The following is a 144,179-nucleotide window of genomic DNA, read 5'->3' as shown; positions in this document are numbered from 1 at the left end:
AATCTAAGGACAATTTCACACAAACCTGCATTTAGTACACCACCTACAAACATGTCATTCATGCATGGCAACAATACTCCTTTGGAGTAAATAGTTTTTACTTACCTAAAACATGCAACTATGCAAACCGCAGGTCAACCACCGCCAAAACCGCAAGGAGCCACAGCAAAGAAAGCAAAAGCTTTGAACTAGAACAAAAAGGAGGAAAACAAATTATCACAAATGCAAATACTTTGTCAGTTGACAAACATCCCACCATCAAGCATTTAAAAATTGGTTCCTAAGTGGATTCTGCCATAGGGGCCGATGGGCCTACTAAAAAATAGGCCTATCTGCCCCAAGCAGGGCAGAAAATACCTTTAGTAGTGTGTCCCCAGGGGGAGCGATCCTTGCCCAAGGGCCCACCCCCAAACAAAAAACAAACCACACACACACACTATCCCTGGTGCCTACGTGGCTTCTGCCCCCCTTGGGGGAAGATGAGCCTAAAACTAATAGGCTGATCTGTCCCCAAGGGGGGCAGAAATGGCCTTGGTACACGTGCCCCCAAAGGAGGGGGTGATCCTTGCCCAAGGGGCTACCCCCCCCTCCACTAGCACACACACACACACTATCCCTGGTGTCTAAGTGGCTTCTGTCGAAAAATAATAGGCCGATCTGCCCCAAGGGGGGCAGAAATGGCCACAAGAAACATGCCCCCAAATGGGAGCGACCCTTGCCCAAGGGGCCTCTCCCCAACGCAAAACATTTCACAGTAAATAAGAAAAAAAAAAAACTGGGGTCTACTGGCATCTGCCCCCCTTGGGACAGATCGGTCTAAAAATAATAGGCAAATCTGCCCCCAAGGGAGGCAGAAATGGCCACAATAAACATGCCCCCAAAAGGGAGCGACCCTTGCCCAAGGGGCCGCTCCCAAACACGTAAACATTTTATACAACAACAAAAAAAAATCCCTTGCGTCTAGTGGATTCTGCCCCCCTAAAAATAATAGGCCGATCTGCCCCCAAGGGGGGGTAGAAATGGCCACAATAAACATGCCCCCAAAAGGGAGCGACCCTTGCCCAAGGGGCCGCTCCCAAACACGTACACGTTATTACACAACAACAGAAAAAAAAATCCCTGGCGTCTAGGGGATTCTGCCCCCCTTGGGGGCAGATCGGCTTAAAACTAATAAGCGATCTGCCCCCAAGGGGGGTAGAAATGGCCAACATAAACATGCCCCCAAATGGGAGCGACCCTTGCCCAAGGGGCCGCTCCCAAATGCTTACACATTTAAAAAAAAAAAAAAAAAAAAATCTCTGGCGTCTAGTGGGCATTCCTGCTGCCCGATCGCAATGCAGCAGGAATGCTCAAAGAGACACCGGGGGAAAGGAAAAGCCTTTCCTTTCCCCCGGTGCCTCTTTGTCCCAAACCCCCCACCCGCCGGAGGAGAAACTTACCAGTTTCTCTCTTCGCCGCACTGGAAGCAAATGGCTTCCAGTGCGACCGGCAGTGGGTAATGATGTCAGCGCGCGATCGCGCGCTGATGTCATTACGGGGTGGAACCCCACAGAGGGAGCGCTAGCGCTCCCTCCGGGCTCCGTGCCGAGGACGTAATGGTTACGTCCTCGGCACAGGAGCACTGTGCCGCGGGACGTAACCACTACGTCCGCGACACAGAAGGGGTTAAGCCGTTTGTAGGTATTGTGGTACTTCGCGCTTCCCCCCAAACATACCTTTTTGTTTACATAAGCTATCCACGCCAATTTTGCGTCCCTTTTTTTTCAACATTCTGGGGATTCTAAAGGTACCCAGCATTTGTGGATTTTTCAACACAGTTTTAGCATTTTACTGGTACATATCCCAATTTTGCTATTTTTGTGTGCTTTTAACCTCCTTCCAGATGGTGACAGAAATAAATGTGAAATCAATGGTGGATCCCAGAAAAGCTATAGATTTCTGAAAAGTAGAAAACATTCTGAATTCAGCAAGGAGTCATTTGTGTAGATCTTTCAAGGTTTTCCTATAAAAAGTAACAGTTGAAAAAAAAAATGGAAATTGAGTTTAAAAAAAACAGGCCTTTCTGTCTCCGTTTTCATCTGTAACTTTTTTAATCTATGGCAGATTTTCAAAAGCGATATACCGTTACGTCCGCTGGACCCTTCTGGTTGCAAGGATATACAGTGCTTGTAGATTCACCAAGAACCCAAGGTGCCCAGAGTCAATAAATGAGTTGCACGTTGAAATGGGTTTTCATTGTGTACGGGGTATACATCAATTCATTTGATAAAATATAAAGAGTGAAAAATAGGTATCAAGGAAACCTATGCATTTCCGAAATGGGCACAAGATATGGAGTTTAGAAGCAGTGGTTATTTGCACATCTCTGAATCTGGGGGTACCAATACTAGCATGTGAAATACTGGGCATTTCTCAAAGTGACTTCTTTCTTTCACACTGTCTTACATGTGGAAGGCACAAATGCAGAGGAAGACAATTGATAGTAATAATTGTTCTGCAATTCTGTGTTCTCCCAAGTCTCTGGATAAAAATGGCACCTCACTTGTGTGGGTATGCCTAGTGCCCGCGACAGGAAACGCCCCAAAATGCAACGCGGACACATCACATTTTTCCACTGAAAACTGACGCATTTTCTACAAAGTGCCTAGCTGTGAATTTTGGGCTCTAGCTGGAAACATATCAAACCTGTACATTTTTGAAAACTAGACACCTAGGGGAATCCAGGATGGAGTGTCTTGTGAGGCTTTCACCAGGTTCTGTCACCCAGAATCATTTGCAAACCTCAAATTCTGTCTAAAAAACACATGTTCCTCAGATTTCGGTGATGCAAAGTTCTGCAATCTGAGGGGAGCCACAAACCTCTTACCACCCATCATTTCCCCAAGTTTCTTGATAAAAATGGTACCTCACTTGTGTGGGTAGGCCTAGTGCTTTCAACAGGAAAGCCCCAAAACGCAACATGGACACATCTCATTTATTTACTGAAAAATTATACTTTTTTTGCAAAGTGCCTAGCTGTGGATTATGGGCTCTACTTCAGCCGGAACGTAGGGAAACCTAATAAACCTGTACATTTCTGAAAGCTAGACACCTTGGGGTATCCAGGAAGAGGTGACTTGTGGGGCTTTCACCAGTTTCTGTCACCCAGAATCATTTGCAAACATCATATTTTGCTTCAAAAACACACTTTCCTCAGTGATGCAAAGTTCTGCAATCTGAGGGGAGCCACACACCTCTTTCCACCCAGCATCCCCCCATGTTTCCTGATAAAACTGGTACCGCACTTGTGTGGGTAGGCCTAGTGCCCACAACAGGAAATGCTCTAAAATATAACGTGGACACATCACATTTTTCCACTGAAAACAGATGCATTTTTTGCAAAGTGCCTAGATGTGGATTTTGGGATCTAGCTCAGCCAGCACTTAGAGCAACCTAGAAAACCTGTACATTTTTGAAAACTAGGCACCTAGGGGAATCCAGTATGGGGTGACTTGTGGGGCTCTCATTAGGTTCTGTCACCTAGAATCCTTTGCAAACTTCAAATTTTGTCTAAAACACATTTTCCTCACAGTTCAGTGATGTAAAGTTCTGCAATGTGAGGGGAACCATGAACTTCCTTCCACCTAGCCATTCATCCAAGTCTCCCGATAAAAATGGTAGCTCACTTGTGTGGGTAGGCCTAGTGCCCGTGACAGGAAAAGTCCCAAAACGCAACATGGACCCATCACATTTGTCCACTGAAAACAAAAGCATTTTTCGTAAAGTGCCTAGATGTGGGTTTTGGGCTCGAGCTCATCTGGCACTTAGGGAAACCTAGCAAAACTGTAAATGTTTTAAATCTAGACACCTAGGGAAATCCAAGATGGGGTGGCTGTGGGGCTCTCACCAGGTTCTGTCGGCCAGAATCCTTTTCAAATCTTACAGTTTGTCTAAAAAAACAAATTTTCCTCACTTTTAAGTTATGAAAAGTTCTGGAATTGGAGGGGAACACAAACTCCCTTATACCAAGCATTTCCCTAAGGCTCCCGGTAAAAATGGTACCTCACTTGTGTGGGGAGGCCTAGTGCCCGCGACAGGAAAAGCCCCAAAATGCAACAAGGTAACATCACATTATTCCACTGTAAACTGATGCTTTTTTTGCAAAGTGCTTACTATGGATTTTAGGCTCTAGGGGAATCCAGGTTGGGGTGACTTGCGGGTCTCTCACTAGGTTCTGTCACCCAGAATCCTTTGCAAACCTCAAAATGTGGATACAAAAATACATTTTCCTCACATCTGGGTGATGCAAAATTCTGGAATCTGAGGTGAGCCACAAACTTCCCTCCACCCAGATTTCCCCCAAGTCTTCCGATAAAAATGCTAGCTCACTTGTGTGGGTGGCTGAAGTGCCTGCAACAGGGAAGGACCCAAAACACAACATTGACACATCAGAATTGTCTATCACAAAACAACTTGTTTTTCAAGAGGCTCCTGCATTTTTGGTCTGGGCTCGGTGGCCATCCAGGGAGACCCACCAAATCTAGACATTTCTGAAAACTAGACACCCAGTGGAGTCCAGGGAGGTGGGTCTTACGTGGATCCCCCAAAGTGTTCTTACCTAGAATACTCTGCAAAATTTAAATTTAGCTAAAAAAATATTTTCCTCACATTTCTGTGTGGGATCACCCTACAGCACAAATTTCCTACCACCCAGCGTTCCCATCGGTCTCCTGATAAAAATGATACCTCACATGTCAGTGGGCCAAGTGCTTGTGACAGGGAAGGCAAAAAACGTGTACAGATTGAGGGGGCACCAAAGCTTGTTCATAAGCGCAGTTTTAAAACATCAAATTTTGAGGTTTGCAGGGGATTCTGGGAAAGAAAACTTTGGGGAATCTACATAAGCCACACCTTCCTGCACTCCAACAGGTGTCTAGTTTTCAGAAATGTCTGAGTTTGGTAGGTTTTCCAGGATGGCTGCTGAGCCCACCACCAAAACCGCTGGTGCCCCCTTGCAAAAACTGGTCATTTTGTGATAGATAATTTTGATGTGTCCATGTTGTGTTTTAGGCCCTTCCCTGTCATGGGCACTTGTCCACCCACACAAGTTTGGTATCATTTTTATAGGGAGACAGAGAGGAATGCTGGATGGCAGAACATTCCAGGTTTATTTCTGTTTCTGGAAGAATATGGTACAGAAATGCATGGAAAATGTGATTTTTGGCACATTTTGAGGTTTAAAGGGCATTGTGGGTAACAAACTTGTGAACTTGTTGGGATCTATGAGAGGCACAATACCAATACCCTGTACTCCCCTGGGTGTCTAGTTTTTAAACATATCTAGAGTTGGTAGATTTTCCCTAGAGAAGAAGCGAGCATGCTACCAAGTCTCTTACTTCTGTGATGTCCAGAACACTCAAATTGTGAAAAAAACACCCTTAGGTTTTATTAAAAAGACCAACCTAGTTGGTGCCATGCTTCATCATTGGGGTCCCACCTGAGACACCTAGCATTTCAGGGTTATGCTTTGATGCCTGATTACAGTGGAGAAGTTTTTTTCGTGATAACATATACATATTGGTTGGATTTGGCTCAAGAGTGAGTGATGGTTCAATATATAACATTTTATTGACAAGTAGATTTCACAAAAAATGAAATGCGCTGTTAATAATTGAACCACAGTGCATGAGCTGCAAAGCCACAACAAGGCACCAACTGCTTTACATGCCATTCACACTCCATTTGTACATGACACACACAAGATCATTCACACCACCAGCTGCGGGCCCAGCACATTGCAACATTCATGACAAGAGACAATGTAGAGACAAAGTACACCCTGGCAGATAAAGACAGAAAAGACAAATGCACAACCAACTATTAATCAAGTACACACACATACTGGTTGGACTTGGCATGATGGTGAGTGATGGTTCAATAGATAAAATTTTATTAACAGGAGATTTCACAAAAATAAAATGCACTATTAATAATTGGAAGGTCACAAAATGAACCAAAAACTCAGAGTTCGTGAGCTGTAAAGCTGCGTCAAAGCACTCACCCCTTTACAGTCCATTCACATACCTTTCATACGTGACACACACAAGACCATTCACGCCGCCAGCTGCGGGCCCAGCACATTACAACACTCACATCAACGGACAGTGCCATTCAAGAGCCCATCAACATTATCATACGTCCACATGCCTGAGACAGCAATCATACCAGCTGATAGAGTGTGTGGACTGGCATTTGGCGAGCAGTGTGTGTAGAGACCAGCAGCAAGTCACTACTCGCGTACTGCCAGCCAGGTCCCAGCCCACACACACCAGACCCCAAACAGTCACTGGTGAAGTACTTTCATCATGGATGGTAGTCAGTATGTAGACATCCCTCCTGTCTGCAAATTTCACAGCTAGCAGTTCATCATTACGCAAGGCACTGCACTGTCCCTTTTCAAGTTTTCTTTACTGACAAGCTCCTTTGGATAACTTTTACTGTTAGAACAGACTGTGCCACAAGCAACAGTGTCCACTTTGAACAATTCCCTGAACATCTGCACACCAGTCTAGAAGTTATCGTGGTACAAATGGTGACCTTTGTTAGAAAGTCCTCTACCAGGTTCCCACCCAATTTTCTCACTAATTCCAAATGTGGACAGACAACCATGGGGGTCAATAGTAGAATCCCTACCAGTGTAGACCCATAAATAGAGACATATCCTGCACTCCTCTCAGGTAGCATGTGCATTTTAATTCCACAATGTGCTTGTTTGCTAAGAATGTATTGCCTAAGAACCAAACAGCCCTTGAACAGGACAAAAGACTTGTCCCCAGCTATTTCTTTCCATGAAACATAGATCTCTGAATATCGATCTATAATGTGATCAAGGACAGGTCAAATCTTAAAGAGACAGTCACAATTGGCGTGATCTAATGGCATTGCTAAAGCATTATCAACAAAATGCAGCGTCCGAAGCAGAAGCAAATACTGATCATGACTCATAATTGCAGGGAATATGGCCGTTGCCATCAAGGGTCTGAAAGACCAATATGAAAAGAGAGACGGGTTCCTTATCAAACCCATCAAAAAAAGTGAAACCCAAGAACTTCTTCAACTCTTCCACTGGGTAGCTCTAGAGTGGGCCTAAGTCTGACACTGTTGTCCCTCAAATACTATTCAGCATACAAATTAGTCTAGTCAACAGTCTCACCGAAAAATACATCGTTCATAAACAACTCAAAGAAATGTATAGACAAAAAGATTTCAGTATTCACTCTACACACTGTGACACCAGTAAAGGCAGGCTGCAACTGGCTTTACTGGCTGCACCATGTTTGGGGCAACCCATAGTTCAGCTCTTCCAATGGGAAGCCTTGCATCCCCAGGCTGCAATCCAAATGCCTCTTGCTGCACTATCAACAAATCAGTGTCCTCCTCAAAAACAGCCACTTCATCCACACTGAGAGTGACTTCATCACCAGAGGATTCCTCTCTGACAGAAAATTCACTGCAACTGCACATCCTTCTCTGCCTCAGATGCAGAGTTAGTCTCATAATCATGGTCAGAGGAAGAATAAAAAAAGACACCAACAACCTGCTGATCAGTAACCCTGTGGCTAGCCATGATCCTTACTAATAAAAGTAACTTGACAAATAAGTCAACAACAACCAACACTGTGTAAAATAAGGAATAAACAAATTGTGACTTTATCACAAATACCTATATACTCAAAAACGAAACCACTCACTTGCTAGAGACATTACACATAAGACAACACAACACACATCATAGAGACAGCTAGACTCACCAGCACCTACTCTGCACAGACACAGCAAGCACCAAGAATATCCCACTAAAAAGGAAAAACAAAATAAAATTACACATAAGACAACACAACACACATCATACACAAATCTAAAGATAATTTCACACACAATAAAACATAAGCTAAATATGCTGCTGTTATTACACCATTACAAAAAACTCATTCATTCATGGCAACAGTAATCATTTGGACTAAAAAGTACAAAAACACATGCAACCACGCAAACTGCAAGTCTACCACTGCCAAAACTGCAAGCAAGTGTCACAGCAAATTAATCATAAGTTTTGAACTGGAATAAAAAGGAGAAATAAAACATTATCTTCACAAATGCAAATAATGCACCAGTCCACCAACACCCCGCCACCAAACATTCAGAAACTTTCCCTGCTGTCTAGTGGTTTTCTGCACCCCTTGAGGGAAGATGAGACTTCAAAAATGCCCGATCTACCCTCAAGGTAGGGAAACATGGCCAATATACATGCTCCCCAAAGTGGAGGGACCCTTCCTCAAGGAGACGCTCCCCAAACACATAAATAATGCTCCAGTTTAAATGCCTGGTGACTAGTGGTTTCTGCCCCCCCCTTGGGTGCAGATGGGCCCAAAAAAAGAGGCAAGTCAGCCCCTAACAGGGGCAGAAATGGCCAAAATACATGTTCTACAAAGAGGAGCAAGCTTTGCCCAAGAGGCTGCTGCCCAAACACATAAATCATTATCCTAAAGAAATCCGTGGTAGCTAGTGGTTTTGGGCCTAAAATGAAGAACCCGATCTACCCTCACGGGGGACAGAAATGACCAAAATACATCTCCCCCAAAAAGGAGCAAGCCCTGCCCAAGGGGCCGCTCCCTAAACAAACAAAACATGTGCCGCAAATAATCCCTGGTGTTCAGTGTTTCTGCCCGCCCTCCCTTTGGGGCAGAAGGGCCTAAAATAAAGATGCTGATCTGCCCCCAAGGGGGTGGCAGAAACAGCCAAAATGAATGCCCCCAAAGGGGCCGCTCCCTAAACAATGGCCAGAATCCATTTCTCCCAAAGGGGAGGAACCCTTGCCCAAGGGGCCTCTCCCCAAACAAACAAAACATGCGCCTCAAATCATCCCTAGTGCCGACTGGTTTCTGCCTCCTTGGGGGGCAAAAACAGCCAAAATGAATGCCCCCAAAGGAGCCGCTCCCCAAACAAAAAATAAACATGCCCAAGTGACATCCGTGGTGTCTAGTGGGCATTCCTGCTACACGATTGTGGCACAATGCCGTAGGAATGCTCTAAGAGACATCGGAGGAAAGGAAAACCCTTCCCTTCCCCCGATGCCTCTTTTGTAAAAAAAAAAAAAAAACCTCTCCACAAGAGAAATGTACCTGTTTCTCAAAAGATGCACGGTGCACGCTAATGTCATTAGATGCCATGGGGGAGGGGGTCGGGGTGGTAGAGGAAACGCTTCCGCTGCCATACCTGATGGGGGTTGCACAAGGGCGTTCCACAGTGGAAGCTCCAGCACTTCCCCCAAGGGTGGGTGCTAGGATGGCCGGGGGCCTTCCAATACACCCACCCACCGTGGCATTGGACTGCCGCCAGGGTCCGACACACGCAAGGGGTAAATTAAAGTGATAGTTTTCAAACATTAATTCAAAAACCTTCATGCGCCCCTGGGGAAATTGCCATTAATAAACTAAAAGTCGGGTTAATTGTTGTGCAGTCTACATGTGGCCTAGATGTGTATTATACATGGAGCAATATTATAGTCTATTAAATTAAACACGAGATAGGTTTTTGTACAGACCAGATTCCAAAGTCACCTATTTGAAGCTGCGCTCATATGTGATAATGAAGAAAAAAGAGGCTGAGTGAAATAAGATGTTTTCTTAGGATCGCAGAGTTTGGTCATGCGAGGAACCAGGGATTGAGCCCACGTTTTCTGATTTCATATTGTTCAATTCACCCTCTAGATGTTGTCAACTCTGGACAATTTTCCATCCTCTTCCCTTAAAATTATCACAGCCTTCCATCTTGGGTTCTCAGGACAGACTTTATTTTATGGGTGCTAGACCCACTGTAGTGCTGCATGCAAAGACATGTACAAGGGAGGGTCGCAAAGATCATCTGACTGCGTCCTATATTTATACACTACAACAGGCTTTGAACACAATAGCTGATGTATATGTTAGAATCCGACAAGCATATCTGTTAGTCATGTGAGTTCTCTCTCAGCCTCTATCTTTGTTGTAAGTGACACTCTACACCCTGGGCTAGGGGTATTCTGCTACTCATGGATAAGATAACCGGGTCTGTTTCTTGAAACTGTTTGTGTTCTTTTCCCTTCCTAAGCCTTGTAGCCAATCTATGTACTGAAACTCATGGCATAGCACATACTTTATAGGTTTTTTTCTGCAGGCCCATTTAGTTGAGTGGCACAAAATGGAGTCGCTTCACAAGATGGAGTTAAGGTTCTGTTTCCTGTCTTCACATTCCCCCCTCTTGTTGAATCTTCAACACTTATATCCTTCTGATCTATCCTTGTGTCCTCTATGATGTTGTTTCTTAGACTGCCTACCTGTGTCACTCCTTTCTGGCAGCATTGTAGTATTGTTTGGAAGCAGCAGCATAATAAGACTATTATTATTGGTAATAATGCTTTTAACAGGCTTGATAGCCAGGATGGTAGCCATGGGAACCTGCCAGAAAACCAATCTCTGCGGGCCTTCTGCTCCCCCACCATGGTGTTCCTTAAAGTATGAGGGCTTGAATAGCCTTGGTCAGTGTTCCATTTTCTTTGTCATTTCCTGGGATGAACGTACAACAGGAAGACCCACCATCCTGTTTTGCATTACGATGATGCGCATAATGCAAAGCTCTTCTTTGATGGAATTGAATCCATCCTCTGTGCTGTTTACTAGTAGCATTAACTCATATCTGTTCAGTTGTTACCAACGGGCATTGGCTATATATTGTGCTGCAGGCCTCAATCCTCCCAGAGAGATGCTACCCAACCATACCTCAGCTCTGTTCCACAACCTATCCTCATCTGGCACTGATTACATATCTATTCTAGGATGATGTTTTGGCTTACATCCCTCCTTCAGTCTAAGTACTAGTGCATCTTGTCACTCCTGTGCATGCGCATAGATGTCTTCCACTGTTATTTTGTCATGTAGTGGAACTATCAATATCTGGGACACCAACATGACAGTGGAGCACAGGCCCTTCCAGCCATATGGCAACTGGACATATGCTAACATACCACATACCCAATAGGTATCCACTATTATGTTTTCAGTTCCTAATCATTCATACTCTATGGCGGTCATTACAACATTGGCGGTAAAAGCCGCTTACCGCCGTGCAGAAGACCGCCAACACACCGCTGTGGAATTCAGCCACAGCTATTATGACCCACAGCACGGAATCTGCCAAAATTGAGACACCCACACAAGTCCGCCACACCAAAGGTCAGTGATAAACTGGCAAAAACAAAACCTCCACCGTCACGCCAACAGAAATACGCCCACACTATCACGACCCACGAATCCACGCGGTCTTTCAACCGCGGTATTCCATTGGTGGTACACACCGCCGCGCTCAAAATACACACACACATAAAAACACAGCCACATTGGACAATTCGCAATACACACACCTGATACACATGCACACACCACTCCCACACACCCAATACAATATAAAACACACACCCACATCACCCACAACCACAATTGGGAAAGAAGCACAGAGAGAGACACCACCATCAACAATACTAGCATCCAAAGGCACACAACACCATCACCCACATAACTTCCACACACCTCACACAACACACCACTACATATCAGCACACTTATCACAACACACACCACCCCACACATCACCCACACCACCCCATGGCACGGCAAAGACACCCCAGGTTCTCGGAGGACGAGCTCAGGGTCATGGTGGAGGAAATCATCCGGGTAGAGCCACAGCTATTCGGATCACAAGTGCAGCACACCTCCATTGCAAGGAAGATGGAGCTATGGCGGAGAATAGTGGACAGGGTCAACGCAGTGGGACAGCAACCAAGGAATTGGGATGACATCAGGAAGAGGTGGAGCGACCTACGGGGGAAGGTGCGTTCCGTGGTCTCAAGACACCACCTTGCGGTTCAGCGGACTGGCAGCGGACCCCCATCTCCTCCCCCACAACTAACAACGTGGGAGGAGCAGGTCTTGGCGATTCTGCATCCTGAGGGCCTCACAGGACTAGATGGAGGAATGGACTCTGGTAAGTCAAAGCTTAACTATTACATCCCCAACCCTACCTGCATGCCATCACATACCCCCACCCTCACCCCCATCCCTCCAACTCCTCACAAATGTCCCAATATCACAAACCACACATCCCAACACCAAGCCCTGCATGCAACAACAAAGCATGGACACCTATCACTAAAGCATGTCCACTGCACATACCCATACACCCCCCTAAACCATCATCACACAATGTCCCACACAGGAATGCAAGCACTGGGGTACACGGTCACCCACCCATTGCACACCATGTCACACACAGATGTAGTAAACATCCTTTTATACCCCTGCAGGACCCCTACCCAACGTCACTGGACAGCAGGGTCCACACATGTCCACACCACCAACAGAAGAGGCCCACAGTGATGACAGCATCTCTGTCCAACTGGATCTAGATGACCAGCCCGGCCCATCGGGGACCTCGGGACAGTCGGTTCCCATCACACAGTCACAGGCCACTACAGAGCTTCACCCCTCTGGAAACACCAGCACAGCACCCACCCAGCGGGCCCATACCTCCGTCCCCAGGACACGTCAATCAGCAGTGTGTCCATCACTACAGGGAACCCAGGCTAACCCACCACCCCAACAACAACAGGAACCTGGGGACAGTGGGAGTGGGCACACGGTCCAGGGGATCGACACCCAGGAACACAGGGGAACTGGGAGGGCTGCTGTGCGACAGGGGGAGGACAGGCCAAGGGAACACACTCTCCACGAGGCTCTCTCCAACATCATGGGAGCCTACCAACAATCCCAGGAGACGATGGCAACGGTACTCGCCAAGTTTCTGGAGACCCAGCGCCTGCAGGAGGAACAGTATTTGGGCTTCAGGGAGGAACTTAGAGCCATCAATTCCACCCTGGGCGCCATCATAGGGGTGCTGAAGGAAGTACTCAACACCAGGAGGGATACTGTGGCACTACAAGGGGCCCCTGACACTAGCCTGGACGGTGAACTGCCCACCACCTCCGCCGGCGCTAGTGGACAGGAGGCACCGCCACAGGACCACCACACCAGTACCCCACCCCCTGCAGAGGGAGAACCACCCCGCAAACGGTCCCTGAGATCCAGGACAAAGACAGAGAACGATGCCAAGACCCCCGCCAAGAAATGAGACCACCCTGAATGTCATCCTTCTGTCCCACTTTGTCACCCTGTCCATCCTTAAACTGCCCCAGCTCCACTTCCTATGCCCCTTTGGACAATGCACCTGTGAGACTAATAGCTAGGACTCTGCCATGGACATTCCTCCACCATCCCCCCTCACCATTTTACAACCCCCTCCAATATTGAGTACCTAAATAAACACCCTTAAAGCACAAAACAATCTGGAGTCTGTCTGTGATTTCGAAAATGTGTATTAGCAATGACAGTGACAAAATGCTCTTTCAATTGTAATGTCAACATACCCATGTCACACAGCTGTGGTCCATGAGGAATCAAAGCAGATGTCACACTGTGGGACCCACATCTGTGAAATCGTAAGGGAAAGTGACAACTCAGTGACCATACACTGGGTGAAAACGACAGACAGTAGAGAGGTAGTAATGTTAAAGTACATGTAGTAGGCAGGTTTGTATTCTTACCTGTGTTTCACTGGAAATATTTCTCGATCGCTGAGTCCCTGTTGTCCATGTCTTCTTCTTCTGCTTCCTCGTCTTCACTGTCCACAGGCTCCACAGCTGCAACAACACCGCTATCTGGACCATCCTCCTGCAGAAAAGGCACCTGTCGTCACAAAGCTAAGTTGTGAAGCATACAGCAGGCCACGATGATCTGGCACACCTTCTTTGGTGAGTAGAATAGGGATCCACCTGTTATATGGAGGCACCGGAACCTGGCCTTCAGGAGGCCGAAGGTCTGTTCTATAATCTGCCGAGTTCGCCCATGGGCCTCATGTAGCATTCCTCTGCCCTTGTCCTGGGATTCCTCACTGGGGTCAGTAGCCATGACAGGTTGGGGTAACCAGAGTCACCTGCAAATGGCGAGGTACAACTGTTAGACACACACTAACCTGTAGGGATATCCCTAGACCCAGACAACCATTCCCACTGTCTTGCTTCCAGGTGCTCACCTAATAGCCACACACGGTGCCTCTGGAGTTGACCCATCACATAAGGGATGCTGCTATTCCGCAGGATGTAGGCGTCATGCACTGAGCCAGGGAACTTGGCATTCACATGGGAGATGTACTGGTCTGCCAAACATACCATCTGTACATTCATGGAATGGTAACTCTTCCGGTTTCTGTATACCGGTTCACTCCTGCGGGGGGGGGAACCAAAGCCACATTGGTCCCATCAATGGCACCTATGATGTTCGGGATATGTCCCAGGGCATAGAAATTGCCTTAGGCAAATCCTCCACCTGAGGGAAAACGATGTAGCTCGGCATGTGTTTCAGCAGGGCAGACAACACTCTGGACAACAAGTTGGAAAACATAGGCTGGGACATCGCTGATGCTATGGCCACTGTTGTTTGAAATGACCCACTTGCCAGGAAATGGAGCACTGACAGCACCTGCACTTGAGGGGGGAATCCTGTGGGATGGCGGATAGCTGACATCAGGTCGGGTTCCAGCTGGGTACACAGTTCCTGGATTGTGGCACGGTCAAGCCTGTAGGTGATGATCACATGCCTTTCCTCCATTGTCGACAGGTCCACCAACGGTCGGTACACCGGAGGATGCTGCCATCTCCTCACATGTCCCAGCGGACGGTGCCTATGAAGGACAACAGCGAGCACAGAGTCAACCAACTCAGAGGTACGTACCCACAGCTTACACAGAACACGAATCATAATCCAAAATGTGGCCTGTATGTGTGTTGAGTCTAGGCCAAGTTATGTGTGACGCAGTTAAAAATGAAGCCATGTGGGCCCCTGAAATGGCGGCTGCCTGACCTCTAAAGTGGGACAATGGGATGTGAGGTAACTGCGTTGGCGTTGTACACCGTCGCGGTAGGCGGTCGAAGACCGCGGCGCAATGCTGCATTGGGTAACATTGGACCCTATGGGTCCCAGGAGCCAATGACGATGTTTGCCGGCGGTGACAGTACGCACCGCCGCGGAGGTGACCGTCATTTTCTATCTGTTGAATCACTCGATACCTGATCTTCGACAGGAGAGGACCTACACTGCAAGTGCTGCTGTGACCTTGGTCTGGAAGAGACAATGGCTCGAGTGTCTGGGGAAAGGGCCCCTGCCTTCACATCGGAGGAGTTGGAGAAACTCGTGGATGGGGTCCTCCCCCAGTACACGCTACTCTAATGTCCTCCAGATAAACAGGTACGTACAATGGGAGCATGCTGTATGGGCTGTGCCTGTGTGGAGTGGGGTGGATGTAAGAAGGGGGGGAGATTGCGGCGTGCATGAAACAACGGTGACTGCATGTGCCACATGGCAAGGGTATGGATGGGGCCAATGACTGTGACGGTGCAGTTGGTAATAACTTTTCCTTTCCCCCTGTACAATTCATGTAGGTCAGCGCCCACCAGAAAAAATATATTTGGCTTGCCATCGCCAAGGACGTCCGGACCCTGGGGGTCTACCACAGACGGAGCACCCACTGCCGGAAAAGATGGGAGGACATTCGCTGCTTGAGCAAGAAGACGGCAGAGGCTCAGCTGGGGATGGCCTCCCAACGTGGAAGGGGTGCCCTTCGTACCATTACCCGCCTGATGTTCAGGATCCTGGCGGTGGCATACCTGGAGTTGGATGGGCGCTTGAGGGCATCACAGCAGCCACAAGGGGGTGAGTACACTCTCATCCTGCTGATTTAGCACGCAGTGGAGGTGTCTGGGTGGGGTAAGTGGGCTGTGGGTTTCCCTAGGCCAGGGCGAGTTTCGTAGGCAAGGTCCCTCCGTAAGGCAGGCCATGTGGCACCCCACCCCACCTCTGTAGAGTGCCAAGTACATCTAGTCAGGCCCCTGTGTCATCCATGTGTGCAGATGTTGTCCGTAGACTAGTAGGCCATTTCCCAGGGATTGAACAGTGGAGCCCAATAGCGCGGCGTAGTGCAAGGGGCTTCTGTGTCTGTCGTGTCAGCCAACGGTAGTGGTAATGCAAGCACTCAACATGTCTTTCTTCTGTTGTCCCCCCACTTTTTGTGGTCTCCCTGTTGTTGTGTGCATTAGCATCATCAGGCGGAGGAGCAGTGGCACCGGAGCACGAGGGGGCTGCATCCCACATGGCCATGGAGGGCCACACTACGGACTCGGACTTCACCAGTGGGACGGAGGGCGAGGGGAGCTCCACGGCAGGGACAGGAGCTGAGACCAGCGACACGGACTCGTCCTCTGATGGGAGCTCCCTTGTGGTGGCGGCAACATCTGTGCCCCCCCCATCTACAGGTACAGCTGCCACCCCCCATACCAGCACCGCCCTCCCAGCAGCCCCTCAGCCTTTGACAAGTGCCCGCTCACCCGGAAGGGTGGGCATCACCTTCGCCCCAAGCACCTCAGGCCCTGCCCCTGTCATCCCTGCTGCCCTCAGTGAGGAGGCCATTGACCTCCTAAGGTCCCTCACTGTTGGGCAGTCTACCATTTTGAATGCCATCCAGGGTGTAGAAAGGCAGTTGCAGCAAACAAATGCATTCCTGGAGGGCATTCATTCTGGTCAGGCTGCCCTTCAGCGAGCTTTTCAGACTCTGGCCTCAGCACTGATGGCAGCCATTATCCCCGTCTCTAGCCTCCCCCTTCAACTACCTCCACCCAGACCCAATCCCCTGTACCCCAGCCTATCCCAAGCACACATACAGACCAGCATGCACACACGTCAACACACAAGGGAAGCTCTGGCAAACATAAGCACCACACATCCCACAGGCACTCACGCAAACATCACACACATGCAGACACTCCAACATCCACTGCCTCCACTGTGTCCCCCTCCTCCTCGTCTCCCTCCTCCCTCCCAGTCTCATCTACACTCACACCTGCATGCATTACACCTACAGCCACTACTGCCATTACCAGCACACCTACCACCACACCCCGCTCACGTGCAGTCACCACCCCACTACCATTCACACGTCCCCTGTGTGTCTGTGACGCCACCTCCCAAGATATACAAACGCAGGCACACACCCACCCAACAGCCATCCACCTCACGACAGCCTCCAGCGCATGCACCTTCACCCAAAGTCAGCAAACGAACACCTCCTACAACCACAACCTCTTCCTCCACTCCCAAACCCCCTCCAGCTACCCGTCCCAGTGTCTCCACAAAACATTTCCTGTCCAACCTTGACCTCTTTCCCACACCTCCCCGACCCCGTCCATCTCCTAGGTCCAGAACTAGCACCTCAGCCACAACATCTCCGGGACCAGTGGTGCCTGTAGTCACCGGAATCTGGAGTGCACTGGCCACCAGGGCAGCCAGCGTGGCATGGAGCACAGCACGGACAGTCCCCCACCTGTGAAGCATCAAAAGTTGGCCAGTGCCCGGCGGGAGAGGGGGAAGACACCAGCCACCAAAGCCGCTCCCAGGGGTCCCGGTGGGAGTGTGGATTCAGCTGCGACACCTTCCAAGGTGGGGAAGGGCCACAAGAAACTAGGAAAGTCTAGGGAAGAGCAGCATGTCAGAGGCCACCGCCATTATCCCCGCTGCCCAGGAGGCCACCGCCATCATCCCTGCTGCCCAGGAGGCCACCGCCAACATCCCGCTGGCCAGGAGGCCACCGCCATCATCCCTGCTGGCCAGGAGGCCACTGCCATCATCCCCGCTGGGCTAGAGAGGACCCCCAGCACAAGCCCCGCTGGGCTAGAGAGGCAGCACAAGCCCCGCTGGGCTAGAGAGGACCGCCAGCACAAGCCCCGCTGGGCTAGAGAGGACTGCCAGCACAAGCCCCGCTGGGCTAGAGAGAACCGCCAGCACAAGCCCCGCTAGGCTAGTGAGGCTGACAGCACAAGCCCCGCTGGGCTAGAGAGGACCGCCAGCACAAGCCCCGCTGGGCTACAGAGGACCGCCAGCACAAGCCCCGCTGGGACAGAGAGGACCGCCAGCACAAACCCCGCTGGGCTAGAGAGGACCGCCAGCACAAGCCCCGATGAGACAGAGAGGACCGCCAGCACAAGCCCCGCTGGGCTAGAGTGGACCGCCAGCACAAGCCCCGCTGGGACAGAGAGGACCGCCAGCAGCTGAGTCACTGCAAAGGAGCCCAGCACCTCAAGCACCGCTGAACAGGGCACCGCCGCCTCAAGCACTGCTGAACAAGGCACTGCTGCCTCAAGCACCGCTGAACAGGGCACCGCCACCTCAAACACCGCTGAACAGGGCACCGCCGCCCTCAAGTACTGCTGAACAGGGCACTGCCGCCTCAAGCACCGCTGGCCCATGAGCGCCAAGGGCACTGACTCTATTGAGTCTGTCACGAGCAGGATGCAACACTCTGGGCACCATGCCCCCTCCAGAACCAGTGGAGAGATACATCCACTACCTTTGTCCTTAGCAGGATGAAGCACTGTGGGCACAAGGCCCCCTCCAGAACCAGTGGAGAGATACATCCACTACCTCTGTCCTTGGCAGGATGAAGCACTCTGGGCACAAAGCCCCCTCCAGAACCAGTGGAGAAAGGCATCTACTACCTCAGTCCTTGGCACGATGAAGCACTCAGGGCACAAAGCCCCCTCCAGAACCAGTGGAGACTGTTATCCACTTGAGAGACTGTGGCTTTGCACTCTCCAGGATTGAACAGTGGGCAACCCACCCACTGTATAGACTTGTGAGACTGTGGCTTTGCACTCCCCAGGATTGAACAGTGGGCAACCCACCCACTGTATAGACTTGTGAGGCTGTGGCTTTGCACTCCCCAGGATGGAACAGTGGGCATGTGGCCCTCTCGTAGATTTGGCGTCATGCACTCAACCGGCTGAGGTGCCCCCCCTTTCCCTCCCCCTTAGGTGCCTGTTTTCTTGCTCTCTGATGTCCCTGCAGTGTTCTCTCCGTCATGGTCGGGGATCTTGTGTGAGCCTCGCCCATACCGTGTGGGCCCAGTGTTCCACGGACTTCCTTGGAGCACTATCTGGACTCATGAACTTGGTGTATATTTTGTTTATGGTGTATATATATATTTTTGCCTACTTGATTTTAATATATTACAATGGTTACACTCATTTTCTTTTGTCTTTGCATTCTTCCAGGGGGTTGTAACTATCATGTATAAATATGTATTAGTGTGTGTGTTGTAGTGGGTGAGGGTGGGGGTGTGCGAGTGTGTCACAATTTTTGCCCATCCCCCTCCCCTGTGTCGTAGGTGCAGTACTGTCTGTGGTCTTCGCCGCCGGCGTTCGTGCTCCTGGTAGAGGAGTAGGAAGACTATTGCAGGGAGAATTTGGGGTTCCGGCTCCATGGTGTCCTGGTTCCTCGTGGGGTGTGTAGAGGTGAGTGTTTTCCCTTCGGAATCCTGTTTCCGCCGTGTTTTTATCCGCGGTGTATCCGCCCCGGAAAAGGTGGCGGATTGGTAGGTTGTGATACTGTGGGCGGTACTTTGTCTTCCGCCTGTCTGTTGGCGGTGACCGCCAAGCTGTTTGTCTGTACCGCCGTGGCGGTAGGAGTGTTAAAGTGGCTGTCTATGTTGGCGGTTTCCACCACGGTCGTAATTCCAATTTTTTTACTGCCGGTCTGTTGGCGGTCTTACCGCCGCATTATTACCGTCCGCCAGAGTTGTGATCACCACCTATGTGTCCCATTTCTTTCAAAACACACTGAGTGTTGTTTGGTAGGCAAATACATGTATGGAGAGGAACAGGAGCCAAAAAGGTGTATGAGAATACCTCAGAATCCCATATATGGGTACCGTTCGTAGGTACCTGATTATATGCTCTATCATCATTATCCTTTCCTTTAACACCCTCGAGTGGCAGTTCATGGTCATATGCCCTTGCTACTGCCCCCTTGACATAAGCCTAAGCCTGAGCCTGGAATGTTAGTTGAGGCCAGTGTTCACAAGTGGAGTCACTCTCATTATTACATTTCCTAGTCTTTAGCCCTGCATCTGCCACTATTTTAAGTATTGGTTTTGGTTGTCTGAGAATTCCTGAGTTTTCAAACTTGCTGTAATCCTGAAAATTTGATTGAACTTGTTCCTCTAATATTGCTGTGGAATTCCATTTTGGTGTTCAAAAGTTCCAACCACGACATTGCACCCTCCCTTTGATATAACATGACATCAGGGTTATCGAACATATGGGGAATTCTTGAACCTTTCTCATTTCTTGACTATCAACAACATATGGTATGAGGGTACAAACAAAGCATGATGCATTGAAATGTGCTGTAACTCTTGTATGTAAACATTTGTATCACATGTTCTGGTGCCACAAGGGATGCATAGACTGCTGAGAAATTTCTCTTTTTGACCTTAATAATTTGTCAGTTGCATCTGTAAGTTCTCAGGGGGAAACTGATGCTTACGGTGTTTCATTCATAAGACTACCTGGCAGATAAGAATACCTGACAGATCCTTGTCTCTTAAGGAGGGTGTCAGCAACATTTGATTCATCAGCCTTCCTAACAGGTCCTTGTCTCTTAAGGAGGAAGGCACCAGCAACACATCAGAATGACTACCTAGCTAGTGTTTATCCTTTAAGACATTAAATACCAGCAACTCAAATATGTACAACAGTCTTTTAAGTTTCTTAAAGGGGAGTCCATACCACCTCTTTTTACTTCTAGCAATGAGGAAGGACGTTGTGTTGAGCTGGTCTGATATCTGTCTTGTGTATCCATTGTTTCAACTCGTGGACCTTTGATGGAGTAGTCTGAACTACTGTGCCATGAAGTGTGGATCCTTCATTGTCTAACGAAATTCTTAACAAATACTTGGGAACCCAGGGCAAGGTGTTGTTCCGGTACCACAGGTGGCACGGTGGAGCTTGCTCGTTATAGGAGAACCTGTTTAGAAAAAACCTTGACTGTGCTTGTTAGGGCAATCATATATGCTGACATTTCTTGCCATACTACATCAACATTTGTATAGGCATATATATTTCTCTTATGTCTCCTGTTGACATTGCTATGCCTGTGACAATCTGATGTGGCGTTAGGTAATAGTCAGAGGAAGGAGCATTCCTAAGGGCAAATAATGTCAGGGCCAAACAATATTGCCAATTTCTGTTCAGAGTTAGAGATATTTTCCTTATTTTATATTTTGGGGCGCCATTCAGGTGTTCCACTTTCCCATTACTTGGGGGGTGATAGGCAGAGATAAGGGTGTGCTGTATTCCCAGCAGTTGGGTAATAATTTCAAAGATCTTAATAACAAAGTATGCTGCACTGTCCGAGCGAATGGCATTGGGAATGCTCCATCTTGTTACTACTTCTTTTAGAAGGAATTTAGATGCACTTTTTGTATTTGCAGCCTGGCATGGGCCTGCTTCTATCTACCTGGAGAAAGGACAAACTACCACTATCATGTACGTCATGGTGTTACATCTCTTGACTATATCTACATTGTCAATGTATAATTCTTGGACTGGACCCTCTGGCCTAGGTATGGATGGTGGTGGTAATTCAAGTGGTCTGGTTGCACAGTATTATTTTCCTATAAGGCATTGATGTGTAAAACAATCAATTCGTTTTGGAACGTCTGGAACACACCAGTCTGCTGATATGGTGTTTAACAATGTCTTTTTAGGGACGTGTTGGTAAGAATAATTGTGTAAATGTTAAATGGAGCAGTCTCTCGGGTATCACTAGGTTGCCCGTATCTATATATAGAGTATATATATATATATATAGTACTCTGTTTGCCTAACTTGGTTTCTCTTGTGCTAGGGCAACTTGTTGCTCCTCATGTGTGGCACAATCATGGTCTGTGTCTTTTAAGAGTTCTACTAGAATTGCCTGGGGGTTGACAGAGTGACCACACTCTATTTTCATAGCAGCACTGGAAAGTATGACTTCATATCCGAATGCCCTTTGAGTTGCTAAGAGTGCTCTTGGCTTTCTGTAAAACTGCAAAGGAGGCATGTTTCACATGCAATTTGGTGGGGCTACAGCTGTTAAGGTTGATGCCTTCTCTACAGTAAAGGCTGTTGCTGATAAGAACTGCTCACAGGGAAAAAGTCCTCTCTGGATGTAAAGGCACTCCATGGAAAGCATTTTTCAAGTGTTTGACAGAATAACTGAGGGATCAGGAACCAGTAGAAATTCAGGGGCTTCAAAGGTGTTCAAAGGTTGGAAATCCTGGACCATTTTCCAAGAATTCCTATTGGCTTTGCACACAGAAACAAATTGGTGTATTACATGGTAAAGAAGAGGGATACAAAACCCCTTGTCTAACCAAGGCTTGTAGAGGTACGCTTATTCTTTCACGCATAGGGTACTGTCTTACTGTAGGTAATTGCACATTGTCTTTTAGTTTTATTTTAAACTGTTCTGCACTTAATATCAGTCCTACATCATTTGGATCCAAGGACCATAGCTGGGATGGCACACCAGGAAGAAAGGCATTCACATCCTTTATTGTGGTCCTTGGCAATTTGGGGGGCTGTGCCTGCACCTGTATTTCTGTGCTTACTACTTCTATGAACACACTCTCTGTGGATCTCAAATCGTCATTAAGCAATGTGGAATCTGTTATATCTGATACTCTCACCCCTGGTATGGTAAATATTATAGCTGACCATCTTCCCTGACACTGATCTACTGCTTTCAATATGCCAAATTTGCTTTTCATCCTTATGCCCATCAAAGAGCATACTAATACCTCTCCTGCTTTAGCTTTGGGGTATTCTGATCTTAACACAATTTTGGATAGCATCTCCAATCACTTGCCTGTCAATATTGGTTCAGTCATTATAAAATGTTCTAGCAATGCTTGAATAAGAGACGTATTCAATGGGACCCCTCTTATCTGTGGGCCCCATTTCTACGGTGCTATTCTGAGCCTCATACATTTTAGTGGTACCCCCAGGAGTAGAACAAAGCATTGATCCATCTGGACAAAATGTCATTGCCGTATTATATTTATGTAACAGGTCTCTACCCAATACATTTGCAGGGACCTGAGCGGCATTTAACAATTATTCAGAAATTATTGTATACCCAATTTGGACTGGAACATCACAGGTATATTTCATATATATTTCACCTGAGAACCCCTGTGCGGCCATAGATTTATATTGAAGAGACAATCTTGGATCTCTGATGCATGATTTGGCGGCCCTGTGTCAATCAAAAACGTGCACTTTTTCCCCAATATACTAATTTGGGCTGTTGGTTCCTGTTGGTAATTGGAAGTTTCTAGATATAACTGGGCACATTAGGGTCTCAGGTCCCGACCGTCTGAATCTGACTCGGGTCCGTTTTGGGTCCAAGGAGGAACTAACCTGACTCAGATTCAGACCATGGGGAGGTGAGCATTAGGTACAGAGTGGGAGTGTCACTTTGAGGAAAGTGTGACTGCAAGCACACTCCTCTCCTGGAGGAGCTATGAAGGACTGCTGCCTTGCTGTTGCCCTGCTGCCTTGCTGCTCTCTGGCTGTGCTGAGAAGTGCGCCAAGGGCTTGGATAGTGCTTGCCTCCTGTTCCCTGAAGTCTCAGGACCAAAAGGACTTCATCTCTACAAGAAGAACTCCCTGTGCGGCGAAAATCGATGCACAGCCTGCCAGAAACGACGCACAGCCTGCATTGTGGTGAAAAATTCACCGGACGCTGAACCGGAATGACACAGCCCGACTTCGCAGCGAGAAGATCGACGCAGCACCAGCGTAGTGACCGGAAATTCGACGCACGGTCCACTGGATCGATGAACAGCCGAGCTGGAATGACGCAGCCTGACTTCCAGAGAGGAATCGACGCAGCGCCTGTCGTGCAGTAGAAATTTCCACCCAACACCCAACGGATCGATGCAGCACCTGTGACTTCGTCCTGCCAGCGCTGTATTTCAACGCATCGTCCCCGGGGCGTCCGAAAACCCCGCAGCCTGAAGAGGATCCAAGACCTAGCGCCAGAAATTGATGCACACCTCCCTGTTTTCCACGCATCTCCTCCTCTGCGGTTCTTTGCAGAGATTTTGAATGCAAACCAGGTACTTTGTGCTTGCAAGAGACATTTATTGATTTTAAGAGACTAAAGAGACTTTATATCATTTTTACAGTGATATTTCAACATATACTTATTGCATCTTGATCGTTTTGACCTGCATCTTATCAGATAAATATTATGGCCCTCATTTCAACCCTGGTGGTTGGTGTAAAAGTGGCGGTAATACCACCAACTGGCTGGCGGTAATTACCACCAAACTATAACCATGGCGGAGAGAACTCAGATAGACAGCCCCTTTACCACACAGACTGCCAGGGTGGAAACAACAGCCACCACGGCGGTAGCGGCCTACAGCCCGGCGGAAGTCAGTGTCCCGCCTACCATATTACAACCACACAATCCGCCACCTTTTCCAGGGCAGTACCAATGACATTAAAAGCCTGGCGGAAGCACTGCACAGAAGGGAAAGGACTCACCATTGGAGACACAGGGAACAACCACGCTGCCATGTAGCCCAAGCTGCATGTCTTCCCCATGCTCTTCTATGTCCTGTTCCACCACAAACACCAACGATGGCGCAGACGACGACAGTGAGTACAGCTGCCTAGCACACGGGGGGAGGAAAAAGAGAGTGACACAGACACACACGCACCGCACACACCCCCAACACCATACTCACAATCAGCTGCAGTACTAAAACATATTTACCCGGTACCTCGGATGAATAATGCAAGGACAACAGGAATTTACTAAAGTGAGTGTAATAAGATCAACATAGTAGAAATAAGAAATATGCAATGTAACAGATATATACAATTGTACAGTTCAAGGGACACTGCCCAGTCCTCAATGTGCGTGGGCCACAAGGCCACAGGCCAAAGTCCAAGGCCTCACTTGTCACCTGCATCAGCACGGAGAGAACACTGCAGGGGTATCAGTTGGAAATTAGGCAGGCACCTCAGGGGGACGGGGGGTACCTCAGGCGGGAGAGAGAACAAGGCCACTGGTTCTGGAGGGAGAAACATGCCTGTGGTTGGTCCTGTGGAGTGCAAGGCCACAGTCTCTCAAGTGGATGACATGCCCATATGCTCTGGAGGGGGCAACATGCCCAGTGCTTGCTCCTGGGGAGTGCAAGGCCACAGTCTCTCAAGTGGGTGACTTGCCCACATGCTCTGGAGGGGGCAACCCACTGGATTTGCAGGGGGCAGGCCGCACAGCAGCCCATGGAGGCAGGATTACATACCGTCTGCTGGCGGTGATGGCTGCTCAGGGGTGGTAGTGGTGCTGCTGCTGCTGGTGGAGGGAGGCTCCAGCCCATCCCCTGCAGCCTTGGATGGCTGCACAACCATGGTTGGTGGGGGGGGGCTCCATCAGAGTCACTGCCCCAGGCTCCTTGCCCTTCCTGGCAGCAGCTGGTACTGGCTCCTTGCTCTTCCTGCCAGCAGCTGGGGCAGGCTCCTTGCCCTTCCGGGCAGCAGCTGGGGCAGGCTCCTTGCCCTTCCGGGCAGCAGCTGGGGCAGGCTCCTTGCCCTTCCAGGCAGCAGCTGGGGCAGGCTTCTTCACCCTCAGGACATGTGCCCTGGATCCTTTCCCACCACGCGTGGGTGTGGTGACTAATGGGTCCATGGACTGGGTGGCTGAGGTGCTTGCCTGGGTTTTTCCACCCCGGCCAGACATGAAGGACGGAGGGGTAGGGAGGAGATCAAGGGTGGACTGGAAAAGCTTTTTAGGAACATTTGGGCGGTAAGAGGGAGAAGGTTTGGGAGTGGAGGAAGAGGGAGTAGTTGTAGGAGGTATCCGTTTGCTGATTTTGGGTGCCGGTGCATGGGCTGGATGCTGTTGTGAGGTGGATGGGTGTTGGGTGTCTGAGTGCTTGCATTTGTGTAATTTAGGAGGGGGGACAGACACAGTGGGAGAGGACACAGGGAATGTGTGCATGGCTGTTGTAGAGGTGTCTGCAAGTGAATTGTGTGGAGGAGGATGTAGTACATGCAGGTGTGAGAGTAGGCGGAACTGGGAGGGAGGTGGAGGAGGGGAGACAGTGGAAATTGTGGATGTTGGTATGTCTGCATCTGGAGTTTGTGTGAGTGCCTGTGGGATGATGTGTGGCGCTTGTGTTTGCCTGTGCCACTCTTGTGTGTTGTCTTGTGTGCATGCTCGTCTGCTTGTGTGCTTGTGGTTGAGGGGAATGGGACTGGGAAAAGGAAATTAGAGGGGGAGGGTGGAAACAGGGACAGTGGTTGCCATTAGAGAGGAGGCCAGAGCCTGGATTGATCTCTGTTGGGCCGCCAAGCCAGTATGAATGCCCCCCAGAAGTGCATTAGTCTTTTTCATCTGGGCTACCAGCCCCTGGATGGCATTCACAATGGTTGACTGCCCTACAGAGATGGATCTCAGGAGGTAAATAGCCTCCTCACTCAGGGCAGCACGGCTAACTGGGGCAGGGCCTGAGGTGCCTGGGGTGAAGGAAATGCCCACCCTCCTGGGTGAGCGGGCACGGGGAGTGATGGATGTACCTGTAGCTGGGGTGGTCACAGAGGTGTCCACCACCACCAGGGAGCTTCCATCGGAGGAGATATCTGTGTCTAAACTGTCCCCTCCAGTCTCTGTCGTGGTGCTCCCCTTGCCCTCCGTCCCACTGGTGCCCTCACCGTCAGTGGACTATGCCTCCTGGGTCCCTATGGGATTCAGCTCCCTCCGTCGCTGGTGCCTCTGCTCCTCCGCCAGATGATGCTAATGCACATAAGAACAGGATGACAAAACAAAAAGGGGGGAGACAAAGGATACACTTGGTCAAGGCTGTACCAACACCACCGTTGGCGTACAAACTACCCTCACACACAGGGAACAGCCCTACGCACTGTGCGTTGCACTACCAGTTATATTGCTAGCCACCAAGGCATGGGGAGGGGCAGACACTGCAAAATGTAGCACACCTGGGACCCACGCATCCCTGACCAGTAGTGGATGCCTACGAGCAAGGTAGCAGGATTATCTCTTCAGGACCCTTGCCACCAGGAGACCTACTCTGCAATGCCAGGCCTGGCCTAGGAGCACCCACAAACACACATCACCTACCCGGATACTACCCTACCATGCGCAAGTTGTAATGATGGGAACTGTACTCACCCACTTGTGGCTGCTGTGAGGCCCTCATGTGCACATCCAGCTCAGGATAGGCCACCGCCAGTATGCAGGCCATCAGGTGGGTCAGGGTTCGACGGGCACTCCTTCCTCGTTGGGAGGCTATCCCCAGCTGGGCCTCCGCCATCTTCCGTGCCCAGCATCTCAGGTCCTCCCACTGTTTCTGACAGTGGGTGCTCCGCCTGCTGTAGACCCCCAGGGTCCGCACGTCCTTGGCGATGGCACGCCATACACCCTTCTTTTGATGTGCGCTGACCTGCAGAGGAAATACACACAGGAAAATAGTATCAGTCAGGCAGTCCTGCCTGTTACACTTTCGACCCACTATACCCCTTGACATCACCATTTACACACACAGGGCCGAGCACACAACCAATACACCGACTAGAGGACATCCACCCACCCCTCTACATGAGGCCTTCACACACACCACTCCATGTATTAATGCCACATGCATTGTGCCCACAGTGTACACACCCGTTGGTCTGGAGGCCCATATAGCAGTACACCAGTCACTCCATCTCCGCCGAGGTGAAGGCAGGGCTCCTTTCCCCAGTCACACGGGCCATGGTAGGTTTCAGACACAGGTCACAGCAGCACAGGCAGTGTGGGTCCTCTCCTGTTGAAGGTCAGGTAGCAAGTGAGTGATCAGATAGAAAATGGCGGTCACGTTTGCAGCAGTGCATACCGTCACTGCCAGCTTACATCACCATTGGCCACTATACCCCATAGGGCCCAAGGTTAACCAATGAGGAGTTGCATGGCGGTTCCCGCCCGCCTCCCACAACGGCGCACAACGTCAGCGGAATTACCTCACTTCCACATGTCCCTCCACACAGGACAGGCAGACGCCATTTCAGGGGGGCAGGCCCTGGATAATAACTGCATCACTGTTAAAATGTGGATATACAGGATAATTCTCTCTGACCCATTACAAATTGACAGCTTGCATTGTACTGTTGTAGCCCCATTGTTCAGTGTGTGGCTGGCTCCTCACTATTTTGTTCCTTAGATTGCTACTGCTGCGGATGAATAGGAGATGGAGCCATACCCCGTGCACAGACCCCTGGTGGACTTGGCAACAATGGAAGACAGGCACATCATCCTCACCTATAGACTTGACAGGGCCACAATCAAAGAGCTGTATGCCCAATTGGAGCCTGACCTGATATCTGCTATCCATAACCTGAGTGGGATCCCCCTCTTGTGCAAGCTCTATCAGTGCTCAATTTTCTTGCAACTGGTTCTTTCCAAGTGACAGTGGGCTTGGAAGCAGGAATGTCACAGCCAATGTTCTCAATAGTGCTGACCAGAGTGTTGTCTGCCCTGATTAAACACATGTGCAGCTACATTGTTTTCCCCCAGGTGTAGGATTTGGCCACAGTGAAGGCTGACTTCTATGCAATTGGTCATATCCCCAATGTAATTTGGGCGATTGATGGAACACATATTGCATTTGTCCCCCCCTGTCAAAATGAGCAGGTGTTCAGAAATCGTAAGAGTTTCCACTTTATGAATGTACAGATGGTGTGCTTGGCGGCCCCGTACATCTCCCATGTCAATGCTAAGTATCTTGGTTTGGTGCATGATGCCTTTATGCTGAGGAATAGCAGCATCCCAAATGTCATGGCCCAACTACAGAGGCACAGGGTGTGGCTAATAGGTGAGCCCTGGTCCCCACTCAGTATATGTTGGTGTATGGGTATGGTGTGGGCCATATGGGATAGTGTGTGGCTAAATGTTGTCCCTCTATATTTGCAGGTGACTCTGGTTACCCCAACCTATCATGGCTACTGACCCCTGTGAGGAATGCCAGGACAAGGGCAGACAAATGTTACAATGAGGCACATGAGCAAACCAGACAGACAATAGAAAGAACCTTTGGCCTCCTTAAGGCCAGGTTCCGGTGCCTCCATCTAACAGGTGGATCCCTGCGCTACTCACCCAAGAAGGTCTCTCAGATAATAGTGGCATGCTGCATGTTGCACAACCTTGCCCTGAGACGCCATGTGCCTTTTCTGTAGGAGGAGGAGGCTGGAGATGCCCTTGTGGCAGCAGTGCACCCTGTGGACAGTGAGGATTAGGAGGCAGAGGATGAGGATGAGGATAACAGAACAACAGTGATACAACAATACTTCCAATGACACACAGGTAAGACAGTGTTACTTCACATTTCATTGTCATTATTTTGAAATTCTTTAGTACTGGCATTACAGATGCTGGTGCCCCACTATAGCTCCTGGCGTGATCACTGCAGTCAACTACAGGTATTTCCTATGTGCTCATTTACTGTACAGTTGAATTGCAATGTTTGTACCTGGTTAAACGTATACATTCTTGAAAAATGTGACATATTCCATACTTGTATTTTCTCCAAGGATATTTATTGACGTCCTAAGAAAAAAGAGGGGCAAGTGCAATGGGATGTGGTGATGATGGAGGAAATTCCAGTGTATTGTTCCAGTCTATTTGTAGCACAGATGCATTGTCCACAGAGACATAAGAAGGGGAGCAATGGCAGTTCAAGGTGGACAGAGTGACAGAGTGGGACGCAAGGGTGACAATCAGGAGAGTCTCATTTCCTGGCAGGGGTCTTGGCAATAGTCTCTGGCTTCTGCCTGGATTGCAGGGAACTTTTGTGGGGTGGTTCTCCTTTTGCAGGGAGAGGGGTGCTGGTGACCTGTGAGTCCTGTGGCGGGGCCTCCTGGCCATTAGCGCCAGCAGAGGTGGAAGGCAGTTCAGATGTCTGGCTAGTGGCAGGGGCCCGCTGTTGTGAGACTACCTCCCTCATGTCTGCCAGCACCCCTGCTATGGAGACCAGGGTGGTGCTGATGGCCTGCAAGTCCTCCCTGATCCCCTGGTAATGTCCCTCCTGCAGCTGCCTGTTCTCCTGCACATTGTCCAGGATCTGGCCCATCATCTCCTGGGAATGTTGGTAGGCTCCCAGGATGTCGGTGAGTGCCTCCTGAAGAGTCGGTTCCCTGGGCCTGTCCTCCCCCTGGTGCACAGCACTCCTCCCAGTTTCCCTGTTGTCCTGTGCCTCTGTCCCCTGAACCGTGTGCCCACTGCCACTGACCCCAGGTCCATGATTGTCTTGGCAGCGAGCTGCACCCTCGGGCCCTGTAGAGGTGGACACACTGCTGATTGACGTGTCCTGAGGACAGAGGTTTGGGTACACTGGGTGGGTGCTGTGGTGGTGTTTCCAGATGGGGGAGGCTCTGTGGTGGTGTGTGACTGGGCTTGGGTAACCGACTGTCCAGAGGTCCCTGATTGGCCAGGTTGGTCATCCAGATCCAGGCGACCAGAGTTGCTGTCATCACTGTGGGCCTCTTCAGTTGAGGGACTGGATATTGCTGGTACCTCCTCTCCAGTGACATTGGCTGGGATACCTGTGGGGATGTAAATTATGTGTTATTGTTTCTGTGTGTGACAAATTGTGCATCGTGGTTTGCCTTATTTGTTTGTATTTGCCCTGGCAGCTTTCACTTGTGCAAGTTGGTATGTGGTGGGCTAGCTGATTCTCTCAAGTGTTCATGCTTTGGTGATAGGTGTCCATGCAAGGCTGTGAGTGATGTCCATGCATTGGGAGTGCATGCATGGCATTGGCATTGGAATGAGTGGGATGTGATGGTGGGGTGTGTGGGAAGTGGTGGAGGGATGGTGAGGGTGGAGTATATGATGGCATGTAGGTAGGGGGGTGATAGTAGTATAGAGTTGACTTACCCGAGTCCAGTCCTCCTCCTGCTCCGGCCAGGCCCTCAGGATGCATGATTGCCAAGACTTGCTCCTCTCATGCTGTTAGTTGTGGGGGAGGAGGTTGGAGTCCACCGTCATTCCTCTGTGGAGTGAGTTGGTGTCTTGCTGTAATGGAACGCACCTTCCTCTGTAGGTCGTTCCACCTCTTCCTAATATCATCCCTTGTTCTTGGATGCTGTCCCACGGCATTGACCCTGTCCACGATCCTCCGCCCTAGCTCCATCTTCCTAGCTATCGATATCTGCTGCACCTGTGGTGGTTCTACCCTGATGATTTCCTCCACCATGACCCTTAGCTCCTTCTCTGAGAATCAGGGGTGTCTTTGTGGTGCCATGGGTGTTGTGTGAGGTGTGTAGGTGAGCGTGTAGGGTAATGAGTTAGGGTGTGTCATGTGGGGTGCGTGAGTGGTGTACATGTATGAGTGGTGTGTGGCTCTGGTTGTGTCAGTGGTCTTGCTGTCTCTCTCTGGTGGCAAATGTTTGTAACGGTGCAGTTTTGTGGGTAATGTGGGAGTGTGTTATAGTGGTGTGATTGGGTGGGTGTTGTGTGTGTATGTGAAAGAGGCTGGCCTGGCTTATAGTGGATACCAATAGTACTTACACCTTGTGCCAGGTCCAGTTATCCCTTATTAGTAGAGTGTAGTAGTGCTCTAGCAGCTTAGGCTGGTAGAGGTAGCCATAGCAGAGCAGCCAAGGCTGAACTAGGAGACATGCAAAGCTCATGCATTACCACTTATATCATATAGGTACTATATCATAAGAAAGACAATACTCATAGTAACGAAAAATGAAGGTACTTTCTTTCAGTGGCTGTAGAAAATGGCTTCCTGTTGCAGTTACCCCCCACTTTTTGCCTGATATTGATGTTGAATTGACTGAGAAGTGTGCTGGGACCCTGCTAACCAGGCCCCAGCACCAGTGTTATTTCACTAAAAATGTACAGTTGTTTCCATAATTGGCACACCTCAGGCACACAGATAAGTCCCTTGCAAAAGGTACTAGTGGTACCAAGGACCCTGTGACCAGGGAAGGTCCCTAAGGGCTGCAGCATGTGTTGTGCCATCCTAAGGGTCACCTCACCTAACACATGCACACTGCCATTGCAGATTGTGGGTGTTAATGGGGAGAAAAAGGCAAAGTCGACATGGCAGCCCCCTCAGGATGCCATGTGCACAAAATACTGCCATGCCTTACAGCGCTAAGGCAAGGTGCACTATACCACAGGTGAGGGCATAGCTGCAAGAGAAATATGCCCCTACAGTGTCTAAGTCCATTCTTAGACATTGTAAGTACAGGGTGACCATATTAATTATTTGGTCTGGGAGTCTGTCAAAACGAACTCCACAGCTCCATAATGGCTACACTGAATACTGGGAAGTTTGGTATCAAACTTCTCAGAATAATAAACCCACACTGATGTCAGTGTTGGATTTATTACAAAATGCACACAGAGGGCATCTTAGAAGATGACCCCTGCATTTTATCCAATCCTTCAATGCAGGACTGACTTGGTCTGTGCCAGCCTGCCACTGAGACGAGTTTCTGCTCCCCTGGGGTGAGAGTCTTTGTGCTCTCTGAGGACAGAAACAAAGGCTGCACTGGGTGGAGGTGCCTCTCACCTCCCCCTGCAGGAACTGTAACACCTGGCGGTGAGCCTCAAAGGCTCATGCCTTTTGTTACAGCACCCCAGGGCATCCCAGCTAGTGGAGATGCCCACCCCTCCGGCCACTGCCCCCACTTTAGGCGAAAAGGCAGGAGAGGATAATGATAATGAGAATAACAAGGAGGATTCACCCACCAGTCAGGACAGCCCCTAAGGTGTCCTGAGCTGAGGTTACCCCTGCCTTTGGAAATCCTCCATCTTGGTTTTGGAGGATTCCCCCAATAGGAATAGGGATGTGCCCCCTTCCCCTCAGGGAGGAGGCACAAAGAGGGTGTAGCCACCCTACAGGACAGTAGCCATTGGCTGCTGCCCCCAGACCTAAGCACACCCCTAAATTCAGTATTTAGGGGTGACCCAGAACCCAGGAAATCAGATTCCTGAAACCTACAACAAGAAGAAGGACTGCTGACCTAAAAGCCCTGCAGAGACGACGGAGACGACAACTGCTTTGGCCCCAGCCTTACCGGCCTGTCTCCAGACTCAAAGAACCTGCACAGCGATGCACCCGATAGGGACCAGTGACCTCTGAAGCCTCAGAGGACTGCCCTGAATCCGAAGGACCAAGAAACTCCCAAGAATAGCAAAACTGTTAAAAAACAGCAACACCTTTGCAACTTTCTTGCAACTTACAAAGACTTCACTCTTCCCGCTGGAAGCGTGAGACTTCACACTCTGCACCCGACGCCCCCAGCTCGAGCTCCAGAGAACTAACACCGCAGAGAGGACTCCCAGGCATCTGCAACTCCTTAAGTAACCTGAGACGACCCCCCTGCACCCCACAGCGACGCATGCAGAGAGGATCCAGAGGCTCCCCCTGACCGTGACTTCCTGGAACAAAGAACCCGACGCCTGGACCAGGCACTGCTACTGCAGCCCCAAAGACCAGAAGGAACCGAACTCCAGTGCAGGAGTGACCATCAGGCGACCCTCTGCCTAGCCCAGTCAGTGGCTGGCTCGTGAAGCCCCCCTGTACCCTGCCTGCACCGCTAGAGTGACCCTCGGTCCCTCCTTTGATCCCTTTGGAAAACCCGACACCTGCTAAGCACACTGCACCCTGCCACCCCTGTGCTGCTGAGGGTGTGTTTTGTGTGCCTACTTGTGTCCCCCCAGTGCTCTACAAAAACGCCCAGGTCTGCCCTCCGAAGACACAGGTACTTGCCTGTTAGCAGACTGGAACCGGAGCACCCCTGTTCTCTATAGGCACCTATGTGTTTTGGGCCCTCATCTGACCTCTGCACCTGACCGGCCCTGTGTTGCTGGTGCAGTGACTTTGGGGTTGCCTTGAACCCCCAACGGTGAGCTGGGTATGCCTAGGAACTTGAACTTGTAAGTGCCTTACTTACCTGAAAAACTAACCAATACTTACCTTCCCCAGGAACTGTTGATTTTTGCCTCTGTGTTCACTTTTAAAATAGATTATTGCCATTTTAATTAAAACTATGTATGTTAATGCTCTAATTCAAAGTTCCTTACTTACCTGTGTGGAGTACCTTGCATTTTATGTATTTACTTCCAATCTTGAATCTTGTGGTTCTAAAATAAATTAAGAAAATATATTTTTCTACATAAATACTATTGGCATGGAGTTAAGTCTTTGCATGTGTGTTCCTCATTTATTGCCTGTGTGTACAACAAATGTTTAACACTACCCTCTGATAAGCCTACGGCTCGACCACACTACCACAAAATATAGCACTAGAATTATCTAATTTTGCCACTATCTTACCTGAAGCTGAAGCAGGTAGAAGATTCCGTCGACCCACGGGAGATTTCTTCGTGGCTTCCAGTGTAGGGTGAAGGCAGGCAGCCCCAGAGCATGCACCACCAGGAAACAGTTGAGAAAGCCGCCAGGATTAGCCGCTACAATGTCGCTGGTAGTCTTCTGGCCACTTTGTGGCAGTTTTGCCGGCGCCCTGGAGCAGTCAGAGGTCGATCCTTGGCAGAAGTCGAAGAGAGAAGTGCAGAGGAGTCCTGCTGGATTCTTGCAAGTCGTAATCTGAGGAAAAGCCCACTGGAGAGACCCTAAATAGCCCTCAGAGTAGGATAGGCCACCTAGTCAGGTAAGCACCTATCAGGAGGGCTCTCTGACGTCACCTGCTGGCACTGGCCACTCAGAGGCCTCCAAAGTGCTCTCACACCTCTGGAAACAAGATGGCAGAGGTGTGGGACACACTGGAGGAGCTCTGGGTACCACCCCTGGGGCGGTGATGGACATGGGAGTTGTCACTCCCCTTTCCTTTGTCCAGTTTCACACCAGAGCAGGGACTGGGTGTTCCCTAAACTGGTGTAGACTGGCTTATGCAAGGAGGGCACCATCTGTGCCCTTCAAAGCATTTCCAGAGGCTGGGAGAGGCTACCCCTCCCCAGCCTTTAACACCTATTTCCAAAGAGAGAGGGTGTAATACCCTGCTCTCAGAGGAAATGCTTTGTTCTGCCTTCCTGGGCCTGGGCTGCCCAGACCCCAGGAGGGCAGAACCCTGTTTGTGGGGTGGCAGCAGCAGTAGCTTCAGAGAAAACCCCAGAGAGCTGGTTTGGCAGTACTTGGGGTCCATAGTGGAGCCCCCCGGATGCATAGAATTGGCTCCCCAGTACCAGATTTGGAATGGGGGGACAATTCCATGATCTTAGACATGTTACATGGCCTAATTCTGAGTTACCATTGTGAAGCTACATATAGGTATTGACCTATATGTAGTGCACACGTGTAATGGTGTCCCCGCACTCACAAAGTCCGGGGAAATGGACCTGAACTCTGTGGGAGCACCTTTGCTAGTGAAGGTTAGACATATAGGTGACTTATAAGTTATTTAAGTGCAGTGAAAATGGCTGTGAAATAATGTGTGCGTTATTTCACTCAGGCTGAAATGGCAGTCCTGTGTAAAGGTTTGTCTGAGCTCCCTATGGGTGGCTAAAGAAATGCTGCAGCCATCAGGGATCTCCTGGAACCCCAATACCCTGGGTAACTAGGTACCATATACTAGGGAATTATAAGGGTGTTCCAGTATGGCAATTGAAATTTGTAAAAGTGGTCACTAACCTATAGTGACAAATTTAAAGGCAGAGAGAGCATGAGCACTGAGGTTGTGATTAGCAGAGCCACAGTGACACAGTTAGGCACTACACAGATATAAATATTCAGGCCACAAACTATGAGCACTGGGGTCCTGGCTAGCAGGATCCCAGTGAGACAGGCAAAAACATACTGACGTACATATAAAATTGGTGGTAACATGCCAAGAAAGATGGTACTTTCCAACAGTATGGGTGTCAGGTGTGTGTAGTTTGAACTGTCCAATATGGCGTTGTTTTGTATGCATGTGTGTATTTTGAGCACAGCTGTATGTACCGCCAATGGTTTACCGCCATTGAATGTGCGCTGTGGTGATTCGTCGGTCATAATGTGATGGGTGTTGTTCTGTTGACGTAACGTGTGGGTTTTGATACCGCCATTGAGACCCCATTTCTAACAAGGAACCTAGGGGAAAGGCTCCGAAACATGTTAACTAGGAAGTCAGATACATTACATTCCCCACTTCCGCAGCCCCCTCTTTAATCATACCACCTCCAAGAGATCTATTAAAATCATTGGAATTACTAGGAGACTGGTATTTTTAACTCACCCAAGACCCCATCACTATTGCTCCTATGATTCACATTGACAAAACTAAATCAGTGCTCCCACGTAACCCGTTGGTCGTAATACGCCAGATCTGTAGGGGAATGGGAAGCAACCCAATGATGAAGCATGCCACCAAGAGGTAACCCTGGTGGGTGAGAGTTTTTCTAACAGGAAAATCCTTTTTACTATCCATCCGGTGGTAGTTTTTTCAGCTGGGCCTCTTTTGTAGTGTAATATGACATGACATGGAATCCTGCACTGGGGTGTTATTCTTTTCGTAAAGGTGTGTAACTTGATGTGACTGTGTCTGGGACTGATTCAAATTCTCTGTTGCTGTCATCTAATTTTAGAGTGAATGTGGCTTCAACATGTCTTCCATATTTCTTCAATTATCCATTCTCCTCCTCTTGAGCAGACCCCTGTTTTGTCTGATGCCCGGTTATTACAGAAACATTGTCCAAATGGGTGTCTACACTACACGAGCTGTCTTGCATGGAAGGGGTAGGGGCAGAAGTGTTTCTTCTGTAGTAAACCTTAGAGTCCCGCTCCCTCCCCTAGAATGAGCATGCCCACTACTGCTTTCTTTAATAGGCACTTTACCTCCTTATAAGTTTTTACATTCTTTTGTGTCCCCATAAGGGAGAAGAGCTGTGAGAGGTGGGGATCATAAATGTTCCGACCTCTGCTCTGTCTGATCAGGATGAAATGCCTGCTAGATTTTTAAAGCAAAAGGAACAGATGACGGACAGATGCTGAACAATGCAAACATTCACCCTCAGTCACAAAGATCTGGGTTTAATCGATTGTATTTTTGCCCACCATGCCACCCCAGTTTGGACACAGCCATATACAAATCAGTCTTTAGCCTGTTCGCCTTGGGAACAGTCCAGCATGACCTGCTAAGCCAGGTCCTCAATGGACCTGAAACAAGCATCCTGGGACCAGTTTCGGGGTATCACCCCTCATCAGTCAAGCTAGCTTGAATACCGTGGTGTAGTGAGCATGGGACCCATGTCAGGGCATACCATTCCCACTTAAGGTGACAAAAACAAAAAGAACAGGTGACGGATGGAATGCAGAATAATGCAAACATTCACACCCTGTTACAAAGATCTGGGTTTAATCCATCATTTTTTCCCACCATGCCACCCCAATTTGGACACAGCCATATGCAAATCAGTCTTGACCCCAGTCCGAACTGCCAATCAAAGGTCCTCCCTGGACTGGAAACAAGCATTCTGGGACTGGTTTCGGGGTATCACCCTTCATCAGCCAGGGTAGCTTGAATCCAGTGGTGCAATGAGCATGGGACTCACATCTCTGCATATCCTTCCCACTTGGGGTGACAAAAGCAAAAAGAACAGGTGACAGACGGAATGCTGAACAATGCAAACATTCATCCCCAGTCACAAAGATCGGAGTTTAATCCACATTTTTTTTGCCATCCATGCCATCCCAGTTTGGACACAGCCATACGCAAATCAGTCTTGACCCTGTTCTCCACAGGAAGAGGCCAGCATGAACTGCCAAACCAGGTCCTGCCTGGACCGGAAACAAGCATCCTGGGACCATTTTTGGGGTATTACCTCTCATCAGCCAGGCTATCTTGAATCCAGTGGCGCAGTGAGCAGGGGTCCCACGTCTCAGCATACCCTTCTGACTTAGGAGGACAAAACCAAAAAGAACATACGACAAACAGAATGAACAATGCAAACATTCACCTTCAGTCACAAAGATCTGGGTTTAATCCATCATTTTTTGCCCACCACACCACCCTAGTTTGGCCCAGCCATATCCAAATCAGTCTTGAACCTGTCCCCAATGGGAACAGTCCACCCGAACTGCTAAGCCACGTCCCCCTTGGACCAGAAACAAGCATCCTGGGACCGGCGTTGGGGTATCACCCCTCGACAGCCAGGCTTGTTTGAATCCAGTGGTGCAGTGAGTACGGGACCCACGTCTTGGCAGATCCTTCACACTTAAGGTAACAAAAGCAAAAGAACAGATGACAGTCGGAATGCTGAACAATGCAAACATTCACCTCCAGTCACAAACATCTAGGTTTAATCCATTGTTTTTTGTCCACCCTGCTGCCCCAGTTTGGCCCAGCCCAATGCAAATCTCTGTTGATCCTGTTCCTCATGGGAACAGTTCAGCCTGAACTGCCAAGCCAGGTCCTCCCTGGATTGGAAACAAGCATCTTGGGACTGGTTTCAGGGTATCACCCCTCATCAGCCAGGCTAGCTTGAATCCAGAGGCACTGTGAGCAAGGGACCCATGCCTGGACATACCCTTCCAATTTAGGGCAACAAAAGTAAAAAGAACAGATGACGGAAAGAATGCTGAACAATGCAAATATTCACCCCCAGTCACAAAGATCTGGGTATAATCCATCGTTGTTTTGCCCACAAAGCCACCCAGGTTTGGACCTAGCCATATTCAAATCAGTGTTGACCCTGTTCCCCACAGGAACAGTCCAGCCTGAACTGCCAAGTCAGGTCCTCCCTGGATCCTAAACAAGCATCTTGGGACCTGTTTCGGGGTATCACCCCTTGTCAGCCTGGCTAGCTTGAATCCAGTGGTGCAGTGAGCACGGGACCCAAGTCTTGGCATACCCTTCCCACTGAGAGCGACAAAAGCAAAAAGAACCTATGACGGGCAGAATGCTGAACAATGCAGATATTCACCCCCAGTCACAAAGATCTTGGTTTAATCCATTATTTTCTTGCCCGCCATGCTACCTCAGTTTGGACCCAGCCCAATGCAAATCAGTGTTGACCCTGTTCCCATGGTCCAGCCTGAACTGCCAAGTCAGGTCCTCCCAGGACCGGAAACAAGCATCCTGGAACCGGTTTCGGGGTATCACCCGTCATCAAGTAAATGCATTGTTCAGCATTCCGTCCATCATCTGTTCATTTTGCTTTTGTCACCCTTAATGGGAAGGGTATACTCATCAACTGTTCTTTTTAAATGTATAAAGACACAATAATTGTATACCCTTGTGGGCCCCATAAAGGTATGTTTGTAGGTGACTAAGGGGGTCATTACGAGTTTGGGGGTACCAGGACCGCCATGTTGGTGGCGGCGGTCGTACTGCCAACGGGCCGGCGGATAAAACCGTCAAATTATGACCATAGCGGTCTTCTCAATGGAAGACAGTCAAACCACCACCAGTGCGGTCATGCCACCACAGACGGCGGTAGCCACCTTTAGGCCTAGGCTGCACACTGCCAAGGTTTCTGCCGTGGTCGCACCACCACGGAAACTGTGGTAGAAACCAACTCTATAAAAGGAGACACTCACCTTCTGGAACACATTCCTGTCTGGAGCAGCCACGGAACCTGATCTGCACAACCTCCCACTGCTCCTGTTTGCACAACGACTCTGGAACCAACGACGATGACAACAACCGTGAGTACAGATACCTACCTGACACTGTTGGAAAAACCCAAAGTGCACACGCACACACAACATACACATCAAGGGACGGCTGTCAACGGCAACACATACACATAACCACACACCCATACACACACACACACACATACACACACCCACATACACACATGCACAACCATACTACACACACCACGACCAACACACATGTACAATACACACACCAACCCGCAGACACACAGCACCGACACAGTCCAAAACAACAATAGACAACACCACCGATTCACACAACTACACCACAAACGCAACAACACATATGCTTCGGCAAGGAAACCCATTACACACTCCACATGACACTACATACATACAACAACACGTAACAACACATGACAACCAATATACACAATCACACAGTCATGCAACAACGCATACATCACACCACGCTAACAAAACAGACAACGCTTCTGACATACCCATCACCATACACATGCACGCACACACAACAACCACACAAGGGCACACAACACCACCATTACACATGTCAACACAAACAATAGGCAAATTATCAACATACATGCATGTTCCAAACACAAACATATCCTACACACAATACACAGCCATCTCAGCGGGACAAGTGGCAGGGCCAAACCCACACATGCTGCCCAGACACAACAGCTAGCACAACCAACACACACACACATGTCACACACACACAAACCAAAGCAGCCAAACACAAAACAGCCATGTGGAAAGAAAGGCAGGACAAGTATGTTACCATCGTACTAACAACTGGTTGTCCCAGATATATTAATAAATAACTATGTACAAAGAGAGGGCCATTGGCTAATCCAAAGATAAAAGTGCTAAATGCACAAATGGCACTTCTGTGCGCCCCTAGATGACCTCTGACTGCTATATGACCTCCACAGGATAGGCGCATCAAGGGGGCAGGCACCTCTGGGATTGGGGGGCAGAGGGGGGATTTGGGCTTGGGTTTGGTAGGGGGGTCTTTGGGCTTGGGCTTGGGAGGGGGGCTTAGGGTGAGCTTTAGGGAAGGGCTGGGAATACTTCTTGGCAGGGAGAGGGGCATGGGTACTAGCAGGGGGGCCAGGGGAGGACTTGGAGGTGGAAGGGCTGGACTTGGGGAGGGACACAGACAGTTTGGTGGTATCACGAGGTGGCAGATGAGTAGGGAACAGAGAAAACTCAGAGAGGAAATGCTTCTTAGACAAGGGGGCGTCACGGCAAAAAGGTTAGGGAGTTGAGAGGGAGTGGTTGGTGGATGTCTTTGGTGCATGTGCGTGTGAGGAATGCTTGTGTGTGCTGGATGTCTGTTGGGTGGATGAGTGCGGGCGTTTATGTGTCTTGGGAGGATGGGGTAGGAAGTGCTGGGAGATGCCATGCTGGATGAGTGACTGTCTGTTGGGGTAGTGTCTGCAGGTATGGAAGATGTGCTGCATAAGGGTGTGTTGGTGGTTGTAGTGTCTGCGGATGTTGTGACTGGGGTGGATGTCTGCAGGTCTGATATTGTGCTGACTGTGGGTAAGATAGGAGTTGTGGCTGGATCAGTGAATGTTGGTGTGTTGGCTGCAGGTGTGTCTAGTGTAGTGTCTGTAAAGGTGCGGGTGGTGGGGGAGTCTGTGTAGGTAGTGGATGTTGGTGTGTCTGCCGGTGGTTGTTGTTTGTGTGCATGCCAGTGATGTGTCTTGTGGTGCCTGTGTTTGTCTGTTCTACCCTTGGATGTTGAGATGGATGCATGCTTGTATGTCTTTGTGCTTTGGCTGGGTTTGGGACTGGGAAGAGGTAGGTGGAGGGGGGACAGTAGACAAAGGGTGACTGGCTGCCATCAGTGTGGAGGCCAGAGCCTGAAAGGATCTCTGTATGCCAGCCAGTGCACGGTGAATGCCCTCCAGGAATGCATTGCTGTGCTGAACTTGAGCTGCCAGTCCCTGGATGACATTGACGATGGTCGACTGACACACAGAGATCAACCTCAGGAGGTCAATAACCTCCTCACTGAGAGCATCAGGGCTAACTGGGGCAGCGGCAGAGGTGCCTGCATCAAAGGAGATGCCCACCTTCTTGGATGAGCGGCCACGGGCAACTGGGTGGGGAGCTACATGGAGGGCAGTGTTAGTAAGAGGAGTGGTAGACTGAGATGGTGCTGGGGTGGTCCCAGAAAGGTCTGCCACCAACAGGGAGTGTCCACTGGAGGAGGATTCTGAAGATGATGTGGAAGATCCAGTCTCCCCCTGTGGCACTCCCCTCGCCCTCCGTGCCACTGGGTCCCTTCCTGTCGCTGGTAGCAGCTCTCCGGATCCCATGGCCTGCAGCATCCCCACTCGCCTGTGCCCCTTCTCTTTCGCCTGACAATGCTGATGCACACAAATAGAGAATGGGAGGGAGAGAGAGAGAGGTAGGGAGAGAGAGGGTTAACATATACCTCACATACACACATGTAAACACGCACATGTGTGAGAATACATATCCTGGCTAGGCTATCTCAGGTGCCAATACACATTTCCTACATCATGTCGCAACATGTCACTACTACCTACCCCTGTATGCCAATCCTCACATCTAGTAGTTCAGCACAACTGGAGTCATCCACATGATCACCACCTAAGCCATGTTTTTATTCACATCATGCCCTGGATGAAGTTCAAATGACCCCCTGATTTCACATCAAACTTTCAATACTCCTATCACCTATTGGAAGTGCAGATGACTGAACAAAGCACATCAGGCCTGTACAGTTGCAACAGCTGATCAGTCGATGTACTTTGTTAATTATCCATGACAGTGAAGACTACTCCACTCACACACCACACAACATCTGCCTGTCACATTACATGGCTGACCTAACAGTCTGTAAAGTAATGCCAATATAGTTCTAATAACTGATGTAGCCACTACAAGTTAGACACCTATACTGGTGACATATGATGTGTACACTATGAGTCTGGGGTACAGGCATGTGATTAGTCTGACCCAATCACAGAGGAAGATCTGCAGACACCAAACACATATATATCACAACCAAACATACATCTAAGTGCAGCTACAATGGCCCATACTGCACATGCTACACATCCATACTCAATTACTAAGTGCAGTGTCACAACTGATGAAGTTTAGGAACACACATATGACATCATGGTCTACATACAATACCACCACACAGGCAGTTTCACCAGTAGGACTTCACAATATGATAACACCACCTTAACTCACACCCTTCCACTTTTTTCTGTTTGAGATTGGGAGGTTCATCCAAATACTGTGCAATGGAGTGAGAGAAAAACACACCAAGAACTGCAGACGTTTAAAATAAGATTACAATAAAAAAAAATCTAAATAGAAACAGACAAAAATAAAACACTGTTTTGGCAGTGTTGCTGTTATAAAACAAAAAAAGTATTTCACCTTCCATCCTGGAGTGACAAGGGAAAGGGGGAGAAAAAGGAAATGAGAGACAGGGAGCTGAGCGGAGAGACAGAGTGGGGGAAGAGGTAAGATTGCGTGGAAAAAGGCTTTGAATGATAGATTGATATGGACAGAGTGAAGAATTGGAAACACAAGTGAAAAGAAAAGGAGATAGCAAAGGGACAAAAGGAGTGAACAGTGAATGATGAAACAAAGGGGGGATGGAGACAGGGCTGGCCTTGGGCATGGGTGAGCTGGGCTCAGGCAAAGGGTGTCCAGGTTTAGAGAAGCACACAATGAGCTCACCTAATCATTATAATAATTATTTTGTTATTTCAACCAGCTCCTGTTCATTAACTATGTAAAACGTAACATTCTCTTCAGTTGTCTTCCTCCATTTCCTCGTCCTCCTCCCTTCTCACTCTCGCCCCCTCCCAACACTTCTCACCACCTGTAATATGGCATATAAACAGGTGACTCAGAGGGTGGTGGAGGGGGTGGGTGGGAATTGTGTGTTCAGAGGTTGGTCACTGCTAAGGTGATCAGCTAGGATTTGACTGGCCAGCGAACACAAAACAACCCATATTAAGATCATCTGCAGTAATAGTGTTGAAGACAAGGTTATGTGCATTGAAGGTGGAAGGACATAGACTTTTCATAACCCAATAATGCTCCCTTTCCTACGCTTGATCTTGGTCCAGAACAACCGCTGCTAGGGATCTTTTGATGAAGGTAGTGTTAAATACACCACTAAAAAAGGTAGAAATTGAATTGTGAGGGGAGGGGAAGGTGGATATCGATGAGGGAGGAACAAAGAGGCCCCAAATTTGATTTGGCCCAGTGCGCTTTTTGAGCAAAGGCCGGCCTTGGAGGGTGATATGTACTGGAATAAGTGTTTCCAGTCTTGGACGATTCTTCAAAACTTTAAAAATAATAATTTACCACACAATTCTCCCCTAAATAAGTTTCTGATGTTAATGATACACTGATTCATGAAAGGTGGTGATCCACAAATGTGGGTCACTTTTTTTTGGGTGCCCGGGGCAATTTTGAGTCCCAATCCGACCCTTTGAATACCTATCCCTAAGTCCAGACAACACACATCTCAGATGGTAAATACATGTCAGCATTATGCACATACAAACCAACACTACTGCCTTGCACTGACAACACATCCCACTACTACATAGGGCAGCCTCAGGAGAGAAAATACAACATTTATTTCACATCAACATCTCATAAGTCATACAATACCCAATCCTGTTCTAATCATCAACTTCAGCCAGGCCAAGGGTAGCAGACATTGTCCCACTCCATCAAATGTGCCCCCAAGTAACTATTGACACATGATATAGGCATCAACTAAGCAATGTTGCACTGTAATTGCAAGGGCACTGTCATACATAGCATTTACATTACATATTGACAAAGATGAGGTCTGCCTAGGCACTTACCACCTCTAGTACTATCCGATTGGGTTCAAGGTTTAAGTCTAGCACTTAGAAATGCATGATGATTGCAATCAGAACAAATCAAACATAAATTTCAAATTATCCTACTTTAGCAACCTTCACATACCCTCTAGATAGCAGATGACCAATATATGGGTATCCAAGTATCAAGCCATTAGTCCAGTCCTATACAGGCCATATCTGTGGTGGAAATGTAATGGCTGCCTCACATGGAGTCAATACCACTACCAGTACTTGATGTATATAGTCCCTGTGATAAAACAAGAGTAACACAGTTGCATATACAGGTGTGCTATATAGAAGGGAGTGGACTGGCACTTTAGAGTCACAAATTCTCAAATGCATTCGGATGGAGAAGCTCATACTAAATGGGTAGGGTGATATACAAGCTCACATCCATAGAAAAGGCAAGATGGAGACACACATGTGCCAATGTCATTAGACCATCTCCACAATGCAGACATGGAGATGCCTTGATATGGGAGATGTACATCCACTGACAGCAAACCATCTAAACACATCTACAACTTATACTCCGGCTGTGTGGTTACTACCCATTCCCATACGTCCACATACATGTTGCATTGATTACATTGTCACATAAGCTACAGTGAGGCAGCTAATCCCAAACAACATGAGCCAAGTCCCAGGATACACTCAGTATCCACCCCCTTGTGGCTGCTGTGTTGCCCTCAAACGCCCATCCACTTGAGGGTAGGCTACCACCAAAATGAGGGCCATTAGGGGGGTCAGGGTCCCTTTTTGAGAGGACATCCCCAGCTGGGCCTCTGCGGTCTTTCGGACCCAGCATCTCATGTTCTCCCATCGCTTGCGACAATAGATGCTCTCCCGGCTGTGAACCCTCAGGGTCCATACCTGCTTGATGATGGTATGCAGATCCCTTTCTTCTGATGGGCGTTCGCCTGCATGGATGACACAGACAAAAGGAGAAAGTCATGGACACTGGCAACATACCAACAGGAGTGGCCTATACACATCTGACTCACTAAGTGCTCACACATATCCATTCTCTCTGCTCACATGCCTTCACTTTATGCCCTCTGCATGCATATACTCCCTCACCAGTACACTTTCCGATTCACTGTCACACGCAACCCCTATCACACATGACTATGGCACTGAACTCACCTGCTCCTCTGGTGCCCCATATAGCTGTTCATACAGGGGTAGGACCTCCTTCACAAGCTTCTCCAGCTCTTCTGGGGTGAAGGATGTGCCCTATCACCAGCAGGACGTGGCATGATGGCTCCCAGAGACAGTACACAGCAGCTCAGGTCGTGGAGGTCTTGCTAGCAACAATATCAGGAGTCAAGTGAGCAAGGCTGAAGAAAATGGCGGTCAAGGCCGCCAAGAACAGGACTGCCACCACTGGCGGTCATCACTATTGGCCCCAGTCTGCCATAGGCAGTAATGATAACCAATGACAGGTAGCGCGGCAATTGCGACCGCCTACCGCCATGGTGACATAGGTCTGCAGACTTAGGTCACTTCCAACACTCCAGTGCAGCAGGACAGGTGGCTGCCATTTTGTGCACATATAATGCATTGATGTGCCAAAATAAGTGCGCCATACACATATTCGCCCAAATTGGGGAATAAGCCTATGTTGTGCCATCGTGGTAGTGCAAAGAAATGTGACATGCATGACACAGTGACCTGATGTGGCAGTATATCTGATGATGGGCACATAGGTGATGGCACTATACTGGTATATCCCATAACTATTCTTTTGATCAGTGCAGGACAGCTCAGTCTGCTACATATCATACATTACACATGTGATATGTGTCTTTTACGACATACATGTACAGAAATGTGCTGCAAGGATGGTGTCCAAATCGCTTCATCATGGTCATATATCTCAGCAGTGCTACGCATGTACTACAGTGTTAGGTATGTGCTATTTTGACATGGTCAGCTTACATGTGTCAAAAGCTTTTCTCACTGTACATTCTCTCCTCTCTACCTAGATATCCTGCCATGAGGAGATTGAGACAACCACCAGGGTACCGTTCACTAGTTGACCTTGCAACCATGAAGGACAGGCATGTCATCCAGACCTTTCATCTCAATCATCAGACCATCATGGATCTATGTACACAGTTGGAGCCAGATCTCTTGCCAGCCACACGCAATCCCTATTGCATCCCTCCCACAGTACAAGTCCTGTCAGTGCTACAGTTTCTTGGCACAGGCTTCTTTCAGAATACAGTGGGCTTGACAGCAGGGATGTCTCAGCCCATGTTCAGTCTTGTGTTGAAAGATGTACTGTGTGCATTGTTGAAACACCTGGACAGCTACATCAGGTTCACCCAACATGCAGATTTGGCCTATGTGAAGGCAGACTTTTATGATATGAGACACATTTCTCATGTGATAGGGGCCAATGATGGCACCCATATAGCCCTGGTCCCTCCCAGTGCCAATGAACAGGTGTATAGAAACAGGAAGAACTACCACTCTATAAATGTTCAGGTGGTGTTTCTGGCAGACCAGTACATCTCACAAGTCACAGCCAAGTTACAAAGATCTGTGCATGACTCCTATATTTTTAAGAACAGCAGTGTCTCACACATGATGGCACAGCTACACACAGAGAGGGTCTGGCTCCTTCATATGTGTGCATATGAAGGGGTTTCACTGTTATGCCGCTGTACTTGTAATTTCACTGGTCCTACGTTTTTTGGCACAGGTGACTCTGGCTATCCTAACCTTCCCTGGCTGTTGACAGCAGTGAAGTACCCTTCCATGGAAGGGGAACTCTGTTTCAATGAGGCCCACGGGAGGACGAGACATGTAATCAAAAGAACATTTACCCTCCTGAAGGCTAGTTTCAGATGCCTGGACCTATCTGTAGGTGCCCTCCTCTACTCACCCCAAAAGGTATGCCAGATAATAGTAGCCTGCTGCATGCTCAACAATCTAGCCCTGAGACGTCAGATACCATTGCTAACTGATGAGGGTGAGGCAGCTGGACCAGTGACTGGTAATGCTGACATAGCAAGTGATAAGGAAGCAGAGGAGGTAGGTGCAGCTGACCCTAGGACTGAGCTCATCAATCAGTACTTCCAGTGACATAAAGGTATATTGAGTGTGGGTTTGCAAGTGTTGTATATCCACATTAATTGCTGACAGTAGTCCTCCTGAGTTGACTCATCAGCGGGGGTGTAATGTGGTTCTGTCCCTATGTGTGTGTTGACGGAGCTGACTGATTGAATGTGAGGTGAGGAGTAAAAGTGTCTCAACTCTAACAAGTGTACTCACTGCAGTTTCCTACATTCACATCACCAATGTACCGACCGGTATTGAGCTATGTTTGCTGCTTTCTCCTGTTCTCATGCCATTCTACCCATTGACTGTGGTATTTAAATATGTGCCTCTACTACCTATGGCTTGAGGCATTCATAGTCATTGGCAATTGGTAAATGATTACAGAATTGAGGGCTGTACGTTACAGATGGCAGCTAAAGTGATTTGTGAAGAATAATCTGTGACTGTGGTGTATAGGTAATATCTTGGGCCCCCTGCTTAGTTAGGTATTCTACACTGGGCATAGCATCTATGAGCTGCATATGTGCTTTGTGTGGCTCCATGCCTTTCATCCTAATGGTATTCTCTGTCATGGTCTGTTTGCAGGTTGGAATACTGACTATACACTTGTGTGGCCCTGGATTGTTGACTCTCTGATGTCTGTCCTGGTACATATCTGTTGCACTCTGTCTTCTGCTGAGGATGCCTCCCTCTGCTGCACATCACACTGCCTGTTGTATGTAGATCAACATAACCAGATCACATTTTTATCAAACATGACATTTATTGATGATTTACTGAGGACACATGCTGTGTTGCATGGTGTCTATTGTGCATATGATGAATTTGTGACTAAAAGAATATGGCGCATACATTTGAGTGTTGAGTGAGATCATAGTAGATGGAATCATCAGAGTAGGTGGTACAGCTGTTGGTTGCACAGCTTCAGTGTCCATGTGCCAATGGAAAGATGGAGTAATGTCATTGAACAGTCAACAAAATGTCTCAGTGGGACACAAGGGAGATAAATCAGGTGAGGATCACTTCTTGGCAGTGGGTTGGGTCTTGGCATCTGCTCCAGCTGGATGTCTGGATGAATGTCCATGTTTGCAGGGGGTTTGGGGGGGGGTTCTTCAGCTACAGAGGGACGGGTGCCTGAGGGCTGTGGTTCCCCTGGCAGGACCTCCATTCCACTAGTTGCCGCTGATGTGGATGGCTCAGCTTTTGTGGGCCTACCACTGCTGCATTACCTCCTGGTAATATTCCATCTGCAGCCTTTAGTTTTCCCCCAGCATGGTGATGATCTGGCCCATCCTGTCCTGGGATTGTTGGTATGCTCTCAGGACTTGGGAGTCCCTTGGGGGCCCTATGCTCTGGCACACAGCTTACCACCCACGCCCCCTGCCCCGTGTGCTTGTGCCACTGGCATGGCGTGCCCACTCACAGTGTTTGCAGGACCGTCATTGTCTGAGGTGTGAGGGGTTGACTTAGGTCCCTGTACTGTGGGGCACACAATAGTTTGAACAATCCTTGGGACACAGGTTTGGGGATGAAGGGTTGATTATGATGTAGAAGCCACAGGGTTGGGGGGGATTGATGTGGGTAAGGGTGAGGCAGGGAGTTGTTGACTGAGCAGGTGTCCGGGATGGGCCAGGTTGGCCGTCAGTGTCCATATATAGAGACGTCTTGTCCTCACTTGGGCCTTCATCCTGAGGAGGGCTGTCAGTCTCTGGTATCCTCTCATAGTGGCCCTGGCAGGGGTACCTGTGGATGGAGTGAGAGACAGTTAAATATTGAATGCATGTTTGGTTATCTCTTTATCATATGCATATAGTGGCTTGACATGATTCCCAGCAATGACATTGACAGATGCTGCACAGCATATCATTCCTGGTAGATAGTGGTCTGTAACATGTGTACCATACTCCATTTAGGTTGCTATCATTCAGGTTTAATAACTTTGGCTCTGTAAATGGGTTATGGTACTGTCTGATAGTTCACATGACTGTTCTGCCTTGTTAACTAGTGACTATTCAGGCTCACTAGTTGTGAGAGTAAATGGCTGGACATTGCAACATGGTGTTTCAGTTGCAGGAAGGTATGTGAATATGCAAGGTTAATTGTCCTGTCTGTGCATCTTGTGCATGTGCATGGAGTCTTCCATCTTACATTCCATACCATCAATTTATAGGTTGTGGATCCTGATTAGTGGCCAAATGGATTAGTCACAGTGCTGTAGCTGTGTTTAGTCTTGTTCGACATAGTGTTGTGCCATTGCATTGCTGTCATTGCCATGTAGTGGTTCTCAGTCGTACCATCTAGTTTGATATAGCTGGTTCAATAGTCATATATGCAAGAGATGTGATGTGATGTGCACATTGCAGGTCTTCATGTAGAAGGAATACTTCATAGTGGGAGTCGTAGTGCTAGTATTGTCTAATGCTATCAGTGTCTTTGCCGAGGGCTGTGTGGGCAGTTGGGCTGGGTGGAGGTGTGGCATGCAGGAGAGGGCCATTTGGTGTATAGGTGGGAGGTGTAGTGATACATACAGTGGATTGGGGAGTATTTGGAGGGTGATGAAGTATGCAGGACACAACAATTATGTGCCATGGTAGTTGTGGGTACTTACTAGAGTCCAGTCTGCCAGGTCCTCTAGTCAGGCCCTCGAAATGCAGAATGTCCAAGACTTTCTCATCTCAAGATGTGAACTGTGGGGGGAGAAGGTAGGAGCCCACCGCCAGTCTTGTGCACGGCGATCTGGTGTCATGTTGCCATGGAATGCACCTTCCCCCTAAGGTCTTTCCACCTCTTCCTGATGTCCTACCTTGTGCGTGGATGGTTGCCTGCTGAGTTGACCCTGCCGACTATTCTCTGCCACATCTCCATTTTCCTAGCTATCGAGGTTTGCTGGACCTGTCCTACGAACAGTTATGGCTCTGCCCTGATGATTTCATCCACCATGGTCCTCAACTTGTCGTCTGCGAACAATGCGTGCTTTTGTGGGGACATGGTAGTGGTTGTGTTGAGGATGAGGAATTGGTGTTGTGTGTGTAAGGGTGCAGTGTAGGGTGATTGATGGGGTGTGGGTGGTGCATTGTGAGTGAAGGACGCTTGTGGTGTGTGTGCTGGTTATGTGTGTTTTGTGTTGGCAGTGCAGTTGTGTGGTGTGTGCTAAGTGAGATGTGAATATGTGCCTATGTTGTAGTGGTGCTATATAAGTGTATTTGCCTGCTCTCTGTGTATGTGAAAATCGATTTTGTAGCAAAGGATTTTGGGTTGTGTTACAGTGTGTTATACAGTGCAGTGAGTAGGTGTGTCTGGTGTGTGTATGTGTGTGAGGGGTGGGATATTCAAATTATCCAATGTGTTGTTGTGTTCTGACAGTAGTGAGTTCTGAGCAAGGCGGTTCGTACCAACAATGGTTTTCCGCCATGAAAGAACTGCTGTGGTGATTTGTGGCTCGTAACCTGGTGGGTGAAATTGTGTAAGGCTGGCGGTGCAGGTGGTGGAACCACCTCTTTCCTGTCCTCCTCTGTCCTCCTCTGTCCTGGCGGTGTCAGATTTGTGGCTGTTTTCTGGCGGTGTTCAGAGTGTGACTTAATACGGCGGTTGGATTACTGCCAACATGGCGGTCTTTTGGCGGCAGCCACTGCGGGGGTCTTCCAAAAAGACCGCCAAAGTCGTAATAAGGCCCTAAGTGTCACTTAATCAAATGGTCCCTCGATAGGCCTTGGGTGTGAACTGTTCTGTGTACCCTGATACCATTCCTCAAAATGTTTAGCAATTCAATTTGAGTCCCCTATGAATACTTTGAATTTGTTGTAAAGAAGACAGTTTGATTATTCGTCTTATTCGTCTCAAAAAGTATATGTACTAAATACATAAATATTAATTTTCTCATAATACCCATATTGTCACAATTGTTTCCTCATATATTTCCACTACTCCCACCGCTGCTCGCGGAACTTCATTGCTGTTGAACCTCAATGGTGGGAAATGGTTTACTTTCTACTGTTAAACTTAATGCAATCACTTGGGGGGATATTTATACTTTCTGACTCTAAACTTCGCGAATGTAGCTTAGCCTCAAAAAGTATACTGCCAGCTAGCGCCATCCCAAGATGCCACCCAGGCATCATATTTATGGTATGACGGTAGCCGGTGGTTAGGCCCGGCTAGTGTCATAAAAAAGGATGCTAGCCGGGTGGGGGGAATCATAGGGGGAACAGGGTTTTTAGCATCAAAGGATGACGCTAGTACAGACAGAGGCATAAAAAATGCCTCTAACCAGACTAGCATAATTTTTTGACGTTAAGGGCCTGATTACAACTTTGGCAGATGGGGTTAATCCGTCCCAAATGTGATGGATATCCCACGCCGTATTACGAGTCCATTATATCCTATGGAACTCGTAATACGGTGAGCGGGATATCCGTCACATTTGGGACGGATTAACCCCCTCTGCCAAAGTTGTAATCAGGCCATAAGACCCAAATTCACGTGACTTCTGTCTTAGTTAAGACAGGAGTCATGCCCACCACCCCAATGGGCATGACCAGGGGACTTGTATCCCCTGGGCATGGCCATTGAGCACAGTGCCATTCAGTGGGGGCACATTTAGGCCCACCATGGCACTTAAAAAAATATATATATATGCATAAACTGACCTCTATTTAATTCTACTTACCTGGGATGGGGTCCCTCCATCCTTAGGTGTCTTCCTGGTGTGGGTGGGGGTGGATAGGTGTGTCCCTGGAGCCAGAGAAGGGTAGCTGTGGGCTCTTTCCATGGTCTCTGACTTGGAACCATGACTGCATCCTCCAAAGAGGAGTTACCAGGATCAGCTCCACCTGTTGCCATATGGCTTGTGTTGCCACTCAGGATAACATAATGAACAGAAAAGCCATAGTTGAGAACTGTGTCCCAATTCTGTAGAAAGGCATCCACTCGAGTCGCTGCCAGTTTCGGTCTACAGCTGTAAAAACACGATACCTGTGCATGCAATCTTGAAGCAAACAGGTCTGTATGCAGTCTCCTCCACTTCTGGCAGAGAAGTTGTAACACCTGTGTATTTAGTCTCCATCTGTCAGATGCCGTGAATTCTGATCTGCTATGCTGTTGGTTGTCCCCAGCAGATGCACTGCTGTCACCAAAATTGTTTTCTCCAGACAGTAATGCCAGAAGTCCTTGGCTATTTCTGCTAGTAGTCTGGACCTTGTTCCCCCCAACTTATTGACATACTACATGGCTGACACATTGTCCATCTTCAATAAGATGGAACATTCTGTCTTGTCCTTTGCTAGGCTGTGGATAGCAAAAGACCCTGCCAGTAACTCGAGACAATTTATGTGTCAATCCAGCCTTTACCGGTAGATATCTCCCTGCACCAGGCTCTCCATCCCCAACGGCTGGCATCCGACTCTATGATGATCTTTGAAAAGATCCACACTTCCATGTGCATCAACCACCAATTCAGTTCTGTCTGAACTTCATCTGTTAACAGTGCCTCCTCCTCATAGGACAGTCCTTTCTGTAGGTGTCTGATCTTCAGGTGTTACAGAGTCTGTAAAGGAGAGGCCTGGGAAATATTGCCTGAATCGAAGAGGAAAGAAGACCCACAGTGCTAACCAGCTGTCTCAGTGAAACAAAGCCCACTGAGATCCAGCTCCTCAATTCCTGCTTGATCATCTTCTATTTCTGATGTGGGAGTTCCAGAGACCCCTTGACTGAATCTATCATGAAGCCCATAAATTCCAATCTCTCTTTGGGAGTCAAATATGACTTGGATTGATTGATCATAAATCCTAGGTTCTCCAACAAGGATATTGTCATTTGTGCCTGTTGCTGTGGAGGACTCTTGTCTTGTGTATAAGGATGATGTTGACTAGATAAATAACAAGGCAGTGACGCCCCCCATCCTCAGCCAGCCCACGACAAGCTTGAGAAGCTTTGTGAAACACCATAGGCGAAAGAAAGGCCAAAGGGAAGAACTCTGAATTCTCACACCTGATTCCCCCAAAGGAATTGCAGGACCACAAAATTTCTAATGATTTTCTAATGATTTCTAATGTAGTAATCATTGGTGAACTAACATGTGAAAACGGGTGACTTTTGTAAATTGTCACCATAATTCATTTTTGTTTTCTGTCTAAGCAAAAGTCAGTTAAATTGTAGTTATTTTCCGTTGCTCAATGCTTACAGAAAGAAAGTGTGATTAGTAGCTTATAAATGTGTAAATAGCTACCCATAGCTGGTTGCTGTATTATGTCTTACAAGGTCAGATTTATTAAGTCATTACACAAGTTTGAGTGTTCTATTGTTTGAAATTGTCACTAACACGTGGTTTCTTCTGCAAGGATGGAAGTTGATGTTACAAAACCAAGATGTTTCTTGCTGAGAAGAGAAGTTTAGACGAGATGGAACAATCTAGTCACAGATGAGACGGAAGTGGAAAAGTTACTGTTATGAATATGCCTTAGTTACTATCGACGTCAATGCATTTTTAGATTAACTAATAAACATACATTGGTTGAATCGTAAACCACCCCATGTACTGACCAATCATAGACTTTTCGAAATTTAATATAACGATCTGAGTAGGATTTTATTTAGGTTATTCTTGTTCTTACTCTTCTAAATGGTGGTTCGTGTCATATTAGCGATGTGGGTGTCGCTGTCGATAGGCCCGATTCTCTGAAGGCTTACCTGATGGCGTCCCCTTGCTGAAGTAGACTGCATGTTGTTGTTCTATGGGTAATGTATGAAATCGCATTGATATATGTGTCTCTTTTGCTTTGCAGGTACCAGCTGCAACTGATAGTTTAATTGCTGCAAAATAAAAATGATTTTTTTTAATGACCCGAGCTAGTATGATTTTTCTAAATTTGTGTTTCTAAATTATTTTTTTACATGAAGTCCAAAATGTTAATGCTAATTTGCGGTTAGCGAGGGAATTTATCTTCACATGCTCATGATTTATATTGAAATTTTTTGATAGTTTGCACTGATGTATACTTTACCTTTGTTGCCAATCTTAGTGTTACTAATTGTTATCCTGATACTTGAGATTATTTGCTTGATTGCTTTGATTAAACTCAGATATATAAGACGATCTAATCAGTCATTATTGATTCTATATGCTTATCATTTATCTTTGAGAGTTGAGACATTAGCATTGTTAATATAGGGAAATAAATTCACAAATCTTCTTAATAAACTGGTGTGGTTATTGTTTGATGCCTAGATCTCTGAATACTTTGGTTATTGTTGATGACTATAGCACTCATTATTGACATCCCCTCAAACCTATGTTGCGTTGATCCATTGGCCTCTAGCGCAAAATCCACTATTCAGTTTGAAGTAATAGCTAGGATTTCTTGGCACTGCAGCAGTGTTTGGTAGCAGATTACAATTATGTCATTGTTTGATGATGTCATAAATGAGAATGTTATAGTGCGTTAAAAAAAAGAGAAAAAATTCTTTAAAAATAGATTTGTTAATTTTTTCTGAAATATTATACGATTAGATAAAATGAGCTGCTAGTTGCCAGTTCTTGGAGACTCTCTAGGTTGAAGGGTATGTTTTTAGCAGTATTTTGATTGAAAGGAGTGAGGTGAAATTGTTTTACGCTTACACAGCTTAGGCTAATTTGCAGATGATTGAGGTGTATATGAATTTAGAAGGAGTGGGTGTACTCCAAAAGAGTTTAGGAGGAGTTGGCATACTCCAATAGGAATGAGAGTAGAGAAGCAGCGTTCCTCATTTGAGTGTGGCGCTTAATGCAGGAAAAATTATCCACATGGTTGTTGATGACGGACCTAAGGAGAGAGGTCTAAAGACTCCAGAATATATTGACAAGTGTAGTGAGACACTTGGTATATGTTGCAATTTGTCCTTTTAGTACATCGATCCGGAGTGATTGGTGGATTGAATTTGCGAGATAATTGGTGTGATTGAAATTATACTGAGATTTGGTGAGTACTAAGTGCACTAGGGCAGCAGTCCAATGACCAGTTGAGAAGTTGCAGGTCGAATTTTGCTTGCAAATGAGGGGAACTGTGAAAAAGAGTAAGCGAAAGGCGAAGGTTACTTTGGAAGGTTCCTGAAGCGATTGTAATACCCTACCTGTAGTAAATGGGCAAATTTGATTTTCTTATTTTTTTAAAAGTTTTGCTCACAAATTAATATTGCAGTGATTTGATGTGTGAGTTGTGAAGAAGTTAGGCCGAAAGACTTTATCAGCGTCTTAGCGATCGCGCCGAGAAGGGGTGTGTGTGTTAGTGTGATGTGGATGGTGTTGTGCTAGGATTGGTTGATTAGTAAGAAGGGTCGCACTTGGATTAGTCAATCAGTCCGACAACAACGTAACGTCATTGAAAGGTGAGAGGGTCGAAGAGAATTGTGAGATTGTAGTAACTTTTTCCTAATTGGTTGTTTTTTAACAGATTTCGCTATTTGTCTTGTTTAGTTTACTTTAGATTGTGAATAATAAATTCTGTTGTGGACATCAGTTCTGAATAAAATTCAATTGAAAATGAAGTTTTTCAAGGCTTTGAGAAGTGCGTTGAGAGGTGATGAATATATTCCGGCGCTCGAAGGAGACATTTGCTTGACCGAAAATACTCCAGCATACATTGTGTTTGAGAAGGGTGCAAGAGTGTGCCTTTGGTTGAGACACTGGGTTAAGATTACAAGGAAAGAATGATGTTTGGCTTTTCCAGAGAATGGAACATTCAATTTGAGAATTTAAGGCAGAAAATGTACAGTCTAAAACCTCCTCCGAGGCCAGCACAGTATGAAGCCTCAGCAATTTGGGAGCTGGTAGCTAAACAGCAACAAGCATTGAAATTTGAGAAAAAAATGAGTAGAGTAGAAAAGACACTAGCAGAAGCTAGGTGGGATGAAGAGCAGAAAAGATGGAGAGTGGCGACTCTACAGGGAATTAGATTATTTCCTGCGAGGACAAAAGATGATGAGGATGAGTCAAAAGATGGAAAGAAAAAGAAAAAGAGTTCTTCGGTAACTAAGGAACAGAAAATAAAAGTCTCAAAGAGAGTCACGTTTAATTATGACAAAGAGTTAGATGAGGATGAAATAGTTTCTGAAATTTGAGAGACTTATCCACCACCAAATACAGGACAAGGAGATCAGGGAACTAGTGAGAGTGGAATGAGTGGGAGTGGGATTAGTAATATAGGGTGAGATGTAGCAAAGGTTTTTACCCATTCTGTGTCTATGGGAAAAAGTGTTCGTACATATGGCCCATAATTCCTACTGCTCCATCCACATTGGAGGTATCATGGAATACCCTGAACAATGAATGAGTTCTGTTGCAGAGTAGTTTTAATGATTCATTGAACAACAGACAGCAGTTGGACATAAACATTCCTGAAATACATCCAGCGGTTCAGGTCATAAGGACCTAATAATACTAATTTAGTGTTGTCTCCAGTTCAGGAAGGGCTGAGTATGATTCAAAGGGAGCCTGTTCAAATACAGATTCCACAAATGCAGAGCATGAGAACATGGCAAACACAGAAAATTGGATCTTTTGTCTGTCCAGGTGCAATTTCTGCACCTATTATGATTGGTTCGCTAACCCCACTATACGCACAGGCTAATAATAGTGGAGTGAATTCTTTAGTTCGAGTTCAGAATGGGATTTTGGAAAAAATCAACTCCTAGACAAGGACAACCCCTGAATGATACTAGTTCTTTAATAGATTTGTCTCCTGTTGGAAATTCTGGGACCAGATTTTACAGTATTCAGGGAAAGAGATTAATGTCTCCACGACAATGTGTGAGGACAGCACAAGATTTGGGTGTGCAGTCTAATGAGGTTTCTTTGAAAGGTCTAGCTGCACAAGAGGTGACAAAGTAGTTAGAAGATTTAAGCACTTCAAGGACCTTAGAGAGGAAAAACAGAGAGGAAGATATTATAAACAGAGTGAGATTGTCAATGGAAGGAAATTAACTTCTTGAAGGGGCCAAGGGTGTGAATAGACTTGAGTCATATACTGAAGCTCAGTGAAGATATTTATGTTAAATAATTACAAAGGGAGCAGAGAAAGTATACCAGCAGTTACAGGAAATAGCAGACGAGTATGACATTGATTTACCGAAAATGAAAAGCCTGAAAAGAAGTTACAGATTAAACATGGACGAGGAAGACTTTATGCACATGAGGTGTGCAGGGATGAAAACACCTCTTAGGGAATTGCTTGAGAGAGTGCAGGTTGGGAGAGCATTAGACAAATGGGAAGGCAGATGGGTCAAGAAAAGAGAAAGACCAAAGGAAGAAGACATGGCACAGGCAGGAGATTCGGTGACAATGTTGCCGATGAGAGAAACGCCAGGAAGAACTTTTGTACATGTACCTTGGAATAGGGGTGGTATCTTAAGTTTTCCCAATGATTATCTGAGGTTGAGAGAAAAGCCAGTAGAATGGTATCAGCAGACAGATAGGTTTGTGAAGCTTGCAAAATATCTGTGGGAAGACTTGAATACACTTTTTGATAATTTTGTCCCGGCAGATTTGTGGATTGAATGCAAAAGGAGTGTGGATTGGCCGACAAGTGAGCCGCAAAGGGATTTGAAAACAGGTGCACCATCTCCAGAAGTAATGAAATATTACTATAAAGTTCTAGAGTTCCCGAAAACGAGAGTTTCGCCGAAAAATGTTGATTGGCAACGTTTAGATAGAACAGGGCAGGAAAGGAAAGAATCAGTACTATGAAAGGTTGTTGAAAGCATTTAGACAATTCAGTGGTGTCGAAACAATTGAGAAAGAGAGCATGAATCATTTGGTGTTTGGGTTTGTTGAAGGATTAAAACCAGAAATGAATCAGATGATTAAGAATCATTTAATCTTTTGGCAAGCTAAACTGATCGATGAAGTGTTACAGTATGCAAAATACTGTAGTGATGAGTTTGAGTTGAAGCAGAAAAAGTTGAAAGAAAAAGCAATGGTGATGCATATTAAGGCTGCACAGACAGGATTACAGGGAAATATTTAGCAACTACTGCAAGGGAAAGGTATGTTTCAGAGTGAAGGTAGAGGCAGGGGTCGAGGTGGAATGATGCTTCCGGTGGTCAAAAGAAATGTGGATTTGAATTCAGTGTAATGCAGGATGAGCAGCAAAGGAGAAAAGTGTTACCTTTTCATAATTGCAGGATAAGTGGACATTGGAAAAGACAGTGTCCGATGTTGAATCAAGGTGGTGTTGTGCAACAGACAAATTATGTCAATTCACGTCAGAGCATGACAGGACCTAGAATGGGAGGTCAAAATCAGAATTTCCAGAATAATATAAATACCATGTAAGGTTTTCAGCCTTTAAAACCAATGCAGCAGATACAGAATGTACAACCACAGGTACAACAAGTACAAATGCCACAGATGCAACAAATGTAGCCACAGGTGCAGATGGTGCCTGCACAGCAAATGCACATACCGAGACGGGTTCAAATGATACAAGGATCAACAACAGGTAATGCTTTCACAAGTGGTCACGAATCAGAAAAAGAACAAAAGTGAAAAAACAGTTGATCGATTTCCTTTACACAGTGAGGTTGAAATAAAAGATGAATGGCTATTGGATAGTTCAGATGAGGAGGAGTATGTGATGGCAGCATAATCAGAGGTGGATCAGAGGGATCCTTATGTGAAGGGTGAAGTACATGGTCATGAAGTAAATCTTTTGGCTGACACAGGAGCAACACCCTCAACAGTAAGAACTGTATAAGGTCCAGACATACTGATTTCGGAGAGGACAGTTCAGATTGTAGGAGTTGCGAACAAACATTTAACTAACACTCTTACAGAACCAGTTGTTGTGAAGGCTGGCAATTTGAGAAATCTCCACAGTTTTGACATTTGCGATTCTAGTCCAGTGTCATTACTGGGAAGAGATTTGCTTTGTAAAATAAATTGTTCAAGTTCATGTTCAACTAGAGGGATTGAGATTGAGACAAAGTGATGGAGAGGATTCAACGACTGCCGAGTGTCCAGGGAGTTTCCCTTGATTAATTTTAATGACCAGACAAATGAAAATGAGCAGACGAATGAAGACAATAATTCAATTGATTTTATTGACTTCTTTCCAGTTTTTGAAATAAAAGATCTTCCAGTTGATTTACAGGAGAGGGTCAAGTCAAAGGTTTGGGATTTGTCAGGGAAGGACATTAATCAAAGGAGTTGAAGGAGTCAGGGTGGCAGTGAAGGAGAATGTGGTGTTTCCACAAACTGCACAATATCGGATGACAAATGAGGCAATTGAAGGAATATGACCTTTGTTAGAGCAGTTCCTGGAGCAGTAAGTGATGAGTAGCCCGTGTAATTCACCAATAACAGGTTTGAAAAAGCCAAGTGGGAAAATTCGTCTTGTCCAGGATTTGAGAAAAATAAATGATATTGTGGTGAAATGTTGTCCAGTTATGCCAATGGTAGGATATTGTTGTCAGTGGATTCCAAATTTTTCGACAATTTCTTAGCCTTTGCAAAAGCTGACACATAAGGATGTTTCCGAGCACATGATGATGGATGAAGAATGTATGAAGGCATTTACAGAGTTGAGAGAGAGTTTGTGTCAAGCTCCAGCCTTTGGTATGCCTGATTACACAAAAACTTTCCTGTTGATTTTTTCGTGAACGTGATGAATGTTCTTTGTCTGTCCTGAAACAGACACATGGTGGTGTCAAACGATCAGTAGCATATTTTTCAGCTACTTTGGATCCCGTTGCAGCCCCTTTACCAGGATGCTTATGAGCAGTTGAAGCAGCTGAGCAGAGTATAACTCAAAGTGAAAATATTGTGATGGGTTATCCTCTGACAGTAATGGTACCTCATTCAATAGAAAGTTTGTTGACACAACCAAAGACACAATACCAGACCAATGCAGGATTGACACTTAATATGAGGCAGTGATTCTCGGGGCTCAAATGTGACAATCAAGAGGTGTACAGTGCTTAACCCGGCAATTTTGTTACCAGATGAAAGAAATGAATCAGGTAAAATAGATGATACTGAACATGATTGTTTAGAAGTGGCAGAATTATGAACAAAACCTAGAGCCGATATTAAAGACAAATGTCTAGAAGAGAATGATCAAATTATTTTTGTTGATGGTTCCTGTTTAAGGGATAACAGATGTATATTGAAAGCAGGCAATGCAGTGTGCACAATTACTGGCATCCTAGAAGCTTCATGGCTTAAAGGGGATGTTTTCTGCTCAGGTTGCAGAATTGGTGGCTCTTATTAGAACATGCCAAATATCAGATCAAATGAAAAAAATGATCTATATTGATAGCCAATATGGATTTGGCATTGTACACGATTTTGGACAAATTTGTGTCTTAAATGGTATCTCATTCAAAGGAAATTGGGAATTGATGTCTGAAAATGATAAAGTCCATACAAATTTCACAATGCAAATTGTTGAGTTCTTAGAAGAGCTGAAGGCTATACAGAATAATGTTTCAGAAGAGGAACATAGAGATTGGGTGAAACATAATTACATTCAAAGAGAGGCCGACATTTGGGTGACAACAGAAGGGAAAGTGTTTTTTCCAAACAGTTTGTTGACACAGATGGCCAGATATTACCATGGTCAACAACATATAGGGAGAGACACGATGATCAGGTGCTTCAAACAGTTCTGGTATAATCCAAAATTTACACAAGTTGCTGAACTTGTTTGCCATAGATAAATGGTCTGCCAACAGATGAATGTTTGTAAAGGAACAGTTGTCAACACGGGGCACAGAGGCATGGCAGGAGGTCCATTCAGCAGAATGCAAATGGGTTTTATTGAGATGCCTGTCTGTGCTGGTTTGAAATATGTGTTGGAAATTGTGTGCATTTTTTGTCACTGGATTGAAGCATATCTGACAAGGAGAAATGATAGCCTTATGGTAGCTAAGTTACGTTTGAGAGAGTTGATTCCACGTTTTGGTTTTTTGGTCTCTTTGGAATCAGATAGAGGGAGTCACTTCAACAATTAAGCGATAAAATTACTTTTTTCAGCTTTGACAATTCAGCAGAAACTACATTGTAGTTACCGCCCAGAAACTTCAGGACTTATAGAGCAGATGAATGGAACTTTACTGTAAAGTCTCAATTGGCAAAAGTGTGTGCGTCAATGAATTTAAAAAGGCCAGATGCTTTACCTTTAGTTCTAATGTCAATGAGAAGTACTCCTGACAAAAAGACTGGTTTATTCCCTCATGAGATTCTAACAGGGAGAGCAGTGAGATTACCAGCGATACCTGCAAATGCAGTTGTGACATTACAGATGACATGGTGCTAGATTATTGCAAAAGCCTGGCTGATGTGGTTTGATCTTTTTCTCATCAGGTGGAAGCTACAACAGTGCAACAAACACAAGGTCAAGGCCACAACCTCAGAGGTGGTGATTGGGTTATCGTACGGAAGATTGTAAGAAAGTCCTGTCTGGAGCCACGGTGGAAGGGGCCCTCCAAAGTCATTCTTGCGACAAATACAGCTGTGAAGTGTGCAGGTGTGCTGAATTGGGTGCATGCCAGCCACACAAGGAAAGTGAATAATCCAACAGAACAAGAAGAGAGCTGTTGAGGCTACCAACAGCTAACGACATTCCAGGTAAAGAGCAAGAGAGTGAAAAGCTGGATCTTGAAAATGTTCGAGATGTACCTAATTCTATGACAGATGAGAAAGAACAAAGTTCAGAAGAAATTGAACAGTCTGCGAATGGAGTAGAAGAAAAATCAGTCCAAGAGGAAAGAGAAACATTGGTCGAGAGAAATTCTAATCAAAAGAGGGTGTCCTCAGGAGTGAGTGGTCAGAGACAACCGGCTGAGAGAAAATCTGCTCAGAGGAGGGTGTCCTCGGCAGCAGGTGGTTCGACATACCAAACCGAACAAAATACTGACCCCATTTCGAAAGGAATTTAGAAAAATCCCACCTAAGTGGATTGTACTCTTCCTGAACCAGTTGCAGGAACCTCAGAAGAAAAAGGTTCAAGCTCAAGTGCAAATCCAATCTTAAGAAAGTTGTTGACAAAGAAGACATTAAAAGGAGACAATTGGCCGGAGAAAAGTTCAAAAGAAGGAAGAATAAATGTGGTACCACCAATTCAGGAGGAAAAACAGTTGAATGAAGGAGAAAACAGTAGTAGAGAAGAAGGTGAAAGTAGTAAAAGACCAAAAAGAAAAAGAGTAGCAAACAAGAATATTCCGGTCCAGAATGGGCATATGTAATTACAAATGAATGGCAAGAAGAATTTTTGAGTTACTATTTTGACAGAGAAACTGAAACTTTCTATTTTGACAAGTGAAGAATATCAGAAAATATTTGTGAAAAAGTTGGAAATTATCTGAAAGTCGTGCTTAAAAAGCAACACTCAGAACTGAAATAGGCAGATTGATAATGGGATTTGCAAGCTGCTATATCGGATTTGACAAAAAAACTGTCCTGAGTGAATGAACTATTGAAAATAGAAAAAAGAAATGAGGAGGGGTTTTGTTCTTGATTTTCTTTTCTTTGGTTTGGAATTAAAAAAAAAAAAAAAAAATTCCTTTTCCAATTCTTTGGAGACCATGAGAAACCTTAGTAACCAAAACAGTAGAATTAAATGCTGCAACATTTTAGGTATTGGTTTGGTAGTATCGAGTGTGTTAATGTGCTTATTGTTATTTGTAGGAGTGATTGTTTACGAGACGAATGGAGCCAACCATACCGCAGAGATTGATAATTCTTTGGATACTACTACTACATCACTAATGAAAGCTAAGTTTAGAATAGATGTCAAATACTTACATGAAGAGAAAGAGCTTTCCTCTAATGTTTTCTATCGCTTATTGCGTGAGTATGTTGAGGTGATGGACGCAAAAGATTGTTATGTTTGTACGCAGATTCCGACTTCAGTGGAAGAAGGAACTACTTACCATAGTTTGCCTGTAACCTACGCTATAATCTGCAGTCTTTTACTAACATGTTTCTATAAACAAGAATATATCCAACATTTCTTTTCTAACTTTGATTTGGTGTTTTCGTTTGTACCTGTCATTGGTACTATGAATAAAATAGCCAAGGATAATAACATAGTTATTATGAGAGATTTGTTTGAGCCTACTTTAACCTTTGGTACTGCTTTTGCTCATCGCAATAACTTGACATGTTTACTAAAACCTGTAGAGAAGAAATTCTTAGATAATACAGAAGATAGAAGCAGAGAAATAAAGGCAAAGATAAATAAGGGAATGATTAGTCGTAGACCTGGGATTGATTATGCTTATACTGACATTACTAATCAAGGAAAACTAACGCTGGATGCTGAAAATGTGGAAAAGCTTTGTATACATAGGCCATAGAGTAATAATGAGTGTTTGTGGGAACGAGTGAATGCAGACATGTGTTTGTGTTTCAGAGTAAATGGGATATTATGATGAATGGACAGGATCCACCAGTGCCTGGTGTTTACTTTATTTGTGGAAGAAATGCATATTACCGTCTTCCTAGAGGATGGTGTAGCACATGTTATCTGGGAGTGGTCTTTCCAAAAATATATCAGCTGGAAGACTTGAGTAAATTTCCATAGACAATAAGAATTTAAATGAGAAACAAGCGAGAATCAATTTCGAGCATTGTGGGAAACATTTTGGAGCTATAATTCCTTCAGTGGGAGTAGTTCTGAATTCTATTAAAATACAGAAGTTGTCTACAATAGTAGATAACATATTGACAAGTTATTCTGGAGCTATCATTCTTCTAGATACTGAGTTGGCTGCAACAAGAGCTATGGCTCTTCAGAACCGCCTTGCATTAGACATTCTTTTGGCGAAATAGGGCGGAGTTTGTACATTACTTGGTTTGAGTCATTGTTGCATCTACATTCCAAACAATTCAAGAGAAGTAAGAGGCTTGATCAAAAATGTAACAAATAACAAAGAAGATTTAAAAGTACTAACTGAAACTGCAATTTGAGAGAAACTGGCAAAGGAATTGCCGCTGTGGGAAATTGGTTTGGTAACGTGGGGAAAGGAATTATATTGAATATAATAAAATGGGTGTCAATAATTGTGTTTTGTTTAATTGGGATCTGGGGAATATATAAATTAATGAAATGGTTGAAAATGGGAATATTTGAGAAGAATCAGAGAAGGTTTGATATACAAATGACTATCTTTACTGGGGAAAATAAAGGGAAAAAGAAAAACAATGCAAAAGTAAAAGTAAAAGAGACCAGGTTTTGAATTTTGAAATGAAAATAAATACATTTATTATGTATTTGTGTGATGACATAAATATTCATCAGAGGAGAGATTGCAGTAGTGCAACAATTCTACTGATTTTCTAATGATTTCTAATGTAGTAATCATTGGTGAATTAACATGTGAAAATGAGTGACTTTTGTAAATGGTCACCATAATTAATTTTTGTTCTCTGTCTAAGCAAAAGTCAGTTAAAATCGTAGTTATTTTCCATTGCTCAATGCTTACAGAAAAAAAGTGTGATTAGTAGCTTATAAATTTGTAAATAGCTACCCCTAGCGGGTTGCTGCATTATTTCTGACGAGGTCAGATTTATTAAGTCATTGTACAAGTTTGAATGTTCTATTGTTTGAAATTGTCACTAACACATGGTTTCTTCCTCGAGGATGGAAGTAGATGTTGCAAAACAGAGACGTTTCTTCTGAGAAGAGAAGTTTAGATGAGATGGAACAATGCAGTCACAGACGAGACAGAAGAGGAAAAGTTACTTTTATGATTATGCCTTAGTTAATATCGATGTCAATGCATTTTAAAATTAACTAATAAACATACATTGGTTGAATCGTAAACCACCCCATGTACTGACCAATCAGAGACTTTTTAAAATTTAATATAATGATCTGAGTGTGATTTTATTTAGGTCATTCTTGTTCTTACTCTTCTAAATGGTGGTTCGAGTCATATTAGCGATGTGGGTTTAGCTGTCGATAGGCCCGATTCTCTGAAGACTTACCTGATGGTGTCCCCTTGCTGAAGTAGACTTCATATTGTTGTTCTATGGGTAATTTATGAAATTGCATTGATGTATGTGTCTCTTTTGCTTTTCAGGTACCAGCTGCAACTTATAGTTTAATTGTTACATAATAATAATGTTCTGTTTTAATAACCCGAGCTGGTGTGATTTTAATAAATTTGTGTTTCTAAATTCTTTTTTTTACATGAAGTCCAAAAAGTTAATGGTACTTTGCAGGTAGCAAGGGAATTTATCTTTACATGCTCATGATTTATATTCACATTCTTTGATCATTTGCACTGATGTATACTTTACCTTTGTTGCCAATCTTAGTGTTATTAATTAGTGTCATGATACCTGAGATTATTTGCTTGATTTATTTGATTAAACTCAGATATGTAAGAAGATCTAAACAGTTATTATTGACTCTATATGCTTATCATTTATGTTTGGGAGTTATTTCGTGACATTAGCATTGTTAATATAAGGAAATAAATTCACAAATCTTCTTAATAAACTGGTGTGGTTATTGTTTGACGTCTAGATCTCTAAATACTTTGGTTATTGTTGATGACTATAGCACTCATTATTGACATCCCCTCAAACCTATGTTGCGTCGATCCATTGGCTTCTAGCGCAAAATACACTATTCAGTTTGAAGTAATAGCTAGGATTTCTTGGCGCTGCAGCAGAATTGTAGAAAATGATGATGAGGAGGAAAAATTGTGATAGACAGGTAGGAGTTTTTGAAATCTAACCTGATCATCCAAACCCTCCCTTCTCAGGAAGTCTCTCAAACATTGGATTTCCTCCATCTTGAAGTAGTGATAAACTAAACAGCTTTTGAATTCTTGTAGGTTGATGACCGGTCTCACTCCTTTGTCTTTTTTCTTTACATCAATGATAATGTTTAAGAAACCCCTCGGGTGTAGAAAGGAACTTTCTGTGGCTCCCTTGCTTTCCAGGTTGTGGATTTCCTGATCTATAATTTTACATAGATCTTCAGAAAAAAACATGAAGGAGTGGCCTTGTTGGCTGAATGGGAGAGCCCCAAAACTTGATGTGGAATCCCTGAACCATTTGTAAAACCCATGCATCTGAAGATATTAGGTACCGCTTCATCAGGTGCTCTGCTGTCCTGCCCCACCAGCCTTAGGTGTGAAGAAGACTGAAACCCCTCCTGGAGTAGACTGGTTTCCTCTGGAAGATTTGTTGTCACGGCCTCTCTGGAATTTATTCTTGGAGGGAAAGAACAGGGAAGCTCCTTATTGTCCTGACCATTCTACCCGCTTGGGACTGTGGTAGCCTCTGGCACCTTATGACACAAAACAGACGGACGAGCGTCCCTTCCTTGTCCGGCCCTGGCAAAAACATGAGGGTTAAAGACCTTTTTTAAAGACGTTTGGGCCTTACGTAAGGCCGTGAAGGCCTGAATGAATTTTGCCAAATCTTTCCCAAAGGCACCCCCAAACAAATTACCTTTGGCGCCTAGCCATGCCTCTGTAGAGGCCAACTCCTCCAGTCGCATCAGTAGTGAACGTCTCCATTTAGCTGATATCGCACAATTGGCGTTACCCAGCAGACAATTGGCCCGCTGGGTCCACCCAGAGAGAACCACTGGGTCTATAGTGGCATCTGTCTTTTTGGCCTCGTCTACCATTAACTTTATTAGGGGCCCTGTAACATCGAACAGTTTGTCTTGGCATGACCGCCAGGAGTGATCAATGCCTCTCCAAGGGTCCTTAATCAATCTTCCCATAAATTTCACTTTAGTGGTGTCTAACTCCTGAGTTGCCTCCACTTTACCTTCACTAGAGTGTCTTGGGCATTCTGCCCTAAGTTTTTTGCGTACCTCCCTATCCAGTGGCTGCGGCAGGAGTTCTTTCAAATAATAGACTATCTTCTCTGAAGGTTCCCATTCTGAGGAGCCCCGATGTCTAATGTCATCAGGATTAAACAAATCATTATCATGATACAGGTCAGTACCTCCGAGGGAGGAGTGAGATTTCAGCTTCTTCCTGGGCTCACCAGATGGATGCCAATCTCTAAACCTCTAAGACTCCCTTTCAGAGTCATCCGAATAAGGCAAATCAGAGTCTCCCCTGTCCTGATCAGGTCCCTGGCTATGAGTTGGGCTGATGGCAGGTTTTGAAAGGCCAGTAGGACCAGCAACACCTTGAAGAAGGTCTGCTGGTGCAGCATGAATGAGCTGGTGCAAATGAATAAAATTCTCTGCTAAATCGTTGAGCTTTTTATTACCCGGCTCCCCACTGGGTCCCAAACTGTATCAGAATGATGCATCTATGGCATGGTTCCAGTAGCACCCTTAGGGGGTCTTGGCTGTGGAACTCTGCCACTTTTGAAATGCTATAGACACTGAAGTTCCCATTGATTTTGACACAGCAAAATCAATCATTGCAGCCAACTCTGGATCAACATTACAGGTATCCTGCACCTCCTCCTGCCTCATGTAGACATGACCCTCAGCCATTTCACAGGAGTGTTAAGACCCAGGAGGAAAAAGGAACTATACATGCTAGTATTTAAATGAACAGCCTAACTAGCTACACCCTACAAATACCGGGGTAAAAATCCCTGAACAGAGCTACTCAAACCCCAGCAAACAGTAGGTATCACAGGTGGCAGGGAAAGGCACAATTCTCTCGGCTGCAGACTGACATGGTTTGAAGAGCATGCATGGCAAGACCACAAAATGGCTGTCAAATCCCTTCAGGCCCTGTCCGTCAACCCCCTAGCTGTCACTGAAGCTGCACTGGCAACTCTAAGTAGAGTGTACTGGGAACCAATACCTCACTAGTAGCAAACCCAGTCAAAGGAAGGTCAAGGGCTTGCATTGCTGCACCCACTGGATTCTGCACCGGTATTCAGAAGGGGAATGGGTTTCCTGTGTTTATTACAACCGTGTCCAACATCGCACTGACCAGATGGAATTATTAAGGGGAACACTCCTGCACCCCAAAGCAAAGTGAAATCAACCACTAATCTCAAGGTGGGTCTCAAAATGCCATGCAAAATACAAGAAGCAAAAGTGCACTTATCTGAAGCTGCTGTGAGCAGCAAAGAAAGAGGACAAGAATCAAATGTTATACACTGTTATATTGTGAAGGACACTATGATTGGACTATATGGGTCACCTGTTTGATGACACGTTCCTGGTGGTCATAGAAGTTGTAGTTTGTTTTTTGCTGCTGTGAGTTTCAAGTAAAGAAGATAAAACCTGCGCTTAATCAGAGCCTTTGGTCTGGCCATAGAATTAAACATAGGTAGCCATGCAGCACCAACCGAACCAGAAGGGCTGTGGCTGGGTGCTGTTAGCATTTAGCCCCAAAAATAGGCAGGTTATCAGATGACCCAGGAGAGATGTTTTAAGGTATAGGCAAAGACAAAGTGGCCAATTGCCCGGGCCCCCACTTTACAGGGGCTCTCTAGGAAAGTGACCTCTCTCTCTCTCCCATATCTATTTCTCTGTCTCAACAATGTCTCTCACTCTCCAGATTCATCTTAAAGATTTTCCATGCCCCCACAAGACATATTTTTGCTGTTTTTGCCTGATCCTATGTCTGAAACTTTAGCATATAGTTGTAACACCTTTGGGCATTGTGCAAGCTTCAGTTAGCACAAAATTGGCTATAAAATTCAAAACTCTTTAAAAGAGCGGTCACAAAATTTGTCTTTTCTCTTCCTTCTCTAATCCCAACAGAATCAAACCTGGGTCTTGTGGTGGGTGGTATCCAAACACAGCCTTTTTATGACTTAGGATCTTTTTCCAAAAAGCTGTGAGTCAGCTGGCAATTCGACCAGATATGAATTGTACTTATAATAGAGCATTTTATATGTAGTGTCTCGGGAGGCAATTACAATATGATGTTTGGGAATAGATCTCAAGATCCTTTCCCAATTTGAATCTACGTTTTCCTTCTGTAAAGTTTCTGCCCATTTAATCTGGTATCCCCATCATGCTGCTACGTCTGGTTTTAGACTTTGGCCCTCATTACAACATTGGCGGTAAATCCTGCATACCGCCTTGCAGAAGACCGCCAACACATCGATACAGCGGCGGAATTCCAATACAGCTATTACGACCCACAACTTGGAATCCGCCAAAATCCAGACACCCACACAAGTCCGCCACACCAAAGGTCAGTGATAAACTGGCGATAACAAAACCTCCACCGTCACGCCAGCAGGAATCCACCCACACTATCACGACCCACGAATCCATGCGGCGGTCTTTCAACCGTGGTATTCCATTGGCGGTACACACCGCTGAGCTTAAAATACACAGACATTCACAAAACACAACCACATTGACAAATCGAAATACACACACCTGATACACATACACACACCACTCCCACACACCCAATCCAATATTAAACACCCACCCACATCACCCACAAACCCTTACTACCAAAATTGAGAAAGAATGCCAGAGAAAGACACCACCAAAAACAACACTAGCATCCACAGGCACACAACACCATCACTCACACACCATCCACGCACCTCAGACAACACACACAAACACATCCCCTTACACATCACAACCAACACCACCTCACACATCACCCACACCAAATCATGGCACCTCACGACACCCCAGGTTCTCTGAGGAGGAGCTCAGGGTCATGGTGGAGGAAATCATCCGGGTAGAGCCACAGCTATTTGGATCACAGGTACAGCACACCTCCATTGCAAGGAAGATGGAGCTATGGCGCAGAATCGTCGACAGGGTCAACGCAGTGGGACAGCATCCAAGAACACGGGATGACATCAGGAAGAGGTGGAACGACCTACGGGGGAAGGTGCGTTCCGTGGTCTCCAGTCACCAGATTGCAGTACAGAGGACTGTTGGTGGACGCCCACCTCCTCACCCACAACTTACAACATGGGAGGAGCAAGTCTTGGCTATACTGCATCCTGAGGGCCTTGCAGGAGTAGCAGGAGGAATGGACTCTGGTAAGTCAACTCTTAACTATTACATCCACCACCCTACCTGCAAGCTATCACATACCCCCACCCTCACCTCATCACTCCAACACCTCGCAAATGTCCCACTATCACAACCCACCCATCCCAACACCAAGCCCTGCATGCAACTCCAAAGCATGGACACCCATCACCAAAGCATGTCCACAACAGATACCCACACAGACCCGAAACCAATTATCACACAAGGTCCTAGACAAGAATGCAAGCCCTGGAGTACAGGGTCACTCACCCATTGCACACAATGGCACACACGGATGCAATAATCATGCCTTTACACCCCTGCAGGACCTCTACCCAACGTCACCGGACAGGAGGTTCCAGACATGTCCACTCCCCCACAGAAGAGGCCCACAGTGATGACAGCAGCTCTGTTCAACTGGATAAATATGACCAAGCGGGCCCATCTGGGACCTCGGGACAGTCGGTTCCCCTGACACTGGCACATGCCACCACAGAGCCTCCCCCCTCAGGAAACACCAGCACTGCACCCACCCAGCGGGCACATCCCTCTGTCCCCAGGTCACGTCAAGCAGCAGTGTGCCCACCACTATAGGGAACCCAGGCAAACACACCACCCCAAGAAAATCAGGGACCTGTGGGCAGTGGGCACACAGTTCAGGGGATAGAGGCACAGGAAAACAGGGGAACTGGGAGGACAGCTGTGCGACAGGGGGAGGACAGGCCCAGGGAACCCACTCTCCATGAGGCACTCTCCAACATCATGGGAGCGTACCATCATTCCCAGGAGACAATGGCAACGGTACTGGACAACTTTCAGGAGACCCAGCGGCTGCAGGAGGAACACTATCTGGGGATCAGGGAGGAACTCAAGTCCATCAACACCACCCTGGTCACAATTGTAGGGGTGCTGAAGGACCTTGTCAACACCAGGAGGGACACTGTGGCACAACAAGGGGCCCCTGACACTAGCCTGGATGATGAACAGCCCACCACCTCCGCCAGACAGGAGGCACCGCCACAGGACCATGACACTAGCACCCCACCCCCTGCAGATGGAGAACCACACCGCAAATGGTCCCTGAGATCCAGGAACAAGACAGAGAACAATGTCAAGACCCCCGCCAGGGAATGAGACCCCCCTGAATGTCATCCTTCTGTCCCACTTTGTCACCCTGTCCATCCTTAAACTGCCCTAGCTCCACTTCCTATGCCCCTTTGGACAATGCACCTGTGAAACAAATAGACTGGACTCTGCCATGGACATTCCTCCACCATCACCCCTGCCCATTTTACAACCCCCTCCACTTATTTGCACAGAAATAAACACCCTTGAATCACAAAACAATCTGGAGTCAGTCTGTGCTTTCACAAATGTGTATTTGCAATAACTATGGAATATAGCAATGTCAATTTTATTGTCAACATACCGATGTAACACAGCTCTAGTCCATGAGGTAATATAGCAGAGGTCACACAGTGGGACCCACATCTGTTAAATGGAAAGGCAAAGTGACAAGTCAGGGTCCATACACTAGGTGAAAGTGACAGACTTATGATAGGTCAAACAATTGTATGAGATGTGTGAGGCAGTGATATCTTCTTATCTGTGTCTCACTGGAAGTATTGCTGGATAACGTTGTTTCTGTTATCGATACCCTCTTCTTCTGCCTCCTTTTCTTCACTGTCCACAGGCTACACAGCTGCCACAAGACCTCCATCTGGACCATCCTCCTGCAGAAAAGGCACCTGTCATCGCAAAGCCAAGTTGTGCAGCATACAGCAGGCCACGGTGATCTGGCACACCTTCTTTGGTGAGTAGTAGAGAGAACCACCTGTCATATGGAGGCACCGGAACCTGGCCTTCAGGAGGCCAAAGGATCTTGTTATAATCCTCCTAGTTCGCCCATGTGCCTCATTGTAGCGTTCCTCTTCCCTTGTCCTGGGATTCCTCACTGGGGTCAGTAGCCATGACAGGTTGGGATACCCAGAATCACCTGCAAATGTCGAGGGACAACTGTTAGACACACACTAGCCAGTATGAACAACCCCAGATCCAGACAACTATTCACAGGGTACAGGGTCTTTGTCCTCACCTATTAGCCACACACGGTGCCTCTGGAGTTGCCCCATCACATAAGGGACGCTGCTATTCCTCAGAATGTATCATGCACTGAGCCAGGAAACTTGGCATTCACATGGGAGATGTACTGGTCTGCCAAACACACCATCTGCACGATCATCGAATGGTAGCTCTTCCAGTTTCTGTACATCTGTTCACTCCTGGGGGGGTACCAAGGCCACATGTGTCCCATCAATGGCACCTATGATGTTGGGGATATGTCCCAGGGCATAGAAGTCACCTTTCACTGTAGGCAAATCCTCTACCAGAGGGAAAATGATGGAGCTGCGCATGTGTTTCAGCAGGGCAGACAACACTTTGGACAACCTGTTTGAGAACATTGGCTGGGAAATCCCTGATGCATTGGCCACTGTAGTTTGAAAAGACCCACTTAGCAGGAAATGGAGTACTGAGAGGACCTGCACTAGAGGGGGTATCCCTGTAGGATGGCGGATTGCTGACATCAGGTCCGGCTCCAACTGGGCACACAGTTCATGGATTGTTGCACGATCAAATCTGTAGGTGACTATTACGTGTCTCTCTTCCATTGTCGACAGGTCCACCAGCGGTCTGTACACCGGAGGATGCCGCCATCTCATCACCTGCTCCCGCGGACGTGCCCTATGTAGGAGAACAGCGATCAGAGAGTCAGCCAACACTGAGGTATTACAAAATGTCATTTGCACACATTTGTTAATCGCAATGTGCCTGTTACTGTGTGTATGCAAGGCCTAGATAGGTGTGACGCAGTTATTATTAATGCCATGTGACCCCCTGAAATGGCGGCTGCCTTCCCTGTAAGGTGGGACAAGGGGATATGAACCCCCTCCATCTACCCATCCCAGTGTGTCTAAAAAACTTTTCCTGGCTAATATTGACCTCTTCCCTACACCTCCCCCTCCCGTCCGGCCCCTAGGGCCAGGCTTTCCAGGTCCCAACCCAGCAACTCAGCCACCACATCACCAGGCACAGTGGTGCCAGCAACTGCGGGCTATTGGAGTGCGCCAACCAACAGGGCTGCCAGTGTGCCACGGAGCAAGGGCAAGGACATTCCGCCACCTGCAAAAGTTAAAAAGTTGCCCACATCCCAGAGGGAGAAGCAGAAAACACCTTCCACCAAGGGCTCAGGGAAAATGAAAGGGGATAGTGGCAAGACAGCTGCGCCACCATCCAAGGTGACGAAGGGCCAGAAAATAAAGGGCAGGTCAGGGAAGGCCATGGTGGTACCGACAATGGGACCAGTGTCACACCTTCTGTCCATGTCGACGCCAACCTGTACGGCGGAGAAGACCGCCACCTGCACCGCCACCAGCACTGATGTCATTGAGGCCGCCACCAGCACCGCAGTCACTGAGCCCGCCACCAGCACCGCGCCACAGAGCCCTCCACCAGCACCGCAGTCACTGAGCCCACCACCACAGTCACTGAGCCCGCCACCACCACCGCAGTCACTGAGCCCGCCACCAGCACCACCACCACAGAGACTGCCACCAGCACCACAGTCACTGAGCCCGCCACCAGCAGCGCCGCCACAGAGCCCGCTACCAGCACCGCCGCCACTGAGCCCGCCACCAGCACCGATGCCACAGAGCCCGCCCCAAGCACCGCTGTCACAGAGGCTGCCGCCAGCAGCACTGCCACAGAGGTTGCCACCAGCACCGCCGTAACTAACCACGCCGCAAGCACCGCCAGCTGCCCCGTGACATCCTGAGCCAGTGGCACCACCGCAGACATGGCTGCCATCCCCAGTGGTCAGTCGTCCGAGGCTGGTGGTCAGTTCCAGGAGCCTGGGCAGCTTCCATAATGCACCACTTTCAGTGGAGAAAGGCATCCACTACCTCAGTCCTTGGCAGGATGAAGCACTCTGGGCACAAAGCCCCCTCCAGAATCAGCGGAGTATCACATCCACTACCTCAGTCCTTGGCAGGATGAAGCACTCTGGGCACAAAGCCCCCTCCAGAACCAGTGGAGAAAGGCATCCACTACCTCAGTCCTTGGCAGGATGAAGCACTCTGGGCACAAAGCCCCCTCCAGAACCAGTGGAGAATCACATCCACTACCTCAGTCCTTGGCAGGATTAAACACTCTGGGCACAAAGCCCCCTCCAGAACCAGTAGAGTATCACATCCACTACCTCAGTCGTTGGCAGGATGAAGCACTCTGGGCACAAAGCCCCCTCCAGGACCAGTGGAGACTGTTATCCACTTGAGAGACTGTGGCTTTGCACTCCCCAGGTGAAAGCAGTGGGCAAACCACCCACTGGAATGACTTGAGAGACTGTGGCTTTGCACTCCACAGGATAAAGCAGTGGGCAAACCACCCGTTGGAGAGACTTGAGAGACTGTGGCTTTGCACTCCCCGGGATAAAGCAGTGGGCAAACCACCCGCTGGAGAGACTTGAGAGACTGTGGCTTTGCACTCCCAGGGATAAAGCAGTGGGCAAACCACCCGCTGGAAAGACTTGAGAGACTGTGGCTTTGCACTCCCTGGGATAAAGCAGTGGGCATACCACCCGCTGGAAAGACTTGAGAGACTGTGGCTTTGCACTCCCCAGGATAAAGCAGTGGGCAAACAACCCGCTGGAGAGACTTGAGAGACTGTGGCTTTGCACTCCCCAGGATAAAGCAGTGGGCAAACCACCCGCTGGAGAGTCTTGAGAGACTGTGGCTTTGCACTCCCCAGGAAAAAGCAGTGGCAAACCACCCACTGGAGAGACTTGAGAGACTGTTGCTTTGCACTCCCCAGGATAAAGCAGTGGGCAAACCACCCACTGGAGAGACTTGAGAGACTGTGGCTTTGCACCCCACAGGATACAGTAGTGGGCATGGACCCTCCTCATGGAGCAGTGGCGTTGTCCATTTATCAGGCTGAGGTGCACCCCTCCCCCTGAGGTGCCTGTTTCATTTCGATCTGATGCCCCTGCTGTGTTCTCTCCGTTTGAAGTCTGGTATCATGTGTGGGCCTCGCCCATGCATTTTGGGCCCAATGGTCCAGGGACAATAATTGGTGCACTATCCGGACTTGTGTAGTTGGTGTAAATAATTGTATATACTGTATTTCGAGTTTTGACTACTGGATTTTTCATGATTATAATCGTTCAACTCATTTCCTTTTGTCTTTGTGTTTTTCTAGGAGGGGTGGGGGGTGTATATGTAATGTTGCTGCATGTATTTGTGTGTATGTTTTTGTGGGTGAGGGTGGGGGTGGGGGTGTTGCGTGTTGCGTGTGTGTGTCACTCTCTTTTCCCTCCCCCTCCACTGTGTTGTAGGTGCAGCACTCACCGTGGTCGTTGCCACCGTCTTTGGTGCTCCTGTTAGAGGAGCAGGAAGACCATCGCAGGGAGTATCTGGAGTTCTGGCTCCATGGTGTCCTGGTTCCTCGTGGGGTGTGGAGAGGTGAGTGTTTTCCCTTCCAAGTCCTGTTTCCGCTGTGTTCTTGTTTGCATTGGTTCCGCCCCAGAAAAGGAGGCAGATTGCCGGGTTGTGATAGGGTGGGTGGTACACTGTCTTCCGCCTGTCTGTTGGCGGTGACCGCCGCAGTGTTTGTTTGTACCACCGTGGCGGTCAGAGTGTTAAAGTGGCTGTCTATGTTGGTTGATTCCGCCATGATCGTGATTCCGTTTTTTTAACCGCCGGCCTGTTGTTGGTCTTACCACCACTTTAACACCGACCGCCAGGGTTGTAATGAGGGCCTTAGTCCGCAGAGAAATTGTTAAAATCACACTCTCTGTGTGCTGTGTGTTTGTATTCAGCTATCTATCTATGCTTTCCAGAAATAAACATCTTAATCCACAGATGGGTCTATAACAAGTTAACTCTCTTGTGGCATCTAGTTTGTTCGAAGGTTGAGGTGCCCACTATTTCAGTTGCAGGTATTGCATTCTATCTTGTGCCTTGACCCCCAAACTCCTTTTTTCATTGTTCAAACGTAATAATTTGCCCTTCAATGAACAAGTCCAGTAGGGCTCTACTGTCATTATCCCACCTACCCAGGAAGACCTCCCCTTGCATCCTTGAGGTGAATTGTTTTCATCCAGCGACGTGTTCGGGGAGGAGAACAATGTCAAACCTCTCTCTTTGTTAACCTGTCCCAGATTTCTCATTTTCATTGGTAGGGCTATATTGGAGTTCCATGGCTGTGACGCATTGTGCAGCCAAAGGAGGACTTACCTGCCAGTGCCAAAACCCTGAATTCTTTTGTCCGTTTACCGTGTGGTCCATTCGACAATAATTCTAGTATCCACTGCCTGATGATATTATGACATTAGTGCAGGCCAAACCACTGATTTCTTCGAGGGCCATGAATATCTTTGTACTTACAAGAATCTTCGTTCCAGTCCACATAAAGTCAATAACTTTCAGTTGCATAGGTTGGGGGCATTGGGGGGAATAAGGGCTTGCCTGGTCTCTCCCCGGGATTATAGGGCATCAATGATGTAATCCATGAAGTGGATCCCAGGGATTGATGGGTGGTCTTTAGGGGTGGGTCTAGTGATAGACTTTCCAAAGGGAAGGCGAGGCATTGGCAGCTTTTTTGGCCACTGTCACACCCCAGGTAGCCAGGGCGTGGTTTTTGTCATTGGTTTTGGTGAAGCGTGAGGTAGGCCGAAAAACAATTCAGTTTCGGTGGTTGTAATAACTACGGTGTTTCCTGGATAATGGCTCAGCCTTATAAAGTGGTTGAGGTGTTAAAAATGTTGTATGAGGAGGGCTGGGAGGATTTGTTAAAGGCAAGTGTTTTAGAACAAGCTTGAGTGGGTATTAAACGCCCGAAGAGGGCGTCAGCTGAAGGGGTTGCTGCAGCTGGTTCAGCATGTGCATCACCGGTGCAGAAAGGGAGAAAGTACGAACAGAAAAGCTAGTCGGGCGGATGAGCGCGTTCCTCTCCTGCTGTTGTGCGTGATAATGTGGTCCCCAGGGCTGCTGTTTCTTTTTCAGATGAAGGCACTATTCTGCGTGGGGGACTCCGTTTGCTTCACCACACTGGAATGTTGGGAAGGCAGCGCGTCAGCTGTAGAGGTAGAGGTGTGGAGGCTACACGTGCAGTGAGGTGTGTGCACCACTTGCGTGCTGGTGTGGTGAGTGCGCACAAGTGTCAAGTAGGGAGCATGGCATTGATGAAGGACTTTAGGAAGTGCACTCAAAGGAGTCAGGGAAGGCCGTCAGACCGCCTAACTTATTAGAGGAAAATACTTTGGGTATGTAACTCAAGATGGCTGCCCCATTAAATCTTCTAATCAGGTTGTTGTTGACTTGGTGATGATTCGGACATACCGCAAGATGGTTGCATGACCAATTGCAAATTCATCAGGATCAAGACCATTTTCATCAGGATCAAGACCATTTAAGCAGGAATATTCACCCAGAGGTCCAAATGGTACATAGGTGGGTTAGTTCTCTGACTCATAAGGTGAAGAGTTGGCAGGTTGACAACAATACTATGTTGCCAGCACAGTTGTTATTTGACTATGAGCAGGAGGTAGTTCAGAATTTATATTAAAACAATAGTGAGTCGAATATTGTGCACACTTTGCATGATGAAGGGTGTAGTTTACTTGGTGGTCAGGTTTTTGGTCAGGCACACCCAGGGTGGTTGAATGATTTTTGGGGTGTGACACCTTCTCTGGGCTTAGCGGCTCAAGGGGTAGACGCATGCCAATTGGTTCCATGGTGAGTACGGAAACAGCTGATTGACTGACGAGGGTCAGGGCACCCTTAAAACGCCAGTCAGAAGAGAAGGTTGTTTCCAGAGTGAACAACCTGACTCAAGAGGGAGTTGCCTGGTGAATCTTTAGATTCCGGAAGCAGGCAGATACTCAACCAACCATCTGCCAGCCGGGGTGCTGAAGTTCTTGGTACCTTGATTAATTGGCAGGGTGAATTGCTGGACTATGAGGATGAACATGATATGGAAGAGGGTGAAATTCAGGAGGACTGGGGAGAAAGTAATGTGAAGGAGAAGCCTCAAATAATTGTGGGGATGTTATTGAACGAAAGTAGGATTTTGGGTGTTTTACAGGATTTGCCTCTTAGGAAGGTCCAGCGCGATTGAAAGAATGGTGGGCACATTTAGGCGGTTTCATTTCTAAATGTAAGAAACAGGGTGCACTTGGTGGAGGTGGGGATAGGGAGACAGAAACGGTAATTCAGTTGGTTTCGGTGGCAGTAGGAATAACCCTGGTGCGCCAGTCTCAAACGTTTTGGTGAGTTTTGGTGATAAAGATATTTCCATTCAGACAAATAATGAAGAGGTCAAGGAAGTAGTGGATTGACAACTTTGTTTTGGTGTGTAAGAAAGCTGGAGTTGCTGATGGTAAGTCGGTTTCAGGCGGTAGGGATATTTCTAGGACAGAGTCCTCAGTTAAGAAATAAGGGACTTCATCTAGTGGCAGTATTAAGAGTAAAAAATTACAATACAAGGGGGTGTTGATGCCGTTGGGGGCGCATCTCACCCAAGTGATGAAGGGCAAAATTTGTAAGGGTGAGCTTGTTGATGTGTTTCAAATGCTACACAGAGAGGTTCGGGCTAAGGAAGGATCAAAGGAGAAACAGTGGGAGTTAGCTAGGAGGCCCAAGGTTCCTACTACCATCGAGAATAGAATTGGACATCTACCTTCTGGTGGATCTGAAAGACATTTCATTGGTTTGAAAGGGGTACGGAACCACTATAAGGCGAGGGCAAGGATATTGAGAAGGATAAAAGGGATGGAGGGGCAAAGGAACAACAGGATGTGGACACCAGGGCAGCGGGGTACAGGATTTTGGGCAAGGGTGGTTTGGGAAAGAGCATAAGATTTTATTAGAGGGTGGGGTGGTGTTAGATGGGGTTTTAGGTATTAGTGAGGACATGATTAGTTTTGTCCGGCTTTACGCCAAGGTTGTGTTTTAGTTACAGACCTGTTCTATTGAAGCGGCCTTTTACCCCTTAACATTGTGTAGCATGGTGTTTTGCCTGATTTATTTCATCTGCTGATGGGAATTTAGGGAGCATCTGCAAACCATATAGAAGTATAGTCAGAATGTTCATTTTAATAATATTAATTTTGCCAATCCAGGAGAAATGTTGGTGTTGCGATTTGCTTAGATCTTCCAGTGTCTGTCCTTTAAGTTTAGGTCAATTCACCAAGTACCACCCTTCCAGGGTAGTTGTTAGGTATACCTCCGACGTTTTAATATCTGCAATGCTCATTTAAAGGGACATATTTGTTGAATCTGTCATTTAGTCTCTCTCGGAATTGCAATTTCCATAATCCCAGAATTACCAATATGAATTTTATATCCAGGGACCTTTTCAGAATTCTCTAATTCCCTTATCACTGTCAGAAGTGATCCTAAATCAGGCTCCTCCAAGAAGTAGCTTGTGAACTTCTGCTAGCTCTCCTGCTACCTGTAAATAGCTCTCCGGTGTGCAACCCAGCCAACTAAAAATTAACCTTTTTTTCTTGGTTGAAAAACTTTATGTATGTATGCCAAAATTGTATATTTAGACACAAATGTGTGTATTTTCAGAGTTCATGAACTGATGTTGGAGAAAAATGGCTTAATTTCCAAAATATATTTAAAGCTGATTTCTGAGTTAAAAAGCATGTGAGGAGACTTATTACTATTATTATTACTGCCAGGGCCATTGCAGCTGTGGCTGTTTTATATTAGCCATGAATAGGCATTCCAAATTGACAAAGGATTTTTGACATTACTGCTGGCAACCCTGTTTGGTGCCAAGAGGTGATCACTGCTAATAATCTGACATATGGGGCAAATAATGTAATCTAATATAATGTGATCACTATTACAACACTAGTAATATTAGCAGATCACAATAGGTTTCATTGAATGCAAGTAGCTCTTATCACACAAAACGTTAGATACCCCTGTCCTAAAGGGTCAATAAACACAGTTTTATGGCCCTCAGAGCCAAACTGGATACCTCTGATTTAGCTACATGTCTGAATGCTATTAGGAAGCAAGTCAACGTCCAAAGAAAAGAAAAGCGGAGAAAAGGAGCAGCTCTGCCTGGTGCCCCTCCAGAAAGAAACTCCTCCCTTGCCCCTCACTCCTGTTACCAGAGCCTTGTAACCTGCCAGGATCAATTCCATCATCTTAGGGCCTAGTCTTATTTTCTTCAAAATAGAACTCACAAACACCCAAATATCCTGGCTGAACGGCTTTTTGACATCAAGACTCAGTAGCATAACCAGAATCTTCCTCGCAGCTTTGTGGAGTAGGTCTAAATGGAGAGCTACAAAGAATTACTTATAGAATCGATATTCTCTCAGTTACCATGTCAATGTACATATAAGTGACTATAATGTTGTATGTCATACACAATAACCACTCTAAAATACATGATATAGGCTAAGCAACAGACTACAAAAAATTGATGAAATTTTTGTTATCAACCAAATATAAATGTATTGAATTCATTTACAGAATAAGAAATTAATAAAACCAAATACAAAAAAAGCTATAGCATGTACCTAACTCAATCATTCCTCATTCGCTCCACACTAAATCAGAAAGGGGAGAAATAACAAACCCAGTGGACTAAAGAAATCCTAATATAACACAAAAAATAAAAAGACAAAAATAGCTTCAAAACAACACATTCTGTTATATCATGTAAAAAACGGTGATTGATACCAATCTGACAATGTTGATACTACAATCTTGTATTTTTGATACAGTACAGAAATGACTAAGAGGAATATTAGTGATACTATAAGCTCAGATGAGATACAGTAGGAACCGTTCTTCCTCGCAGCTTTGCCAAACAAGTTAGCGATTCCAGGAGTGTTGTCTGTCCTCTGCCTGCATTTATTAAAGCCAACTTGATTGTAATTTATGAGAAGGAGACTCCACTTATCCAGGCAGTTCACAATAATGTTAGTTAATATCTAAGCATCTGAATAAAGGAGACATATGGGTCTAAAAGTCATACAGGCCCTCATTATGACTTTGGTGTTCTCTGAGCAAGACCCCCAAAACCACGGGCGCTAGAAGACCGCAAGTGTTGGCCATCTTCCGCCAGCTATATAATGGGCACTGCCGGATTTCCACCACACTTTGGGCGGATATCTGACAGTAGCCATACTGGCGGGTGGTGACGCACAGGCGTTGCTACCATCTGCATTGCCCTGCCAGAAGGACGCTGCCAGTCGCATTAAGACCATTCAAATGGCCTGGAGGTGTCCTGCCTGTTGGGGCGCTGCTGGCTGTGGCAGCACCCCTTCCCGTGCCCTGCCGGACGAACCCCTCCTCCAACAGGGGAGGGGGTCGAAGGTGGGGGTGTTGTGTGTCTGACTGTGTGCTGTCTGCATGTGCGTATGCATGTGTGTGTGCGTGTGTGAATGCGACTGTGAGTGTTGTGGTCTATGCATGGTTGTATGCCTGTGAGTAAATGCATGTATGAATGAGTGTTAGCGGATGCATGTGTAGGTGAGTGGGTGTATGCGTGGTCCGTGTGGGTGATGGTGTGTATGTATGCAGGGTGGGAGTGCTATGTGAATAGGGGGGCGCTATGTGAGTAGAGCGGTGGGGCGCTATGTGTGTAGGGGTGGTGGGGGTGCCGTGACTGTAGGAGGGGTCAGGTGCTTGCTGGGGGTATGAGGGAAGTCATCTACCGGTGACAGGGAAGGAATTCCCTGTCACCGGTAGCCCTTCCACCATGGTTTTCATGGCGGTGCTACCACCACGGAAACCATGGCGGTGGGCCAGCTCCTAATACTGCCGGCAGTCCTCTGTGGACCGCTGGGTCGGAGATGAACATCTCAAGCCCGGCAATTCATACCACCGTGGTGATATAGGTGGTGGGTTGGCAGTAGCCACCCTGCCAGACTCATAATGTTGCGGTCCTCACTGCCAGCCTGTTGGCGGTGAAACCGCCACATTAACCCTGGCGGTCGGAAGACCGCCAACATCATAATGACCACCTATGTCTTCTGGAAAATTACTTTTTACAAACTCCTCTTACAGAAAGAAAAAGTAAAGTGAATTATTATATGACAATCTTGCTGAGTACATGGAGATGAAAAGAAAGGACATAGAATCTCATTTTTTGTAACACACACATATAAATACCTTTAAATGAACTGTATACATGCAGCAGTTAGGAAAGCAAAAATGAAACACTTTTTTATAATTCTGAATTATGGTTGAAAGGCAGATTTTAATAGCATCAAAACAAATTAAGACACTTTACTTGGTAATGCACAATTGATAAATCTTTACTGAAACCCAATTTCCACACATTATCATTTATGTGCAACATAGTCCTATTAGTAAAACTATGGTGGTCATTATAACATTGGTGGTAAATCCCGCTTTCCGCCTTGGTGACAGCTGCTAACATACCGCCGTGGAGGTGAATATCCGTTCGCCATATTATGACACACACACACTAATCCGAACGAATACTGCCACAACAAAAGTCCGCAAGCCCAAAGGTCAGTGCTAACGTGGCGGTACCAACACCCATACCGTTACATTAACAAAACAACACCCACCACATTATGACCCACGAATCACCATGGCGGACATTCAATGGCGGTAAACCATTGGCGGTACACACCGGAGCGCTCAGAATGGACACCCAAATACTAAACTACCAACTAACATTGGCCACTACCAAAGACACACACCTAACACTAATACACACACCACACCCACACACCCACAGCACTATAAAACACACACCCATATTACCCACAACCCTTTATGAATACCAATAAGCAAAACAAGACTTACATGAAGAACACAGAGACAACTACACACACACACACACACACACACACACCCCACAAACACCCATACATCCTTCACGCACCCCACACCCCACCACATCACTTAACACCCTCTGCACAACACACAACACCCATGTCCCCATTAAGGCACCCGCCGTTTCATTGATGAGGAGTTGCTGGTCATGGCGGAGGAAATAGTCAGGGAAGAGCCACAGTTCTTTTGAGCACAGGTACAGCAAATATCCATTGCAAGGAAGATGGAGCTATTACGGAGAATCGTGGACAGGGTGAACGCTGTGGGACAGCATCCAAGAACAAGGGATGACATAAGGAAGAGGTCAAACGACCTACGGGGAAGGTACGTTCCGTGACAGCAAGGCACCAACTCACCATACAGGGGACTGGCGGTGGACCCCACCTTCTCGTCCACAGCTCACAGCTTGGGAGGAGCAAATCATGGAAATCCTGCACCCTGAGGGACTCACTGGAGTAGCTGGAGGACTGGACACTGGTGAGTCAATACTTACTACTTATCACCCCCCATACCTGCATGCCATCTAACCCCCTCACCCTCACTCCTATCACCCCACGTCATCCCTCACACTGCACCTACACATATGACTAACCCCAATGCCAAGCCCTGCATGCTATACCAATACATGGACAGCCCTGCCAGCCCTGAATGGACACACATCACAACAGCATGCACAGCGGAACTAACAATCCCACAATACATCACCATACACATTCAAAGGTGGCAGGGAAACAGCAATGATAGAGGGGAACCAGGGATGTACAATATGTCAGAGACATGAAGCATAATACATCACTTACATCCCCACAGGTGCCCCAGCCAATCTCAGCGGAGAGGAGGTGCCACGACAAACCAGTCCCCCAACAGAAGATTCCCCCAGTGATGACAGTAACTCTGGACATCTGGATCTGGATGAACTACCTGGCCCATCAGAGACCACTGGTCAGTCGGTCACACCAGCACACTCACAGTCAATTGAAAATGTGCATTTATCAGAACAGTCACATCTAGTGCAAATTATCTGAATACTGTGATAGCATACAAATAATGACCTGTAGCTGTCAGTAGTAATCACATCAGGACACTGTTGTCATATCACCACCATCTGTAAAATGACAAGCCATAGGTGACAGTAAGTTGAGATGCCTTCATGCTACATCCACACAGATAAAATCAATAGTCAGAATGATGGTCAGTTCCACTGACTCACCTGTGTGTCATTGGAAGTATTGACCTATAACTGATGTTCTGTTGTCCACATATTCATCCTCTTCCTCCTCATCCTCACTGTCCTCAGGGGCTACTGCTGCCACAGGGACATCCCTAGTCTCCTCCTCCTGCAGATAAGGCACAAGTTGTCTGAGGGCCAGGTTGTGCAACATGAAGCATGCCACTACTATCTGGCAGACCTTCTCTGGTGAGTAGCACAGGAATCCACCTGTCAGATGCAGGCATCTGAACTTGGCCTTCAGGAGACCGAAGGTCCTTTCGATTATTGTCCTGGTTCGCTCATGTGCATCATTATAACGGTTCTCAGACCATCTCCAGGCATTCCTTACAGAGGTCAGGAGCCACAATAGGTTTGGGTAGCCAGAGTCACCTGCAAGTGTTGAGGGACAAACAATAGACTTACACAATGTTATGGGGATTACACCTGAAGGCATACACTGACATACAGTGGGTGGGGACTCAGGCTCACCTATTAGCCACACCCTGAGCCTCTGTAGTTGGGCCATCATATTTGGGATGCTGCTATTCCTCAGAACAAAGGCGTCATGCACCGATCCAGGATACTTGGCAGTGATGTGGGAGATGTACTGGTCTACCAGGCACGCCATTTGCACATTCAGTGAGTGGAAACTGTTCTGATTCCTGAACACCTGTTCATTCTGGCAGTGGGGGACAATCGCAATATGTGTGCCGTCAATCACCCCAATAATAATGGGTATATGTCCCTTTGCATAGAATCCTGCCTTCACAGTGGCCAAATCTTCCACCTGGGGGGAAAGCAATGTAGCTGCATGTGTTTCACCAAGGCAGGCAAAACCATTACCAGCACGACTGAAAGCACTGGCTGTGACATTCCTGCTGCCAAGCCCACTGTCACTTGGAAATAACCGATTGCCAGGAAATGGAGCACTGATAACCTGCACAAGAGAGGGGATCCCAGTGGGAGGACGGATAACTGATATCAGGTCAGGCTCTAATTGGGCACACAGCTCTGTGATTGTGGCCCCGTCCAGTCTATAGGTCAGTATTATGTGCCTCTCCACTAGTGTAGCCAAGTCCACAAGGGGTCTGTACTTGGGGGTTCGTCTCTTCCTTCATCCGCAGTGGTAGGCATCTAAGGGACACAAGAGTGGGTAGGCTGTCACAATTTGAACAATGGAACCACAATCTCAGTGGGCATACAGCCTTCATGTGATGGGACAGTGGGAATGGCAATGTATGTGCAATTTATGGCAATGACGCAGTTATGGAAGATCTAAATGTTGTACACAACCACGAAATGGCGACCGCCTGTCCTGTATCTAGGGACAGGTGGAAGTGAGGTAAATGGGGCTCGATGGAGTACAGTGGCTGATGGGGATCAGTGGCGACGGTGACGGTGAACACCGCCGCAGATGTGACCACCATTTTCCATCTGAATTCTCACTTGATTCCTGACTCTCCACAGGACAACACCTACACTGTGTCTGCTGCTGTGACCTGTGTCTGGAACCTATCATGGCGCATGTGACCGGTGAAAGGGCCCCTGCCTTCACTTCGATGGAGTTGGAGCGCTTGGTGGATGGGGTCCTACCACAGTACGGAGAGGTGGATGGGCCTCCAGACCAACAGGTGAGTACACCTTGGGCATGATGCATGTGGCAAGGTTGCATGGAGATGTGAGTGGAGACATCGTGTCATGGGGGGGATGTCTGTTGGTAGTGTACATGGTGGGCACCGGGCGATGTGTGTGCCAATGGATTTCGAAACGGGATTTGTGGACCATATGTGTGACAGGCTGGATTGTATGTGTAATGCTGTCCTCCTTCTGTATTACCTCTGCAGGTCAGCGCCCATCAAAAGAAGGGATTATGGCGTGCCATCGCCAAGGACGTGCGGACCCTGGGGGTCTACAGCAGACGGAGCACTCACTGTCGGAAACGATGGGAAGACCTGAGATGCTGGGCCCGGAAGACCGCGGAGGCCCAGCTGGGGATGGCCTCCCAATGAGGAAGGGGTGCCTGTCGGAACCTGACCCCCCCTGATGGCCCGCATACTGGCCGTGGCCTACCCAGATCTGGATGAGCGCTTGAGGGCATCACAGCAGCCACAAGGTGGTGAGTACAGTGGGCGTTACTACATTAATTGGTTGGTGGCATGGGATCTGGGTGGTGGGTGTGAGTTAGTGGGTGCCCCTTAATGCCAGAACAGACATTGGAGTGTGATGCAACTCAAGGGTAATGGGGGTATAGTAAATGCAGGTAACCAGCTCTGTTGCATTCCATGTCAGTCAGGGCTTTGTGGGTCCTGGGAGGGGTGCAGTTGGTGGTGGCTGGCCCTCATCTTGCTGTGGCATATAGCCAATTGAACGGTAGTGCAATGAATAGTGCTCAATCCTGATCCCTATGTGTGATGGTACTGTGTATGCCAACTGTGGTGTTGGTGCTGTTATTGACCCAGTGCTCCCTTTCTCTCCGTCCCCCCTTTTCTCCTTCTGTCATCCTGTTCATGTGTGCATAGCATCATCTGGCAGAGGAGCAGGTGCACCGGTGAGAGCGGGAGCTGCATCCCACAGGGCTCCTGAGGGAGCCATGGGGACAGAGGGTGAGGGGAGCACCACAATGGAGACTGGAGGTGACAACACAGACTCTGATTCCTCCTCCAATGAAGCTCCCTGGTGGTGGCGGGCACCTCTCTGACCACCCCAGCTGCAGGTTCAGCCACCACCCCCGTAACAGCACCGCCCTCCCAGTAGCCCCTCAGCGAGTTGCCTGTGCCCGTTCACCCAGGAGGGTGGGCATCTCCTTCGCCCCAGGCACCTCAGGCCCTTCCCCTGTGAGCCCTTCTGCCCTGATAGAGGAGGCTATTGACCTCCTGAGATCCAACTCTGTAGGGCAGTCAACCATTGTGAATGCCATCCAGGGTCTGGAATTCCAGATGCAGCAATACAATGCATTCCTGGAGGGCATCCACAGTGGATTGGCAACTGAAATCTATTCAGGCTCTCGCCTCCTCTCTGATGGCAGCCATTGTCCCTGTTCATACCGTCACCTCTCCAACTACCACTTCCCAGTCCCAGTCTCCTGAACCCCAACCCATCCCATGCACACATACAGACGAGCATGCACACAAGACATCACACAAGAGTGGCACAGTCAAACACAGGCACCACAGTTCAGTCCACAAGCACTCACACAAACAACAGACAGTTGCACACACATCCACATCCACTGCCTCCACTGTCTCCCCTCCTCCTCGTCCTCCACCTCCCTCACAACCACGTCCACTCTCACACCTGCATGCACTCCTTCAACAGCCACTGCCAGCATCACCACACCAAGCAGCACACACACCTCACTAGCGGACACCTCCACAACATCCATCCACACGTCCCCTGTGTCCTCTCCCACCTTGTCTGTCCCCATCTCCTAAAGGACACAAACGCAGGCACTCAGACACCCACCAGCCATCCACCTCACATCAGCACACTGCCCATTCACCTGCACCCAAGTCCAGCAGACGTACTCCTCCAACAACCACTCCCTCAACCTCCACTTCCACCCCTCCTTCCTCATCCTGCCCCACCGTCCCTAAGAAGCTTTTCCTTGCCCATCTTGAACTCTTTCCTCCTGTCCTGCCCATAAGAGCAGGGTCCCAACGACCCAGTCCAGCACCTCAGCCAAACAGTCCACGGGGACAGTGGAGGCACCTCCTAGTCATGGAGGCAAGACAGTGAAGGATCCCACTCCACCAGCCAGGAAAGGGAAGGATCCCACTCCATCAGCCAGGAAAGGGAAGGATCCCACTCCACCAGTCAGGAACGGGAAGGATCCCACTCCACCAGCCAGGAAAGTGAATGACCCCACTCCACCAGCCAGAAAAGGGAAGGATCCCACTCAACCACCAATGTCAGAAAAGGATCCCACTCAACTACCAATGGCAGGAAAGAAGCCCTCACCTCCAGCTGGGACACAGCAGGCCTCCCCTCCAGCAGAGGCTGCCCCGGAGACACCTCCCCCAGCAGAGACAATGCAACCCTCGCCTCCAGCAGAGGGCATGCAGTCCACCCTCCAGGGACTCTTGTACATGGAGCCCCCTCCAGGAGCAGTGGGCTAGTTCCCCACATCAGAGACTGTGACCTTGCACTCCCCAGCATTCGAAAATGGGCATGGAACCCCCTCCAGGAGCAATGGGCAAGTTCCCCACTTCAGAGACTGTGACTTTGCACTCCCCAGCATTGGGAAATGGGCTTGGAGCCCCCTCCAGGAGCAGTAGACGAGTTCCCGACTTCAGCTGAGGTGCCCCCCACCACCATTCCCCCGGTGGTGCCAGTCAACTTCCGAGATGTTGCCCCTGCACAGTGTTGTGCGGAATTTGTCAGGTTCAAGTTGAGGCTTAGACTTCGCCCTGTGGCCATAGGGGCCTTATGTACTGTGGACTGGGAATTAGCCCTTTCTGGACAATTATTCATGTATCTTTGTTATTAAATTGGTTCATATGGTGGTTGTTGCCTTGCTATTACAATGTCAGTGCTGCCGAACTGTAGTCCCTGTATTATTATGCCGTGCGTCGTGTACCATTAGTTTACATCTGCAGCTGGTTGTGTGTATGGTGTGTGTGTGTATGGTGTATGTCATGCTTGTGTGTGTCACTCTCCTTTTCCTCCCTCCCTTGTGTGCTAGGTGGCTGTACTCACCGTCGTCGTCTTAGTTGGCGTTGATGTTCCAGGTGGACCATGGCATAGGAGAGCTTTGGGAGGACTTGCAGTTCCCGTTCCAAGGCGGCGTGGGCCTTCTCTGTGTCTCTGTTGCTGAGTCTTTGGTCTTCTGTGATGTGTTTCTGCTAGGTTTTTTATGGCGCCCCGGAAATCGTGGCAGTTTGCAGTGTCATAATATGTTGGGAGGTCCTTCCTGGCTGTTGATGGCTACCCGCCGTGGTGCATGGTGTTAACGTCCTGGCGGTTGGTGTGGTACATTGATTGTCAATGGGAGTTATCACCACCATGGTCGTAATTTCGCAGTAATTACCACCAGCCTGTTGGTGGTATTACCGCCAATTTAACAGTCACCGCCAATGTCATAATGAGGGCCTATATGTCTGTGCAAATTTAGTGGCCATTTGCATGAAAAATGTGCTTTCTGTAAATGACAGTGCGCTACCACACCATGCTTTAGCTACATTAAAAACAGTCCATCTCATGGCCATTATAGCTATGTGGGTCGCCAAAGTTTGTCATGCCAAAAAGTGGGTAGTGGTTCTAAAACGTTTGTGAAGTACTGCTACAAAATATGTTTCTCTAAATATACCACCTTGATACAGCTTCAATCTGTAGCTTTAGTCTGCCTTATCTGTGTCTCATTATTCAAAAGGTGCTCATGGGGGCTTGCACAATTTGGATTTTGAAGAGGGGCTTCACAGTGTTTCTGCATGGGGGTTAGAAAGTAGTGGCCACTTAAAGGGAAAGAAGACAGTGCAGGATGCTTGGGGGTGCCAGACAGGAATGCCTGGTTACTTACTGCTTAATCTAATTTTCTTTAGCCCCTATTATCCTCATCACAGTCATTACTTTAGAGGTGGACTCTACCACGACCAGAGAAGAAAACGGGAAGTGATGGGGTAACTCCCTCTTTACCCACATCACTTCCTAATAACACCAAGCCCCATGAAGGGCAGATGTCATGGTGAGTTGGGTGGGCCGTAATGAGTGCTACAAGGACAATAGGGACTAAGGATAGTTAAAACATTAGAATGTTGGGAGTTCCATTGAAGACGGTGGAGTGCTCTGAGCTTCTAATTGGTGGTAGAAGCCCGGAGCTGTAACATTCCAATGTTTGTCATTCACAGCTGTTGCTGTGAACAAAGATCTCATGGAGCTCAAGTGGATTTCAATCCATGAGGCCTTTGTTTTATTAATTAGAACATTCTGCCCTCTATGGGCAAAATGTTCTAATAGCCTTATAGCCTGCCGTAGCTGGGATATACCGACCATTAAAGGCCTGCTCCCTTGTTTAACGCTGGAGCGGGCTGTTATTGGCCAGTATAGCCCACTAATGTGGGCTATAAGGCTATATGAGATTTATCGGTGAGTAACTGGGCATTATCCGTACGTCCCCATTCCTCGTCCCAGCCATTACTTTTGAGGCATACCTTCACAACCAACCAAAATCTTGAAATTGGAAACACATTACATCAATCCTGCTCAGTATATTTTAATAATTTAAAAATGAAGACATCAAATTATTCAGAAGTTACTGCATTCAACACATTTCCCCTGATGAATTACCCTCCAGAACACTCTCAAGATGATAGTGTCTCACAAAAGTCTCAGCTGAGGTTCAAGTGGCCATCCTACATTTCTTTGTCAGCAGACCTCCCAGTAATTCAGTCCAGGCGGTTGCGACTCCTCTGGTGGATCTGTTCTGTATGCTTTCTGGTAAATCTAATCCACCTGCATAAGGTCACATTAGAAAATTTGTGCACCTGATTAGCCCCACCAAAAGTGACAACAAATTTCAGATTTTCTATACCCCTCAGAACTCTGGAGGTATATTTCAAAGCCCTTTTAATGTCAACAAATTAAAACGTTCCTCCTGTGAAGGGGGAGAAGGAAAAACACTGGTAAAAATGTCTCCTGCTCCCTTTGCAACTTGGATGCTATCTAAATAAGGAAAGGTGGATGGTGCTTGAACAATACACCATCATCCAAAGCTTTTAGGAAAGGGGGTACATAATAATCCTCCCCCGAACAATCTCAGCTAAGTGGCGAGGGACCCCTCTTCTTTGAAACCCATGCTTCTCCATCTCCAGGCCGACAGAGGCAATTTCTGAAGCAGAAGGTCCCCCACTGATCTGAGTGTAAAAGTCGGCAATGGGTTTCTTCAATAAGGAAGAACAGCCAGACTCTGCAGGGCGGAAGTCGAGATCTGCTCGGACAGAAACGTACTGTTGTCACAATTTCCACCATCTTCCTTTGTATTCTTGCAAGAAGTGATATGAGAGTAATAGATGCAAATGCAAATAGAAGGCAAGGAGCTCAAGGGGATGATAGAGCATCTATCCCCTTGTTTTGGGATCCTGATACTGGGGGAAGAACTTTGGAAACTGGGCATCCTCTCTTGAAGTGTCCACAAAAGGCTCTCCGAACCTTTGGCATCTCTGGAAGAATACCAGAGGGGAGAGACTTGGAATCTGTGAAGATGAAAACACCCTGCTCAGTCTGTCAGCCCTTATATTGTCTTTTCCCTGTTAGTTGCCTTTAGGACAAGGATATGTCTCTCTATCCACGGTGCAATATTGAGGGCAACCAGAGTGACAGACGCAAACTTTGTTCCACCTTGTCTGTTCACATAAAACAGTGTTGTGTTGTCCATCCTGAAGATCACATGCTTATCCAGCATGACTTTCCTGGAGGGAACGTAGCATGGAAAGTCACTGACAACTCCTTCCAGTTTGAAGGTTTTGCTTTGCCATGTAGTGATGATCTTCCTTGTGCTTCCCTATCTCCCAACATTGCACCCCACCGCAGATGGCTCACATTTGTTGTTATCACCATCTCTGTGGGGCAGTGAAGAGGACCTCCTCTGCTCAATGATTCCTCCTTAGCCACCAATGCTGGGTTCCAATACTTTGCCATATGATCCAACAGAGGTCTCAAGTGGAGTCTTGCCCAAGGAAACCAGAAAAACACACTATGCCATGTATACCTGAACCTTCAACCACAATCTTGCTGTAGCCGTCTTCTGAGGCAACAGAGATAGGAGGATTGAACTGAGCTTCACTGCTGTCTTCTATAGCAGACAAACCAGGCCCAAGTCTGTCCGGAAATGAGCTCCAATGAAGACCATGCCTTGTGAGAGATTCAGCTTGCACTTCTCCAGATGTATTAGTAGTCCATGTCACTGAAGACGGAGTTTCATCACCTCTCAATCCTCCCACACCTTCTTTCTTGTTGGATCCTGAAGGAACCAGTTGTCCATAAATTGGAAAACACTCCATCCCTGAAGATGTAAAAGGGCCACCAAGGGTGCCAGTTGTTTGTACATACCCTTGGTGCACATTTAATGGCAAAGGTCAATACCTGGGAATGAAACAACTTCCCAGGACAATAAAACTGAGGAATTTGTGATGAGGTCCACCGATCGGAATGTGAAAGTATGCTTCTTTTAAATCAATTTAGATCATAAATGTTTTCTCCTGGATCAAAGGCATGGTTCTTTGAACTGTTTCCATCTTGAATGGAATCCGCTTTAACCATTTGTTCACACCTCTGAGATTTATAATCAGCCAGAACTGACCAGAGGGCTTGGGGACCGACCCTCTCTCTGCATTGTGAACTGCGACTACTGCACTTTTCTTCTCCATACTGAGGACTGCTTCTCGAGAGCTAATTCTCATGTTCTGTTGCAAGGCTCTGGTGTATGTGTGATCCCTGAATTCACAGGAGTCTCTTGGATCTCTGGATATCCCTTCCTCACCACCTGTCACGCCCACACATCGGAGGAAGATTCCCCCAATACTGAATAGAAGAATCCAATCCTTCCCTCAACAGGTTGAAAAGGCAAGATCTCGGCATAGTCAGAAGGGCTGCATTTTGTTGTTGGAGAGCTAGATTTCTCCTTTCACTTTCCCTGATTCCTGTCTGCTTTGATTCTCTCTTGTCTATAAAAAGAAAACTGCCGCTGGTTCCCAGCTCACCTAGAAGAAAGTTCAGAGGCATCAGAAAGGTATTCCACCTGTTTCTTAAAGGCTTTAATAAGCTCAGAACACTCTGCACTCTGCCACATTGCTTTCGAAAGGCTCCTGAAATCAGAAACAACTGATAGAGAAGTGTAAGTACCATAACTACTATCTCTCATTGCAAGATTAGTTCCAGCGTAAGATTTATTAAAAGCTGACTCAATCTTCTTATCAACATTAATTTTGTCAGGATCCTTCCACTCCTTTTTAACAACTTCAGACACATGCAGATGAATAGGAAGATTCAAAACTTTGGATGCTGAAATTGATGAACAACTGGTTCTGTAGATGTACAGGTTAACTCCTCAATAGCTCACCCCATATTCTGATGTTTCCTAGCCAGAATGTCAGGCAACATATCTTTATCAACATATTCTCCCTTAAAGTCCAAAGGGAGGACATCAACTCCTTCCTTCTCCCCCTGAACTAGTAATAGAAGAGTACTAGCCATAATTTTTACTGTAGGTGCCTGATGAGTATTAACTGAGGATCAGGTATCCAAAACAATCCTCTTAACTGTGTCCTCCAAGTTATGGTCATCCTTCTGAGCCCTCCATCCAAGTCTACAGGGAGGAGAACCAGATGACAAAGAATCCAACATTCTCTGTTTCCTATAATGCCTGCCTTTGAACAACCAAGCAAGGAGAAAATGGCCAGTAATGTACTCTGCAAACACAGCTCAGGACCATCAGACCCAGAAAATGTCTTTGCGCACACCAAAATCTCCCTTTTGAACGAACAAGAAATGATTAGCAAATGGCCCAAAAATAAACACTTAGTTTCTTCTTCTGAATTGAGTGCCGAACAATAAATTAATGCCATCCGGATGTAAAGTGCATGTTCACAGAGTCCCCGACTCCGCACATGCACACTGACGTAGTAAGGAAGAAAAGAAAAAAAAGAAATAACGTGCAATACCGGCAGACACAGAAATTGGTGCACACATCACAGCCCGCCGTTAACCAGCCACAGATGAGATGACCACATCACGCGTCAGTCCTCATAGCATATGGCGGGAGCTCTTACCTTGCTCCAGTTTGTAATACCATTACTAGTAGATTTGCTGAAGTAGGATAGAGCTAAGGGGATGATGTTAGTGTGAAGCTGAAGGAAGTCTGACTGAATGACATACTGTTATCTCTGTTTTGTTGTGGTACTCATCGCTCTGGTTTATTTGGGGCCCTCTTGGGCCAATGAAGCTGCCTTGCAGGCGCAGCTCCTCAGCTATCGCGGAGAAGCGTTGACCCCAGTCAGCAGCAACAGCTGTAAACCTTTTACTACAAAATGAAAATAAACTATGTTTAATATTGTTTTGTAGTAAAAGGGGTGGGGCTACGTGCTATGACAAGGACGGAGGAGGAATGCTCAGTGCTCCTCAGTGCGCATGATTGTTTGGCCTGCCGTCTCTGGCTGGCCAAACACAAATGCGCACTGTGCTCGCTCCAGCTCAACACTGTGTTGCCGGGTTGGAGAAAGCAGGAACAGGTGGGGGCGGCAGCGGCAGTGATGCAGGTAAGTGTTGATTTTTTCTTTTTTAATTATTCCACCCTGCATGCACCTCCCTGTCCCTACAAAGCACCGCCAGCTGCTCCTTGTGCCTGGTAAATAATAAATGCAGTTTGAGAATCCCTGCTGTTTCCAATGAGCACCTTGTGCTGTGTTTTGGTGCTGTGCTTCTGCCTCAGTCATGGTGTTTGCCCTGATGAACGTTTTCCTGCGTGTGTTTTGCTGTCCACCTTTCCAACTTCCATGTTTCTAATTGTTATTTGATGGTGCATAAACAATAATTGCAGTTAATGTTAATGTTATGAGTAGTTTCTCTTTGATTGTGTGAAGTTTATGTATGGTTCTTGCTTTTTCTGCTGTTGTGTGGCCGCTATCCTATAGAAGTTACTGAGTGTGAAGTTCAAACTTCTGTTTATGATTTATGCAGCTCTTATTCGAGTTATGCTCAGAGCCATTCTGGTTTGGGTTTTGTCAAGTGCCCTTCTCAGACTCCTTTCCTTTGTGTAGGATGATGCTTCTCACAGCAGGTAGCACTGGGGCCGCCTCCAAGCAGGAGTACCCACAATATGGGCACAGTGTCGGTGAAATCTGTGCTCCTGGCTGTTCTTAACCTTTCTGAAGAAGCAGGTAAGGCCGGACAAAGGTCCTAGTCTAGAAGAGTTCTCACCCTGAACAACACAAACTACAATTTCACCCTCCACCCCTCACCTACCATCTAAAAAATAGCAATCTCAGATTAACTAATCAGCAGCCCTTTACTAACAAGGTTCAATAAATTGCTAAAAGAAATAATGTCTACATACTCCTCACTTCATTGTCAGGGTCTTAATCCTCCAACCACAGAAATTCAGGCAACACATTTGTACTTCTCTGGAGAAGCTTTCCTCCCACCTATCGTATGCCTTACCATGTCACAGCCGGGAGTAACCAAAATGGATATCCCTTCGTTTTCGTAGTTAATACTGTGGGAGTCTTAAGGGTGAACATCAGCAGACATCTGTTCCATTTTCTGCAGATCTTATTTTTAATGTTTGCTCGGTTTACTCGGAATATTCATGTTGGTATGATCATGAAGTTACTGCTGCCTTTGCGCACAGCCTAAATAAATCTCTGATATTTACCTAGATATGTTTAAAACCATTACTTCATGTTTGCAGCCCTTGAGCTGATCAACTGTTCTTGCTGAAGCAGTGTTCCAGTGGTAGCCTTGCCGGAGATAGTCTGCTTGCCTGTTTCTAGCATTTAGCAAAAGTACCTAATGTAGCACTCTCCCACATGAAAATAATATTTTTAGTTTTTACAGTTGTGCATCCTCAGATTGCAAGCTATCTCAAAAAGGCTATATATGCCATATGAAAATTGACAGTGACTTCCAATTTTCAATTGTTGCCTCTCCTATTCTTTCAGATGAGCCTCTCTTTAATTTCCATCTTTTCCCTGCTCATTCTGTTCGTAAAGAGCATACTGTAAGTCAGTCATGTGTTTGTCTTAATCTCTATTATACTATTTCTTCAAATTGTCTACATATCATTTCAAAGATCACAACCTCTTCTTCAAAAGTCATACTCCTGCAACCTAACAATACCTACTCACCTGCAGTCATCTATTAATATGGTGAACTGTTTGTATGAACTAACATACCACCCGCCACTGAAGATCACACCTAACTCTTATTTATTCCATCTACTGCATAGAAAGTGGAGAACATACATGGAATGGTTTTCTTAAGATCACATCGCTCATCCTAATAACCAACAATAATCACTAAAAAAAAACAACACAAACTATGGGTATTGCTGAGCAATGTGCTGCCTTGTGTATAGCACTTCAACACTTCATCAGGGGTAGTGAGTGCTACGTAAATTAGCTTACACTTTACTATATATAACCCTCCTGGCCCACATTAATACCATACTACTCAGCGGTCCGGCAGTCAGTCGTAATTCATTCAGGCTCCCTTATACTGCTTAACATACTCACACTCACTTAAGATCTGCTACATGTTTTGTTCACCACCAAGTATTGTATAAGCCCATAAACCAGCCATGATCAAGTGAACAGGCATGGAATGACTGAAGAGATCTGCCACATTCTGCGAGTCGATTGGAGGACTCTAATGTAGTCCAGTAGTGCAAGGCCAAATACACTATATACTATAGCTGCTACTTGATGTCTCACAGTGACAATCAGACATTGGATGATATTAACAAAATCCATCCCTGCAGATCTCTGGACCCTTTCTCCTTCAAACCTATGCCTGCTTGGGACCATAAACCTTAAACAGAATAACTCATAATGGACAACCTAGTGCAGTAACCAGCAAAGTGGACTATGATAAGGAGAAATACAATAAAGGGACATGCAAAGCTGCTTATAACTGTCAGCTTATTGAAAATCTTAAACAGTGTGCTTCTCGTTCACACTTCTTCCTCCATCAAACTGCTAAGCACTCTGTCCCACAACATGATAACCAGACCTCTGGGATCATCATGTACAACACGGGAACACTTCCCACGTAGTTTTAAAACAAAGAAAGTCCACTTCCAACCACACACCCAACGCTGGGTAGTGTGCTCCACATATTTGTAAGCACTTCAGCTCCCCACACCGGGGTAGTAATCACTATTTAAATGTTGCAATACAATCCATGCATTTTCTTGTACTCTGCAGGGAAAGGACTCTGCTTTTGCCTTGCAGCAGCCTTATGCCATGGCAAGGTAGAAGGTTCATAATACAAAGTGGTGCAGCGCGGTGCTGCACCAAAAATTGCATTGCCATGCTGCATCACTTTAGAAACACAGGGATGCACCATATTTACGAAAGTACGTCGCACCCCTATGTTTCCCCCCATGCCAGCGATAAATATAGCTGCCAGCGCCAACAAATGCATCCTTGCACCATAGTGTAAGGGTGTCTGCATTGAAGGGAATGATGCGTATGTGCAGAAAGGTGTCCCTTCCTGCACACAAACCATCTATAATGGTGATTTGTCACTTCTATGTGTGCTGAGGAATGCAGTGCACATAGAAATAGCAAATCATCATTATTGAATGATTGTTTATGTACAAGAAGACACCGTCCTGCACATAAACAATTATTCAGGCCTTTTGCTCTTTCTATGTGTTCTGCCGAATACAGCACACAAAGAAAAAGCCAAAACGAGGAGGAATAAAAGTATTCCTCCTCGTTGTGCCATGCTAACACCCCCACTGGGTGGCGTTAGTTTTTGGCGCAACCACGGATTTGTGACTTCTTGTAAATCTGGGGCAGCGTCTAAAGCGATGGGTATTGTGGTGAAATGCCCACAGCAACACCCAATGCATGCCCCTCTGACCCAGGAAATTGTGTCAGAGGGGCCCATATTTACAAGGTGGTGTTAAGCCACAAAAAGTGGCACAGCGCCGCCTTGTAAATGTAGCGCATTGCTCAGCGCCAATGGAGCGTAGCAAAAAGTGATGCTCCGGTGTCTCAAGGGCCTTGTAAATCTGGCCCTAAATCTTTGCTATGTGTGATAACTTCAGTTGCTACTGGCCATTTTAGACAATAGCATATTGTATTCGGAGACTTGTAATTTTGCTTTTTATGCGAAATGTTGAAAAAAAATGAGAACTCGCGTAAAGTGTGACATATTCATCATACGTATTAGCATTAGCAATAGTAGTGGGGCCTTCTTGGGGTGGCAGCAGCTGCAAGCACCATTAAAAAGAACTCCTCTAAAGAGGAGCTTATCACGTAGATCAATTTCAATAGTAACAACGAATTTATTATCCATTGAAATATTTGTCCATTTCTTGTTACCCACCATTTAAAGTAAATCAAAGGCCACCTCCTGTAGTCACGTAAGGAGTCAGACTTCTGTTTTCCTTTACTGCGAGGTAGATTGGCACTCTATAAATTGCGAGAGGGTATCTTCTATTTTATATTACTGCCACCCTTCTTCTAAATTCCGAATCCTAGAGTGGGACAAACTGTTGGTCCAAAGATGTGAGAAATTGATTGCATAAGAAGAAAAACACCTTGTGTATTTAGCATGACTTTTTAAGTGATCATTGTTATGGGATAATAATAACCATAAGAATATGGAATTCGGGATGTGTTTCAACCACCTTTTTTAGCTGTGAGAACTGTAGGATTTAACATTTGTGTCATTGATTTATAAAGTAAAATGTTTTCATTTTGAGTGCACGTACATGCATGCACCTTGTAATCAAATTCGTTCATAATTTGTCTGCAAAATCAGCTCAGGCAAGCTTATTAGCTGCAGGGTTAGAGCTAATCTACTTTTCGCTAAATGTATGCACATGTACACTTAAAGGCGTTCTCAAAAAACATAACGAGGTCTTGGGATAAGATTTATGGCTGATGATGTCTTAAAATGCCTGCCTGAACTGTACATATGAGATTGTCACAATTTTTCACATCACTAAGGAAGTAAGGAATCAGAAGTGAGATAGAGGTCTGAAGAGAACATCTTGAGAACCAGTGTGGAAAGAAGAGTTGGAGTATCTGGGTAAGTAGTGGGTGAGGAATGATGGGATTGTTGCGCTGCCGCACACGGCACCAGCTGAACATTCGGCTCGGGCCGCGGCATGCGGTCACAAGACACGCCGTGCCCCTAGGCTGATCTGCATCCTCCGACGCCCCAAATTGGGCATGGGGCCTCGTTTTCCTTTCCTACACCGCACTCACAGGCAGGTCTGACTCCCCACTCACCTGCTCTTTTCTTTTCTGCCTTTTCTGGCTATCTGGTTGTGCCTTCCTTTATGTTTTTTCTCCCTTCCCATATTTCCCTTCTTTTCACAGCATTCCTTGTTCCCTACTCTCTATGGCTCCTAGTTCATTCTATTCTATGTATCTTTTCCCTATCTAAGATGGTGTCCTTGTACTTCCTGTTGGTCGCTTCCTGTTTGTTGGTATTTAAGGGCTGTGATTCTTTCTCTCCTTGCGCTGCAACACTTCCTGTTTGGATGGTGTCTTCGCTCCTGTTTCTTTACCTTCCAGTGCTGGTTCTTGTCGATTCCAGTATATTTCCTGTATTTTTGCCTCTGTGGATTCCTGATCTTTTGTTCCTGTTTCAGGAACCTATCTTTTTGGAGGTTTTTTCCCCTTTTCAGAGTTTTTTTCCCTCTGGTGCTACTTCTGAGGGGCACCGTCTGCTCTTGGCGTTTCCATTGCCTGCAGCACCGTGGCTACCAGAAAGAGTCACCCCTACCTGGGCCAAGGCCGAACATTCAAGACCCACGCCACTCGATCTGCGGACTCCAGGTTTAAGCAGCACGTAAGTCGTGACAGGGATCTGATTTGCACCGTTAGTGTGTGCTTTAGGACATCATTTTTCTTACTCCTCACTCATCTCTTGAGAAAGGAGATGAGGAGGAAGACTGAATAAAGTGAAGTGAGTGATGATATGTGAGAGTTGTAGAGTAATGACAGAGCATTAGGACTTGAGAAGGTAGAGTGAAGAATGAAGAGTTACAGATGGTGACTAATGAATGAGTACAGAGAAGTTGCAAGTGAGGAACAATGAATGAGAAATGAGAGATAAAGACTAAGTAGTGCACAATGAGCATTGGTGAAGAGAACGAGTGAAAAACTGAGGAGTTATGAATGCAGAATAGTGATTGCTGAAGAGGACGATGATCTTCTGAAATAAAATGGATTGAGCAAGAGCAAAGGAGACCGAGGAGTAGCCATGAGGTGCTAAAATCCACGTCCTAGCAGATTAATTTTTAAATGTCTATTTGCACCAAACCCTCATGTATACTGGCAAGAGCTGGCTATAGCAGCAGAAATGTTCTCCTGAAAGTGTGTTATATAGTCATGGCTGAGTCAATCATGGAAGCGACTGTGCAACTAGTACATGTCAGTCACCAAGTAGTGTTAAGATATTGATTATAGCCAAGGTCGGGTTCCAGTCATGGCACTATTGTAGGAGGCATAAGCGTCAAGATTGTGGCTTGCCAAACAACAGCCTAGATCCCATTGGTATGGGGGAACACAACATGAAGCCAAGGCATTACGTCAGTATCAACTTGTGCGACATCAAAAATGAAAGGCAGCTGCTGATCTTGGGTGATGAGATCCCTTGATATTCTGAACCTGAAATGGTGCAATTCACCAAAATAAAAAAGATGGTAGCTATACATGAGTTACTACGATCATAACGATTGACGTGGACCAAAATTCTAGTGAAAAGAATTCCAAGCATATCTGGAAATCCTCAGCAGCTGCGACTACCAGGTCAGTCTCTTGACACTTGAACCCGGTCCTGCTGACGGCAAAATGATAATACTATAAATGCAGTACTTTGCATAACCTGGGATGAAAGAAAGCTAACAAAGAAGGGGCACGTGAGGGATAGAGAGAAAAACAGAGATAGAGAAGGGTGGGATTGAGATCACATCAAAGCTCCAGGTCCAAATTCCATCTGCAAACACTTCTTTGCACATTTGTGAGCTAATACGAGTTTATGACATGATCTGTGGTGAGGTTGGGCTCCACGTCCCATATAGCAATTGTCATGGTAATACAATATACGAACAGACAGTAAAGTAACGTTTCAGGTCCTGTTCTCCAGATGTGCCCCTGCAAGTATTACCGTTTTGTAGTTTTCTTTGAAAAAAGGCCTTTATAATCGAAATGGAAAAATATACGCACTCTTTAATTCTAGGTTAATTACTTTTGGGCGCCCTTTTGCATTAATGCAATGTTTTTGTTATCAAGTTTAAATTTGCGCAGAGCACAGATTTATTTTGTACTGCTGCAAAGATTATATACACAAGGGTACATCAGTTCAGGGCTACAGTGAATGATTAACAAGATACCTTTGCGTAACAGAGAGTTCCTGGTACCAAAGAGCTTAAATTAGCATTTTATAAAGACAGGGATAAGAGACTGCCTAACCTTAGACAGAGCTTAGAATTATACGATTGAATGAGCATGATTTGAGCAGCGAAGAGCTTTCTGGCTCTGGAGCAGCAAATATGTTTGTGCTCATAAAAACCACGGCATGTTTATCTGTCTTTATAAAAACATATATATATTTATATGTGTGTATGTATATGTATATAGCTACGTGTGCATATTTATGCATTACATGGCTGTGTATATGGATATGTAAATGTGTATATGGATATGTAAATGGTGTGTACATACGGTGTGTGCATTCATATGTGTTTATGCTTTGGATTGGGATATACCTAGATATTTCAGTATGTATATGTGTATATATAAATTAGTGACAACATTAACGTTTTGAACTTAGAAAAACACACAAATTCACCAATTATAGTTAGCGCAGCTAATTATACCTTGCGCCCCCACCATGCACTGCTTATGACCTCACATATTACATCATTCATGACATAATCTATGACATCATTTATTACATCTATGATGACATCTCAAAGTAAATCATTGATGATATTTTCCAATGAATGTATTAATTTCATTTATAGTTTACATATTGGTGCATAACTACCATACCACTTCTTTATCTAATGTTGTACAGCTTGTGTCCAGCTAATGGGTGTATGTGTTTACAAAACATATGTGCTCCTAAGACATCAGAGCTGTGTGCAGGTATTGAACATGTTATAAATGTTTGCATTGAAGAGTAACGCCATGTGCAGGGGCCAGTTGACAACTTGTGTTCAGCATGATCCACACAAGATTTTAGGCTCTGTAGAAAAAGTTTGCACCAGGCAAGGATCCTACATACAACATCCTAAGTATTATACGCAGCCTTGAGTTATTAGACAGAATCGTCTCAGCATGACAATTTCTACTTCACATAGAAGACTGTGCGCACTAGATATTAAGCTGTGAATATGTGCTTGTTTTGGTTCAGAAGATGGGCTACCTGTAAAGTTTTCATCACAGTATGAAAGCTGCAAGGAGTATAATCTTTAGGACCTTCAGACAGTACTTATTTTAAGCAAATAGTGCCTTTTTTCCACGTGTTGCATAGAGTGTACACTGTTTTTAGTAGATACTTTTTAATTCTCTGTAGTGTATTTCTCATGAGAGTTTCACTGTTTGCAAACAGTGTGGTACAGAGTAAACTCTCTCCATAGAGTAAATACTGTTTACAGTACTCCCATTGCTACTCATATCAACTTCATTTCTCAATGTAGGTTCGGTGACTGTCAAGTGTGTGACACAGAAAAAAGATGTCCATAGTACGGCATTCTTTTTGGAACAGACGTTCAGTATTTTTAGACACATGGCTTTTTCTGAACAGTTGCATACACGTTGTACCCCGTGTGGAATGAGAGTTTCCCATGATTGTTAATGTGAACTATGCTACCCGTGAAGTGTATGGTATAGGGTCAATGTTGTACATAACGCATGCTTTCTACACCTAAGGGAGTGGTATCTGTGATGGCTTTAATGATGCCATCTGAGCTGTTTTGTACTTACTTTCAGGCCTCTAACGTCATATTAGTTTATAGAGCAATATGTGCAAAAAGGAAGCTTGGATGATGTCACCAGAGATATGATCAACAATGTAATTTGAGGTGTCATCAGTGATGTCACTAATGAACTCAGAGAACATGTCATGAGTGACGTAATATGTGAGGTTATAAGCAGTGCATGGTGGTGGCTCAATTTATAGTTAGCACTGTAACTGGTGAATTGCTTTGTTTTTTTTCTAGTTCAAAAGGTTAATGTTGACACTGACATACCGTTGCTTTAACCTTTGTTTTTTTCAGTGAATTTGATTTTTTTTTTTTTTAAACAACAGATCTTCTCATCACACTTAGCTATAACAGTACTTTAACCTTTATTTTTTCAGTGAATTTCCAGGGCATTTTTAACGTAAAGTAATATTTGATAACCATGTGTTAAGCCAGCCCCTCTACCTCGCACGTCGGAAGGCCCTGCACTGAGAGGGTTGCCATAGGGCCTGGCATGCGGCCATGTCCTCCAGCAAACCGCCCACAGGGCATTATGTTTTTAAAAGGGGAAGGGGGCCAAGTGCCCCCCATCATAGAGCCTGTTATGGCCTGGGGACCCCAACCCTATGTTCTTTTGTTTTTTTAAAGGGGAGGATGGGCCAAGTGGCCCCACTACCTGAGTTTTATTAGGACCTGGGGACCCTATACTCTAGGGCCTCTTTTTTTTTAAAGGTAGTGGGGTCCATGTGTCCCCTTCCTCGCACATTATTAGGCCCTGAGGATCCCATCCCCTAATGCCTTATGTTTTTTAAAGGGGAGGGAACCAAGTGCCCCCCTGAGCCTTATTAGGCCTTGGGGACCTCATACCCACAGAGCTGTATCTCTTTGATAGAAGGGCCCGAGTGGCCCCCCTTCCCGAGTGTCTTTAGTCCCCAGGGACCCCATCCCCAAGAGCCTTGTTTTAATTAAAGGGGACGGGCTGCTTGGGCCTCCTACCCGTGCCTTATCAGGTCCTCTGTCCCCCATCCTCCAGGGCCATTTTTATTTACTTAATGGGGAGCAGGAGTTGTGTGGGCTCCCTCCCCTTTAAAAAAAGACAGTTCCATCCATGCCAAACTGGCTTGCCGTGGATAGATCTATGCTAATCCTGTTCTTAAAAACTTTGCTAGAAAAACAGACATTTCAGTTCAGCATATTCAGAGCGACACCAGTGTAACCAAAGATTACAGAGACGTTATAGTTAGGCTTTCATTTCACACGTACAAAACTATAGAAATTTAGCAGGTATAGTTACCTGAACTAACTATAACTTGCGCCCCGTAATGCACTGCTTATGACCTTACATATTACATCACTCATGCCATGTTATTGACATCACTGATGACATCTCAAATGACATCACTGATGACATCATCCAGTGAGTTAAGTGGTTGTGTAGATGTGTGAGTGGGAGTGGCTGTACAGGTGCATGTTTGCAATGATTGGGAAGTGATGAAGTTTACTTGTGACTGTATCAGTGACAGAGTGGGTGAGGCAGTGCCTGTATGGGTGAGTGAGTGGATGTGTCTCTAGGTTTTTGCATAAGTGTGTAGATGTGTCAGTGACTTTATTGGAGAGTTAATGAATGTGTGAGTAGCTATATCAGTTTCTCACTGGATGTGTGGATGTGTCAGTGTATGGATTGGTGAGTGAGTGGGTGTATGAGTCGCTGAATGAGTGAGTGAGTGTGTGAGTGATTGTATGGATGAGTTAGTGGACATGATAGTGACTATTTGTGAGTGAGTTTGTGAGTCAGTGACTGTATGGGTGACTAAGTGGGTGTATGAGTGACCGTATACATAAGTGACAGGCTCTATAAGTGACTGTATAAGAAAGTAAGTGGATGTGTGAGTAGATCTCAGTAAGTGAGTTGTGTGTTAGTGTCTGCATGGGTGACTGACTAGGTATGTCAATGATTGTACGGGAGAGTGGGTGGGTGTGGTAGTTGTTGTACAAGTGAGTTACTTTATGTGTGTCTGTATCGGAGAGTGAGTTGCTGTGTCTGTGACTAGATAGCTGAGCGTATGGGTGTGTGACTGCTTGTATGGGTGAGTGAGTGGGTATATTAGTGGCTGAGTGGGTATGTTATTTGTTTTTGTGAGTGGTTCTACAGGTGTATGAGTTGGTGTCTGAGTGGTTATATGAGTGTGTGAGTGGGTGTGTGAGTAGCTGTGTAGGTGTATGAATAGCTGACGTAGTAATGTATGGTGAGTGAGTAGTTGTTTGTGAGGTCTTAAGAAGAGAAGTGCATTACGGGGACGCAAGTTATAGTTAGATGAGGTAACTATAACTGCCACATTTCTATGGTTTTGTACATGTGAAATGTGATCCTAACTATAACTTTCTCTGTAACCTTTGTTTTTTTCAGTGAATTTCTATGTTTAAAAAAAATTATATTTCCTAACTATTATGTCCCTGTAACCTTTGTTTTTTCAGTGAATTTCTACTTTTTTTAAATGTAAATTAATTTTAATTACTATATGTTAATCCAATCACCAAAGGCCGTGCACAACGGGGGTTGGCCACAGAGCCTGGCCTGTGGTCAGATCCTGCAGTCAACCCCTATAGCCACCCAACCCCGCGTTGTGCACAGCCCACGGGCAGGGAAACAGAGGAAACAATTGCTTTTGCAGTCAGAGAGCTGCATCTTTAGTAGCTCCCTGTGTGCAAAAGCAATGCCGGCTCCCGCAGGAGGGGGGGGAGCTGGCTGGGACCGTGGTGCCTTCAGGCTCCCGCTGTGGTCCCAAATGCACATTGGGTGCCCTGCGGGGCATCCAGGATTGATGGCCGGGCTCTGGGGGATGGGGTCCCTAGGGCAGAAATCAGCCAGGGTGAGTGAGCAGCGTGACCCACCCCAAACTAACATTTAAAAATAAATAAATAAAAGGCTGGGCCCCGGTGGGTGGGGATCCCCATGGCCAAAATCAGCTGGGGAAGGGAGACCATGTGGCCCCTCTTCCCCAAACAAATATAAAAAAATAAAAATAAAAGGCCAGGCCCTGGGAACCCAGTGGCTGAAATCAGCCAGGGAAGGGGAGACACGTGGCCCTCTGACCCAAAGAAATATACAACAACAAAAATAATAAAAGGCTGGGTCCCGGGGGATGGGGTCCTAGGGGCTGGGATCGGCCTGGGGACTGGGGCCTGGGGCCTGCGCGGCCCCCCACAACTAAAAAATAAAATATTTAGGCTGGGCCCCGGGTAAAGGGCTCCCAGGGCCTAGACTGGCCTGGGGATAGGGGCTGTGTGCCAGGGGAGGCAGCCAACCTTTTGGCTCTGCTCAGCACGGGGTTAGGTGGTTATAGGCTCGGCTGCATGGTTTCTCATGCTTGTTTTTATTAGCTCCAAGGGTGGCCCCGGGGGAAGTTATTGATATTGTAATAGGAGATTAATTTGGCCCGAGGACCTCATACACTGGGGGCCTGGTCATAAAAATCAAAGGGGAGGGGAGCTTTGCGGCCCCCCTACCAGCCCGAATTTGGCTGCAGGGACCCCATCCCCCAAGGCCCAGCCTTAGTAATAGTGGGAGGGGCACATGGTCTCTACCTCCTTGGCCGATTTGGCCCTGGGGACGGCCATCTCCTGGGGCCTGCTGTGACAAGTGAGAGGAAGGGGGACAGCAGCCCCCTCCCTGGGCCAATTACGGCCCCAGGGATCCCAACCCCCAGCTGTGCAGAGAAAGGGGAGGGGGGGCATGCATCCCTCTTCCCAGAGCCATTAATGGCCCTGGGGACCCCATCCCCCAGGGCCAGTTCCATCTAGGTCCTGGAGTGCACACGCTTGGGACATAGCAGTTTCCCTGCCCGCACTGGCGTGCTTGCGGTTGCTTCACAGGAGCAATTTCAAAGCTCCCTTCAAGCAAGAGTAGTGATGCAGTGGGTGTTCTGGGTCTGCTCTATGGCACCCACCCTTTTTGAGAGGGTCCCAGAGAATGAGGTCCCCGGTGCCGAAATCGGTCTAGGGAGCGGGGCTGTGCAACCGCTCCACTATTTTTTATTGGCCGGCCCTGGGGGATGGAGTCCCCAGTGCCAATATTGGCCGGGAGAGGGTGGCTGCTTGCCTTAGTCCCCATTTCAAATGGTGATGGGATGCAGTAGATCGGGTCGCCACGGACAATTGGCCAGGAAAGGGAAGCTGCGTGTCCTTCTCCCACTTTATTATATTTTTGGACCCAGGGAGATGGTGCCCCTGGGGTCTGAAATCAGCCTGAGGATGGGGGCTGCATGCCCCCTCTCCATTTACTATATTGCAAGGCTCCGGGAGATATGGCCCTGTGGGGGGGCTGCATGCCCCCTACCCTATAAAGATATTGGTGTGCCCAGGGGTTTGGGTCTCTGGGGCCAAACGCAGCCCAGGGAGCGGAGCCACGTACCCTGTCCCCTAAAAAAAGTATAGCGAACCCCAGGGGATGGAGTCACCGGGCCTGAAATCAGCGTGGGGAGGGGGCTAGTGACACCCTCCTGGGTTGGCTGCCTGTGGCCAGGCCCTACAGCCAACTCCTCACAGTCCCTGGCCGAAAGCTGTGCATGGTGTGGGGTTGGCTGCATGTGAGGGGTTGGATTAATGTATGGTAATTATATATCACTTTATGTTAAAAACCCTAGAAATTCACTGAAAAAACTAAAGGTTACAGGGATGTTATAGTTAGGAAATAAAAACGTAAAAACCTTAGAAATTCAAGTATAACTGCTGTACTTCTGTGGTTTTGTGTGTGTTTAAAATCTGAAATCTATCACGTCCCTGTAAACTTTGTTTTAGTAGTTAGGACTCCAAGGTATCGAAATTCCTCAGAACGTTTCTCGCTAAGAACTTTGCCGTGGTTTAACTAATCTCCATGAAACTTTCCAAACCTATGGCTTTTTCTACATTGGTGGAGGATGCAAAATTTCTTGGTGATTGGTCAAAGGGGTGCAAAGATGAAAGGTGGGGCCCAAAACCTGTTTTTCCACTAAAGCATTTTCCACAGACTTTTCAGACTTTTATATCAGACGTAGAACAAAAACTGATTTCTATGAAATTTTGCAGGATAAGACATTATGGTGTGCTTCAGGTAAGTAGGGTATTTATTAAGTTATAAGGCATTTAAACTTAGTGAGATCTGTTCAAATGGTAGTTTCAGGTAATTCAACAGTATTTAGTGAACCTACTGCAGTACATAGCAATGGCAATGTATTTTGTGACTGTCTAATGACTGCCTTTACAAAAATTAAAGGCACCCATGTTGTTTTCAGTGCACTTTGGCTGTGTTATGCATTATGCCCCTGCATTGGGCCCCTAGGTATATATTAGTTTTTGTATTTTTTCTTGACCTATAAACCCCTTTATTGAAGTGGTAATCGATCGGACTAATTATTTATACGTTTTTTATATATTTAGAAACAGCTTAGTACAGTACTTTATAGGAAGTGCCACACTACTTAAAAAATGTTTACAAAAATTATACAAAAAAATTCAAAATTCAATGGACTGCCCTATGTTTTACAAATCTAATTCTTTATAAAAAAAAGTCTATGGACTACCATGGATATACCTAAATATTACTGTGTTACTCCAAATTATTTTGTTTAAAAGCCTGCTTCTTGGTAAAGTCCTTTAACAATGGATAGAAAATATACATTATATTTTCTGCCTATTACTACTTTATTATAGGAACAACAATATATTCTACTACTTACTTATGTCTAAGGAGCTAGCCCAAAAAACAGAGAAAGTGTTCTGAAAATGACATGGCTCCCTTTTACATTTTATAAAGACAGCCGCTAGCCAATCAGATACAGTTTTGTCATCAGCATGTAGCACAGTTAACTGCGATGTGACCACAGTATGCTGTGGAACAATTTATAACTAAGTAGTGTAACACATATCTTTTAACACTATTTTACAGTTTAAACATACTAACAAAAATTACCAATTACACCTCATGGTCTATATTCCTGGCACATTACATCTTAATCTGTTCATCACTTTCACTCTATGGTTGTTTCAAATACCACACTCCACTCTACGGCCCTCCACTCTATGCTACACCACTATATGCCACTCCACTGTATGCCACTTCAGTGTATACCACTCCACTGTATGCTATTCCATTGTATGCCACTCCACTATATGCCACTCCACTCTATGACAATCCACTGAACGCTGTTCCACTGTGCATCACTCCCCTCCACGCCACTCCAGTCTACATCCCTCCACTCTGTGCTACTACACTCTGTGCTATTTACTGTACGACACTCCACTCTATGCCACTCCATTCTCTTCTATTCACTATTGGCACTCTAGTCTATGTCACTCCGCTGTACGCCGTGAAACACAACATTATTCCACTGTACACACAGCACTGTACGCTGCTCCACTGTATACTTCTGCTATCTATGGCACTCCACTTCATGGCACACCACTCCAGGTCACTCTATGCCATTCAGCTCTACTCTATGGTATTCCACACCACTCCAATCTATGCCACTCCACTCTAAGCCACTCCAATCTACTGTATTTGACTGTATGCCACTGTACCACTTTACCGCTGGAGTACGCGACTTTACACAATGTTAGTTCTCTCAATGCCACTCCAATCTATGCCGCTCCACTCAACACCACTCCCTGTACACAAGTTGACTCTACAGCACTCCACTCTATACCACTGCAGTGTATGCCACTCCACTCTATGGCACTCCACCTTGCGCCACTCCACTCTACACCACTTCACTCTATGCCACCTCAACTGTATGTTATTACACTGTATACCACTACAGTGTACCTCACTGCACTCTACCCTGCTCCACTCTACAACACTCCACTGTACAGAATTCCACTCTACACCACTTACCTCTACATGATTCGACTGTATGCCGCTACACTGTACCCTACTCCACCCTATGCCACTCCACTCTATAGCACTCCACGCTAATCCACTCTACACCATTCCACTCTATGCCGCTTCTCTCTATGTCACTACAACCTACCCCACTCCAGTGTATGCTACTCCACAGTACGCTACTCCACTCTACACTCTACACCGCTTCACTCTACGCTGTTCCTCTGTATGCCACTACACTGTACAAACTCCACTCTATGTCTATGCCACTCCACTGTAATCTATTCCACTGTATGCCATTCCAATCTACCACACTATACTCTATGCCATTGCACTGTACACCACTCCACTGTACGCTATTCCTCTGTGGGCTGCTCCACTCTATGCTACTCCAATCTATGCCACGCCACTGTATGCCACTCCACTCTGAGCTATTCTACTCTGTGCCACTCAACTCTACACCACTCCACTATATACCACCCAAGTATATGCTATTCCATTGTATGCCACTCCATTCTACACCACTCCACCTACCCCACACCAATCTATGCTATTCGACTCTATGACACTTTAATCTAGGCCATTCCAGTCTACACCACTCCACTGTTCGCTACTCCACGCTATGCTACTTCACCACTATGGTAGTCCAATCTACGCTATTCCACTGTATGCAACTCAACTCTACCCCACTCCACCCTATGCTATTCCACTCCATACCAGTCCACTAAAAGCTACTCCACTCTTCCCCGCTCCTCTATATGCTATTCCACTCTACACCACTCCACTTTATTCCACTCCACTCTATGCCATTCACACTATGCAACTCCACTCTACTCTATTCCACTCTATGCCACTCCACTATGTACTATTCCATTCTGTATCACCCTACTGTATGCCATTACAGTCAATGCAAATCCCCTCCATACCACTCCACTCTATGCTACTCCACTGTATGACACTCCAATCTACACCACTCCACTCCACTCCACTGTAATCCACACTAATATACACTATTACAGTGTATTCTGCTACATTGTACCCCATGTCACTCTACAACACACCAGTGTATACTCTAGACCACCTCAGTCTTCGCTACTTTAGTCTACGGCACTCCACTGTGCTCCACCCCATTCTACCCCACTGCACTCTACGCTATTCCACTGTATGCAACTCTACTATACACTATTCCACTCTATGCCACTTCAAGATACGCCACTCCAGTGTGCGCTTTTCCAGTATATACCACTCCACTACATGTCACTCCACTTTGCACCACTCCACTCTGCACCACTCCATTCTACACCATTACACTCTATGCTATATCACTCTATGTCTCTACATTCAACGGCACTCCACTCTACACCATTCCACTGTAGGCCACTGGATTCTATGCTACTCTGCTGTACGCTATCCCACTATACGGAACTCTAGTGTACGCCACTTCTCACAATGCTAGTAAACTCAGCACCACTCCATTGTATGTCACGCCACTCTACACCACCCCACTGTAAACTATTCCACTCTACACCACTCCACTGTACACCACCTCACTCTACGCTGTTCAACTGAACACCACTACACTTTACCTCACTTCACTCTATGCTACTCCACTTTGCTCTATTTCACTCTATACCACTCTACAGTATTCCACTCTACTCTACTTCACCCTAGGTCATTTCCCTCTACATTATTCCATTATATGCCAGTGCACTGCAGCATATTCCACCCTTGCTCCTCCACTCCACTAACATCATTCCACTCTACACTGTTCCACTGTACGCCACTCCACTGTAATACACTCCACTATATCCACTCTCCAACTCTACAGTGTACAACACTGCTGTCCAATCTATTGTACGATACTCCACGTAACGACACAAAACTGTATACTTTGAAATATATTTTTAAATAAAAAAAACATTAACATTCAATGACAAAACAAAGCTTAAACCTTTTTTATAGTTATGTACACTTTATTTATTCTTTCTAGACAGACTAAACCTAAACTACATAAAGATTACACATTCTAAAGTTACAATTATACCTTAAATTTAAGCACCACCTTTAAATTATGTTACATTTATTTATTCTTTAGATGCAGACCATGCTTAAACTAACGAACATCATAAGTTTTAAACTTATGATTATACCTTTCTTTTATAAATTATGCAACACATTCAAATTATTTTAACTCCGCACCTCCTTGAAACCCTGTTGACAACTCTAAAATAAATATTTGAAACAGAGTAGTCAGTTCAGATTGAATACTCTGAATATAGTCAAACAGACTCAATTATCATGTTACAATTAATAATGGCATTAATAAATATGTATTCTAATTTGTCACTACCATCTAAATAATCAACTTATGTAACTCAAGAAGAGGATACCTAAAATGGAAAAAGCATGATAACTATAACACCCTAAATCTTGTGGTGAACTCAGAGATGTCACTGAACAGGATAAATATGGTTTCCTCATCATTCTCTAGCTATTCTTTGATTAGAAAGTGCTTGATTGTTATTTCTCTTATTGTTTTATAGGGGGGACAGGACAGCAAAAAAGAAAATAGATCTTTTGTATGGAACAAGTACATTTGTGTTGAGGTTGTTAGTTTTTGTTCCTTGAGCAACGCCTTCATCAGAAGGGTCGCACTTCCACCCAGAGTGAACAATCTTCACTCCCTTTGCTTTCTTAGCGTCTTCAAGTAGTCCTTTGTAATATGTGATACATCGAAGAGCTTGGATTGGACGCTGGGTGGAATTTCTCCAATACACTAAAATGCAATACCAATTAAAGATTTACAAGTTTGTTGTGTTTGTTCTTCTTTTGGGCGTGAGATTCAGCTTTGGTATATCTATAGTCAGCTGAAGTTCAAGATGTCCATCTTTTATTTCCCAGGCCAATGTGTAACTGGATTTAGTGTGCAGGGAGTGCAGGGAGTAGTGCTCCTTCCAGGCTTTGTCCATCAAGTTTTTTCTGTCAGATTTCATTGTTTTAAGCCCATATCTGGTTGGTGGCATTTGGCATCTGTTGGAGACTGAGTTGCTGCTGATGCTGCATTTTTGGGAAATGGTGAGAATCCTGCTGTTAGCCTGAGCAGGGATTTAAAACAAATCTTTTGCAGGGTGCCTATTTTTGTTGTGTTTTTGGCCGGGCCCTAGAGTTCTGTCCTATATGTGATTTAACTTCCCACCTCGGCTTGCACCACCTGATCAATTTAGTTTGCGAAACAGTTACCATAAGAGGGGGCGATGCCTGAGAATGGCATTTAGTGAGGCTACAGATTTCATAATAGCCTTTTGGATGTGTGTAGCACACTTTGAGGTATTTGTTAACTCCAGACCGAAGTATGCAAATATGGTTATTTCTTCAAGACATGCGTCTCTAATGCTGAAAACTTTGATAAACCAAGTTTATTTGTTAATAAGCCACTGAGCACATACATAGGCAAAAGCAACATTTAACCAGTCTATATTGTACAGTAACATCTGAAGTTGAATTGTGCCTTTGGTTTGTCATCATCCAGCCCATAAAAAGTCCATCATTTGCCCCATATTTTAGAGCAGTTTTTCTGGCAACCTCTCGCCTAATATGTCTGTAGTTCCATTTTGTCACACCAGCCTGCTCCCCTTCACCATTCCCCCAGGATGGCAAGTTAGCGGGACTTCCATTTGCACACAGTGGCCCTCATTACAACCCTGGCGGTAAAGTCCGTTGACCGCCGTGCTGACGGCCGCCAACATACCGTGTCTGCGGCGGAAATCCGCTACGGGTATTATGACCCACACTTAGAAATCCTCCACAATACAGACATCGACACAAGTCCGCCAGACCAAAGGTCAGTGATAAACTGGCAATAGCAAAACCCACACCATCACGCCAACAGGAATACGCCCACACTATCACGACCCACAAATCAACGCGGCGGTCATTCAACCACGGAAAACCATTGGTTGTACACACTGCCGCGCTCAATATACACACACATTTACAAAACATAACCGCATTGGACAATTCACAATACACACACCTGACACACATACACACACCACACCCACACACCCACACCACTATAAAACACACACCCACATTACCCACAAACTCTTACAACAAAATTTTGGGAAGAAACAGAGAGAGAGAAAAGCAAAGACAACACCAGCATCCAGAGGCACACAACACTATCATCCACACACCTTAAAGAACACACTCCAACCCATCACCCCACACATCACATCACCTCACACATCATTCACACCACATCATGGCACCTCAAAGACACCCCAGGTTTTCTGAGGAGGAGCTAAGGGTCATGGTGGAGGTAATCATCCAGGTAGAGCCACAGCTATTCGGATCACAGGTGCAGCAGACATCCATTGCAAGGAAGATGGAGCTATGGCGGAGAATTGTCGACAGGGTCAACGCAGTAGGACAGCATCCAAGAACACAAGATGACATCAGGAAGAGGTGGAATGACCTACGGGGAAAGGTATGTTCCGTGGTATCCAGACACCAGGTAGCCGTACAGAGGACTGGCGGTGGACCCCCACCTCCTTCCCCACAACTAACAACATGGGAGGAGCAAGTCTTGGCAATAATGCATCCTGAGGACCTTGCAGGAGTAGCAGGAGGACTGGACTCTGGTAAGTCATATCTTTGCTATTACATCCCCCCACCCTACCTGCATGCCATCACTAACCCCAACCCCTACCCTCACACCCATCACTCCAACACCTCACAAATACCCTACCATCACCAAAGCATGTCCAAGGGAGAGACACACCCAGGGCACACAATCACCACTCACAGAAGAGCCAAGGGGATATTGCAAGCACAGTAGTAGAGGGAAACACACCCATTGCACAAGATGGCATACACAGATATAATAACAATGCATTTACACCCCAACAGGACCCCTACCCAACGTCACCGAACAGGAGGTGCCAGCCATATCCGGTCCCCCCACAGAAGAGGCCCACAGTGATGACAGCAGTTCTGCACGCCTGGATCAAGATGACCAGCCCGGCCCATCAGGGACCTCTGGACAGTCGGTTCCCCTGCCACGGTCCAAAACCACCACTGAACCTCCCCCTCAGGAAACACCAGCACAGCACCCACCCAGTGTGCCCATAGACCTGTCCCCAGGACACGTCAATCAGCAGTGTGTCCACCACTACAGGGAACCCCGGCAACCCCACTAACACAGGACGATCGGGGACCTGTGGTCAGTGGCAGTGGGCACATGGTTCATGGGACAGAGGCACAGGACAACAGGGAAACTGGGAGGACTGCTGTGCAACAGGGGGAGGACAGGCCCAGGGAACCGACTCTCCAGGAGGCACTTGCAGGGATCCTGGGAGCTTACCACCATTCCCAGGAGATGATGGGACAGATGCTGGCCAAGTTGCAGGAGACCTAGCGGCTGCAGGAGGGACAGTAGCTGGGGATCAGGGAGGATCTGAGGGACATCCACACCACCCTGGTCACCATTGCAGGGCTGCTGGCAGACATGGCCAACACCATGAGGGAGGCATTGGCACACCACCCGGCTCCTGACACTAGCCACACTGATGAACAGCCCTCCACCTCCGCTGACGCTAGTGGACAGGAGGCCCCGCCACAGGAGCAACAGGCCACCAGCACCCCTACCCATGCAGAAGGAGAACCACCACTCAGACGGTCCCTGCGATCCCGGCAGAAGCCAGAGAACATTGCCAAGACCCCCGCCAGGAAATAAGACTCTCCTGAATGTTACCCTTTTGTCCCACTCTGTTACCCTGTCCACCTTGAACTACCATTGCTCCCCTTCAAATGTCCCCTTGGACAATGCACCTGTGATACAAATAAAATGGACTCTATCCTGGACTTTCCTCCACCATCACCCAAGTATGTAGTATGTCAAATGATTTAAGTATGTATTCGTTTAACAACCTATAGACATTGCAATTAGACTGTACAGTAATGTATACATAGGTATGACCTATATTTTGCTGCAGTCAATACACCAGGAACCAGAGTAGGGCACAGATTTCTGTGATTAGACATGTCAAAGGGTACAGTAAGTGGCCATAGTAGTGGGAACAGCAGCCTGCCAGTGAACATTTACACCACAAAACTGCAATGGAAGGTAAAGTTACAGTGTCTTACCTTTGTGTCACTGGAAGTACTGTCGAATGATTGATGTTCTGTTGTCCACATCCTCTTCCTCTGCCTCCTCTTCATCACTGTCCACAGGTTCCACCACTGCCACACACCCATCTCCAGCCTCATCCTACTGCAGAACAGGCACCTGGTAACGTAAGGCAAGGTTGTGCAACATGCAGCATGCCACGATGATCCGGTACACCTTCTTGGGTGAGTAGCACAGGGATCCACCTGTTAGATGGAGGCACCAAAACCTGGCCTTTAGGAGGCCAAAGGTTCGCTCTATAACTCTTCTTGTTTGCTCATGTGCCTCACTGTAACGTTCCTCTGCCCTTGTTCTGGGATTCCTCATTGGGGTCAGTAGCCATGAGAGGTTGGGGTAACCAGAGTCACCTGCAAATATCGAGGGATACTTGTTTGCTAGACACTAACCCTTAGGGCCAACCCCACACACATAAGCCAACATACACTGGGTGGGGACCAGGGCTCACCTATTAGCCACACCCAGTGTGTCTGGAGTTGAGCCATCACATATGGGATGCTGCTATTCATCAGGATAAAGACATCATGCACAGACCCAGGATACTTTGCATTCTCATGGGAGATGCACTGGTCCGCCAGGCACATTCATAGAGTGAAAGCTCTTTTGATTTCTGAACACCTGTTCATTACTCCGGGGGGGGGTGGAGACAAAGGCAATATGTGTACCACCTATTGCCCCAATAATGTTAGGGTGTGTCCCGTTGCATAGAAATCAGCTTTCACTGTGGCCAAATCCTCCACCCGAGGGAAAACTATGTAGCTGTGCACGTGTTTCATCAGGGAACACAACACCCTGGTCAGCACGTTTGAGAGAATTGGCTGTGACATTCCTGCTGCCAATGCCACTGTCACTTGGAAGGAGCCAGTTGCCAAGAAATGGATCACAGATAGGACTTGCACAAGAGGGAGGACCCCAGTGGGCTGACGGATGGCTGCGATCAGGTCTGGCTCCAAATGGGCACACAGCTCTTGGATTGTGGCCCTATCAAGCCTGCAGGTGAGGATAATGTGCCTGTCCTCCATTGTTGCCAAGTCCACCAGGGGCCTGTACACAGGGATGTCTCCATCTCCTATCCATCCTAAGGGGATGTAATCTAGGGGGCAAAACAATGAGCATCTGGTCAGTTTCCAACATTTTCTCAATGTACAATGCATTGCATGTTGTGACAGAAACAGTATGTTGATGTTTAGCCCCAAAATGTGCTTATGTCTGCTGTGACGCAGTTAGGTGCCATGGCATCTGCCTGAAATGGCAGATACCTGTCCTGTGTGGATGGACAGGTTGAAATGAGGTAATGGCGCTGACGTTGTGCGCCGTTGTGGGAGGCGGTCGAGCACCGCCGTGCATCTCCTCATTGATTAACATTCGGCCCTATGGGTTACATTAGCCAATGGTGATGTACGCCGGTGGTGACGGTGCGCACCGCCGCGGACGTGACCGCCATTTTCTAGCTTTTCTCTCACTTGCTACCTGACCTTCAACAGGAGAGGACCTGCACTGCAAGTGCTGCTGTGACCTATGTCTGGAACCAACCATGGCTCTAGTCACTCGAGAAAGGGCTCCTGACTTCACTGCTGCAGAGTTGGAGAGACTATTGGATGGGGTCCTACCCCAGTACCGATTGCTGTATGGGTCTCCAGACCAACAGGTGAGTACACTGTGAGCACGATGCATGGGGCATAAATGCATGGAGTGATGTGTGTGAAGGCCTCGTGTAAGGGGGGGGTGGTTGAGGGGTCCTGGGCAGCGTGCTGCATGTATGGTGGGCAATGTATGTGCATAAGGGAATAGGAGGGATATGGTGGGCCATGAGTGTAACAGGCCCGATGGTATGACTTATACCATTTTCTATTTTTATTTTTCTGCAGGTCAGCGCCCATCAGAAAAAGGGTATATGCCGTGCCAACAGGAGAGGACCTGCACTGCAAGTGCTGCTGTGACCTATGTCTGGAACCAACCATGGCTCGAGTCACTCGGGAAAGGGCCCCTGACTTCACTGCTGCAGAGTTGGAGAGACTATTGGATGGGGTCCTACCCCAGTACCGATTGCTGTATGGGTCTCCAGACCAACAGGTGAGTACACTGTGAGCATGATGCATGAGGCATAAATGCATGGAGTGCTGTGTGTGAAGGCCTCGTGTAAGGGGGGGGTGGTTGAGGGGTCCTGGGCAGCGTGCTGCATGTATGGTGGGCAATGTATGTGCATAAGGGAATAGGAGGGATATGGTGGGCCATGAGTGTAACAGGCCGGATGGTATGACTTATACCATTTTCTATTTTTATTTTTCTGCAGGTCAGCTCCCATCAGAAAAAGGGTATATGGCGTGCCATCGCCAAGGACGTGGGGACCCTGGGGGTCTACGGCAGGCGGAGCACCCACTGTCACAAGCGCTGGGAGGACCTGAGACGCTGGGCAAGGAAGACGGCAGAGGCCCAGCTGGGGATGGCCTCCCAACAAGGAAGGGGTGCCTGTTGAACCCTGACCCCCTGATGTTCTGCATAATGGCGGAGGCGTATCCAGAGCTGGATGGGCACTTGAGGGCATCACAGCAGCCACAGTGGGGTAAGTACACTTCCCAATATAGTACTTGCGTATGGTGGGGTGGTCTCTGGGTGGAGGATGTGTGCCTGTTGGTGCCCTTAGGCCAGGCCCGACATTGCAGGGTAGGTTCCATGTTGGGCAGGGGCTGATGAACTCCACCTCCATACAAGCTAATGCATCTGCTACCGGGCAGGGCTCTGTGGGTCTCAGGTATGCTGCAATTGGCGTTAGGTATTACTGTCCATGGCCTGGTGACTAGCATTGTGACTGGTAGTGCATCGCCTAGTGCGTAGGGCTGTCCCCTGTGTGTTGTGTACGCCAACAGTGGTGTTGTTGCTGGCATTGACCAAGTGTATCCTCTGTCTCTTCCCCCCCTTTTTGTTTTGTCACCATGTCCTTATGTGCATTAGCATAATCTGGCGGAGGAGCAGAGGCACCGGCAACGGAGGGAGCTGCATCCCACAGGGCCCAGGAGGCCGACTCCACCGACGGTGAGGGTACCAGTGGGATGTAGGGCGAAGAGAGCACCACAGCGGAGAGAGGAAGGACAGTTCTGAAAGTGATAAGTCCTCCGATGGAATATCCCTGGTGGTGGCCGACACCTCTGTGGCCACCCCAACTACAGGTACAGCCGCCACCCCCGTACCAGCACTGTCCTCCCAGCAGCCCTGCTCTAGTTAGCCCTACTGCCCTGAGTGATGAGGCTATTGACCTCCTGAGATCCATCTCTTTTGGGCAGTCAACCATTGTGAATGCCATCCAGGGCCTTGCAGGGCATTTGCAATATACAAATGCATTCCTGGAGGGCATTCACTCTGGCGTGGTGGCCCAACAGAGATCATTCTAGGTTCTGGCCTCGTCCCGGATGGAAGCCAGTGTTCCTGTCTGTAGCCTCCCCCTTCCAACTTCCTCTGCCCAGTCCCTTCCCCTGAACCCCAACCTATCCCAAGCACACATTCAGACCATCATGCACCCAAGACAACACACAGGAGTGGCTCAGGCAAACGCAAGCACCACACATCATCCCACAGGCACTCACACAGACACTATCCAGATGCAGAAATACCAACATCCACTGTCTCCACTCTGTCCCCCTCTTCCTCATCGTCCACCTCCCTCCCATTAGCATCTACACTCACACCCGGATGCACTACAGCCACATCCACTGCCTCTATCACCATCACGCCTATCAGTACACGCCCTTACTGGCAGTCACCACCCGCACATCCATGCACACGTCCCCTGTGTACCTCTTCCACTGTGTCTGTGCCCCCTACTCCCAAAGTACCCAAACGCAAGCACTCAGACACCCAACAGCCATCCACCTCACAACAGCATCCAGCCCATGCACCTGCACCCAAACACAACAGACAGACACCTCCTACAACTACTCCCTCTTCCTCCACTCCCAAACCTTCACCCTCTTCCCGCCCCAGTGTCCCTAAGAAACTTTTCCGCTCCACCCTTGACCTCTTCTCTACCCTTCACACCCCGTCCTTCACATCGGGCCAGGGTGGGCAGAGCCGAGGCCAGCACCTCAGACACCCAGTCCATGGCCATTGTAGTTTCGGCAACTACTGCAGGTGTGAGAGGCTCCAAGGAGACACCCATCGGCACTCGCAGTGTGCCTGCACCAGCTGCCAAGGGGAAGGGCAAGGATGTACCACCAGCTGCCAAGGGAAAGGAGCCACCACCACATGGCAAGGGCAGGGAGGCACCACGCAAGGGCAAGGAGGCACCACCAGCTGCCAAGGGCAAGGGCAAAGGGCCTGCCCCTGCAGGCAGGAGGGACAGGAGGCCTGGTGCTGTGACAGAATCTGAGCCCCCAACAGCAACCATGGCACTTCAGCCGTCCGAGGCTGCAGGGGAAGGGCTGGAGCTTCCCCCCACCACTGGCAGCACTGCAACCAACACCGCCATCAGCACCGCCACATGCACCGCCACTAGCACCACTGGCAGCAGCCCCAGTTGGCAGCCGTCCGAGGCTGCAGGGGAAGAGCTGGAGCCTCCCCACACCACTGGCAGCACCGTCACCTGCACCACCATCAGCACCACCACATGCACCGCCACCAGCACCACTGGCAGCAGCCCCAGTGGGCAGCTGTCTGAGGTTGAAGGGGAAGGGCTGGAGCCTCCCCCCACCACTGGCAGCACCGACACCAGCACCAGCACTGCCACCACTGTGCAGCCATCGCAGCCAGCGGATGGACTGTAGTCCTGCCTCCATTGAGTGTTATGCATCCTGCACACTGCAAATCTCGTGGGTCTGACACCCAGGTGAGATACTGTGACCTTGCACTCCCAATGATCTGCATCACAGGGCACAAGGCCCCCTCCAGAACCAGTGGAAAAAGGCATCCATTCACCCCCTCCTTACCAGGATGAAGCACACTGGGCACAAAGCCCCCTCCAGAACCAGTAGAAGAAGGCATCCACTCACCCCCTCCATGCCAGGATGAAGCACACTGGACACAAGGCCCCCTCCAGAACCAGTGGAAGAAGGCATTCACTTGAGAGACTGTGGCCTTGCACTCTCCAGGACCAAGCAGTGGGCAACCCACCCACTAGAGAGACTGTGGCCTTGCACTCCCCAGGACCAAGCAGTGGGCAAACCAACCATGAGAGAGACTGCAGCCTTGCACTCCCCAGGAGCAAGCAGTGGGCATCCCACCCACTAGAGAGACTGTGGCCTTGCACTCCCCAGGACCAAGCAGTGGGCAAACCACCCACTAGAGAGACTGTGGCCTTGCACTCCCCAGGTCATTGCAGAGGGCATGTAGCCCCCTTTAGGACCAGTGGTGTTGTACCATATTCGGGCTGAGGTGCCCCCCCATTAGCCGTCCCCCTGAGGTGCCTGTGTATTTTTGACCTGATGCCCTAGCAGTGTTCTCTCCGTCTTGATGCAGGAGTCAAGCGGGGCCTTGACCTATGTGACGTGGCCCTATGGCCCACAGACATTATGGACTGGACTGTGTCCCTCCATTTGTATATCTGTAAATATTGTTTTGAATTTCAAGGACATTTTTCTGGATTTTTATCTTATTACACTCACTTTAATCACTTTGTTTTGTCCTTGCATTATTCCTGAGCAGTACAGGGTGGATGTGTAATGTTATTGCATCTGTTTGTGTGTATGGTGTTGGGGGTGGGAGTGTTGCTTGTGTGTGTGTCACTCTCTTTTTCCTTCCCCCTCCCCTGTGTGCTAGGCAGCAGTACTCACCATGGTCGTCGTCGCCGGGGTTGGTATTCCTGGTGTAGGAGGAGGTAGATCATGGGAAGATCTGCAGTTTGGGCTCCATGGCGTCGTGGTTGTTCCCTGAGTCTCCAGAGGTGAGTCTTTTGGCTTCTGAGATCTGTTTCTACCATGCTTTTGTTGTCATTGGTACCGCCCTGGAAAAGGGGGGGATAGGCCTGTGGCAATACAGTGGGCGGAACCTTGTCATACTGCTGTAGTGCTTGTTGCTACCGCCATGGCGGTCGGTGTGTTAAAGTGGCTGTCTGTGTTGGCGGTTTCCGCCGTGGTCATAATTCCATTTTTTTTTCCGACGACTTGTTGGTGGTATTACCACCGCTTTATCACCAACCACCAGGGTTGTAATGAGGGCCTAAGTGTCTCATGGAATATGCAATAGTATTCTAAAGGAAACCCATCTGGCCCGGGTGTCTTCCTGGTATTCATGTTTGATAGTGCCTTCTGGAGTTCTCCCAGTATAAGTGGATTGTCAAGCTCGCAGGCCAGATAAAGTGGAAGCTGTGCTAGAGAGATGTTGGATATAATCATGTTCAATAGCTTAGGTTGAGGTTGTGGCTGATATGCATAGAGCTGGGCATATTAATCAGCAAAGGCCACCACAATTTCGGTGGAGTTGTGTCTAAGGGTACCTGTGGGCGACCTTAGTGACCATGTCTTTGGTTGGCAGCCAGTACACCAGCTTCCTGCTTTTGTCACCATATTCATATACGCGCTGTGGATGGCCTCCAGCATTGGCAAGCTTCTTCTAGTGACATTTGCCATAGCCAGAAGTTGGTGGGCAAGGGCCCCAGTTGGCTAGACCACTACACGTCACTCCGTTGACATTATTTGACTTACACGATTTGTCAGAAGGCAGAGCTTTTCTCTAATTTTGCTCCTAAAATAGCGTTGTGGTAGTTACTCTATGGTGGCCTTCCCGGCCAACCACAACATAATAGGCCACAAGAGCATATCTTTGTTAAACTTGAAGTATGTCTGAACCTCTGTTTCCAAGTATTCAGAGCATTGGGTGTTCACCAGCCACCAATCATTAAGATCCCAAATTCGGCACCGTGTTATGTGCGGGGTCGTAAATAAGTCATGATCGGTGAGTGGTCAGTGGTCCCCGTCAGAGGATAGCAACGCTAGATAGATGAGAATGTCAGCAATTGGAAACGTGCGCCTAGCTGATGTGCCTCCCTGAAAATATTGACTCCACATGCACCCATAGACACAACTCCAAAATTGCGGTTGCCTTTGCTGAACCAGTGTGTGGGTGTGGGGTAAGGAAAGTGTTGAAGTATATATAGGAAGTGGGGCAATCTCCTCATTTTAAATAGTGCCACTCTACCCAGCAGGTGCAGCGGTAGTCACTCTCATTTCTGAAAGTCATGCCCTTTCTTGTTGACCAGGGGCAGAAGGTTAAGGCTCCATGCCAAGTCTGGGTCACAAAATATAAAGATGCCCAGGTACTGTAAGCTAGGGCTTCTAATAGGGATCTGGGTCTGACATGCAACAGTCTCCGAGTCCCCTTGGAGCAGGACGAGGAGCAACTTATTCCAGTTCCCCCATAACCTGGAGGCCTGTTTATATAGATTCCGGATCTCCAAACCCCTGGGGCCTGAGTGAGAGGCGCTGGTAAGAAAAAGGAGGAAGTCATGGTCGTATAGTTCTATTCTATTCCTGATGGCAGGCCTGATCCCACCACAGTTTTTGTCAACACGGTCAAGCAGGTGGTTAACATTCCAAGACATAATCATAAAGTGTGCTATGCTGAGGTGTGTTTTAGTTCCAAATGATGAGTGACGAGTGGGTGGATGTGTGTCAACCTCTCCATGTGTGTGAACCATATGGAGTGCCTGTGTCTAAAAAAAAAAATGTACAACATCAAACAAAACCAGCAACCCAATCCCCACAATCTCCCCATACTTCAACCCTGAAGCATCTGTTGCCCTAACAACCACAACAACATAAACTATTAGAACAGTTCAAGTAATAGCAGTAAAGTGGGGGCCTCCTCCTTTGTAGGATATACTGGGAAAGCTAAGTGTAGAACAGTATTTTAGGCACTATCTCAGAATGTCTGGTAGCAAACAACCACAAGGGCTGCTGTTCTGGGAGCCTAAGGCAAAATATTGGATGTCCAGCCACCTGTCAGGGTCAGTGCATGATCAGTGTGGATGTCAAGCCACTGGTCAGGGTCGGTGCATGGTCAGCATGCACGGGGACCTGAGGCTCCTGGGATGTTTTGTCACCGTGAGGCCGAGTCTCCTTGTGCTTGGAGGATACAGAGGGCTGCTGTTATGTCTCCAACCCCTGTGGGGCCTGGAGTGGTGCCAGGATCTTGGTACTGTGCCTGGGAACCTGGAATGTTCCTCCTTAGCCCCGTTGAACACTTTAAGTATGGTGGCTCTGCTACCCACCTCTACACTGTTTCTGGAGTGTTAATAAAATGTCAAATTGAGTTAAGCAGCATCTTGAGCCTGGCGGGAAATATTAGAGTGTACTAAACATGCATTTTTGCAGATCTTTTGCTTAACCTCATTGTAGGATTTCCACTTCTGCTGGATTGCCCTTGTGTAATCGGGGAAAATCATGATATGCGGGGAGTGGAAAAAGAGGCGGCCTGCTTTGGAGGCCTTCTGTAACATGCAACACACTCCTTGTAGTTAAGTATCCTGGCAATAAGGAGCTCATACGGGAGCAGCCATGGGACCAAGGAGTGGTGGGCCCACTCAATCACAAACCACAGTGAAAGCGACCCTTCTGGCATCCATGACTTAAGCCAATTCTCCACAAAGGCCTCTGGACCCTATAGCTTCCCTCCTCTGTAAATCCAACTAGTCGTTATTGTACCTGGATCTGTTCTTGGCCCAGTTTTTAAGGTTAGCAGCCATGGATAAAAGCCTGGACACCTGTTTCTTAAGTGTGACAACATCATCCTCTTGTGTGGAAACCCAATCTTTCCCCCTCGGTCACCTTGTTAGCCATGTTACAGAAGTCCTAGTGGAGGAGGGAACTGTTGATTTGCACTTCTCCAATTTTGGGCTCAACACCTTTACAGGAAGCCTGAATCACCTGCAGGATGTTTCCCAGGTTTTGGGCTGGCACTGCAGCTGGGGGTTTGTGGTAGTGTTAGGGGAATAGCTCCAAGGGGTGGCTGCACCATATTCCTGTCCATCTTGATCTAGGCTTGGGTCATGGAATGTTTGTCTTCACCAAAGGCATTAGGGACAACCAGTTCTCAGAACGCAAACCAGCTAAGGTCAGATGTGTCCACTCCCCCTTGTCTGGCCTACTTGCTGCATGATCCTCAGTAAAGCAGCATGAGCGGCTGGTCTGTCTCCCGACCAGAGGACAAGTGGGGAGTAGCGGGCCCACAGGAAGAGAAAGGGTGGGTCAGCAGCAGAGGTCCAAGGGTCTCACCAGGCAAGGCTGCAAGTATCGAGTCCAGGTACCCATTGACCTTAGCCTTCCAGGTGGGCTGGCAAGCCTCAACAACACAGCCGGCCCACTAAACCGGTCTCAGGAGAGAGGAACAGAGATGATGACCTACTCCCCCTTCAGGTGTCCTCAGTCCATCCAGGATGCTCTGAGCCCTCCAGGGCCCAGGACGATGGCAGGACAAGTGCTAGGTACTTCAATCTCCTGCTGAATTCCTTATGGTCCTCTGACGCAGGCAGCCTCAGTGCAGTCCCCAGGGAGGATTTTTTATTTCCCTCACAGTTGAGGAGTGCCTGATCCTTTAGCTAGGGCCTGTGATGCACCAGGTTACGCGTGACCGGCGGTCACAAGTGCATTGACCACGCCTCACTCCATGAGTCTTGCTCCCGGGTGGCGAGCACTTCCAGTTCTGGGCCCCAGGAAGGCTGCTGTGTGTGATTCCCGGGTGACTGTGCAACTTCAGGGCCCATCAACCTCTGTACGGGAGGTCAAGAGATCCTGCGGCACTAACCTCCTTCGTCGCCTCAGTCACAGGGTGACCACCTGTCATGGAGGCAAATTCTGGACAGGACAGTAAAAAATTCAGGACAAAGGGTCAACATTCAGGACACAAGGTACATTTTACTGTTTCTGCACAACATTATTCATTCACTATGGTCTCTGTGATTGTCTCTGGGTATGCTACATTCAGGTAGCATATTATGCCCTTGTCGAACAGAAAATTAACACCCTTGAACACGGTGTCAAGAGCATCAACCTTCCATTGTATTATAATATTTTGCAAATCTTCTCCTGTTCATCCCTCATTCCTTCTGCCGACAACTCAACATTTCCTGCGCCTGATTTGGGTGTCTGGTCGCTGCCAGGTATCTCTTTCCAATTTAAAGTTACCTGTGACTGCTGCTGGACTAGCCCTTGTAGGAGGCTGGCCAGGTTTGTAGTGGGTACCTATTGAACTTACACCTCATACCAGGTCCAGTTATCTCTTATTAGTGAAATGTAGACAGTGTCTAGAAGCCAAGCTCTCTAGAGGTAGCTGTGGATGAGCAGCCAAGGCTTATCTAGGAGACATGCAATACCACTGTAATCACACAATACTTACACATGAAAGAAAACACTCAGGGGCTCATTCTGAGCCCGGCGGGCGGCGGGAGCCGCCAAATGACCGCCCCGCAGTCAAAAGACCGCGGCGGCCATTCAGACATTTCCTCTGGGCCGGCGGGCGCTCTCCAAAAGAGCGCCCGCCGGCCCAGAGGAAATGCCCCTGCAACGAGGACGCTGGCTCAGAATTGAGCCGGCGTAGTTGCAGGGGTGCGACGGGTGCAGTTTGCACCCGTCGCGTATTTCAGTGTCTGCATTGCAGACACTGAAATACACAGTGGGGCCCTCTTACGGGGGCCCCTGCAGTGCCCATGCCATTGGCATGGGCACTGCAGGGGCCCCCAGGGGCCCCGCTGCACACCCTACCGCCATCCTGTTCCTGGCGGGAGACCCGCCAGGAACAGGATGGCGGTAGGGGGTGTCAGAATCCCCATGGCGGCGGAGCGCGCTCCGCCGCCATGGAGGATTCCCCCGAGCAGCGGGAAGTCGGCGGGAGACCGCCGACTTTCTGCTTCTGACCGCGGCTGAACCGCTGCGGTCAGAATGCTCGTGGGAGCACCGCCAGCCTGTTGGCGGTGCTCCCGTGGTCGGTGGCCCAGAATGACCCCCTCAGTGTTACAAAAATAAAGGTACTTTATTTTGGTGACACAATACCACAATTACCATAGAGACTATACTCCCTTAGGAGTTAATACACAAATAATATACACCAGTATGCAGAAATAGGCATAAAACTGTTAGAAAACAGTGCAATTGGTGAAAATCACAATAGTTAGAAATGGGCCTAGGTGGAACACAAACTATATACCAAGAAAGTGAAATGCAAATTTCAGTTTCCCACCTAGATAAGTGTAGTGTGTAGAAGGGTGCTGGGAGTACAAGAAACCCCATAGGTAAGTACTAGAACCCACCCCAGTGCTCCAGAAAGCAGGAGTAAAACACAGTAAGTTTCCCAGAACACACACAGAAACGAAAAAGCGAAGATTATGCAAGAACCACAAGAGACTTCAAGACACCAACAGTGGATTCCTGGACTTGAGGACCTGTGGAAGAAGGGGACTAAGTACAAGAAGCACAGAAGAGTCCAGGAGGAACAGGAGCCCTTGCTAACCCGGATGAAGGTGCAAAAGAAGAACAATCTGTGAAGAAGAACAGTCAGTATTGCACCCAAGAAGATGGAGTCGGGTTCCTGGTTGATGCAAGTGATGGCCCATGCTGGATGGAGGATTGTAGTCTGGTTTGCGTTGCTGGAGTTCGCCAACAAGCCTTGACACACGCAAAGCTCGCGGTTAGCAGAAAATGGTGCTGCCTGGGACCAGGAAGGACCTGGTGGACTCTACCCAGGAGGAGGAGATAGAGGGGGCTCTCAGCAACTCAGAGAGCCCTCACCCTCAGAAGACCAGGCAGCATGCCCAGGACCCCCACAGCACGGGCTCAAAGAAGGTGTAAAAGGAGGCCCACGCAGCACTACAACAAAGGATCCCACGAGGCTGGAGAACCTCTCAGGAAGATGTGCGTCACAGGATAGAGTGCTGGGGGCTGGAGCTGCAAGATGCATGAAGAACTTTATGGAAGGATGTCAACAAGCCTTGGCAATTGCAAAACAGGCGGTGCACGGGGGTACTGTCTTGCTTGGGTAGGCAAGCTCTAAGGGCCAGATGTAGGTAGGGAAAAATTAGCGACTCGCAAATTGCGAGTCTTTGCGACTCGCAATTTCCAACTTGCTAACTGCAATGCAGGAAGAAAACGCGAGGACAATTTGCGACTCGCAAATGGAGTCGCACCGCAGATTGCGAGTCCGCTGTTTGCGAGGTCGCTTTTTGCAACCGCGCAAAAAACGGACACGCAATTTGCGAGTGGGTGTCGCAAATTGCGACTGTGCCGCAAATTGAATGCAGGTGCTGCAGAACACTCTGGAAAACACTTCCTGGCACATGATGATGACATCACAGCCAGGAAGTTTACAAATACACCTGGGAGGAGGGAGGACCACACCCATTTCAACTGCAGAACTGCAAACACACAGAGCTCCAGCAACCATGGCATAGACCCCAAGGAAGAGGAAACTGAAGTTTGCAGAAAAAGAGTTGGAGGTGTTGACCGAGGAGTGTTGTCAGCACCATGACCAGTTGTTTGGCAGGGCAGCCCTCACCGTGCCTGAGTCTGAGAAAAGGACACTATGGATGGAGATCCAGGAAAAAGTAAACTTCCTGGGTGTCAGCCACCGGAGTGTTGAGGAACTCAAGAAAAGGTGGTACGACCTGTGCTCCCGGACTAAGGAGAGGGTGGCAGAGCGGCTTTGGGAGATGAGAGGCACAGGAGGGGGACCATCAACAGTACTACCACCCACACCCCTGGAGGAAAGGGTAGAGGAGACCCTTGAGCCTGAGGCAGTATGCGGGATGGGAGAGCTGGACACATCTGAGCCAGGACCATCAACCGGTGAGTACCATGTGACATGCATGTACCCTCATTAATGCCATACCCCCACCCACCTTGTACACAGGAGCATGCACAACCATAATAGTTCAATTTCAGAGCAGCAAACACCAGAATGGTGCATTATGGGCAATGTAGTCAAGTAGGCAGTTGATAGGCAACAGTTTATTAGGAAGTTGATAACAGATAGTAGATACTGACAGTGTGTTCCCTATGTCCCACAGGTCTCCCACAAGACACTCCCACCAGCCCAAGCAACCAGGGGCCACTGGTCAGCCAGCAGACACACGAGGGAACATGACCAGCCACCACTGCGACCTGCACCACCGACACCATGTCCCCTTACGAGACACCAGTTGCAATATTGGTGTGTGAGCCTGCACCAGGTCCCAGCCAAAGTGCCACGGGAGACGTCACAGGGCCTCCACTGCGTCACAGGCGACGTGGAACTCCATCCTCACAGCGGCAGGCAGAGTCAGGAGATGCCTCCATTTCACATAGTGAGGCCGCACTCCTACGGGGTCAGCGCCTGCAGACACAAGAAATCAGGAGGATTAACTGGGCATTGTGGCGAATGGAGCGCAATCAAGGAAACAGCATGCAGCTTGTACATTCTGAGTTGCAACTGATAAGTTCACACATAGGTGACCTTGCACTCTCCATGCGTCAACTCGTGGCAGCACTGCTAACACAGACAGAGAGTGCACGGCGTCGGGACAGGCAGCTGCTGAACCGCCTAGACAGGATGTCATCATCAATTGTAAGGCTGACCGTGAACACTACAGGTATTTCTAGGCGCACGGTCAGCCTCCAAGTGGACATGGGCCACTTTGCCAGTGACGTGGCACGTGGACTGGACCGTCTCAGCCACGCTGTAGACTTAATGGAGGCACGGCAGGTGGCCAGGGGCACAGGCGACACGCCACAAGATAGTGAGGAGGGCTCCACTGTCAGCAGTGTCTCTGCCGGTGACACCAGGGTGCTTTGCAGTGGAAGCACAAGGCAGGGCACTGCTGACCCCCCTAGTACCAACCATGCTGGCCGAGCCCGCTGTAGGGTTTGAGCTCCACACAGTCCTGGGGTTGGGGCACATGAAGTCAATGTGTCCCATGCCAGGTGGACTTTTAAAGCCCCTGACCTGTTCCAAATGTATATAGTTTTTTGGTTTGCACTTATTAAATCACTTGTTCTTTCCACTTAACACATGGACTCTTTGTGTGTGACATTGGTGAGTATGGTAAAAGTTAGCACGTACCTTCCAAAGTATTGGTTTGCAATGTGTTCCCGTCTCATTCTGCCTTGATTTGCAATGCTCCTATCCCCATGATGGCAATGTGGTAGCTCTTGCTCTTCATCCTCAGAATCAGGGTCTTCAGGGGTGAGAGGTAGCCCACGTCTGGTGGCAATGTTGTGCAGTATAGCGCATGCGACAACGATCTTGAAAGCTGTCATTGGGGTATACTGGAGGGCACCTCCACTTCTGTGGAGGCATCTGAACCTTGCTTTCAGCAGTCCAAAGGTATGTTCAATGATATTCCTGGTCCTCTTATGTGCACTGTTGTATCACCTCTCTGACTCATTCCTGGGTGTTAAGTACGGGGTAAGGATCCATGATCGTAGTGCATATGCACTGTCACCTGTTTGGCACAAAAAGTACAATGTTAGCTGAGCATGGATGGTTTCCACATTGATCTGTGTGTATGTCTGCAAGGTGTTTTCAGCTCTACCTAGGAGGTATCCGTCTCCAAACTCCCCACGTTCTAGGTGTTGGTGTATCCCATTGTGCCTAAAAATGTAGGAGTCATGAGTACTGCCTGGAAATTTAACAACCATATCAGTGATGACATAATGGGCGTCACATACCACCTGAATATTGAGTGAGTGGGTACACTTCCGATTGCGGAACAGATATTCCAGGTTTGCAGGAGGGCATATTTGTATATGTGTCCCGTCTACACACCCTATGACATGGGGGAAGTTGGCAATCCTGTAGAATTCCAACTTGGTGCTGTTGATTTCTGCCTCATTCCTGGGTAGTTAAATGTATCTGGACATGTGTGTGAGTAAGGCGTCTAGGAATGCCCTAAAGAACCGTGAGTGTGAACTTTGGGATACCCCACCTGCCACAGCAATGACCCCCTGATAGCTACCCGAGGCCAAGAGGTGCAGTGAGCATAGCACTTGCACATGCGTAGGGATGGCGCAGCCGCGCACAGTCTGGCATTGTAGTTGTGGTTTGAGTAATTCTATTAAATCTATTATAGCTGTGCTGCTGAGTCTATATTTATCATAAATCTCCTCCTCAGTTTGTTGGAAAAGTGTCTGCCTTGTTCTGTATATCTTCTCCTGTCTCTGGCTCCTCCTCCTCCTCTGCCGTGCGGCGTGGGCTCTCGTCCTCACTGCTATCACATATATCTCTGCCATCTTGAGTAACCCAGATGCCTTCTGGGTCTCCTTTTATACTTTGGTAATGGTTACCACCTGCTCTGAGTTAGTGGTAAATTGGAAGTGCAAAATGGGCTTTTTGCGACTAGTTGCAATTTGCGAGTTGCTATTGCATATGGTTTGCGACTCGCAAATTACGACTTCCTATTTGCGGGTCACATATTTTGCGAGTCGGTAATGGCTCGCGTCGCATTTTGCGAGTCGGAAATGGGATTTTTGCATCCCATTTCTGATTTTGCTGGGTCGCAAATTGCGAATCGGGCCATTTGCGACTCGCAAAAGTTTGCTACATGTCACCCTTACCTCCACCATAGTTGGACAGTAGGACGTCTGGACAGTCCGGACCACATCAGTTTACCACCCATGATGCAGGATTCACACAGCTCAGCAGGAGAGGGGATCCACGCAGCCAGTCGTCATTGCAGTAGGAGCCTACTGAAGCAGGGGAGTGACTCCGTCATCCCAAGGGAGATTCCTTCGCTCTTCTGGTACAGGCTGAAGATGGGCTGTCCTCAGAGGATGCATGACTGGGAAACAGGTGCAGTTGCTGGCAGGAGCTGAAGATACAATGTTGCAGAAGGTGTCTTGCTTCTTTCTTGCAGTTTGTAGAGTTCCTGGAGGGTCTGGATGCAGTTTCTTCAGTGAGAAGTCGAAGTGGAGGATGCAGAGGATTCCTGCTGGAGTCTTCCCATCCGAATCTGAAGAACCACCCAAAGGAGAGACACTAAATAGCCCTGAAAAGGGGGATTGGTCACCTAACCAGGTAAGCAGCTATCAGGGGAGGGCTCTGATGTCACCTGGTGGCACTGGCCACTCAGATGCTCCCGGAGTTCCCTGCCAACTTGGAATCCAAGTTTGCAAAACCCAGAGACCCACTTAAGGAGCTCTGAACACCACCCCTGGGGTGGTGATGGACAGGGGAGTGGTCACTCCCCTTTCCTTTGTCCAGTTTTGCAACAGAGCAGGGATTGGCAGTCCCTGAACCGATGCAGACTGGTTTATGCAAGGAGGGCATCAACTGTGCCCTTCAAAGCATTTCCAGTGGCTTGGGGAGGCTACCACTCCCAAGCCTGTAATACCTATTTCCAAAGGGAGAAGGTGTAACACCCCTCTCCCACAGGAAATCCTTTGTTCTGCCTTCCCGGGCTCGAGCTTTACAAGCAACAGGAGGACAAAAACATGTCTGTGAGGTGACAGCAGCTGGGGCTGCCTGGGAAACCTCAGAAGGCTGAAATGGCAATACTGGGGGTCCTCAAAGGAGCCCCCAGAGTGCATGGAATCATACAACACATGCTTGCAAAAGCCTTGGGGTATGATTCCAACATGTCTGATAGCAACATGCCTATGTTCGGAGTTACCATTATATAGCTGGACATAGGTAGTGACATATGTCCAGTACATGTGTAAAATGGTGTCCCCACACTCACAGAGTACGATAAAATGGTCCTGGAGGCCGTGAGGGTGTCTCTGCTAGTGCAGAGGTGCCCTCACACACAGGTACTTTGCACCCTGCCCTCAGAGATGGAGAGCCTGCTATAGGGGTGGCTTATAAGTGACCTGGTGCAGTGTAAATGGCAGTGACAGTGTGCATGCACCTTTTCACGCCGGCTGGAATGGCAGTCCTGCAGAAGCATTTGTGTGGGCTCCTTATTGGGTGGCAAAATATATGATGCAGCCCACAGGGATCCCCTGGAACCCCAATGCCCTGGGTACCTAAGTACCATATACCAGGGACTTATAAGGGGGTACCAGTATGCCAATTGTGGGTAAAATACTGTGTTAACAGTATGTAACAACCACATTTAAGGGAGAGAGCATAACTACTGGGGGTCCTGACTAGCAGGGTCCCAGTAGACACAGTCAAACACACTGTCAAACAGACCAAAAGGTGGGGTAACCAAGCTAGAAAGAGCTACTTTCCTACAGCCCTTCCATATTTAAAATGCTATTATTTCCCTGCACAGTTCCAATTTGTGTTTTGCTGGCTGTCTGGCCACCCCGTGGACGAGACAGGCTTACCTGTAAAGACTTTAAGGAAGGCTCACTGCACTACTCATTATTTCTTACTGACCATTCCCCCAAACGCTATTTGAGGTTATTGCACAATACTTTCTCTTACCTTATTAGAACACATAAACTCAGTAACATGAAGAAGTCCTACAGTCCTGCAGTACCTTTCTAGGCCTTCCACTGAAACAATGGCTTCACTCAGGACAATTACAGCTGTGGCATGTGCAGGCCTTTCAAAATTGAGGGAATTGTTTGTTGATGGAGACCTACTAGATTTCAAATAAATACAGATCACAGGTTATTATATCACTATCTAAAAAAATGCTAATATCACTGCCTTGTTCAATATTATTTAGCTATTCTACAAGTGGGCGAGCCACTGAAAGCTTGAGATAGCCTTGAGCCTGAAGCTTGTCTGTCGCTCAGCTTGTGATCCTGTTAAAACCTTGAACCCATAACAAGCCAAGCTTACATGTGGCTTCTGCTTGCCCCCCTCCATCTACCCAAGATGTGGTGTTAGGGCCAGGGTTGTCGACTTTGGATCTGGGGAATCAGGTTTGAGTCTCAACTTCGGCTCAACATCCTGTGATTCTGGACAAACCACGTAATCTCCCCATGCCAGTAAACAATGGATGTGATCTTGTGTAATTAAGTGGTGCTCATGTTAAGTGCCCTAATACCTTTGAGTCGAGTTTATGTAATATAAAAACTGCAAAACATTTGCAAAATAGTCAAACCAAAGCCTTAACATAAGGAAAGAAGAACACGTACCCATTGCCTGGCTGATTTGTACAAAGGTAAATGAGAAACCTGGATAAATTGTGCCTTCCCCACTTAAATTGTGTGATCTAAGGCAAATATTTACCTTCACCAAAACTCTTTTTCTTTATTAATGCATACGAAATTACTTTAAAATACTTGGATTCCGAATACCAGCTGTAAAAACACCTACTGCATTTGATTTAATAGACTATAGTAAAGTCAATGCTTCATGTTAAAAAAATACACTTTTGAATTTTGAAGCAACTTTATCATATTTTATATTATGTTTGTTGTATGATTTATATAATGAACATACCAGGGCTCAGCTCGTGGTCTACGATCCGAGCCAGACACTTGGCACAGCTCAGGCTCAGCTCTCTTTGTTAATTTGTGGGCCCCGCGAATTCCAAGCTATTCAATGCTGCAGCTGAAGTTGGTTAAAAAAAGTATAGACACTGCAATGGGGACTGGGTCAGTGGGCACGGATGCAGGATCAAAGGCGTGGCTAAAGAGAACAAAATAGTCTGTAATTATTTTGATGAACTTTTACCATCAAGTAATGGAAAAATAAATGAAAGTTAAACTAATCAATGAGAAATGCATTATTTTATGTTATGAAACCTCTGTTAATGTTATCACTACAGATGTCTATGTGTGCAAACAGAGAATTATAGACATGAATCCTGTTTTGTGCAGCAGGGAAAAGTGACATGTATTTTAGTCACAGAAGGTCCCTGAAAGCACTGTGAATCCTTAAGTCATTATTTTAAACAGGCATTTCACATAATATAATCTAGGCTACCACAAAATGAGAACATAAATTGAGGTTAAAGATAAAAAGTGCTTCTAAAGTATAGATTTCAGTAATATGCAGATTGCATTTCTTTGGGGAAGCAGACACTCGGGCAAGAAGGCCAGTATCATGTTTATCTGTCTTCCTCCCCCTCAGGAACACAGCACAGTAGACTCCCTGCTTTTCACTTCTGCTGGGGAATCTCAATAATGTAGCTTTTGTCATTCAGCTCAGTGGTTCAAAACCTGTGGTCTGGGGACCCCTGGGGGTCTGGGAACCCTCACCAGGGGGTCCATGACGGCTTAGAAAATGAATAATATTAACATATTAGGTCCCCAGTTTTCAATAATAACTTAGTGGGGGGTCCCCAGATTCCAAAACTGATTCAGTGGGGGTCCCCGGGTCCCAGTAATGACAAAGTTGTGGTCCACAGAAGTCAAAAGGTTGGGAATCACTGATTTAGATGAAAAGGTGAATTATGGCCAAATTCTGTCTATTAAGACATCTGTCACATACAACAGACATTAGGTCTAATTTACGGGTGGGTAGTCATCCTACTCAGTCATGGCCTGTCCCACTTGGTGCCAGGCTGCCGGTTAGCTCACTGCTTGGATGATGGATCACTCCTCTGAGCTTCTTCGGTGGCCTCTCAAGCAGTCCCAGTCTACAGGTTTGTTGGAGGGAGAGTTGGGGGGCAGCCCATTGTAAATCAGTGCAGAGTCTTCATTTTGCTGTTTGGGGCTATGGCAGATAGCGGAGGAGGTCTTGGAGTGTGCTTAACACATGTCCATCATTTTAACACGCTATACCACGCTCCGCCAATAGTGACAATTTTATTTTGCTTCATTTTCTTCCTGAAAATCATTCTTTTAATTCTGATTGATTATATTCAAGCTGCTTAGTATTTTCCCATAGCTGAAATGCCTGTTGTGCCTGTAACCCTTTGGGTGTTTGCGTGAGGAGGATGGAGTTGTCAGCAAATACAAGGGAGGGTATCTAGAAACCCTTGTTTTAGAATTACATTTGGCAAGGCTTTCATGACCTACAGATAGATGGCAATGGTATAACATGAGAAAAGCAGATGGTGCGAGGAGGCAGCCTTGCTTAACCCCCACCTGTGATTGTGAACTGTCTAATCAGGGTAGTTTTGTTAGGAAGACGTGGTTCCTCAACAATGCTGCTGTACCACTGAACGTTTCATCAGAATTCTCTGGCCACTAAATATCTGTTCAGGAAGGATTCCCCGTTAAGTTTATGCCTGACTATTCTCCTGCACCCAATACCTTCTACACTCCTGAACTCCCTACTCCGCAACTGTTCTTCTAGCCAGTCTCTTCCATGACATTGTCTTTTCAGACTCTTGTACAAAGACCACTTCTGTCCTGTCTTTATGTTATTCGATATCCCTGCATTATAGTTTCTCTTGATAGCTGTTGGTATCTTTTAATGTTCGAACAGTTCATTCAGCTACTAGGCAGCTATCAAATTCCTCCTTTATCTTTTCTCATTTTCTAAACCTAATCTATTTCAGCTGCAGTCAGTCTAGGGGCCTGATTTAGATCTTGGCAGAGGGGTTGCTCTGTTGCAAAGGTGATGGATATCCTGTCCGCCAAAACCTAAATACCATTTTTTTCTATGGTATTTAGATTTCTGCGGATGGGATATTCATCACCGTTGAGACAGAGTAAACCTACTGCCGAGATCTAAATCAGGCCCCAGCTCAGTTACACTCTGTTCCTACAGCTATCAGGGCTACTGTTCCACTTACTTATTTATACATATATTCACAATATTCTTATAGTCGATATTTTGACCATAATATTTTGGCTCGTAGATATTTTTGTCTTCAGTACTCTGAAATACCATCATGTCAAAAACAAAAAATTGCCCCATTTGTCTTACAGCACACAGAAGAAATTGGTGGATTGCAGTTCTGCTGCGCCTTGTAGACAACACCAAAGGGAAAAAGGTGAAACCCTTTGTGAAAAGTCATTATTTACATGGGCTGTCTTCATTCTCATGTTAAAGTAACCCAAAGAGATGGTCTTTGCCTTAAAAAGGTTCACTGTGTTCGGCCCAATTATTTATGAACTTGGAGACATTCCTTCTAATGCACTAGCTGTGCACAAAGCCAAAATCACATATGCCACTTACAATAAAACCTGTAACGTTTGGCCTCCAGTTTTTGGGAAGTCAGAGCCATTTCAACTGGTTCCTTGTCCAAACCATAAATATTTAAAGGATGATCAAGAAGGAAGGCATAACACTTCTCTGCCAACACCAAGCCTGCAGCAAAGCATGGCAATGATTGTGCCCATCCTTCCCCTCAACTTGAATATGTTCTGAATATTTAAAAAAAACGCATGTGCATGAAAGCTAGATAGATGGCTCCCTTTGCAGTGTCATCTTTTTACTATTAAGAAAATATATATGAAATTCTGTACTTGTATGTCAAGCCCTCCAGAACACTCCATGGTTTATCAGAAATAACATCATCCTTTCTCTAGTGAGGAATCTAGTAGAGAATTTGGTCTATAACTACACAAATCTTCCTAATTGTCTTTCTTGAAGACTTGGACGGTAATCAAAAGATACTTTGACTTTAGGAATACTAGTAGCCAGAAAGATAATTGATCAGTGTAGGGAAAGGTGCGGAAGACATTGTGACGCAAAGGGTTAATTAGCTTGAGCAGTGTATATGAGCGTGATGCCTGCTGAAACCCGAACAACGTGGAAAAGTTCACAATGTTATTTTCAAGCTTGTTTGTGTAGGAGACTCCGTCTCAACCTTGAGAACAAGAGTACAGGGAGAAGATGGAATGAAAACAATGGCTGGGGAAGGGCAGAGCAGCCAAGAGACAAGTGCTGATAACATAGCTAGAAAATGCCAGAAAGGGATAGGGATAGAATCCAAGCTTCGAGTTATTTAAGCACTGAAGTGCTGGTGAGGGATTGGAAGCTCGCAGATGGGGTTGTGAAAGCTGCCATCTCCAGGCCCAGCGCTGCCTCCCTGTTTGCTGTTCAGAGACTGTGATGCTTGAGGGGGAGAGGGGTCCAAGCGGGCGGTAGAGGGCTTCCCAGCATTTCGTGGACTAAGTTAAGTTCCACACAGTGGTGAAAGGCCTTTGTTTCTCTGTTCTATTATTATGATTGATTATTATGCTTGCACTGTGTTTATAATCTGAAGTATTCAGCTCGTTTATATTTTGCTTTCTGAACATCATAGTGTGAGCTTGCTGCAGTAATTGAAAGATGCATTTTGGTATGCAGTTAATCAAAGCTTATCTGAAGTATTCAGCTCGTTTATATTTTGCTTCCTGAACATCTTAGTGTGATGCTTTTTGGTATACAGTTAATCAAAGCTTATATCTGTCAATTAACTCTTTGCTCATATATATACATAGTTGCTCTTTGTAGTGTACTCATATATACATAGATGCTCTTCATTGCTATTTTTATTCTACCATTGTTGATGTGCTAAATGCATAAATTTACCTGAAATTCTAGTAAAGCTAAATTGTATTCATAATTGGTGTGTGGTCCTTCATTGAGCGTCCTTATTGACTTATACCGAACAGGTGTCAACCAGTCACCTGGATAAGACAGTAATTTAGAATCCTGGTCAAGTAAGGGACCACGAAATATCAAATGAAGACCTGGCAGAACAGCTGTCGTTCTGTTGGGTTCACCTCAGCCCAATGCTATCATCTTTAGATATTCAGTGTCTCTTCCACTAGGGAGCTCAGTTTATTGGTGGGCTTACTAATGGGTAAAGAGAGCCCATCGAGAACCAAATACCTTTGTATATCAGCTTTGATTGGCTTCAATACAGTAAAATGAAGTTACAGCATTTGCCTTTGTTGCCCAATCTAGGTGTTAGAGAAAGAAGTGAAAATTCACTAAGAATATTTTATCCACCTGAACATATATATTTTTTAATTTCTTGAAGTTGCTGCTCAGGGTTCACCACATCATGCTGTAGGGTATAAACAAGGTGACAGCAGGGCTGCCAGAGACCCAAAATATCTTAGTTGCACTGGTTATCAGGTTCTACTTATCCAGCTCTCCTTCTTGCAACTGCCTCAGACCACAGGACGATCACCTGGTGGTCCAATCAGCCACTATACTGTTCTATGTATGTGTCCGTTCCTTCAAAACAGCACTGCATTGTTTAGCATTTGTACAAAGTTCACTTGAATCCCCACATCCAAGTATCAGAGGAAAGGAGATTAGCCACACTCTGCACCTGAGGACACTGATTTGATATTCTGCACTCAGTGTAGGCTATGAGTTGGACTCTGGTTTTTAACCTGTTATCTGACCACCAGTTAGGAACCCATGCTTCTAATCAGAGAAGTCAGATTGTTCCTTTCACGGGTGTACATGTTTATGGCAGAGAAAGCAATGCCAGCACTGCTAGGACTGACAGCCCACTCATAGCTCAGCATGCATCTCTCTTTGTGCAAACAACCTCATTGACCTCTAGATCCCAGAACAACTCCAAGAGTGTTCAGTGTAAGTAGGCATTATCCCCTTTTCATCCATGTTGACATGATTACGCAGTCATGGAGGAAGGGGATGAATATTAGCCAAACAAAGAGTTGAGAAGGTTTACTGTGAAGAATACATACCTTTGGATAGATGAAAAATGAGCAGCAGAGGGACTACTCATAATTGCTGGACTGCTGGATGAGTTCCTTAACATGTCTTCCCTAACCTAAAGTTTTGCAGATTGGTATGTCATTGTGACATCAAAACTAGAACAGTCAGCATGGCACAAATACATCAGCAAGTGGCAGATAAGAAGGGTAGTGCAATAAGGCCAAAGGAACCAAAATGTTGTACTTATGGTTGACTAAACTGGAACCCTCTGCTTGCTTTTGAGTCATTCGTTAGTTCTGGTCTTCCAGCTTGTTCCGCTGATCTGAGGTGCTGTGTGATATTACAGACTTAATTGGCTTCCCAAAAAAGTTGTGTGTTATAATTTTCCTCAGTACCATTGAACTGTCCAACTGAACTGGCAGAATGCCTGATTCATGGTGTGAAGAAGTCAGCATTCCCCACCCCCGAGAGCCACTCACCATTCAAATTGATACTTTTTTAGTGAATGAAAGCACCTGTCACAAGTTCAGAGTGTAATGGATTTTAAACCAGTTGATATAGAGAAGTATTGTGCTTCATACCTGAAGACATGACATTCTTTAGTGCCATCAGGGAACCTGAATGATGCACTTTTAGAAGCACTACAAATGCGGCAGAGAACTCTACATAAAGTGTCAGCTAAGGCAGGAGTTTGTGTTTCTCCTAGGGCACAAAGTATAAGGAGAGTAAATCCTGTTTCTGCAAACAAACATCCAGAACTGTCTGATTTGTGAGCCTCTCAAAGTCACGGAGGATCTCCAAACAGCTCTTAGGATGGGAACAATTTGTAAGGTTATAAGATCACGGTGCCTTGTAGAACCCATTAGTTAAGCTGCTGCCTCCCTGTCCATGCTCTCCAAACTGTTGGTCTGACTGTCCTACAGTGTACGTAATGCGTGAATGCTGTGTTGAGAATCATTGCAGCTAGTGCACTTTTTTACACTGGTCTGGGTGAGGACAACATTGTGTTTTTAGTATGGCATTTTGGATGAGGTAATGTGGTGTACCTGTAGCTACATCCAGTATGAGTAATCTGAATGGTATATTCCTGCACAGTTTTGACCATTGCAAATGTAAAGTTTCGAAGTTTCCAAGGAAGATTACACAACCCGAATGGGGAAGATACACCGGATCCAGAGCCAGCGATTGTTGTGTAGGCTGCCTACTGCTAGCACGACTGTTACATTTATTTGTCAAATGGATGTGTTTGGGGCAATCGGTATAAAACCTTTTCCACTGCCTTTGGATTAGGACTTAATCGTGACTTTGGTCCACAGCGATTGATTTAAGAACCATCCTTTCCTGAAGGGTGGTCTAGGTAACCTTTCTACTAAGATGGACCTATCAGGACTTAGGACGGAATCACCTCATGTCTGCTTGACTGTACATACTTCCACACCGCCATTTATTGTACTACAACCCCCACCGTTATTAAATAAAATATTACAATAAAAACAAAGTATATTTAACATAATTATTACATGTAACTGCAAGAAAACAAATATGGAAATAGACTCATATAATTTCAGAAACGAATTAAAGACGCCCAAGTAGGTATATATTAGAATTCCAGCTGCTAAATGACACCCGTTGCCCATTTCATTAAAACAGACAAGGTGTTACATCTCAAATGAATTTATGTAAAATATGAAGCTAATAGCCACCATTAACTCCTATAGGGTGTTATGTTAATTCCTTCCCTCGATTGATTTATAGTGGAGTGTGTTGCAGTACCAGTGGTGGCCATATTTGGTGCTTGACTTACTCCAAGGCTGGGCTGGAGTACGTTTACTACTGTTTAATCACCTTTAGTGCTTTTATAAGTTTAGAAGTTGAGTTAGTGAATAGCAGTGGTCTTACTATTTTGTGGGCATGCATTTTGTATTAGCCTGTCCATTCCAGACAACTCCTTAAAAGTCCATGAACCGTATCCATTTTTTTTAGTAATTCCCCTTTTCCCACCATTCCCCTTTGTCCCTTTCACATTTTCTACAAAGTTATATAGGTGGATGTGCAGAGAAAAAATAGGCGAGGCGGATGCAGAGGTCACTGGACGAAGGTTTGTGAACCGAATTTTGTAGCAAGTATGTAGTACTACTGTAATACTGCTTTGTGCACCACAAAATACAGTTTAATGGGCCTTGTTTGTTCATGTGCAGCCATTCATGCAGTCCTCTAATTTTGAGTGAGATATTGGACTTTAACTGAGGCCCTCATGTATTTGGGCACTCTTCCTCCCATTGCAGACCATTTGAACATTATACCTCCCTACTGCTTTAGCAAGATCACGGTATTTCATGATCCATTGCAGCGGCACAAGTCCCAGGTTGGTTGTGTTCTGGAGGTGCAATATGCAACAACTTGTGCACGACAATACTTTGTCGCATCCTAAGCAGCAGCACATGGGTCATTTTCACAGTGCCATGATGATAGTGACGTATTTTACTTGCCCTTTGTGACACAACGCATGGTCTTTTATTATATGACTGCACACGCCAGGTGAAGACCGCTGTAGGACATTTACACTTTACAAAACAAAAACCCCTAGTTACTGGTGGATGTTAGGCACTGACAAGATGGTCGTATATGGTTAAATCACAATTTGAAGTCCACATTGGACAGGAGCTTGTGAAAGATTGTACTTATATATGCCCAGCATGTCGAAATTAAGGGAATTCTTATGGATTGAACCGTTGCTTAATGCGGTGGAAATATTCACCAGAAATCCCAGATCCTCTCTGATGAACTGGAGGTGGCTACCGATACATAATGGTCTCTAAACAGACGCTTTAGCGTTATTGTAATTTCCATCCTAATTCCAGTCCCGTTCCGTGAGGACAGTAACAGCGGAAATGACATATGACGTACTAAGGGGCATATTTATACTCCGTTTGCGCCGAATTAGCATCGTTTTTTTCTACGCAAATTCGGCGCAAAACTAACGCCATATTTATACTTTGGCGTTAGACGCGTCTAGCGCCAAAGTATGAGGAAAGAGCATCATTTTTTTGCGTGAACGCCTTCCTTGCGTTAATGAGATGCAAGGTAGGCGTTCCCGTCTAAAAAAATGACTGCGCCGCAAATGCGTCGTATTTATACTCCCGGGCAAAAATCACGCCCGGGAGTTGGAGGGCCAAAAAACCCCGCATTTGCGCCGGATTTTAGCGCCTGGGTCAGGGCAGGCGTTAAGGGACCTGTGGGCTCAAAATGAGCCCACGGGTTCCCTCCCATGCCCCCAAGGACCCCCCCTGCCACCCTTGCCCACCCCAGGAGGACACCCAAGGATGGAGGGACCCACCCCAGGGACATTCAGGTAAGTTCAGGTAAGTATAATTTTTTTTATTTTTTATATTTTTTTTTGGCATAGGGGGGCCTGATTTGTGCCCCCCTACATGCCTCAATGCCCAATGACCATGCCCAGGGGACATAAGTCCCCTGGGCATGGCCATTGGGCAAGGGGGCATGACTCCTGTCTTTACTAAGACAGGAGTCATGTAAATGGCGTCTGGGCGTCGTTAAAAATGGCGCAAATCGGGTGGAGGCGATTTTTTGCGTCAACCTGACTTGCACCATTTTTAAGACGCCCTAGCGCCATTTTTCCCAACGCCGGCGCTGCCTGGTGTACGTGGTTTTTTTCCACGCACACCAGGCAGCGCCGGTCTGCTTGCGCCGGCTAACGCCATTCAATAAATACGGCGCCCGCATGGCGTTTCAGAATGGCGTTAGCCGGCGCAAAACTTTTTGACGCTAAACTGCGTTAGCGCAGTTTAGCGTCAAAAAGTATAAATACGGGCCTAAATCTTTACGTCACCTATGCAGCATAATCATTGCTTCTACCCTTCGTCTGCTAGTTGCATAAGGCCCAAAGCAAACCTATTCATGCCGTAGTGTGGTTTAAGAGGCACGGTGGTTGCATACTGGTGAAATGCAAAAATATCCCAACACCTACTAAGGCCACACTACAGGAGATTCGTAAAAACAAGTGAAACACCACATCAGTAAATATTGATTCTGCTGGGTGAATGCACGTCTGCTGCTCAATAATGTGCTACCGCTGTGCTTAGCGTATGTGTTAATTTCAAGGCCGTTTGTGTTTCCCATTTGATTGGGACATTGCATTGCAATCCGGCCTGGCCTTTTCCAACTGGGGTAGGAGCCAAGGCTAATTTGCATATGGCTGTTCTCTGTCTAGCTTGAATAGTGGGTTATACAATGCAGCCCAAGGGATCGCCAGTGGCTGAGATTGATTCAAACTTCCTTCCATCACCTTGTTGTTTGTTGCGGCAGGTACACTGAGGGATCCTGAAAGATAGAGCACACTCTCAAACAACCAAAGGGATCTGTAGTGTGCTTTTCTTGCAGATCAGAAGTAAACGTGCAGACAGGGACATGACAAAGCACCAGCAGGTAAGTAAAAAAACTTTAGTGAAGA

The sequence above is a fragment of the Pleurodeles waltl genome, chromosome 6 (genome assembly GCF_031143425.1).
Source record: "Pleurodeles waltl isolate 20211129_DDA chromosome 6, aPleWal1.hap1.20221129, whole genome shotgun sequence".
In the NCBI taxonomy this organism is placed as follows: Eukaryota; Metazoa; Chordata; class Amphibia; order Caudata; family Salamandridae; genus Pleurodeles; species Pleurodeles waltl.
The sequence above is the reverse complement of the archived record's forward strand: the minus strand, read 5'-3'. Positions refer to the sequence as shown.